Genomic DNA, 125,467 nt, shown 5'->3' on the forward strand with positions numbered 1-125,467 from the left:
GGTTAAAGTTTCAGAAAAACGGGGGAGCAGCCAAGGGCCATGTGGCTCCGGGCCCTGCTGTGCCAGCAGCAGCAGCATGTCCTGGGGGACGCTTTGAAGAGTGGGACAGCGACAGCTCGGGACCCCTCGCCGTGCCTCCAGCCATCCGCAGCCCGACCACGCTGCCACCCTCGACGGCTTGGTTTTGTATGTATTCCCTCCTTGAATTTGCTGTGTTAAAACATATGGCAGGAGAGGAGCTGTCTGCGGGCTGCCCCCCCCATACACACACCCCCCCCCTGCAGGCGTCGCACCGCACCGGGCGGCTCCCTTGGCTCGGTGCCGCCGTGGGTGCCGCCTGCCCGGTGCGCGGCGCTGGGCTTTCCGAGCCGCCCGCCCGCCGCGCCGCAGCCTCATGTCCGCTCTCCCCGCAGGCACCGACATCAAGAGGGCTTTGGAGAACAGCCCCGAGACCAACATCGAGGATGAGCTCCCCGACGGACCGCCGCAGCCGCGGCCCAAGAACTACCTGCTCCTCAGCATCCTCGCTTGTTTCTGCCCCGCCTATCCCGTCAACATCGTAGCCTTTGTTTTCGCCGTCATGGTAAGTTGTGGACCGGCCCGAGAACGCGATCCCCCCTCCCGGTTTGGGGTTCCGTGTATGTGACAGGCAACCCTCTGCTGTCTGCTCCTGCACGGAGCCGGTCTGGCTGGGGCTCTCCCTGTCGGGAGCTGCAGGAGCAGAGTGGGGCTGGAGGAACTATCTGGATAAAGAGCATCCAACTGCTTCTGTAAACACTTGTCCCCGGTGTGTGGACAAAGTTCGGTGAGGTAGAGAGCATGAGAAAGGGCTCCATCAGGGTTTCGTACAGCTATCCCAGCAGGTATCAGCTCAAAAATTTATCAGGCGTAAAACGCAGAGGGAAAGGCAGTTCAAATCAAGTTTTCAATGTCAGGCTATGTGAGGGAGGGAAGTTTATCCCAGTTAATGAGATTTGTTGCATCAACTAACTTGCACACTGAATTGGACGTACAAAGTATGTGGAAAAGCAGCTGGGGAGCAGAAATTAGATTTGCAAAGGAGTGGATGTGTTTTCTGGTTCAACTAACCAAATTTGATAGTGTGTTTATTATTTTTTCAGTAAATAAGCCCTTTGGCATGATGGTGATCTTATTTGCAAGAAAAGTAGACAAACCAATGATAATTTCAGTTTATTAGCAAAAACCCTTATAGAATAAGTACCAAGTATGCTGAGAGAACAGACTTATTCCTATGTAATTCATTCGCATAGTCCTGAATAATGCAGTAGTCCTGTTAAAGTTAAAAGGACTGTTAGAACAGAATCTTTTTCTTTCAGTTAAAAGTTGCACAGTCAGGTCCAGATTTCTCTAATAGAATATATGATCAGTGTAATCAGTAATACTGCAATGTATTTCTGTTGTTTAGGAGCTGAAAAGGGTTTAAAACATGTTGTGTATTTTCATCCTTTTCTCTGACAGACAGGCTGAAAAGGTAAGCAAAAATATAGCTTTTTTTTTTTTTTCCATTAGCTATTACAATAATTACCTATATCCAAAATATACACAAACATAATCTTTTAAAACTAGTAAAATTGATTAGTAATCACACCTTGATACTAGGATACATGCTTAAAAAAAATACTTACAGAAGCCATTCCCAAACCATCTTCACAACCATTTTTGTCATGAAAAGTATTATGTCATTTTATTTTTTTTCAATTTGTTTGTTTTCTCTGTTATTGATTATGCAATAAGTTCTTTTCCTTGATTTAGAAAGATCAAATCTACTGGTTTTGGTACCCAGCAACCTTTCTTTCAGTGGACACTTAGGGCGCTATATAAACTAATGAGCTGACAATCTGGGCCTGGGGGCATCTGTTCACTATGACAGTACTTTCACCAAAGCACTGGGGTTGCACAGAAGTTAACTGTCAAGGACAGAACCTGGCCTCTAAAGGTTTTTGCACCCCATATGGAGAAATGTCTACCCACGCCCTAGTTGAAGTTTGTGCGGGCTTCTGGAGTCAGGCTTAAGTAACTGTCTCCGTGAGATATATAGAAACCAGGGTGGGAAGAGCACTTCCTGAATGCTAAGCAGTCTGTGCAGGTCACAGCTGCCCATTCCCTTAAAGAGAGGAAACCAAAACTAAACCAATAACCACCACTGTGTGATTGTCTTCTGTTTCAACATTATTCATACCTAAAATCTCACGTTTTCCATGAAGATAACACATCCAAACTTATTTTCCACAGCCCTACTCCCCTGCCTTTTGGAGCTGCAAACTTGTAACTTGCTTGTAACTGCTCTATTCACCACTACTCCTGGTTCTCCATTTTAACTTGTGCTGGTTTCATCTCTCCTTTTGCTGGGACGTACATCCTCCCTCTCTCTCAGTGTATTTCCTAGAGCTGCTAAGAGTTAATGCTGGCATGGTTTTTTTTTCTTTTCTTGTAGAAGATACCTTTGTAGTCTGCACAGGTTGCCTGAGACCTTGTGTTAGAAGAGGTGTAGACCCATAAAAGCAGAATTCTCTATAACAATTTCCACTGTCTAGAATGAACCTGAAAGGAAAAGTCATGTTGGCCTCCAGAGGGGCATGGTTCAGCACCCTGTTTGTCTGTGTGTGTCATGTCCTCTTTAAGTGTTCTCAATTCAGACAATGAAAATAGCATTCACACTAAAAGTAGAGTCTGGGCTCTAACACACCCCCAAATTAAATGACAGACTTGTCTTCAGGCTCTTCAGTTGCCCTGCTTACAGCTCTGGCACTGGTTTCATCGCTCTGTTCTCACCTGTGAGAGCACAAATCTTACCATTCTAGATCTATCTCCTTGACTTTATTTTTGGAACCAACTTCTCCCAGGTCCTCCATATTGTGACAATAAACTTCTTGTTCCTTACCCACTTTGTGAAATCTATTTCTCATAACAGAAATAAGAGGATAGCCAATGAAATGAGCGGTAAACGGCCTCAGTGTGTTGATATTTTGGTATTTCAAGAGCTGCCCCCTCAAACTAGGTCCTGGCCTCTTGTAGATGTAAGGTGTACTTAGCAGCTTTCAGCAAATGGAGATCTGTTTTCCTCAGCAAGGAGAGCCCTTTCCAGAGCCCTTTGCCTAGGGCTCCTGGCTGTAGGATTGCTGTTCTCTTTGGTGCTCTTCTGCCTTTCCAACCAGATGCTGTTATTTCTCCTGCTTCCTGTTGCTTCCAACAGCTGTGTTGTATTGCTGTAATATCTGCAGGCTTACTCAACCCCAGAGGTGCCTAGCTCAGACTTTGCCTGTTCTTTCTCACATAGGTGAGACCACAGGCATCAAGACAGGAGGGTGAAGTGCAGATGCCAGGTCAGGAGGCTTGTGCGACAGAATAGACTTCTCTGGCGTGAGTCTGTGGCTAGGTAGGGTGCCACTGAGCTTTTTGATTTCTTATCTGCAGTGGTGTCTTTCCCCCTACCATGAACTCAAACAACGCTTAGTTGGCAGTGGATTGCCAGCTGTATCTGAGGATTGGTTCGGGTGAACTTCTGACAGATGGAATCAAAGCTAAGTGGTAGTTGTGGAACAGGATGAAAAAATGAATCGTGGATATTTCTGATACCACCAGGTCTCGTAGTTGAATGAACCTTGTTGGCCTTTCTCAGTACAGCACCTTCAGCTACCTTTATTTCAAAGATTTGTGTGGCAGACTGGTCATCTAACCCTGTGTGGCTTTTCTAAGCAGCTTGTAGGTATGTGGATGCGTAACACCATATGGAACATTTTGTACTTAATTCAGTAATATTAAACAAGACTTGACAGCTGTTCTTAAGCATGTTCACACAGACCTCATCTCTGCAAACTGGTTATGCCTTTCCTCTGCACGGATACTTTCAACCTGTCCCCAGAGTTGCAGAGGTACAACGTCTGCATGCAGCTATACAGCCTGCAAAACAAACTCTCCTTTCATTGTGTCCTGTTCATCACATGCCTGCTTCATTTGTCAAAAAGCAGAGATCAAGCCTGGCTCTGAGTTGTTCCCCAGGTCCCTCTTCTTGCTCCTTCCCCATTTGTTGTTCACAGTGAGGAGTCATATTGAGCCAGCACATCTCGTTCTTCCTTTGGTCTGAGTTAGAGAGAGTATCTCATTTCCAGGCACAGCCAAATAGGGTTTGTTGCAGCCTGGCTCATCCAAAGCATAGCAAATGTTGATCAGAGCACCTCAGTCTGTTCTGCCCAGATTTGTTAAAGACATGGAAGAAGTGGGGACTGTTAGCGTTAGGTCAGAGGTTGGACTCGATGATCTTGAGGTCTCTTCCAACCTAGAAAATTCTGTGATTCTGTGAAGATTTCTGTAGTAATTTAGTAGTCTTTCTGTTTTTGCTATAAATGGTCTTCTGGGGGTGTGGAACAGAAAATGCATGTTAAAAGGGATGAATAGTCTGTAGCTAATTCAACATATTTCTGTTCATATGAGGTTAAGTTGCTTCATTGTTGAACTGAGAATATCTTTTGTAAATAGATGTGTCTGAACCTGGTGAAGTCGTTAAGATTGCTTAAGTAAATAAGCAGCTGCAGAACTGTGGCTTTAATTTAGTTTTTGGCTTCACAGAGAATGAGGTAGCAGAAACTTGAGAAATCGTCTGGTATTAGGCTGAAAATGGCTGAAATTTGTTCTAGAAGTTAGACCAAATGTTGCATGCAGATACTGTGTTCTGCATATATTGCATAGCTACTGGAAATGTAGCATTTAAAGCTTTAACAGTTAATGTTGTCTACCATGTTGAAAACTGAAAGCTAGATCCATGGGTTCTTTGAGGTACATGGAAACAAGTCAATTTCAAAGAGCTTTACGTCAGACCCCAACCACTCCCCAAACCTCTTATTTTTTTCTTGAATGCTGTCTAAATTGCACCATTTCATTTAAGCCTCTTAATAAAACAGCTTTTGTCTCCTTCCTGTCTCACCCAAATCCTCTTCTTTATCATTAATGCTATTTTCCTCCTCTTCATTGTGGATTTGTATTAAAATGACAGTACTTATTAAAGTGCACAGGGTGAATTATTTATGTGGTACCTGCAGGAATTGCATGGACATTCTCCAGGCTTCCTCAATACATTAGCAAAATGCTCCAGAACTGCAAGTTTATTGCTATCACGTGTTGTTTACAACTCTGTTCCTGCTTTGAGACCTCATGGGGATCTGAGTTTAGATTGTTTGCAGGACCACTGTCTAGATGTCATGGAAAGCTTGTCCTTTGGTGGGCGAGGGAAGCAAAATCAGGGCTGGGGTGTCAGTGATGTTTTTGCAATATTCCTCCCTGTAGCCACAGTCACATTCATAGCTGCTATAGTTGCTGGCAGAGGCAGGAGGAGAAGTCAGCTTGCTCAAGACCAAGCCAGGCCATTTTCCTTTCATTGACCTTCCTGAAAGTTTTTTTTTTTTTTTTTTTCTGGAGGAAAAAAAAAAGAATAAACAAGAAAGGTCTTGTCCTGTAGACAGGCCTGTTGAGGACAGGGGTGTAACAGGTGAGAGGAACTGTGCCAGCCAGCTCTTGTAACAGGAGGCTGCACTGGTGGAGAATCAGGGGTGACTGTGCCTGAATGATGAGGTGTAGCTAGGCTAATACTCTAAGGAAACAAGGCTTGGGTGGTCATCCTATTTGTTTGTGTATGTCTCTCATCTCCATCTCTTCCCACTTTCCCCATTATATATCGTTTAAGTCCACTATCCAACCTCAACAAAATTTGACAGCAAAGCAGAGGTATTAGAGATATTCTTTAGGGAACTGTAACAGAGAAATATTTAGGCATGTGGGCTGCCAGGAAGAGATGTATCAGTGCTCTCTTTAAGGGCAAAAGCACATCAGCAGCTCAGACTCTCTTAGACACAAGAGAATATGTACCTGTACTTATCCTTGAGATGCAATTCTAGGAATACAGGCTTCAGTGCTCTGGGAGTGCCTTGGCACGAGAGATCTTACTGCAGTGCTAACACCAAGATGCATCTAGCCCATTAACTTCTGTGTACGCTAATTGACAGAACATACACAGATAATGTCCCTAATTATTTTTCTGCCTGGCAAAAAGGCTCTTCCTGGTATTCCATGAAGTCTAAGTATACTTTAGCAGCCAAAGTGCTTTTCTTTGAAAAGCAACAAAGCTATCTAGTGAGGTGTTTCGTTTTTTCAAGTTTACCATAGCCGTTCATGGTTATACATGTCTGGACACAGAATAGTATAGGAAATGGAATAGCATTAAAAGAAAATGAAATTCAGCATTAAGGCTAAACTGAATAGAAGCACAAATTTTTGAAAGCATGTAGCGTAGTGATCATGTAACTAAATGATGTTCCTTGTGTCATTTTGAGGAAAATCTCAGCAACTCTTGATACGTTACTGTGGTAGTGTTTATGACCTGAGTGAAAGCCCATGGAAGCTAATAAATCAACCAGCATTGGATAAGACTGTGGGATTTCCTGTTTGTACAGTGGTAACCCAAGTCTCCTTAGAGCTAACAACACCAGGGCTTCCTAAGTTTGAGATGGTTACATTTCCATGCAGTGGCAAAAGTATGCTAACTTGTTGTGCTTGATGTGGGAGAGGTGTATGACGCTGAAGCTGTCCTGTAGCCAGTGAATATCATTGGCAACATCACCTTTAATATCCCATGTACTTTGAAGAGACTAATTTTCACAAGAAGGAAATCACTGAGTGCCTTTGGTCCTTTGCCCTTGTTCTCATCAGACCTTTCAAATGAGCTTTACTCTGAAGGATCTCAGCCAAACTCTTACAGAAATAAATGATGGCAAAATATTAGAAGTAATTTCCTCTCTGCAGAGCAGCTCTTCTTTCTTTTGGTTTAGTGCAACTGCTGTAAAATTATTTGTCTGAATAATCTCAAACTAGGTTTTAAACCTCTCTAGCTATAAAGTGTGTGTGACAATAAAGGCACTTCTATTGCCATAGCAGGGGTAGAACTAGGCTTTTATTGGGGGGGGGGGGGGGGAAATGACCCATAGAGGGGGCATATTGCTGCTCTAACTCTGTGTCATTATCACCAGATCACCAGTGTTCATTCATTTCCAGCTCTCAAGTCTCAGATCTGGTGAATTAACTGTTGTCCTACCTTTGCTACAAAAAGTGATTTGTAACCAGAGCACTTTAATAACAGAAGCTGGCAGTACCTCGTGTGGTCATTTTCTAAAGACAACTTGTATTATTTAGTCCAAAGAACAGTTCATTTGATCAGGTCCTCATATCCCCCCACTTCCACCCTCCACCTTTTTGGGATACTTCCTATAATGAGATACTAAAGAATAGGTCATGACTAATCTGATTCCCTGAGGAAATATACTGAGATAGTGCAATGGTGTAATCTGATAAAGAAATCTGGACTCAGTGTCATGGCTTATGAATTCAAAGTCTCCTGATCTTTTAAAATAAATTCTTAGTAATAACACCCTTCTTAAAAACTCTTGGATAGCATCTTATTTTGGGGAAATAGTTGCTACAAACTCTCTTAGACTCATATACTGGAGTATTTCAGTGTCCACTGAATCTTCTATTTTAAAAATATTCCCTGTTTTTAAAAAAAAAAAAAAAAAAGTTCAAAAAACCATACAGTCTGTCTCACAGAAGACTAGAAAATCAAGAGTGTTCTTATCATACCTTGCAATCTTTACATGTGATGAATTGACAGCATCTGCCACATCATGGGTGGATAAAGATAAACGTAGGCTGTTGAGAAAATATCTGTATTTCTTATCCACACTTCTGAATTTACATGATAATAATTATCAGCACATTCTAAAAATGCAAAGGGAAAGAATTTCTAGCCTGTGAAGATGGCACTCATGTGTTGTTCAGATGATCTAGTTTTCTTCGTTTTGTTTTCTCCATCACCTGCAAACTGCCTACTGCTTTGAAATTAAAACATTGGTAAAACAGGAATTTAGTAAGCCTACTTGAACCAGTTTTACTGAGGCCTTCTGTAAAAACTGCAGCTTATTTATACTCATTTTCCTGCTTATGGCCCTGCAGAGGGTAAGAGTTTATTTCATTGCAGGTGAAGTGGCCAGCTTCTGTTCAGCTGTATACACTTAACAGTTCACATATCCTACAGAAATATTTTCAGAGATAAAAGCCACTGATTTATGCAAGTGGGTGGATTAGCGCTGATATGACAGCTCTTACGCTAGTGTGTGCAAGAGAACTAATCATATGAGTATAGCTTCACTACTGAAATAAAACACATCTAGGTACAATGAAAGGTACCGAAAATGAGTGGAACAGAAAGCTGGACTCCCTGTTTACCATGGACTGTTATCAGTGGAAATTTATTTTTAAAAAGTGAATAACCATTTTCAGAAGTTCTTTCTACAGCGTCAGTGTGCATAGAACTTATCATTAGTTCAAAGCAGCTACATTGGTTTGTGTACAGATTTCCATTTTGTTTTTGTTTTAAATCACGAACTCTCTGTTTCTCTTCTGCAGGCTTTAAACAGTTATAATCAAGGAGATATAGAAGGGTCAAAAAGACTGGGTCGCAATGCACTCTGGGTTGCTGTTGCATCAATTATCATTGGACTTGTCATCATTGGAATCTACTGTGTAGTTCATTTCACAACGGTAAGCAAAATACTATCGGTTCCAGTGCAAACAGTTCTTCTCTGTGCAAGGGCTTCAGAGTAAGAAACTAAAGACTGTCAGAGTCTGACTCTGTTAAGAACACGTACAGGGTTTCCAAAAGATCAATTTTTGCTCTTTCTCATTTTGAAATTTAGAAAATGCTATTTTCTGTGGAGAAGTGCAAAAGATTGTGCTAGCAGCAGTGGATTTTCTGGAAACTCTTGCAGCTCCCATAGATTTTTTTTTAATTTATGCCAGTTTAATTTAGTCAGTTTCTCCATCTGCAAGACCAAGTGCATAGAGACCCCTAGATTCCAAGCAGTGGAGCCCATAGGTGCTAATTTTCAGTCTCATAATCTGTCCAACATTTCTTTTTTTAACTTTGTAAGCAGAAAACAGTCAATTACTATTTCACCATTTGATATTAAGGTGGTCGTCATAACTATATCAAAAGTGACCACAAATGTAATTTCGACTTGGCTTGCTGTGGGTGAAAGTTGTTCACTCTCGATGCATTGTAAGTAACCTTCATTCAGATATCTGGAGTGGTAGTGAAGAGACTCAGCAAATGAGTCTCAGCGGTTATGCAGATGGATTGCAAGCAGAACAGGACAAAAGTAATAGGGCATCAATATCCTTTCTTAAGGTTGTGCAACATACATTGCACATATTCTTTGCAACAATGTCTTCTTAGTAATGTGCACTCTCCGATAAAATAGCCAATTGAAATCAATTTATTGGTGGCTGTTTAGGTTGGCGAACCTTTTTTCCCTAACACTTCCAATGCACATGTTCAAACTTACGTATAAACTATAAATAGAGATCGCCTCAGTCACCACCGAAATGCAAACGTATCTGGGGAGTGGAATGAAGTAGCTGGTTAAACATGTGCAACGTTTTCAGGCACAAACTTAAAAGTATGAGCTGTAGGGAAGTTAGTGGTACTAGGGTCCATTTCTGTAGGATATTAGTGGGTGGTGCCACAAAGTCAAAAGCTTACTGTATCATTCAGTAGTTTCCCTTGCATCTTGCAAGCAGGAATCTCTTTTCAGTACAGCTTGTGTTCGGTTTGTTCAGCCCTCACAAATTTAAAACCAAGTCACTTCAGGCTGGGAGTGCCAAGTTTTGTAACTGACAGCAGCAGTAAATTCCTCTGTTCACTTCTACTACCTTACTCATCATTTCTCAGACAAGGATAGCAGCCCAGGCTTTTTTTTTTTTAAAGTAGGAGGAGCGAAAGGCAGTATGAGGAGTGGTAGAAAACACTGCCTTGAAGCATTCACATTAACTAGGGCACAAATGCCTATATTTAATTGCTGTCAATATTTCACTTCCCCTACAGTGAGACCCTGTGTGCTGAATGTGAATGCTTCTTTGTGCCTGCTGCCAGATATTAGGAGTAGTTAGCACTTTACGCCTAGGTACTATTTGTAAGTACTTCTAGCCTACCCTCAAGGAAATAAGCAGCAGTAAATCAGTATAATACGTCTTCATTGCTTTTCTTCTTCAGTTTTGTCTTTTCAAAATATCTGCATTAGATAAAAGCATTGTCAGAAACCTGGGAACCCTCAGCATACTACTGGGGTATTACTTATTATTACTAATTATTATACTTCCTGTAAGACAGCAAGATTAGATGTGCATGTTGCTGCAGTTCACTTGGACTATTCTAGCCAAATCTGTTGCTTCTGAACTGTGAAATGAATAGGAAGGAACAAGATACAGTTAAGTTGTGGTGCCCATAACTCATCACTGCAGTAGCTCGTCATCTGAGTGACACTCAGATCGCATGCGAAGGAGAGTGAGCCTGACCTCAAAGCTCTGTCTGGGATCTGGTGGATGAGATCATGGACCTGTGTCTGTTAATTCACAGACTACAGGAACACCCAAAAGGCTGTTTTGCATCTGACTGAAATAAGATTGGAAGGGACTGGTGGACTCAGGAGGAAGATGATCCTTTCACTTTTCAGAAAGTTCCTACCTTGTGAGCCCTGAGCGTCCTTGCATGCCTTGCTTGGTTTACTGACTTGCACAGTAATGGTGACACAGGAAGAACAGCAGGAGACACCTACGTCTGCATGGAAGAAACAGCACTGGCTTTTCATTTTGAAGATCTTATCAGTGCTAAGCCATTTCTGGGCTCGTGCTGCTGCCTTGGAGAGCCTCATTTGTCTTTAATACTAGCATGTTACCTTTAGCAAACTTACATTAAGGTATATGTTTACACATAGGCCTATAGCCTGGAATAGGGCCCATCCAACACTTGGAAATCACCTACTTTCTGCAGTCTTAACCCTGAAAGTAGACAAGGGGAAGCCTTGCATCACTGCAGTCAAGCACCCAGTGATGAAACTCATCTCTTTTGATCAATGTAAACTGGTGTGTTGCTTGCTACATGGAGGAATCACAAAGTGTTAAGCTGCAGCCTGGCTGTCACCCATTCCGCACTAGGCCCAATTTCTTATTACTCCATTCTTTAACCTCCTATCCACTTCTCCTGCACACTTGCCTTGCTGGTCCATTGCACTGAATTACACTTTCACTGATTGCTCAGATGAACTTAAAACAGTATTTGTGTCATCACTAGGTCTAGCCATGAATAGGTGCTCGTAGGCATGTTGTCTGTCAAGAACTGCAGTAAGAGAGGAGCCGTATTTATCTTCCATGAGGAGACATCTCTGTGAACTGAAACAGTGCAGAGAGCTGCATGCCACAGCCTGTGTGTGACCTTAGTCTGCTGTGATATGCCTGGTTTGAAAGTAAATGGCAAGATACCTAATGGCAGGTGACACTGAGCTGCGTACCACATTCTGAATTCTGCCTCTAGTTCTGATATTCTTGACTCAAAAAAAGATGTGGTAGACAAAAAATAATGATGGAGAATGGCTGAAAGGTATGAAAAAAAACCTCTGTTGTGGAAAGATAAAATAGACACAATCTCTTTGGCTTGGGAGATCTGGTAGTTGAAGACAGGTAGTTAAAGACAGTGAAAGGAGGTAAACAAAGAGTGGTTATTTGATGTCTCTTCTGAACGAGGTCAAGAGATATCAGAGGAAAGCAGCCTCAAATGAGATGGAGGTACTTTTCCACAATGCAGCTGTGGAACTTATTTCTGCCCTTTGCAATGGACACCAACAATACAAATCATTTGAAAGAGTAACCAGAGAAGTTACAAAAGAAAGCTTAAATGCAAAGATGCAGATATTATGTCAGGCTCAGAGAGTTTCTAAGCTGCAGATTGCCAGAGTAGGAAGATAATAAAGAGAGAAATGTCACCCTGGATTTAGTCTTCTCATACACACTCCCTGTAGGCATCTGCAACATGTCACTGTCAGAGACAGGATGCTGCAGAGGTGGCTGTTTGCTCCAACCCAGTACCATCAGTTTTATATTCTTTCATGAAGCCTGTTAGCAGCCTTTCCACTGACTTGAACGGATTTGGAGTAAGCCTTCCTGTTTCTTGCAAAGTATTTTGATCAGTGAAGGTTGATAATTTCATCAGTGAAGTGTTCTCCAGTAATTGAAGATCTGGGTTTTCAGATCAGTCTCCAGATTTTTGGACCAGTCTCCAAATTATGTTTTGTTTTACTTTTTGATAACACAAGACGCTTGGTGTCTTTGGATTTTATTTGAGTCTCCCTAGCAGAATACAGGAAAACATAATCCTGGGCTAGGACCTCCTTAGTTAAGGAAGCCTCAGGTATCCCAAGCCCTGATTGTAGCTGGATTGCAACATGATATTATACTTCCTGCTTGTATTCTTGTATTTTTACTCCATTACCAGTCTTGCTGCTTAATAGTCTGAAACAATACACAGCTTCTAATAGCACATGCTTTTAGGCTTTCTAGTGTCTGAGTGATGCTTGAGATCAGGGCAAAACTAGAGGTTGCATGAGTTTTACTTCCCAGATGAGCAACGAAGCGTGTATCGTCGGAAGCACATGCCTCTTGTGCTGCTCTCCAGTGATTCTCTGCAGTCTAGGCAAGTGGGAGTGAGTCAGTTGAAAATGTGGAGATCTAGTAAGAGGTTTTGGAGTGTAGTAAATATACAAGCTTCTCTGCATAGCTCTGTATGAGATAAGGGACTGTTTTGGTATGAGGAAAGGTATCTGAAGCACTGAAGGAAAGAAATGAGAGAAACTCCTGGCAATGGACCAGAGTCCAAGGCTTTTTCATTCGTATCAGGAGCCCTTTGTCTTTACCTTGAACCCCAGGGATACGTTCAGGGTGAAGTTACCTTCTGGTAAGAGCCTGGGTGAGAAGGGTAGTCATGTTCAGTGACTTCAGAATTTCATGCAAACCATTATGATATTTTAATGTTTGTGTAGGGGAGTGTGAACTTCTGACCCCTTCTGTAATCTCACTTGAGCTAGAACTTCACCCCAAGGAAGGCACAGAAATACCACCTGTCAGCATAGCTTTGAAGAACACAGAGGCTGTTCACACAGTCAAGCTGTTCAGAAAACACTAACTCATAATGCTTCATGATCAGAAGGGCCTTAAATCAAGCACATTTGTGTATGTAGCATTGGTAATTAATGGTAGAGAGAAAAGAAGTAAGCATTTATACTTTGCACCAGGGACAGATGTATACTTATATTCTTTTTACTAACTTTTAAATAGTTCTTAAAGAGAAAAAAAAAAAAACATGCAAAATTATTTTAAACATCTCTGCTTTCCCCTTTCTGAGGCTCTCAAACACCTTGCTACCATTTCACTGAGTGACTCTCTTTCACAGATAGAATAAATGGAGTGCCAGCAAGATCACAGGAATTATGCAGCCAGCTTGCAAATCTTTACATTGCCCATTCTGCTTTCTGTACCTTTTCATAGCAAAGATTCAAGGAAGTCTACCTGTCTTTGGCTGCAAGGATTGACCTGCCAGTAACTGAGTACAAGACCTGAGGTCAGGGCATTCCTGTTGTCTTTTATCCACATTAATTTTTGGCATCCACCTAACTAGTGAGCTCACACTGCTGCTTCTTCTATATGTAAAGGCACTAACCAATTCTTTCCTTCATCACCTGCCTCTTTACTGGATTTGTAAAAATGTAAGAGCTTAAAGTCGACTGACTACTACTGAAGTCTGACACTATATCAAGCATGTTCAGTGAGCTCAACAGCTGGGTAGTGGGCAGACACACATGTAGAGGTACAGAGGCAATATGATTGCTTTAGCCTCATTCCTTTAGCAATCCACATATAAAAATCTGGTCAAGTTTTTTTTTTTTTTTTTTTTTATCTGTGTATGGAGAGAACGTTCCCACAATAGATTCAGCCCATTGGAGCCCTCAGTAGTGTCCAAGACAAAATCAGAAAATGAGTTAATGTTATCTGCCCCATATATTTAGTGTTGAGTGCCGAATGTATTGAGTCCTCTTTTAAGGAGCTGCTAAGAAGTAGCTGCTTGATGGAGAAGATATCTCAGGATTCCAGGAGAGAGCCCATAATCCAGAGACAAGTCAGTGAGATCAGTACAACCATGGGTAATGTCTGACAGCTACCCACAACAAAAGAATTTGAAGGAATTTCTCAGATCTTCCTCTCCTAACACAGATGCACAAGAGAAGAGGTATCCCAGTCTTTTTGAAAACTGTCATGTATAGCTGTTGTATTTACCAAGTTGTCTACTACTGAAAGTATTGTTCCTGCCTGACTGTTTTTATGTACCACTTTAAGGAAGCAGAGATGCTCTTGCCCTTACAAAACTATGGCAAATAAGAGACCATTTCCTGGCAATGAAAGATCCTAACTTGCATTGATTCAGGTAACCCAGTTTAAAAATTCAGTTCAGATTGACAGATGACTGGTGCCATTAGAAGCTTAGTGCTTTGATTCAAAACTGTATTGAACCACTAATCTAGAGGGCTGTTTGTTAAGGGAACAAGTGCCACTAAATAATGCATCCATTAGATCTGTAGAATTAATAATTTAAACTCACAGGGCAAACTCTGTCTCTTCCTTCTTTAAAAATACATATTTTTTGTGTCCTTGCAGCATGCTATCTGAAGACCAGGACTGCACTTGGAGTATATCACCATGTAAATCTCAGAAGGGGAAAAGTAAGAAGAAGAGAAGGAACCCCTTCTTTCCAGACTGTTAGATTTGACCCTACAAGTCTGCAGAGGCATGTTGCTGGTGGATGAAATGATAGCCCAGTTAGTTAATCAGCATGGCGTGACCAGGTTTTCAAAATTATTTATTTATAATGAATCTCAGTATAAAGCAGCATTTTCTCTTTTACCCTAATATATAATGTGATTTGCCCTAACTACTCCTTTTTTTTTTTTTTTTCATTTACATGGAGTAATGTATGCTGGGTCCATGATGTTCCCTGGCTGAGCCTACCCAAAGCCTAATTATCCAGACTGTTTGTAGTGTGCAATGTAAGATCTGATACACAGCCCACTGAAGCCAGTAGAAATCATGTCACCTCCAGTGGGTTTTGGATCAGGCCCTTAAGGATTTTTTATTCCTGTAAAATAGTCTCAATATAGCATAATCATAACAATGGGTTTGTGATTTTATCCTGATATGTGATTTTATAATGCTGTGGGTGTACTCTGACTCAGTGGCTGCTTTCTTCTGTCACCCTCAGCTTTTAGGTCTTTCCATTGGACTTTTCACCGTCTGGGACCGATGCCAATCACCTAATTGTTAGAAGACGCTTTTGTTCCATAGCATCTATATTTTTATTAATTATTTCTTCTTGTTTTGTTGTCTTTCATTGTTGAACTCCCTTGACTTAGCTCCAGTCCTGCATTAGAGTTGCATTGATCGTATTTTCCTCTTTAAACTTCATGCAAGAAGTTTTTCTTTTTTTAATCTCACAAACAATCTTTTTAAATAGTTGTCCTTCTTCATCCCTTTGTTGTTGTTCCTCTAGCAAGTCACATACTTCCATTGTGTTCTGCTTTGTTCATGCCTTTTTTTGTTTAGTTCATCCTCTCGTCTTGCTATGAATAGTCTATATATCAATGCAGTTAGAGATGGACAGACTATTCTACACTTAATGACATTATGTAGACTCTTGCTGATCCTGAGTTATTTCTCAGTGAACAGCCTTAGATTACAGAATTGATGGTCTCTAAATTACAGCAGTTTCTTGACACTTTATGAAAACTTAGCATGGGACAACTGGTTTTTATTAGCTGAAAATTGTTTGAAAGAACATGTTTGTTGTATTGGTTAACACCAATATTCCATTTTCAAAGGAGTAAACTCTGTGAGCATTAACACAGATGACTACATCCTCAGTGGCGGTTGCTCCATTTGCTTTAATTGTTACTACATCTTCAAGCAAGCTATGCCAACTTACACTTACTCTCCTTGCACTAATGTAGATCTGGATCGACTGGATCTTTATCCAGAAATGCATGGGAGTTTCACAGGTGCATGTGAGCAATGCATCATGCCTGGCAGGAGTACACCTATTGACAAAAATAAATAAATAAAAAAAATCTCCCAGAAATCTGTACCTGTTAAAGCATATGCCTGGAAGTAGCATGTATTTTCTGTGCCTTGGTATTATACTTTTAATGTGCTTTTTCACTTTTCTTTCTGCCAGATTCTGTTTTTCATTGCAGTCAGTGATGCACAGCCTATCCTTAATTGCTCCAGTATAAAACCTCACTCACATCAGTGAAATCAGTTGATTTCTTCAGCATTTACACTGATCTAATTTGTCAATGTGAGAATCTTGCCACTGATTTTGAGGATCACAAGAATTGGCTGTCCTGTGAACTTCTCTGTTTTTTGAATACTATTTCAACAGTCTGATATGTCTTGTGGGACTTTTAGTAGCTTGCCTTATTATCAAATATGATAGAACTGTCATTGAGAAGTGGAATAAAATTACTTTTAATTCACGTCCATTCTGGTATGTGGGAAGTTCTTTCCTAACTTTTGTTGCCTCTCCTATTTTAAAGAGTAATTTCTCTGTCTCAAACCTACTGGACAATTTCAGAACGAAATCAGTGAAAACAAAAACAAGACTTCTGACCTACGTGATACTGTTCAACCAGTCTGTACTGCAGCTAATACATGCAGAAGTTGTTTGAGATGAAGTAGTGCTCAAAATATCAGCAGGGCAGGCTTTGTGCTTCATTTTCAAAATGCCATCCAAAGAAAGAGTCTTGAGGCGTTTTCAAAGTGGGCCTTCAGTGGTTTCTTTAGGGCTTTGGTCAAATGAGTTCACTAAAGGAGGTCACGCAACAGGTAACAGAGGTCAGAGGCCCACTACCTTGCGTTGCTGGCATCAAAGCAAACACCCCTACATCGCTGTAGTAAAACTTCTGTACATCAACGTACTAAAAATCAAAGCATGCATAAAAAGTTTCAGCATTCTGCAAAACATTAAATTCCTGCACTGTAAACTAAACCAACAATAGAGGGCTGATGGGGAGAAAGAATTTCAAAGATATTTAAGCATTAGAGGGTAGGGATATGTGACTTGAAGTATTTTTTCAAAGTTCCTAACAAGCATTTAAATCAATAGGAGTTAGACAGCTGCCTTGTTCAGATGCTTTTGAAAACCATGCTGGAAATCTAACTTGCATCTTGGTGTTTGTAAATATCTTTGAAGTCTCACTCTTAATATAAGTGAGAATTGAGCCATTGTATCTTCAGTACTTCTGAAGGGAAATGTTGCTACCTTACAGTGCTATTGATTGGTATAAAAATAAAAGCATTATATTAAACCACTTAAAGTGACAGATAGGGAAAAATGTAGCAATTCCTCTAATGTCCTTTAGTGCTTCTATGTCATAGGTAATCTTATTTTTGCTTTACTAATATATTGGTATCAGTTCTCTTCATTTATTTATGCTTCTATACATTTTCAAGCATGTTTGAGAAATGCAGTTGAACTCAGGTCCTTCTCCAGCTTCACCTCACTTGTGCTGGAAACAAAAGTGGTGCTTGTATGACCAAATCATTCTGTGATAGACCCAAAGTGAGGTATCCAATGTTTTGGTAAAGAAAAAAGATGAACAAATGCCCAAATCAGCAAGACCCCTGGGTGATAGCATTAGTTATGGAAGGCAAAATGCAGTTGTCCAGCTGAGGAATTAGTACCTGCTTTATATTTTGAGGGCCATACAAAAAATTTTCAGTATCTATGATAGGCACTGGAAATTACTTCTCCTTCATCATCATCCCTCTAGGTTTGGGTTTGACCCATTACCATTATACATTGCACCTGCCAAGGTTGATGAAGAAAAAAAAAAAAAAGCTCTCATGTATGCTCTGAATTATGCTAATTCATGAAATAGGGGGGAGAAAAAACAGTAAAATGTATTTCAACTCAATGTCTGTGCCCTGGGGAAAAGAATAGTGTCTTCCTTTCACAAATCTGCTCCAAGCTTCCATTTTTTTTCTGCAGTATTCCTGCATGCTGAAGGCACCGACTAATGTCTGAAGTCCAGCTCTCTTTTCTTTCCTGCATGTATTACAGGCAGAGACAGATGGAAACTTGAAATTGCTGGCCTCAGCTCCTGGATCAGATTAGCATCTTTCGCTTCTTACAGGGCAGCTGCATTCTGCAAAACAGCAGTGTGTATGTATCTTGATATGTAACCCTAGAACAGGGCTTCTAAATATAAGAGGAGTTTCTTTGCTGCTGTATGAAGGGGGCCAGCCAGACGTTTAAGCAGCATGTGGTGTATGTTTCATCAGATTGCACAGCAAAAAAAAAAAAAAAAATCACATCAAGAGGAGAATATGAAATTCTTAGGGTGCCTCCCTGCAAGCACACCCAAGAGTCCGTGTCTTGTGACTTCAAGATCAGCACTGGCTCCTCAATTTATGTGGTCGCAACTATAATTCATGAACAGTGTGCCTCAGGGGTCCAGAAGCTGTTGCCTCTATATCCATATCTATGGATATGTGCTCACAGTATGAGCTGTGTTCTGCCTCTCAGCCTGGAGACAGGTTGTATCTGACTGATACCACAGTGTCTGTCACTCTCAAAATCAGCCCAGATACCTCTGCTGGGACAGTGTGTGCACATCTCTGTAGGCTCATTTCCCTACCTGGATGCTGAGTTCCTCAGTTATTTAAGATGGATTTTATTCCTGATTTGCATCAGTAGGGAAGAGACTGTGTCATCTTCCAGGTTATTTTGTATTTCAGTGCACTGTGTATGCATATATAAACAAGAGGATACATTTGAAGTACTGGATTTCCCAAAGCGAGATTTAACTACAAAAAAAAAGTCGCTGGGCTGATTTGGGGTCAAGGTGGTGCCACATCCCGGTAACCTGACAGCTTTTCAGGGGCCTTTATAGAATGTGTTTCATGGGGGGAAAGGTCCATATAACCAAACCTTCACTCCCGCTGATGTAACTAAGAGGAAGCCAAAGAAATGTGGAGCCTGCACTGCCTTTGGAGAAGATACCTCCAGGCAAAGTCACATGGGGAAGGCCTGTGCAGGACAGTCTGTGTGGCTTCTGCCTAACCTACAGCTCTTCTGAGACTGAGCCCTCAGTCTTTCATAGGCAGTACCTTCAGGCTGAAACACTATTTAAAAGTTGGCTTTCTGTTACTATCCTCCCATCTCCTACCTCATTCTTAATTAGTAGGTCACTGAAGGTGTGCAGTGCTGTGTTGGAGTAGAGGAGTTGAGAAGGGATGCGGTGGGCTGTCTATGAGTGATTTTTTATGTGCACTCACTATTTTCCGTTTCCCAAGCACAACGGCATGTTCTGCACGCACAGCAACGGCATGCACTCCTGAAATGTGAGTGAGCCTTTAAGGAGGCCACCCGACTTCCTCTGCATCACTCCCTGGCAACCTGGCGAAATGGGCTAAATTCAGAAGTGACATAAATGGAGGAGCGCAGTAGGAGACGGATCTTTCAGCCACTATAAGGGTGTAAGAACAAACTTGGGAGCCCAGGGTAAGAAGGAAGATTATAGTAAGAATTTTAATGGGGAGGTTTCTGCAGTTTAATTTTTCCTGTCTTGAACTCCAGGATAAGTTCTGCTGCTGCTACCAACTAACTGACTTGTCTCTATGGCACAGAAGCTAAGAGAAGCACCTGCTCATATATCCTTTTTAATGCAGTCTGTGTCATGTCTGAATTTGATCTACCAGCTCATGACTGAGGATAGCTCTTCAGTTTTTGTCATATCAAGCTGCAGAGCTGAGTGAGCTTCCACTTAGCTTGCTGCTACGTCTCTTTGGCTAAGTAAGCTTGTGTCATGTCAAGGGAAAAGAACTTTGCCAGATACCAACAGATTCATCAGGACTTTAAACTGCACAGTTTAAACAGTTTTAACTGACTTGGCTATTACACTTTTTTCAACACATACTCTGGTGTAAGAGGAAGGGACACTCCACTGAAATTAAGGGATGCACAGCAGCTTGAGGGGTATTGGTCAGCTGTAGCAGCCTCATGCACTTACATCTCAACCAGTGTGTGATGTCAGCTTAATTGCCTTTTGATTTAACTAACTCCAGTAGATAACCCAACCCAAACAGGGAAACTGGGATTTTGACCTAGAGCACAGGCTGGTGAGTGCTATCCCTTCACAAGGGCTAGCACAGGAGTTCAGCTTTGACTTTTTGTGCCTACAAGGCTATTGTCTTCACCCCATTTAATCAAAGACACATGTACCCATAATACAGTTCTCTCCTGACATAATTTCCATTCTTTTTTGGCCCTTATTTTCTTTAAAAATTAGTTATCTGATGAAGACAGATGATAAGTTACAGCTTTAGAGGGTAGAGTGACTCAGTGGTAAAGGTGACACTTCACTTGACTCCTCAGCCTGTACTGCATGGAAAGTGCTCTGTCATGACTCTTAGATCTTAGGCAAAGTCTGCCAAGTCTCACAAGTTTATGAGCCAACAACCAAAATCCCTTAAAATTAATTTATGTCTATGTCTGTGTGAGTTTTAATAGGCCATGTCTAGTTCATATTTATTAAAGAAAGTAGATGTGAGTAAGGGAAGAAGGAGCTGACCATTCTGTGTGGCCAGTGATATGATAACACAAAGACCACCTAACTCCTAATATCCTGCAGGTGTTTTACAAGTATCTCCTGTTAGAATGTCACTGCCATATGCAGTGGTATAGCACAGTCATGACACCTGAGAAAGCATTCATTGTTTTATGGTTTTATGGAAAAACTGAAAGTGGACTGAGCTCTTTTTTTTTTCCAAGTGAATTTCTTCTTTAAAATTATTAAGTTACATTTTCCTCTGATTTTTTTTTATTACCTTGAAGCTGTCATTTGCAATTTAAACTCTCGTTGTGATTCACTGTGCAATTTCCATAATACCACTCTTTTCCTGAGCAGACAACCATAAATCTTAGGGTATTCAAATTGTCGTTGTGATCAATAATACCAAAGTAATTTTGTATTTGTTTTCTGTGATGTCTAAATTTAAAGTTTACTTAAGATGAGTACTCGTTTCCTGGAAATGTGGGTAGTTAACACAAGCTGGGTCCTGAATATGCCAGAACAAAATAATTTTCAGTTCTTTATTTGTATTTAACTAAAAGATATTGCAGTAGTCACTCTGCCTAGCGTCATCTCTATTTGGCTGATGGAAAGCTAATAGCTAAAGGCAAAAGTGATTAAGAGTCTTCTCAAAAGTTATGCTCACAGTTAGCGTTAGAAGCAAGAAAGTTTTTTTTTGTTTGTTTAATTCTTCTCAGTGAAAGTACTGTGTCTCGAAAATATGTCAGTTTAGAAAACCAAAGTTTGTTAGTTGTTAACAGTTGTAATAGTAAACGATTTCAGTAGCAAGTGACACCTCTGACTTTCTCACTAGGGAAGTTAACCAGAAACCTTGTTTGTGATGCAAGAAATAAAGAAGTTTTGATGGAAGAATGTGAACCCGTTCCCCATCTGACAGTAACAAAAGGAAGGTTAAGACAGGTATGTTAAGGGGCAGGAGTAGAAAAGGTGTTTTGTAGTCTTCGTTTGGGATGTGGAGACAGACATGTCCTGGGTGAAGTGGCAGAAGGGGAGTTTTTCTGACCTTCAGGTTACAGATCATGGAAGGAGGCAAAAAATCACAGATGCTATTACAGGGAGAAGCAAAACTCCTGTGTTCCAGAAAATCAGTGGGCAGATGATCTTTGCTGGGCCATCATGGCATGTCTTCAGCTAATCTCTTGCTTCCTACGTCTCCTTTATGAACAGCTGTAAGGGAATTGGGCTCCCACTTAAGCTGATAGGAGAAAACAATACTCAAGTGCTTGTGAGGACCATACATACAGACATGATGATTTACTGGGCAGCCACCCATGTAAGACTGATTGTTTATGGTATAAAGACAGCCAGCCCTCATAATTCGTGGGGACCGGGCACTTAACAAAAAGTTACAGGCTGGTTCCTCCAGGACTGTGCTGCTCCCACCTGTCCCAGCTGTGGCAGTGCAGGAAGACAATCAGTTGGAGAAAGCAGTCATGGGGATAAGGCAGGGAGAAGGCAGCAACATTGAAGCCCAGTTACCAAGAGGCTGAGAAGCCTGTGCCCATTGCCTCTGTCCTGTCCACAGTAACTCCCAAAGGTTTTGGCGTGTAGCACACCACGAGGTGGTTCCTCACTGTGTGGGGAGGAACCATGATATTTTAATACCAAGACTTTAAACTGAGTGATGCTTGGACCTACCATAAACCACTTAATGACAGCCTCATGAGCTATTAGCAGTCCCTATCCAGAGTTCATTACTGGTCTATGCTCATTACACATAACAGAAACCATTGCAGAGTAGAGAATGGGCCCTAACAGGAATGTACCTTTAGGTACAATGATTCTGTCTGGCTGTTGTGCGGGTCATTGCGATGGTCCCACTGGCAAGTGGTGTGCAGGACAAGGCAGCGTGTGGTGCATCTCCAGCCTGCGCCGCAGCCAGCTCTGCAGACACTACCAGCACAGGCAGAGGCATGGGTGTTAGTGCTGGCCAAAAAAGAACCGGGGAAACAAAACAATCAGGTTTGCAGACAAAGAATTTAAGAGTGCTAAGCTGTGTTAAATATCAAAATAACAACAGCTGCATTTTATAGCAGTGTGACTGTTCTGCAGGAGCTAGGCAAGAGCTGCCCACACACATTCCCCTCTCAGCCCCTCTGACAGGCTGTCCCGTGCCGAGGTATTCCACCCATGAATGACAAATTAGCAGCAGCTGTTCCTCAAAACATGCTGCAGGAGCCAGTCCTCAGGGCAGCACACGGTGAATCCGTGAATCCGTCTGTCCCGGCAGAATTCCTCCCACCACACCACAGCGTGCCACTAGGACATGCTCTGAGTTGGTACCAAACCTTCTGTCTGTTTGCAGGTTGCATCGACTGGGTAAGGAAAAACAAACCAAAAATCAAAAAACCAGAACAGCACCACCAACAAAAGCAATTCCCTTGTGACGAGAACTACCAACCCGGCAACTTACAGCCCTCGCAGCTTCGTGCCTGTCACAAAAGTAGAAAAAAGACAGCGGCAGCAGATGGAGAGCCCAGGGTAACAGGAGATAGTGCAGTTGGGAGTGCTTAGAGAAGCACATTAGAGAAACGCACACGTATAATTTAATTTGGGAAACATTTATCAGTTCGGGACTTTGCGGGACGCAGAGCCGGGTGCTGTTGCTTTATGCTCCTTGTCGCGTTCACACGGCCGGCTCTCGCTCCGGATTCACCCGGAGCAGCAGCAGCGCCTTTCCCCTAGCTCAGCGCCCCGGGGCTCGCTCCCCCCCCATCCCTAAAACCCCGTGGTGGAGACTGAGGGGGAAAAAAACAGCCCCAGGAGGCCGGCACAGAGCCGGGGGCAGGGGCCGGGGCCTGCAGGGCCCGGCAGCTCCGCGGGGCGGCAGCGGGGACGGGGCCGGGGACGCGGAAGCGGAAGCGAGGGCGGCGGGGCCGAGGCCGGGCCGGGAGGGCGGTGGGTGCCGGGGGCGCCTCTGGGTGCTGGGTGCGCTGGGGGGCTCCGGGGGGACCCTGCTGCTCGTCCCGGGGGCCGTGGGGGGGTCCCGGGTAGGGGCAGCCCCCTCCGGCGCCGTTGGCAGGAGCAGCGGCGTGCGCCCAGCGGTGGGCACGCTCCCCCGTGGTGGTGGTGGTGTTGTTTTTACAGCGCCAGGTGAATCCTTTGCTGCTTTGTTTGCTTCCCCAGGTCCCGCACGCCGAGACTGGTCTCAGAGTAGGACCGGGCTGAGATCTCTGCAGGTAAAAGTCAGGCACCGTCTGAAATAGGAGGCTACGGGGGCAGTGGCCTGTGTACGTACACGCATCCCGTGTGCTCTGCACAAGGCCCTGCTTGCATGGCTCCTCATGGCCCCCTGGGACATCTCCCAGTCACTGCCCTGCAGCCGAATGCATCCTCTCAGTAGGATGGGCCGTGTGAATGCAGGGGGCAGAGAGCACCCACTGTTACCCCTCTCCCTGCTGGGGGGCTGCACAGGCTCTGGAGCCGGAGGGTTTGGGCTCTGGAGCAGGAGGATTTGTCACACTGCCCGCACAGCAGGCCCTGGCTGTCCCAGAGAAGAGTGGAGACTGGAGGCAGCCTCATCAGTGGGGCCGTGCCAGCTGTGCTTCCTGACCCCAGTCAGCTGCTGTAATGATCCTTCAGCAGGTCACCACCAGAGCTAACTTTTTATTTTCTACTGAAGTCACATTTTTAACAGGCCGCTTTTGAAGCACTCTGACAGTTAAGTTCTGCTGATGTTTTGACTGATGTAGTAGAACATTGTATGTATGGGTGTTTCAAAAGACAGAACAAGTACTCAGCTTGTGAAGGCAGAATACGAGTGCTGCAGTGACAGATACCTGCCTGCCGAGCTTTTAGAGTGGCTGAATCTTGCAGGGATATTAGGATATTGAATTGTAACACAATTCAAGGGTAGTTAAAAGTCATCATTTACTGTCAGTGTTCTGAGATGCAAGTACATTGGATTAATGGAGGTTCTTAGACTTTAACTCAGAACCCAGGACTACTGATGATCCTGCTTTCCTGCCTAATGGTGTTCTGGCTTCAAAAGTACATGTGTCAATCTGGCTTTTCTTGCTCTTTTAGATCCTTAAAAATGGGGAACACAAGCAGCGAGCGAGCTGGACTGGAGCGTCATGGGCATAAAGCATCCCGAGGTGATAACTCAGGAGGAGCCATCAGTACAAAAGAAGGTGATAGACCAAAAATCTTAATGGATAGTCCTGAAGACACAGACTTGTTCCATTCAGAGGAAATGAAGGTATGGCTGGTTCTTGCCTTCTGACATTACTTGCTTGGGCACCCTGTCCAGCTGTAATGCCACACAGCTGTTAGCAATCTACAGTTATTCTGTGACTGAATTTATACACAAAATGGACTGCTTCCCTCGCTTCCCACACTAAGGAAAAATATACCATTGATATTCAAACAGATAAAATGTGTAATGTCTTGTTTTTCAGCAAGAATTAATTGTAAAAAAAAAAAAAAAAAATTAAATGTCTCCGCTTTTGCCCAGCTAACTACAGTGACCCATATTCCTTCAAATCCTTAATGGTCTTGCAGCCACCCACAATGTTTAATCTATTATTTTCCTTATTAAAAGATCTGTTAACTGCCTTTTTGCTCATTATTAGGTGACTGGTAGAAACTTCTTGCTGTGCAACGTGTTTCATGAGAATATCTAACAATAAATTACACTGTTAGATTTTTACTGTTGTACAAAGCCGTGTCCTGTAAACAACTTGTAACCTTTCTGGATCCAACTACAAATGTTGTGCCTACCACGTTTGTGCAATCTAAATACTTCTTAAGTGTATTTCTTCTTAATTATATTTCTTTCATCTCTCTTTTTAACCTAAGTTAGGCTTCAGAGAGAAGGGCTATTTTGCCTTCCACTCTTTCAGTAAATTTGGAAAGCTTTAACAGCTTTGAAAAATCCTTGCAAATGAACAGTATCTAGAAATGCCCACTTTCTAATGTTCTTCTGATGAAAGCTACATTAAACTTACACCTTAGAGAATCATGCCTAAGTGCAAAAATATGTATAGTGAAATATCGGCTGTCGAAGGCTGCCAAGAAGGAATTCATATTGATTAAAATGTTGTGCTTGTAGGCTCCACTGGAGAAAGAGGAATTCCTAGCTTGGCAACAAGATCTGGAAGTGAGTGATAAAACCCCTACTCAAGCTCGACCAACAGTCTTTCGCTGGACTGGAGGAGGGAAAGAAGTTTATTTATCTGGGTCCTTCAATAACTGGAGTAAAATTCCTTTGACAAGGAGGTAATAAACTTCTTTTGCAGTATCAGTGATACTCCCTGAGGATGGGGAATGCTTACAGAAGTGAGAAAGATAGTCAGCTGATAGATTGGTATAGCGCTCGGATATGGATCAGCATAGTGCTTACCACTTTGCAGCTTCTCTCTTCAAGCTCTTGGTGAGAATCTGAGTTTCTCTTCATTTTTTGACTTTTGGATGGCTGGGAATGACAGTTGGGTTGTGTATCAATTTTAAGGAGAGGTCTGTTATCCATTTGCTATGTTTAAATGACCCAAAACAGTTCTTGCTGCACAGAGTCTGCTGTCTGGGACGGACTTGGGCTATATAAAATGAGGCTTCTTTTAAGCATAGTGTATCTCATGGCACATATACTTTCTTGTCGTATGATTGGTTTTTGTCCAGCTTTGTGACAGTTTGCTCTCCTGCCATTTTCTGAAGTTTCTCATCTCAGTGGGTGTCTGCTTGCACTGTAATTGTTGCAGAAGTGTCTTAATCTTAGGAAACTTGAGGGAGGAGCATGGTGGCCTGATGAAATAAATGGTATTGGATGGGGAAAAAAAGGGTACTGTAGCAGTATTACAGTCATTCTCTAAGTAGAAAGCCTAGGAGATGGGAAATAGTGAAATCAATCTGGAAGAAGGCCAAAAACAGATCTTTACAAAATCTGAAAAAAGCAGGTTCATCTCTTGTCAGGTTACATACTGTGGGGAAGGAGATACCTGAACCTCTTTAAAGGCTGAATAAAATATGTGTTACAGAATCAAATATGCTGAAGTAGAAGAGTTCATTGTGCTCCTTACTTGAACAGAAGTAAAGAGAAATACTGGCACTGCATGGCTTGTTTGAATTGCTCACATAACTTCAACTGCTTCTCAGCTTCTTTGAGATGCCTATAAAGAATCCTGAAGAATCAGGAAGTTCACAGCACAAGAGTATGAAAATTGCTACGCAGCAGCTATTCTAACCCCAAATACCTCAGAAGTACTGAGTTGCTGCTTTCATCTTCCAGTTGCTGTTCATTTCATTTCTGAAATGCAGTTTGTGATGACAAATACGGAAAGACAAGGCAATATAAGTAAGCTGATCTTGTTCCCTTAACAGGAGACTGGCAGATAAAATGAACAAGTAACACAAAGTAACAAGTAACAAAGGTGTGAGAATGACTTTAAAAAAGGCCAGTGCTAATAATTCCTGGATTTCAGGAATGTGGATGCTAATTTTGAATGTGTTGTCACAGAATAAATTATTATTATTAACATTAACTCTAGTTTGAGTATTTACCTTAGATTTTATCAGAGTCTCTTAAACGTGGTGTTGCCTTTTTAAGTTTTCACATATTAAGGAGATTTGTATTCTGTGTTACAATGTTTGTCATAGTTTATACATTGATGCAATATTCAGAGTATTTTAGGAGAGGCTGTTTGTTTTAAATTCCAGTCACAACAACTTTGTGGCAATCCTGGACCTGCCAGAGGGAGAGCACCAATACAAGTTCTTTGTGGATGGGCAGTGGACACACGATCCTTCAGAGGTAATGCTTTCTTCAATTTGCTATATTTAATCATTGGGGCATCTGAAGAGGAGAAACTGAGGGGTTTCTGCACCAGTAGCTGGTCTTTTCAGAGAGGAGGCATTTATTAACAGAAACGGATTGTTTAAGCTGCTGAGATAGCTCTGATCCCTGCTGGCCTAGATGGTGGTGTCAGACTGACAGCCTCAAAGGACAGGAGATTTTGTAACAAATGGGTGACAAGGTCTCTTGGGTCTTCATTTTTAAGAGATTGTGAGCTGATCTTGTCTGGTCCTAAATCATCCTTTAAAGCACTATAGCACTGCTGACAGCCCAAATCCCCATGCTACACTTGCTGTCTGTGCCAGAAAGTTGATCTTGCTGGTCTAGAATTTTCCATCGTCCAGTAATTGTGCCAGTTGTGCCAAAACTTACCAGGTCATTTCCTCCTCCTCTGCTATAAAACGAGTGTTAACCCTGTCCCACCCAGCAGTCCCTACCTGCCTCAGAACTAATGCACAGCTGGTTGCTGTCTTCTTGCTGCTTTGGCAAACCTTGCAGAATTTACCTTACAGTAAAATTAGTTCCTAGAACCCTCTGCGCTGGACTCTAGTCCTAGCTTTAGCAGTACACCTGCAATACCAACCATACCAGACACCAGCCTGGCTCTGAAAGGCCTGCAGAAACTAAAAGTAAAGCCTAGCTCCTTCTGTCCTCACTGTTAGCTTTAGCCCAAACCTAACCCTTGCCTTGTCTATAGCCAAAGAATTTCTCAATGTCACGTGGACCTAGCAAGTTCAACTGACATGAGTCCCTGTCTGGTTCTAAGTCCTGCACCTGGCCCTTAACCCAACACTGAGCACTAGTGAGCTCCTAATCTGGTACCAGCCTATTTTAAAAGCAAAATACTTCTTTCTTGTTAATGCTGATTGCATAGTTTTGAGAATTCTAATAGCCCTGCAAGCTTTTTTATTCTGACTTTTGTATCCTGTTTCTTCCCAGCCAGTAGTAACCAGCCAGCTAGGTACTGTCAACAACATCATCCAGGTGAAGAAAACTGACTTTGAAGTATTCGATGCTTTGATGGTGGACTCCCAGAAATGTTCAGACATGTCTGGTATGAGCAGTACAAAATAGTAATTTTATATCACACTTCTTAGAGCTGTTAAAACTTCTGTCTTCCTTTATGTCTGGAGTTAAAGCTCCAGTATAGATTAATCTCCCCTTTTGTCAGGCCCTTTGGACACAAAGAAAGAATGTGGAATGCACAAAAGGCGCCTCTGACAGAGCACTACAGCTCATAGTAGATGTGATTGAGGAGGAAATCATGTGTGCTTAATAGTTGTTTTCCTGTGAAATGTGAAATGACTGTTTTTAGCATGCTCGGTACTGCATCAGTCTGTACATTACAACATCAAACTGATGTTGACAGCCTATATTGTTCCCAGTAACATCTTGTTCTGCTAAGGAGATGAGCTGAGGAGGTTACAAATTGTGTGTCAATAGGAAGAAATTCGGTACATCTTAGTAATGCTACTATGGGCTGAGGAATATCTCGTATCCTATCAGTTTAGTATAAGTGATCCATATCTTAGATCAGAACACTATGAAAAAGTTACTTTAGTCTGATGATTCAGGTTCTGGTATAACAGAAGAGAGGTAAGATTGAGCTTAATCATCTCTGAAATCAACCTTGCCAGCTATCCTTTGTAGGCCTTTGTAGGGATAGAGACTGTGACTATTCAGTGTTCAGATCTGTCCTTTGGGCCTGAGGCAGAAGATGCTTTTGGCTTGTTTTTGCTGTATACCACTTTGCCCTGGACAAAGCCTTTTTGGAGAAAGTGTAACTTGTGAGACTTGGGCAGTACAAGAATCCAGGAGATTCTAGAACTTGAAGCCCTATCATGCCCCTGCACCTCCCACACGTTGTACAAGCCTTTCATTATTTTGCTTTAAATTCTGAAAAGCGCTTTCCATTAAGCTGTCCCTGCACTGCAGTAACACTTACCTTTTACATGTGCGTTCCTTTGTGTTTGATACTTCCCTTGCAGGTAACGTTGTGGCTCAATGCTTAATATTAAGTGTTTGCTGCAGAAGTGACAGGCAGAGTTGACAGTGAAGGTCTGGAGTGCAGTAGGCACTTAGAACTCAGCCTCCCAAATCTGCACAGCTACTCTCAGACAGGCTTTGGTCATCTTGTTGGACAGCGACTGATCCTGTTTTATTGCATCAACTGCTGCAGCTCATGTATTTACATGCCATTGATTTATTTTGGTCACGTGTTCCTGGATGTGCAAATCCACTTCGTACCTGTAATGAGCAGATATTCTTACAGAGTATTTTAAGAGTAAATATTTAACATCTCTCTGGCAGAGTTGTCGAGTTCACCTCCAGGACCTTACCACCAGGAGCCCTATGTTTGTAAGGCAGAGGAGCGCTTTAAGTCTCCACCCATTCTTCCTCCACACCTACTGCAGGTCATCCTGAATAAGGACACAGGCATTTCTGTAAGTACATCAGTCTGTTTTTCTGAATAAGGGCTTTGAGGGTGTGAACACATGGGGAAAAATCTGGAAGACTGAAGGAAAAGCCTTACAGTGGTTGCCGTGTTTGTAAGTTTCATATTATATTAAAACCAGGTGGATCCATCTGAAGTAACTTATCTTTCTACTTGACTTAAGAGAACTGGATTGTTGTTTTATGCCATCAAACCCTAATCTTCCTACTGCAACACTACTTAAATGTCACGAGCACGTAAGAAGTAACTGAAATCTGTTTCATGATGGCAGTGAGGATGCAGAGGGTTTCACCCTGGAGGGATCTTGTATCGTTCTGAAACTTTGGTTTTTTTTGATGGACTGTGTGCAAGAAGCAGTATGATGCATTTGACCGTGTGGCTAGTTGCAGATGGTGTTTATCACCCATCAGCTCTGACAAGTAAGCTGTGAGTTCTGTTATTTTCACACTGTCTCACTTTCTCTTTTTTCCAGTGCGATCCTGCTTTACTCCCTGAACCCAACCATGTCATGCTGAACCACCTCTACGCACTTTCTATCAAGGTGAGAGGCCAGGACACATACTTCACACTAGCAGGTTTTAGATAATTATATAATATGCTCACTTGTTTTCAATCTCCTGTAGGATGGAGTGATGGTGCTTAGTGCTACGCATCGTTACAAGAAGAAATACGTGACTACTTTGCTGTACAAGCCAATATGAACATCGTAGTACTTTGTGACCAAGTAATCTGGGCCAGTGCAGTCTCAGAAAAAAAAAATGCTTCTCTTACCAAATGTATTCCTGCTCTGTGCTGTAGCAAATGAACTCTAATTTCATATTGTTTCTGAGACTTCCAGGTTCTCCTATATTTGCCTTATTTTCCCAGTCCCACCTTGGATGTTCTTGGAGACGGCAGCTCCATGGCAACGAGACTGATGGCAAAGGTGTCACTGCCCATTGTCAATTCAGTTGAAAAACACACTGATTCAATAAGGCTGAGAAATGTGAGGGCAGCAACAGATTAAGGACCTTCAGAGAGCCAGATTATAGGAAATAAACAAGCCAGCCCAAAGTCTAGAGAGTTCAGGATTCTTGTGGAATCTTATCTGAGCTCAACATCAGCAAAGGCAAGCCCATGACTGCTTTCATAACTTATGTGCATCAAAGCCACAATTATTACAGTAGCAAGTTTCACACTTGTATGGCTGAAATAAGGGTGAGGAGTGATGATTATTTTGTAGCGTCTTTTCTAGGGAAAATCATTGACACAATCACCTGCACGTTCCTTTTTATTTTACAGTAGATTGGGGTGCTCTCTTTCTACTGTGAATAGCTCTGTAGTTTTTCTCTTCGTGAGAACTGAAATATAACTTTTCCCCTGTGGAATTTCTGTAATTGAAACAATTTCAGTTGTTTTTACTGGCTGGGTTTTTGTGTAAATCATAAATGTGTCTTGCAGTAATCTACTTTTGTAACCACTTTCCCTTGCTGTCTGATAAATTCCTCAAGCTGGGCTAGGTAGACTGTAATGAAATCAGGAGATTCCATTTAAGGATTAGTACTTCAGTAACAGCCGCTGTCAGCTGACTCAGAGGTGACTGCAAGTTACCTGCATCCCAGCGGCCAACCTCCCGCTGTGAGTGGCTGTGATGTGCTGGATGCAGCAGCACTGCACCTCCCGTACCCAGGGCTGGAGCTGGGCCTCCTTGGCAGCAGCACGGACCACAGGTGTAAAACCCCTGGTGCTTCCAAAGCCAGGGCTGTGGTAAGTGCTGCAAAGTTTATTCTATTTTCTCAGTGATTATAGTAATGTAATGTCAGGTTGCCCGTATGCGGTATTCAGAGCCTGCTTAATCCCCAAAGAAATGCAACACTAATGCAAAACTTCCTGCTCGTGTGCCTCGGGCCTGCCTGGAGAACCCACCTCAGGAGCTGACCTGCTGGGTCTGCTCCTGATCAGGGCTGGTGCCTGTGCCAATGACAGGCAGCCCCAGTCCCAAGGGGGAAGAGCATGTGGAACAAAGCAGGAGGGACAGAAGCTGCAGCAGCCAGCATTCAGCAGAACCACAGGGGAGGGTGGTTTGGCATCCTCCTGTCTGTTCACCAGCCTTGTTGCAATACTCTGAGTCGCTCAGTAGATCTGGGTCTAGTGCAATGGTTTTCTTGGAAAACTTTCTTCATTCTGTGCTTTTTATGGAATTGCTTTTGTTTTCAGCCTCTTTAGAACCAAATAAAACATTTTCAAGAAAAGTGGATGATGCTGTTATTAGCCTTCCCATTTCTGGTGACCTTAGCTTCCTTGTGTTGTTACTTGTTACAAGTGGTGCTTGGCTGATTGGCATTTCTATGCCTTGGTAGACTGGGCAAGCTTTTTGTCCAGGGATGCAGCTTGGTCATTTGCAGTTACTGAGTTGCTGATGGATGTGTTAGTGTGTATTTGTGATGCAATGTTTACAGTTTGATGATTTGTTACAGGCTGCAGTGATCAGGTAAGAAAAAAAAAATAAATTGATCTTGGCCTTAAGCCTTGCTAGTTTTGTTAAAGTGACCCATGTTGTAAGCAAACTGCTGTTCTGAGCCTTTCTCCTGGGCAGCGAGTAATGCAGGGGGGCTGGGGCTTGTGGTGTCAGAGGCACACCAGGTACAGCATTGGAGTCAGCTGTGCAATGGAACAGCCTGCACCCTCTGTAAGTTTATTAACATCAGACAATACTAAGTCTGGGACGAGGCTGGGGGTTGCATGAGCAGAGCTGCTAGAAGTGTATGCTGTAGTCTGCCTGAGTGTAGAGGGGCTGTTGAGCTCAAGCTAGTTAGGTCAGTGCTTAAAAACAAACAAACAAAAAAACCAACATTGAAAGAACAGCAAAGGGCAATGGCAAGCAGGTCAGAAAATTCCAGTTAACTAATTTTAACAGGATCGCCTTTTGTTGAAATGTAAGCTCAGTCAAAACTGCCATTTTGCTATATGCATGACAGCAGTATTTCTGGCCATAGTTTCATTAGTTCTTGCTAACCTTTGTGGATTTTTTTTCCTAATTACATATCTGCATGACTCACTCCAGGCTTTTCATCAGTGCTGAGATGATGGAACGACAGGACAGAGCCAAACATTTTATAGAAAACTGCTTCATTTTTTAAATGTACAGCTTATAGCAAGCTCTCAGAAGGCAAAGGGTACTTATGACATGGGGTACACCTGGCAGTGTTTTATTGCCCCTCCCTTCACACTCTCCCTTCCCCCCCAAAAAAAAGTTTGCTTGTGCCCTTCAGAGCCCAAGGTGAAGGGCCCCATTTTTTTTTTTTGGCCAAGCAATCCAGCCCAGCCCACCAGGGGCTTGCAAGAGTGATAATTCTGTCAGCACATCCAGCTGTGCTTGTTCTGGGTGGGTGAGCACAGCTGCCCAAAGGCTGGGGGCCAATGGGGGGGAGGTCTCCCTCCCAACCCCAAGGAACAGGGTGGTGATGTGTTGTCCTCCAGCACCTGCAGCTTCACCAGACCTCTCCCAGGAGCCACAGCCTTCCTCCAGGTGAGCCCCTGACACACCTCAGCCCCCCAAAATCCCTTCTTCCTCAGCAGGAGGACTGAGGATTCAGTCCCAAGGTAAGCAGAGGTAAGTGGTGGTGGGGTGGTTTCTTTTTGAAGGTGGTGAGGGGCGAGTTGTCTGCCTGACAGGTGAATGAATTGGCTGATCACACATACAGTCCCTTATTATAACGGCATGAATCAAATCCCTCCAAAGGCAAAAGCTGGATGAAGAGTTGGATTTATTAGCTCGCTTACATTCCCCACCCACCTTTCACAGTCTGTGCTGTTATGTTTATTCTTGGCTGTTGCTAGGAGAGCACTTTTTTTTTTTTAAGGTAGATGCAGAGCCTTTTGTTACTCTCATTCTGGGACTCTGGAGTAAGCCATTACATTCTATAAATAACAGGAACTCCCTTCCCCCAGCCCCCCACCCCCCTAAATTTCAGCATGACATGGGGTGGTCGTGCTGAAGTGGATTTGTGCAGGGTTCTTGATAATCAAAAGGCTCAATAAGTAATTTTTTTTTTACTCCACCAGTTTCTGGATTATTTTAGTTTTGTTACAATTCTGATCATGCATCATAGGACTGCAACAATGAGCTTTAAATAAGTATTCTTTGTGCACAGTAAAATAGAAATAAAGGAACATTTAACAAGTTAGCATTTCATCATATACATCAGATAGTAGGCACAATAGATAAATCAAGCAGCTTGGTTTTTATGTAGAGCATTTTCATGAAGAATGTCATGTAGACCAAAATGTAATAGGAGCTATTAGTAACCCTCCCACACACCCTCCAACAAGCCCTTTATTGGGGGTAAGGGGGCGGCTATGTGCACAAAACCAAAAACACTGAACAGTAGGAGGACAAATTAAGTTACTGTAGGCAGCAGTGTGAATATTAAAAACCTCTTCCTGTGAAAGAATACTTCAGACCCTGTAAAAACTGGTTCAGTTAAAAATAGATGTATTTACATTTAAGTCTGATCTAGCAAGTTTTCCCAGCAGGTGTAAGTTAAGATGTACAGCAACTCTGCAGGTTGTACTCAATCTGAATTAGATTTGTGAATGTTTCTTTTTTTAAAAAGTTGCAGCTATTAGGCCTTAAAGCACCAGCATAATACAGCAGTGGGATGAGTAACTATCTGTCCCCTTTGCTACCAGTACTCTGCTGGGATAAATCCCAAAACCTGTCATTAGATCACACTATTGTTAATTAAGATGTTTTTTTTTTTCCAGCTCAAAATGCATGGGTCATTTAGCAGGGCCACATTCTTTTTCCATATACTCACACGTGTCTTACCTCTACCCACATCGCCAGTTAAGTACGTGAGGGCAGAATTTAGCTGTAGGTGTTCGCAGCTGACTGCTGCTAGAGTAAAAGAGTTGGAGAGATCCCTCTGGTTTAGTTCGTATGAACATGCTTTGCCTTTGTGAAGCCACTTATGCTACTAGTTCAGGGCATAACGACTATTAAAATGCTAAATAGTCACGGTTAGCTCTTTGGTAAGCTCTGATGCCTATAGATTACACAGCCTCGAATGCTGGGTGCAATATTGGGATGGCTACGGGTTTCTCTGTATAGAAGGAAGCGTTCATTTCACCATGCCAGTCAAGATAGTTATTTGTTTTATTTGGTTATTGTTCAACAACAAAGTTCAATACTTTCCAGATGGAGCTTTGAACTGTCCCTCTAGTTCCCTCCCTTATCAATAATAAAAAGGTAATGAAGAAAATTCCTGTACTTTTAGATACCTAAAACCTCATTTATGCTAACAAGCTTCAGTTGCAATTTAATGTTACAATATTTCTTCATGGGAGCTAGGAGGATTGAGCTGAGGCCCCTCCAGTGTCTGAAGATGGCTGTCCACAACCACCATTAAAACAAAAAAGCTAGTGTTGAAAAACACACAGTTTACAATAAAAAAGTAGAAACCAATTCAATTCCCTTTTGTTACGAATATAAAGTTTCTTGTAAATATGTACAGTCCTTTGAGCTATTTCTATAGCAGGAAGCATTTCACAAACAAGACACAAGATATACACTTTCAGGACTCAACAAGCCCGTTTCTGAGGTCTTGAAGATCTTCCATGAGATGCAAAGATTTAAAGACTGATCTCAGTGACCTTTCAAAATATTCAGACCAGAAGACAAAACTTTCAGCAAGTTTCCTGCCATATCATCTGACCTAAAACAACCCAACAGACAAGAGAACAGAATACAATATTCATGAAACCTGCCAAAGGACACTGACAAGGCATTTGACTTCTTAGGGATTTTTAGAACAGGTTAGCACGGGCTTGCAAGGGACTAGCAGAAGTTTAAGAGGGTGGCCAAGGGAAGATTGGATGCAGTTTTGCTCTTTCCAGTTGTAAAGAACATGGTTGTTCACTTCGAATGTTGCTATTGCAGACTGAATGGTCAAAAATCTGCTTTGAAAATCTTTTGCTCTCTGCTTCATGTTCACAGCAAAAGAGAATAGAAAGCAATAAATGGCTCGAGGTTAGATACGCAGAAGCGAAGGCGAAGGTGTGTTCAGTAACCGCTAAAGCTGTTCATTGTGAGTATCCTCTTGTGCCGTGACATTTGGTGCTTATTGTACGGCAAGTTACAGCTCACAGGGACGAGCCAGCTCTGGGCTGCTCCTCTCCCTGGGGAACGTGGGCTCCTCGTGGGCTTTGAGACGGGGCTGTGGTGTAATTTCTGAAAGGACCACGTTTAATGCTGAGAGGAGAACACAACTGTGACTGTAATTCTTGTCATAGAATAAGGCTTGTTAACTCTTCATTGCCAAATTTCCAGAGTAATTAACGATTATTTTGCAGCGTAATCTAGAGGTTTCAGTTAATTTACAAGTGAGGTACAATACACTACTCAGCAAAGCAACCTAAAAGGAGAGAGCAGCCAGTGATGGTGCAGCAGCATGCAGTGAACTGTCATGCAGAAGACCTGGATAAAGTCTTAACACCCCAGTAGCTTATAGATAATGCACTTTGTCTTGGGGTAGGGCACGTGGGATCACTTAAAGCGGGGTTCTTCCCTCCCCAGAGCTGCTCTAGAGCAAGTTTAGTGAGAACAAAATAACTCTCAGAAGTGGCAGGTGAACAGACTACAGAAGTAATTTTTTTGTGTTCTGTAAAGAATATCCAATCACACCTACTGAACGACCTTGGCCCTTCTGTTTCCAGGCCACCAGGAATTCCCAGCACATCTCAGAACTATGATCAATTATCTGGTAAGGGGTGCTAACCACATTGAAGATCTGGGGTGGGACTCTAGTCCCATTTAATTTCCTTGATGAAGCACTAGGGACTAAAGTGAATACAAAAAGTTCATGAACTGCTTGAAAGAGTAACAGTAGTACAAAGTGCAAAAACAGGAGTGCAGGAAGGTGCAGAGAAATTAACTGAGATGCGAACAATCTTCAGAAGCGTCACATCTCCTGATGCGGAGCTAGCTTTGGCCCAGAAATGCTGTTTGGTAACTGGGCAGCAGACATGGAGTGCATATACTCAGTATATTTCCTTTTTTCTTTTGTTTTTTTTTTTTCCTGCAGGTCAAGATGAATAACTTTGTCTAGCTGAGACTTACACTGAAGACTGGTCCCAGACCTGGCAGGGAAATAAAATGACAGTTAACGTTGCACATATTTTCCTCGTATACGCACAGGTGCCAGAAGCAGTACATCATCTAACTACTGCTCAGCAAGTGCTGCATGCCTACTTGCTTCTAGGTGGCATCATTCTTAAACCACTGACAACAGCAAGCAACAGCACCACCCTGATCACAGCAGGCTCCCACATTCATTTCTCCAGAAACAACCTCCCCCTCAAGTCCTCAGTAACTCAACTGATGTTAGTAAATGCACCTGCACTTTCACATCTGAAGGACTTCAGCCTGTCCCAGGGTCAAGCTGCTTTTGCAATTACAGAACTAGCACACAGGAGGGTGTTCACAGTGCCAGTGAGTTGCACAACTTGTGTGTATGTTTTGACAGAAATGAAGTGGGGTGAAATTTGATTTGCTCTTATGCTTTACAGTCACCAGCCCTTCTGAAGTCCATGTCTTTTCACAAGAACAGAAAAGTTTCCGAGCTCCTGACTTACCTTGTTGACTTGAGCAAGAGGAGTTCTGGCACCACTCACAGGCATTCGTCCTCGGCTGCTCTCGTCAAACAGTCTTCCAGGGGACCTTTCTCTGCGGGTGCTCAGAAGCCGGCCTGGAGATTTCTCCCTCTCCAGTGGTCGCCCAGGTGACTTGTCCCTCCGCAGCTCTGTCCTTCCCTCGCGGTACCGATGTGGTGTGCTTGGTTCTCGAGGGTGGCTTGGACCTTCCGGTGGTCCTGGGCTTGATGCAACCCGCTTGGTTATGTGCTCGTTGTATGTGGGCGGACCTCTCTTGTTAGGGCTACTGTCATTCAAAAATAATGGACGCGAACAGCTGAGCAACAAAAACCTCACGTTAAATTTTCTTTTAGCAAAAATAAAGCTTTATCCTAACAGCCAGCAGTGTTTATGTGAAAAATCATCAGACCTCCTTAGGCCAAGCTGAAAAGTGCAAAGAAGTTTTGATGGCTGAGCATTCCTTACATTAGCGACACTGGTAGGGTGCCTTAATAAATTGCTACTGCCTTAATAAATTGCTAATTGCTAGACATCCATGCTCTTTTAAGAGGAATGGGTCTTGATTTAGAGATTCTTAAAGTCAATTTTTAGTGTCACATCAGTATCATCTAAGGTCACCAAGTTTTGAAGTCACAGTGGACCAACATTAACAGCTGAAGATCGCAAAACATCTTTTACTTGGGTTTGTAGAAGAGATTACCCACATGCTCCTACAGAGTTAATGTTTCTTAGTGCTCTGGATTCTAAAAGACGAGTGACTCCAGACCTTGTTCCATTCCAGAATTACAATAACTCCAAGAATGGAAGGAGGCCAAACATTTGGGGGTAAAAGCTCTCTGGAGTGAGTTTGCTTACACAAGGACCATAACACATTGACTTTTTCATACCTGCGTGTAGCAGAAGATCCTCTGTGATGCTCATTGTTGGTCTCCTTCACCAGATTGCCCTTACAGCAAATCACTCTTAATTTGTCTTGGTAGGAGGAGGCCAAGTAGATAGCTCCAGATGAAATTGCAGGCCCTAGGTACCGTGGATTTGGTATCTCCAAGTGGGCTCGTGCAGGAGTTCTGTGTAAAATTGCAGAGAAAAAGTCTTTACAATGACAATTGCCTGCACATTTTCCTGGGCAGTACAAATACATGTATTCTTCAGCACATACTGTTCAAAATAATTAAAAAAAACTACTTACCCTAGAGACGCTCGTGCCTGAATCTCTATCACTTCAAGGGAATTGAAGTGGGTCACAAAGAGATAGGGCTCCCTGTAGGCTGAAAGAACATCATAGAAACGAGTAAAACACAATGTAAAATTCTCTATTAAAAACTTCTAAAAAGCATCAGTGAACAAAACAGAGCCCTGCAGCCCATTGGAGAAAAAACAGGAAAACTAGGTTTCCTGTAATAAGACAGACAATATTACTAAACAGAGAGAGAGAAGCTTAGAGAATTGCTCTGAAACTACCTGCATCCCAATTTTACTAACTGAAGTATTATGAATTAGGCATTAAATTGTGCTATTAACTGCACAAAATCCATTACATAGAACGAAAGGCCTGAAGGATCTGCACTGGAATGATATATTCTTGACTATTTCAGAAACTTTCAAGCATCATTAAAAAATCCACTAGCCAGTTTAGTCACTGTCAGACTAGGAACATTAAGGAAATACATCATTTAGGTTTATTTTTCCCTAATTGTTTACACCTCAAGTGGTCTGCCATTAGGATTTATTCTAATCTTAAATCATGTGAAAATTTCCATAGCTTCTGGGAGCACTGGGAGAGGGAGGAAGAAAACTGCTTAGAGTGTAGAATGCCTTTCCCATGGGAGTGTTTTCTTCTTTCAGTAATGTCTGTAATCCAAGTGAATGTCCCTCTGCACCTACCAAAAGCTAAAGGTAAGCGATTCCATTTCAGGTCATCCGTCCTACTGCGTCTTCCATAGGAATCCACAAAGACCCCGAACTCTGCCAAGAAAAGTCGTGTTATGTCATAAGCAAGTGCCTGGATATTGACTCACAGTGAGGTGCTCGCTGTCTTGCATGTCCTACAGTGCCTTGACATTGCATTGTCTAGATTTAGAAGAACTTGCAGTACCATAAGGTACTTAACTTTTAGGTCTCTTTATACCAATTAAGGTAAGGTCATTATTTCATCTGTTTTTACAGCTGGGAACACTATGAGATTCCTACTGTAACTTGCTCAGAATTGCTGCTACTGGGCTTTTGAAGATTTTCTGTGCATTTCCAGGACACTATGCTAGAGAGCCAATAAAAGCAGCTATATGAAAAAACAACACACCCTCTTTTTATCAGCACAAGAAAATTAAAAGGTCTCTATATATATGGAAATCAGACAAGAATTCCAAAGCTTGAAAACCCCCTAGTGTTTTATCAGGCTGATCAAACACCTGTCTGCACTGAACACTGACTACAATCCCTTCTTTTCTGGGCACAGAAGACTATTTGTGGTAACTGATCCACGGGCACAGAGAACTTTTAAGTCAGAATCAAGCTGATCAAAAGTGCTTCAGCAGACTGGATCAGGAACGGTTATTGTAGCATCAACATCCTGTGCATCTTACTGTTTAAATCATGGGAAGTAAACTGTTCAGCTTTCTATTCCAACAGTACCTTCTGACAGTTCACAAACCAAGAGCAGGTGTAGTACAATCATACAACACACTTACCATGGAAACACAGCAGATATTCCTCCCTCTGCCCCGTTGGGTTCACCTGGATGATACTGACTGGGAAACTGTTGGTGGATGCAGCAAACACAGCAGAGGCCAAAGTATGATCATTTTTATCCAGAAACTCTGCAAAGAGAATGGGAAAACCAGCTTGATCAGCACATTTTTCTCCCCCCCAAAGCAGTACTTCCATCTCCACCAAAAGAATCTGTGGAGCCATTTGGTACATTCCTTAGGAAATGCCTCCTACCCTCCAGCGTATACTGTTTCATCTCAATTTCATAGAACTTGTTGGTTCCAATGATGATGCTGTAAGTGGTCAAATGTATGCAGCTGCAAGGCTCTGAGGTTTCAATCTCCTGGAGAAGAGGAAAGTATAGACCAATATTAGTTCCCTGTAATTCTTTACAGCTATTAATTATTCTGGAAGATTATACATTGCCACAATTACAAAACAGAGAGTCAGCAACCCCAAAGTCATTAACCATCTCTCAAAAACATGGAAAAGTAATCGTTAGAAGGACATGTTTTTATTTTGTTGCAAGTGACATTTGCTTGAATATAGAATTGTAGGTCAGCTCAACTCTGGGTGCTAACCTTACTGAGAAACTCTTCCTTTTTTTAAAGATACACCATCCTGGAAGACATTCTGCTGTGTAGCTCAGTTTTCTGTAGCAGCAGGGAGTGGCTTGCTGCTTATTTATAGTAGACCACAGCCACACCAACAACTGCACATCTGAACAGTGTGTCTGGAGATGACATATGAGCAGGACTGAGCAGTTAAGAGTTGAATCAGAGAGACATCACTGTGAAGTATATCAGCTAAATTTGCCCCAGCTCCTCAATAGCTGTGCTAAAACAATCACTTCCTAGCCTGGAAGTCACTAGCATTCAGAGCAGCTGCTAGAAAGGCAGACAGAAGATCCTAAAACAACTGCAGTAGGATTGACCCAATCAAGTCCCAGACTCTTAAAAGGAACAAAACTTTTGTCAGTAGTCATGCCCACCACTGTGATTTGCCCAACAGAAAGAATCAACTCAGTAATGCATCTCTGCTGTGAACATGGATAAGAAATTAGCTCAATGGCTCATTAACAACGATGACAAACATACACAGCCTTCCTTCCTTGTACAAAGTAACACAGTACATTGTCCACCAAGATTTGTATTATGACTGAATACCTAGGAAAGCTCTGCAGACTAGACTGACAACACAGACTAAGATCTTCTGAGGATAAGGCTCCTTGCATAACCCACATTTGCTCCCCAAGCTGCTTCAATTAATCCATAACAGTCCCTGATGGAAAGGTCTCAGAAAACAGAATCCCTTCATGAAAGTTGCTGTTCTCCATTCTACAGTAACGTGTGGCTACTGCCACATTCATTGGGATTTCATTGGATCACAGAATTGGTATGTTTATGAATTAGGATGTTCTAACATCTGTACGTTCCAGCCCAGCATTTTATCCAGAAACCTTATAGCAATCATTTTGATTTGCCTCCATCCTAAGCTGTAAAGATCACTTCAAATACTTCTCTCCAGAGTCATGCATTTGATCTAGAGTTCTTTAATCTCTACTGTCTATTGTTTACCCTAGTTTATCTAGAAATTTAGTTGGCAGAACAGAAGAGTATATTCTGGGCTTTCTGCCATCTTGTTAGGATCTAAATTAAGTTGTCTGGATCAGTGAAGATAAGGAAAACCTGCCTTCTAAAGCACGCCTTTGCACATTCTTCCTGTAAGCCCTTGTCAAGGCACTCCGCACCATGGAGAAGCTGAATGGCAGCACCAGCAGAGTGGTGGCTGTGCATCTTCAGAGTTTCCTGTCAGCTTGTACTCCATTGTAAGCAGGACTCAATATCTGCTACAAAGCTTGTACATGTTCCAAGTTTGCTGGTATCCTCATTGTCTGTGCCAAGATTTTCTCCAGCAAATGTATATTAACTTCCCAGGAGGCCAGCACGAAGAATGCGTGCCTGCAACTGGTAGTCTGAAGGAGTTGCAGTGGATCTGCTTTTCATATCCACAGTTGGCAGAATGAAGCAATACAGGTGCCAGTACCACGCAGTACCAGTGGTGCAGGCAGACATGGTTCCACACACAGGAGGTGTGCACACAGGTATATAAGGTCTGGATCTTACTGCCTTGTTGGCTGGCCAGGAGAAAGGACACGTATATCAGGGCAAGTATAGCAAACAGCTGCCTGTCCTGTGATGGGATAATACCAAATGCACTTTGATTTCCCTCGGAACAGTAAACAAATTCAGATACCCATCACTTCTTTAATTGCAAAGAAGAGAGGTCATTTGTTGAGGATTTCTCCAAAGGCAATAAAGGTGAAAAAACACTGCTGGATAACTAAGAAGAAAGCCTTTCTTGGGTAAACAGGGGTACAATTACAGCTGTATCCAGTATCTCAAAAAATCCCAATTCCCTGTTCTGCATCTCTCCAAATATGCCAACCCTTGGTGTAGGAACTTGCTGCCTGCTTTCTTTGTAGCCTGTACACATTGCAGTTTGCTATCATTTTAGCTGGAAAGCAAATGTCCTTATGGATGCACAAAAAGTTTAAGGTTTCACTCCAGAGCAAAGCAAAGTCTTAGTGCAGGGTGTCAATTGCCTTAGCTACTGAAGAGCATTACTAAGCTTACCTTTCTGATGCAGAACTTGTTCAAGCTCTCGTTATATCGCAGAACAACCACTTTATTGGGCATGGCTGCACAGATACAAAGACCATTCTCCACCTGTAGGGAAGTTTACAGGCAAGGTTTAGGGTGGTAATGGAGTAAATTCTAATGCTGAGTGTATGGAACAGATCCAAATCTCTCTCAACACAAAAAGAAGTTTGCAGAGTAGTAAGGTAGTTATTGCTAAGTGGTGAAATACTGAAAAGCCTCTTCAAACTCAAAAGAGAATGTGAATTTGAACTGCTTCTATCATTTCTTTTATACTTGAAACAAGTTAATAAAAATCAGAAGCTTTTCCACAGAAAAATGTTTCATTAAAAGGAATAAAAACTGACACAGGTTAGGTTTAATTTTACCCCCTCAAGCTGTTATCTTAAACATCTCTTTGAACTGAATGATGTTTAGTTTGTTATCAAAGTAGTCTGCAGAATTAATTGTTAATGAGATTTTTTTTTTTTAATACTGTGGCTAGATGTTCCATAATGAAACTGGGAATTAGCAGAAATATCAAACGTTGTCAACTGACACAAGCACATAAATAAATTTGCTAACCTGGAAACTGTTACATGACATTCAAGAACAAATAGCAGATGAATTTCTCTAAGTATAAATCTTAAAATTGAAGTCAACTGTGAGGAGGCATGCTGTGCTTTGCTGGATTTATTATTATGTAGAAGTTTAGGATATACCATCATGCCATCCTGACTGAATTTATTTGTATTTGTAGTAGATCCTCCAAACTGGCTCCAGCTCAGTCTCTTTTCCACCTGTATTTGTTTTATTTCAAGGAAAATATTTTAAAACAGGAATACAGACCCTGGATTTGTTGCCAGTGAAATAAAGATGCTGATTTGATTAATATTAAGCTCGGTACAGACTAAAGGGTGGTCTGGGAACAGGAGAGAACTCTATCCTACCTTGCCAGCAGCAAAAAGGTGACATCCTTTGACAGCCTCAAAGACATTTGGTGAGATATCAGGCTGGGCTGGGAGGTGAGACTGGGCTAGCGATTGCTTCACTTTTTTTACATCCACCAAACACAGAGCCCTTTCTTCTCCTGCAGACAAAAGCAGTTACATTTTGTCAAGGGAAAGCTCCCTGTTCTCTACAGGTCTGTTCTGTTACCTAAGCAGCAGCTTATCATTACGGGCTGTTACCACAGTAACAGCCACAATGTACCATGTACAATTCATTTAATATAATTCTTATTAAAAGTGAAACAGAAAACTTAACAAAAAAAACAAACCACCACACAACCAGCAGTAAATCCACAGGGATAACAACCATAGATTATTAATGTTGCTAAGGTCTGGTAGAACATCATTAATAATGACCTCATTAGGACGCTATCCAAAATTAGCCAGGAAGTTTTCTTTTATTCTTTAGAACTTCTTAAAGCGAAAGGTTCGTTAACCTTTCTGTGCCAACATAAGTTGCAATGTGTTTCCAAGTGCTCCAACAAACTGCATTACAGACCAAGCCTGATTTCTCACAAGCAGCCTAGGGACTCAGGAACACAGCCTTCTCCTAAAAGAGAGAATGCTAGTGTTCCTTTCATAAGGCAATCTTAAACAAGCACAAGTCCCCATTTTGTTACATGTACTAGCATTTAGAGCAAGAAAGGTTGAAAGTTGTTGTCAGCCTTAGGCCACAGAGATCATATGATGGTCCTCAGTTTGTTAACTGTGTTAAAACAATGGTAGGCACAGATTAGGAAGGAGTGTGCTCAGTAGCCAGATTGACACTTTTTAAGCATGCATTGCACTGTTTGCTCTAAGACGGAGTCAGAGACCCTTCTCCAGCCTCCATCACTTTCTGTGGAGCCCCAGTGAGGAGACGAACACTCCAGGCAGGTTCTGATCCTCCTTTACTGCAGCTGCTCTGCAGTGTCTCCTCCTGCTGTATAGCAGGGGAAGAAGGAACAGGCTGATTTTCTTTCTGGACTGCAAAGGGCTCAGAATGGCTACCCAGTTCCATCTGATTTCAGCCTAGCTGAATTACCTAGCTGCTCCACCCACATGCCTATGAAAGTCATATAAAAGGAGAAAATGTAACAAAACAGGTAACTGCAGCTCAAATCCACGGACACCATGAGTGCTAAGATAACAAAGAAAACAGGGACACTTTTTGGAACTAAAACCAATGAAGACTGACCTCTTTACAAACCAAAGCTGGAAACATTTTGTCTCTGTTCCTCACTCCCTCAGCTTTGGAAATCGAGAAATCACTTTCTGTCACTTGAAGGGTTAACTAAGCCTTCAATCAGATATTCATTTACATCAGACAATGCTGCATTAAGCACAGTAATTGATTCCTGATGATATGCTGATTTAAATAAATACATAGATAAAAAATCTGTAATTAATCTAAAGGAAGGGCAGTGAGTTTCCTCCTACCAATACACAGTTACCACAAAGTTACTGCAGGCATATATGGCAGCAGATAGCCCCCTACCTGCTATCATGAGTAGCTTCTCCAGATCCTTGATGAGGTGAATTTGGAAGACAGCACCCACTCCTGGGATGTGCGTTAAGGAATTCTTTAATACATTCAGGGCATAGAGACCTTCCTCTGCACCCACAAGTACTACCTGCAGTGACAACAAGAAAAAGAGAAAAATAGCACATGTGGTAAACAAGGAATGCTCCAAGAGCAAGCTTGAATAATTTCATTTACCAGTGAAGAGGAAAAAAACAAACCAATAACAAAGTATACAATTGCACACACAGATGTTAAGTTACAATTTTCATGAAAGAACAATAAAATATTCAGTAAGGTTCAACTGACCATTGTCATTACCTGGTCACTAAATGGCATTGTGCAATTTATATCCAAACGGTCTTCACCTTCTAGCTTTAGCAGGGAGTTTCCAAGCAATTTCTGCAAATGACAGAAAGAATTTTTTTTTGTTGAGTTCATCTTGATCTCTTTCTCTACAAGTATTTGAACAACGTAAAATCGTTATTTCAGATGGGAGAAAAGTTTAGCTTTCTCAGAAAAGGAAATCTGTACTAAAAGTTGCAGGGTTTCCTCCTACAAAAGAATTAGTATACTTTCATCTAGAGGAAATACAATTAGAATTAACCTGAACTCAGACAGAACCCATTGTTGTCCCTATCCTTTCCATTTCCCTCCACCTCCTGTAATGGAGCAGTGACATTTTTTGAGAAGGATTAAAAAAAAAGCCCAAATGTCAGTGGGAGCTTATATATTTTCTCAGAGATGGAAGAAATGTTAGCATGAGAGATGATTTCCCCCTCATCAGATGTTCACTACTTCCAGAGCTATCATTTTAACATATAATGCCATAGAATCAATTCTCCCTTTATCAGAAAATAAGGAGTTATCAGTACAACAATGTTAAAAAAGGCTATCCAGATACAAAACAACTCAATTTAACCTCTTATTCTAATCAGAAATAAAACTAAAAGTAAAAAACAAACACACAGTTCCCCCCTCAAGAAACAAAAGGAAAACCCATCTCCCTAAGAATGGAAGAAGGAGCTTTTTGGTTTTTATTTTTTTCTTTCAAGGTTTGCTCATTCCATGTGGTACATTAGATTTAAACCACATCCTAATTGTTGTTTCTTCCTTCTGTTTGCTGGAATTAGAGATCGTTTTGGGGTCCTCTTATTATATGCCCCAAGTCTAATGAAAGCTATTGTAATATAAAACTTCAGTCTCACAAGGAACTAGTTCCTGTTACTCATACCGTCCATCTCAAGGCAGAAATAACTTACCTTCAGTTAAACCTCAGTGTGTCAAATACCAAAAAAAAAAAGTAATTTTCAAACACTCTGCTCCCTCCCAGAATATTTTATTATTAAAAGAAACTTTTATACTCACAGCATCAGCCTCAGCTTTTTCTCTGGAAACTCTCCCACCTGCCACTATTGATTCCAGTGCTGTGACCCAGCGCTGTTTGTCAGGGAAGCTGGGTGCTAACAGGTAGAGTGTTCTACCAGGCCAGCAAGTGGTGTGTGGATGAGACTCCAATTTTAGGATATATGGCACATCTGAGATGTTGTATAGATAGAATAAGACTTAGATTAGTTTTCAGAATATTGTCAGTGGACTTATATCAACACCTTTCAGCGTCATTGGAAAGAAGTTGTATTTAGCAGGATGTGTTACCATGGCAATTTATACATAGGTTTCTCCTTTACAGGTCCTGCATAGGCTAGCCACTTAAAGCTAAGTATTAGACAGAGGTATGCAAACCATACGTACAAGGCTGTCTCTAATAAATAAGAATCATTTCTTGTCTTTTATTCAGAAAAGAAACTTAATGGGAAAGAAGTACAAAACCAGGCACTCAACTAAAGTTTTCCCTGTACTGTTCAAGAAAAATCTGTAAAAATTGCTTGTGGAAACCTTTGTTTTTAACAGTCTGTATCCTTTAATGTTGAAGTCAAGACATACATAATCTTTTCATCAGTTCTATTGAATACATACAAATCAAAACATTAACATTTTTTAATAATGAGATTGTATATACACCCCACAGTGTTTCTAAGTTAATAACTTTTTGGTTAGAGTACAATGGTGGCATGAATTACAAAATTTCACAGTTTATAGCGAGCACTGAGCAAAGAAATTTGAAATAAATCAAGTATGCCTTTAAGTATGTTACAAAATACTAATATTTACTTCCATTTGGCTTGATGGTTATCTTATTCACAGCTCAAGTACCATGACAGAAGCAACCGCCTGTGTATCTAGATGACTGACCTATTCACCTAATTCAGAGAGAGGTAACCTCATAATTGCACAGTTACAAAATGAAAGTTAAAGAGAGAAAAATCTGTTCAGCCAAACAGAATGCCAACTGATGTCAAGCCAGATGAAATCCATTTGACCTCACGTACATAGATTCTCACCTGTCTTTGCTGTATTGGTAAGTTCAGTAGCTCCTACAGCTCCATGAACAGTTACATCACCATCAGGAAGGCAGAGCTCAAATTCTTCCAGAGGCCTCTGTCCAGCTGCAGAGAGAATGGGGAGACGGACTAAGAAGAGCAAATCAGTGAGAAACTACCTGTGATAGCAAAATGAAGCGCATACACCCTGGATATTTCCCAGCTGGATTGTAGTGACATACCAGCCAATAAAACCATTACGGATCTAAAAAAAAAAATCAACTATGTTGCTTTATTACAAAGGATTAACTTAATTAGGAATAGCCACAGCAAACAATCTTTAGGCCTCTCCAAACAATATATGAATATTGCAAGAAAAATTGTTCTTCCTAGAAATGCTGTTACCTTCTCTTGCTTCTGCATCATAAATGAGCACTTTTGTTCCTTCCAGGACAATATACTTCCTGTCCCAGCCCTGCTGCCCACGTTTATTATTCCTGAAGAAAATAAGCACAAAACCACATTGGATTTTCTATCTGGATTATGAACAAAACAAACATGCAAATTGTAGGAAGAGATTTCAGTAACAGTAAGAAACTGTAATGGGCATGTACCAATTATCACCTCACAAGAGCCAGGATAATATATAAAGCTTTTCCAAATGTTTCAGCACCTGATATGGCACCAAGATTCATGTTTATACCTTGGCACTTTCATCCACCCTTCAAGACGTAGACTGCTGCTTGGCTCCTTCAGCTGCAGACCGGGAGAATTCATTTTATCCCGGCAGAATGCTTCAGAAAAGTGTGTGGCATATTCTGCTGGCAGTCCACAAGTAGCTGGCAAGCAAGTTGAGCATTTTGGGTGACACATCACCTGGCATTCTGACAGAAGGACGGAGAAAAACTTATGTAAAATGACAAAAAAAAGCACGGCACAGTTGCTTCAACTTCTAATGCACAACCCCCAGCTTTTATAAGAATTTCCTTCTACTCTAAACCATCTGATGTTTTCTAATGTAGAATGTTTGCACCAAGAAGTTTCAAAATTTTCATGCTTGGTCATTTATTCAACTTTCACTGAAATTCTATTCTAGACAGCTTATCCTTTTTCATTCTACTGCCATGTTACACTCTGCACACACGCTCTGCTCTTACCAAGACATTTAGATGCTTGCCGTCCAAAGTGCACAGTATCCAGACATACTGCACATTTCGTTGCTCTCATATTTAGCCCCACATTAAAACGATGTGGGATATTGTGATGCATTCGCTCTTTCAGGCGCCGACTGTACTCTAAAAGGGACAAAATCTATGATCAGGATGCAAACTGTAACAAGCATGAAAATTATAGTAAGTTTGGGCATTTTAAAGTCAAAGGAATTAAAAAGTGATTGAATATCCCTATCAAAGCCCCAATTAAAATAGACCCTGTCTATTTTTCTTTGCAATCTGCAAATCTTAAACTACATCTCCACCTCAGTAACTACCTTATACAGGTGCACAGAATGTGCCACTTGAGAGCAGACTATAGAGCTGAAACTGCTACTGTTTGGTGTAGCAAGATTATGCCAATCAATCCAGCTGAATTTCAAGTCTGCACTTAACTGCAATTCTTACAATGTGCTAGACTAATCATAGTTTTGCTTATAGCTAACAAACCCTTCAGCACCTATACTTTTGTAGTCAATATACAGCAGGCCTTTTCCATACAGCCTTCATACAAACCATCGGTGCCAGCATATCTAAAAGCATACCTAAAATCCCTGTTAGTGGATCTATTCTGTATTTTTGATCGTTAAGGAACAAAGTTAATCCTTCAAGGCATGCTCTTTTACTGAATAACATGATTCTATTTCCTGACCATGATCTGCCACGGAAGACATCTTCCTATGCTGATGCTATCCATCCTTACAGCACCCTGTGCCTCCCCAGTATCTGTGATGGTGGGACCTACTTGTGCTTTTGGCTTTTCCATTTTCTTCTAAAGACTGGAGGTTGTAGCTCAGAGTCTCTAGGTTTGACACTCATTCCTGAATACCAGTTAAGAATAAAAGAGCAGAGCCCTTAATCCCTTTACTTTTTCTGATGACCCTCTCCCCTCCATCCTTAGTAATATGGAAGGGTATCCCCTTCTTCTAGCTAATAGGGTGTCAATATCTTTGACCTGGTAACTTCCATTTATGCCTAACCCAAGTCTTCTCCTATTACCAAAAATCTTGATTGAATCTTTCTGCTCAGCAGAACAAATCTGTATGCAGCTTAGATAAGTAAAAACCTTAATTGCTAAGGAAACAGCCATAAATCCTTTTGATCAATGCACAGAATAGTACAGAAAACATACTCGTTTGAAAACCAGAAGTTCACCAAGGACCTACCTTCTGGTGTGGAAGATTCCTTCCTGCGACTGGAGGGTGGAGCTAGCAGACTGATTGGAGTAGGCTGATGCTCTGGTGAGCGGACTATGGCAGACATGATGATCTGCTGCCTGGCTGTGGCTGGAGTGGATGGATGAGGGTGGTCTGATATTTTCCGATGAGCAGCTACAGATGAGATAAATATCACTGATCAACATAACCAATATGAAGCACTAGTTCACAGCAGTGGTTCTGTGCAACCATTCAATGGTTACAACCAGCAGAAAACCGTGTAGCCTTACTGCATCTTCACAGCAGTAGGTAAGACTTAAACAACACATTACTGCTCTAGCGGCATACAATTAAAGGCATGTTTTCAGACCAAAAATGTGCGTCTCCTCCAGATTCACCTTTTCTGCTAACTCCTACCTTCTTCACGAGCAGATCTGAGCTCAATGCGTGTTTTCTGTAGAGCCTCCTCCAGCTCAGCAGAACGAGCTTTCTCCTTCTCCAGTGCCACTTTCAGCTCATTGTATTGCAGGGGAACCTGTGTGGGTAAAGAAGGGTCCTCTTTCCGCCGACTAAACAGGCCCTAGCAACAGAAACACACAGACAACTCCTAACTCCTAGTAAGAGATGGCTTAAACTAGGCAAAGTGAAACTAGCTAGTGGCAGTCCGGCCAGAGGGCCTAATGGTAATTCTGATATAAGTACGGATGAATTTTTATCTCATACTGGCACTGGAGAAAAAGTGTTGCGATATGGATTAATTTAAAGAGGGACAAACATTACCTGTTAGTACTCACACCTTGAGTTTCCGAAAGCATCTAGACAGAGGATCTCAAAATATGTGGTTAAAATTAATTTAAATTCAAAATGACAGAACTGCTTATGACACAGATGTGACAAGCCATGTCACCTAACTAATCAATCCTATGCTACAAGACAACCACTCTAGATACAAAATATGTTCATACACACGTACATACTGTTATAAAAAAGAAAAAAGCATGATAAAATTAAATTAAAACTCTGTATTCTACAGCCTCATTGATGTGTAGCTACTGGATTGTAACCTAAGTATTGTGGGAATAACAAAATACCAGAAAGGCCATGTGAAAGACATTCTGCCTTGTAAAGCTTGTGCTCAGTGACTCGAATACTTAGATGAGGACACATTTGTGTTGCACAAAGAAAGATAAAACAGAATATTTTGAATACACAGCACATAACTAATCACAAAGCCATCATTTAACTCCATGCCTCAAACCTTTTTCACCCACCTTTTTCTTTTTTGCCGGTTGGTCCATCTTTGCCTGCAGGAAATCAATGAGTTTGGTTTGCTGAGAAATAGTGCCCTCCATTTTCACTTTTTCATGGGAATAGAGAACCTGTGAAATAAACAAATACGTAAGCAATTTCATCCTAACAGTAGAAACAAATAGACAACTCAATAGAATGAAGTTAAAAATAGTGTATTAGGAAGTGTCACACAGAAACAGTAAGCCACATGCCCAAAGTCCACATTAAATAGGAAGCACAGAGTCCTGCCCACTGTTTCCTCACCCTCACCTGAATGTTTTCCAGCTGATATTCCAGATCACTTCTTTCAGTCTTCAGAAGATCTGCTCGATCTAGAGCCTCCTGTAGTCCTTGAGTTAGGCGGAAGATGTGATTCTTTTGCAGATCCATTTGCTGCTGCAGCTTTGCCTGCTGTTAGTAGGAAAACAAAGGCCAGTGTTTGTTTGTTTTTTTAAAAAAAGTTATTGCATATTAACATTCCTAGTAAATTAAGCATATTGTACAACTTGAAACCAAACCGACACTTTTTTTTTTTAAAAAAGCTAAAAAGCTACAATATTCCAATTTTCCTTCCCTTCAAAGTGCAATATGACTATTTCCATGTAGTGTATTGACATTAATTCATAGCAACAGAATTTCTTTCAACTATGTGTTCAAGCTAATTGCTTTTTAAGCACTTTAAAATTTTGTAATTATTAATTGTACTGCACACACATGAAGTAATTTGCATGCCGTTTCTCAAGTCCTTTATGCAATCACCAAAAGCCATCTCAGCTGTTCCTAGTAAAAACGATCTTTCCTATAAACCAGGATAAACTCCTGCCTCTATTCGCATGAGATGAGGAAATTTAAGTCCAAAAGTTTACATCTTTGTCTCCAAACAACAACAGAAAAGAGCACATGATACAACTACTCCTAAGTAGTTTTCTTGATGAGAAAATCTCATCCCAGGTATGAAAACCATCAATGCTGAGATATTATTAAGAGCCAGAAATTTTTCACTGCAATTCATAACAGAATTATCAACTCTATGGTAACTTGTCTGTGCCCCAGGTACATCAACGGGCTCTAACTGCCCTGTGTAGCCTGCAACCACCTTTCCTCCAAAATCTTCCTCTACAAACTCTTCCCCCACTACCTAGGTTTTGGCCTGCATTCAACATCTCTCTGATACGGTGCAGGTGTGTAACCTTGGATCAGACCTCTGTGAACCCAGCTGAATTATGAAAAAAAGAGCCATGAAAAGCCTCACCTGTGGCCTCCACCCCCATGCACCCTCAGCACATTGGCTCCAGAGCTCGTTTTGAGCTATGGTCTTTGCCCTTGCTGCATCAGAACTATGGTGTATGAATGCTGTGCCTGGGCATGGACACTGCCTTGCAGAGGTGACCTAGGATGTACCTTGTCACTACAGGCTTCTCTGATGACCATCAGGGAACCAGCTTAACCCAGTTACTGTCACCAGACCTGATCTGGTCTTCTTGTGCAGGTACTGTGGGACTGTGCCTACGGGCTGCAAAGTCCCTGTCCCTGCCCACCTTGCTGGCAGCTCTTGGCTCCCAGCTCACCTTTCCTTGTGCAGCAGTTCACCTTTACCGCTCCCTGCTGCAGCCATCCATTTTGCAAAGTCTTAAGTAAAAACAAAGCCCCTATCTTCATTAATTCTCCACAGTCGTATATGAGAAGAACAGATATGTAATAACTGCTATCCACACAACTTTCTCCCTTCTTCCCCACACTATGGAGCCTTCTTTAGTTATAACTTGAATTTACAAGGTTACCTCTTCCAGAAGCCTCTGCTTGAGCTCCCTTTCTGTCTCAAGCTTCTGTTGTAAACTGCGTGCATTCATCTCCAACATAGCATGCTTCTTCTCCAGGTCATTGAGCTAGGCAGGTGGGATAGATGATCAGGACAAGGCTAATAAACAATGCTTCACAATCTTAAAATCCAACTTCACAAAACATACACAAAAGAGAAATGGTACAACTACCGTTTACTTACTATAATGGGCTGTGGGGGGACAACAATTTGGTATGTTACTGCTCAAATTAAAAATGTGGACATCAAGTTATTGACAGAATGCATTGTACGCTCCTGGCACAGGTTGTTTTTACCTTCAATTTTTCTCAAAATGGGCACAAGTACAGACTGGGAGATGAGTGGCTGGAGAGCAGCGCTGCAGAAAGAGATCTGGGGTGGGGGCTGGTTGCAGGAGGCTCAGTGTGAGAGGACAAACTGTATTTTGGGGTGCATCACACACAGCACAGCCAGCCAGGCAAAAGAGATGATTATCCCACTATACTTAGCATTGGTGCGGCCTCACCTGGAGGTACTGTGTGAAGTTTTGGGCTCCACAATAAAAGTGTGTGTGTGTGTATGTATATATATATGATTATTTTTAATTTATAAATATAAATAATAATATATATACACATGTATATATAAATATAAAAAAAATACTTGACTGCATCCAGAGGAGGGCAACAAAGTTAGTAAAAGGGCTGGAAGGCATATCCTATGAGGAGAGCCTGAGGACACTTGGTTTGTCTAGAATGAAGAAAAGTAGGCCAAGAAGCGACCTCATTGCTGTCTGCAACTTCCTGTGCAAAGGAAGAAGAGAGGGAGGTGCTCTTCTCCCTGCAAACCGACGACAGGATGTGCAGGAGTGGCACAAAGCTGTACGAGGGGAGGTTCAGACTGCATGTTAGAAAAAAATTCGTTACCATGTGGGTCATCGTGCACTGGAACAGGCTTCCGAGCAAGGTGGTTGATGTCCCATGCCTGCCAGTGGGCAAGAGGCATTTGGATAATGCCCTCAGTGATATGCTTTAACTTTAGGTTAGCCCTGAAGTGGTCAGGCAGTCAGATTGAATGATCTTTGTAGGTCCTTTCCAACTGAATTAATCTATTGTAAAATGAAATCCCAAGTCTTTGGCTTGAAGACAGAATTCTATCCTATTGACCTCCTATCTTTAATCTGCCCCAGCATCTTGAAAAAGCTGCTCAAGACCACATTTCTAGAAGTAACATCTCAATAAAAGACAAATATCTCAGCTAATAATAAAAGTCTCAGGCTGGAAGTTACTTACCTTATCAGAAAGGCTCTCAGCTTTGAGTTTTTGTTCCTTTAGTGCTTGCTGGAGGGCTAGAATCTCTGCCTTGTGTTCTTTGACAGCTAGTTCTACCACCTGGCGAGATTCAGTAATACGCTGATCTGCTCGCACTCTGCATTAAAATGGAAAACACTGTTACCTAACTCCTTTCTGGGTTTGACCTCTTCCTAGCATGCAGTGGCATCAATAACTTTCAGGGATTTGCCTCAAATTCAAGATGTTGCTTTATAAAGCCTGTTTGTTGCGACACTTATATAACCCTGTTCCTGCCCCTGCTAGAAAAGCAGCCTGAAGACCCCACAGTAACAGTTTGGAGCAAGGATTAATTTTCCATATAACAAAGTAGAAGTAAAAGAAAAGCAAGACTTTTATAAATTGCAATGATAAATACCATTCCCCTTGAATTGCTCACTTGTAAAGAAACAAAAGGAATAATATTACTGGTGAATGACTATTAACTAGTATACCATTTTTAGAACTACCTCACAAGAATTTATATTTAGTTCCAACTCCCATATCCTATTCTAAAAATGCTTTGTAGAAGCTCATACAAGTTAATAAAAACGTGCAATAGAGAGAGAAAAGACCTGCTCTGTTTCTCAGTATCCAGCATCCTCTGCAACTCTCTGACACGACATTCAAACTGAGACTTCTCATCCCCTAGAACGTTTCTCCATGCTTCCCACTGACGCTCTTTCTCCAAGAGTTCATCATTCAGGGCCTCCAAGTCCATTACTTGCTCTTCCAGCATTGTACATGTTGTCTTCAAGGCCTCCATAGTCTAAAAATAAATCCTCCTATCAATTCTCACATCCCACATCAAGCATGCACTTTAAGCTTCAGCCTTACCATTTAACTTACAGTACATGCAAATTGGCAGCAAACATTAGCTGGTAAATCACAACCCATTTATTTCAAGGCTTCCATACATTTACTTGTGATTGCCTTTAATGTCATTTCTATCACATTATGAAGATTTTGGAATTGCCAGGGTCACAAACTTAAAACAAATAATTCTAAGTTACAATAACCTCACAGTGCTAAGCATCTAAATAAAATTGCATAAAAAAAACAAAGGGAAATAACAAAAAATTTCAATTCATTCAAGTACATGGGGAAGGAAGGCTTAAACAATAATCGGTCCAATCGCCCCTAGAGGCATATTCATTCCCTGCAGGCTTTCAGATTTAAAAGAATTTTTAGCATTTCAGATAATCATCTAGCTCGACTGTGATTCCAGATTTATATTGCTTACTTGTTTCTGACTGGTAAGCTGCATCTCTCTCTCCGTGATCTCTCGACGGAGATGGTCAACTTCACTTCGCAACTGGACAACCTCATCATTGGCCCCTGAGGCCTCATCAAGTTGTTTGGACAAGAAGAAATTCTGATTGTTCAGTTCTGCATTGTCTTCACTGAGCTGGTTCAGCTGCTCTTCCAAATCTGTTATCACCTAGAAATAAAAATAAATTGGATTATATGTCAGTGAGTACAGCTTTATAGAAAAAGTGTTCTCCTCTTGCAGAACCATTTATTGCTCAGCAAGCAGACAATACAAGATGCTTTCTTTTGCAGATTTACACGCAGGCTATATTATAATGGCAGATTTTATGCATGGGAGTGTACTTAGATTAGGAATAGCTTTGTTTCTTACGCAAAATGCTGTGAATTATTTTTGATTGGGTTTACAGTATAAATATGCTCCAATGCAATTTAAACGTGACAGTTCTCTCTCAAATAATAAAGTATTGTGTTGGGAGTCAGGAGTTCTGGTTGTATTCTCAGATCTCCTGCTGACTCAGTGTGCCTCTGCCAAAGCAACTCATCTTTTTTGCCTCAATTTCCCCTTAAGTGAAATGAGGCTAACGTTTCTCATAGAGACTTTTGAAGCATGATATTTAAGAAAACTGAGTAAGAGGTGCAATAAAGGCAGTATAATCTGATGAATCTTCCTAGAAATGTTGTTTAGATTACTATAAGTAGCACTATATATAGCCAGAAAAAGTGGAAAAATGCAAGAAATATTTTATCCAAGCGACATCAGCATAGGATATATGAAGAAAGAAAAAAACATGGCAGCACAACAGACTAATAGAAAATCAGTGAAAAGCAAAACCTCAACAAGCACAATAGCCTTGCCTTTAATGAAGTGCAACCATCCATTTGTTAAATCAGAATAGCATTAAACTATGATGCTTTAAACCACATTCCCCTTCATTTTAAAGACAAATACAAACAACAGCGGGCCCTTTTTACAATCCCTTTTCATTTTTATGAATGAAAGGCCATAAACACTGGATGGATGAATACCTGTACCTCTGCCTAACTGAAAAGCAATGTCATCACAACAGAAGGGAAAGGATCCTCAGAATAATCTTGAAAACAGCTTAATAAATAGAATTTCAGAAACAATTAACATTCAACTAAATCTGTTCAAGAGGCATTTTTGCCTAGATGTCAAAGAAAAGTGAATAATATACTTCATTAAATGGGACAAACTAAAATCCCAGAACACAGTTGGCCACACATTCAAATTTAAATGTTCCAATTTCCTACACAAGCCAAGCACTTAAATATATAAAGCAGTAGAGCATAGCACATACGTCTCTTCTCAGCTATCTGGAAAGATGACAACCACTTCGTTTTGAAGAATCTGTAACACATATATTGGCTGCCTTTTACCATGCCTCTCCTAGATCTAAATTAACGCCATTTGATTTTTAAACTGTTGGCAGAAAAAGTCCAACTGCCATTACTCCCCGCTGGGTGAAGGGGAGATTCCCATGTGTTGGGTCAAATCAAAGTGATTCATAATCTAAAATACAACATTGCTGATGAAAATCTGATCATGTGGTTGTTCCTTGAGCAGTCTTACTGTTCAAAATATGCATTTTATTCTGTATCATGCATCAAGTTTTTGAAGAACCCAGACTGTATCATAAGGATGTTTTAGTGTCGTATTGCTGTAGGGATAAAAGCTTGCAAATATACTTAAACAAAATGCTTGCTTTTCCAGTGTTTTACCTACCATTTTTACAAATGACATTGTAATTTCTACTAGCTGCCAGATCAGATAATCTGTTTCTTTTTCTTCTATTTTATGTTTAATTACACCACGTATCTTGGGAATTTTACCGAACCTGTTATACAGCTAAGGTTTCTTCCACTTTCATTGCATAAACTAATGCAAGTACTTTCTATAAAGCATATTAAGCTATTTTTGAAATAGAAGAAAGTAGAGATGGGATGGAAACAAAATGAATAAGGTGGCATGCAGATCTAATACTTCAAACTACTTGACTCATATTTAAAATTAGCTGTATTTCAAGTCAGTTTTATCCCTTTAGGACTGGAAGCTAAGCTCCCATTGACCTTTATTCTAGGTTCTAAGATTCTGACTTCTTTCTCTAGACATAACTGAAATTAAACCACCCGGTATTTCACTGTTACATTTAATCTAGTAGGATATTTCTGGAAAATTTCAGACAAAGAACTAAGCAATTAAGAAGGAAGGGTTCCAGAAGTAGTAATGTGATCATCTCTCTTGAAGATTTTCCTAACTGTTTATTTATCAAAAATTCCTAAATGGCTTGTCTTAAATTCCAAATATATTATAACCTATGTAACGTAATCTAGATAGATAAACTGTATTTATTTATTTTAAAGAGAGATAATTGGTTCTTCTCAGTATAATATCCATTTTTTTCATGTAGAAAGGGAAAATTTATTGACTAAATTTAAAAAACCTATCTATTGATATATATAACCCGATAAGGTTACAGAATTTATAAATACTGTAAAGCCTAAATGGTGACAGGTAATAGTGTCACAGGAAAATGGGGCAAGGTGTGATGTAAATGACTGTCCTATGAACCAAGAAGGAAGAAAACAGATCAGGAAAACACATGTGATAGTAGATATCATCTTAGGCATACATACACACAAACTATACCAGAATCCTGTAACCGAAGAGAGTCAATAGTTTTAGGTATTTTTCTTTTTAGTTAAGGAAATCCCCAGGCAAAACAAACAAACAAACAAAAACCTGAGCTATGCTGGATTTAAATTTGTAAGTATATTAAAGGAAAGCCTACAAGGAAACACTATTATATCCACTGTTATAACCTTCTGAAATTACAAAAGTCTTCAAATTTAAAACAACTAAATACTTGAAAACTTCGAAAAGCACTTCCAGGCAGTACAGGCAGCCTTATCTGTGGCACTGTATCACCTCTCACAAAGCCACTGAAATTTTCTCCTCAATCTATGAACATCTTCATCACAGCAAATACAGAAGATTGTGATTATAATCTAACTGGACCACGCTAATCTTGACAGACTGTTCAATACATGCTACATCTAAGCACACAATTTATCTTTTCTAAGCACACAATTTATCTTTATATTGGTATAGAAGATGGTATCTCATTCTTAAATATTATGGAGCATCCCAAGCATAACAACTCTTCAGCAAAGTGATTATATTCAGCACAATTCCCTCCCCACTGCATGGTATCAGAGAGGCAGTGTTTTCTATATTGTGAGATTACACAGAGGTATTATATCTGGCCCAAAAAACTTCTCCAGCCAGAGATCACAAATTAAATTGTATAGCAGTCAGCAGTTCAGGACTGTGAAGATTACGTTTGTATATCAGACACAATGTACAAAATTTAATCCACACGCTCCATGTGTCAAAACCACAGGCAAAATAATGAGGGAAAGAAAGAAAGGAAGCAGTTCTAGAATACTCCCAACTACAGTTCGCAACCTTCTCCAAAACCTTATTCAGATCCTTCAGGAAGATGTCTCAGTTCTCAGATGCTACTGACAAATGTGCAGGAAAACGTTAGGACACACCAAGGTTAACTGCTTCAGAATGCCATCAGCAGTACGTTCTCTGGGGTTTAATTCAATCTTTAGTACAATCTTAATTCAGAACTTCTAAACTAATGCATAGTTTTACCCTACCCATTTCCACTCCCCCCACCATCACTGAGCTTTACCAGAAAGTTAGCTGTCAGAAGGAAGAAAAAAGAAAAAGCCATCTCTCACCCCTAAATTATCATGAGGAGAATGTGGAGCAGGCACCAGCTTCACTTCGTCTTAACCTATTTGCATTTGGACCTGAGATACCAAGCTGTTCTAGCTGAAAATTACCGAGCCTCTTCATGACCACAGCCACAGATGCAGACTTGTATGCAGACAAGCTTGTGTGTCTTCCTGTATGATGGATATTTAATAATCAACTCCTTGCTTTTGTCCTCTTCCCATAATCAGAGAACTTCTGCGACTTGAAACATACCTTACACTGTGAGAGATCTCAGTCTCCAAAAATACAACACAGCTTAGCTTGGGGGACATCGCTCATTAGGAGCTGCAAAGCAGGAGGACACTGCATGGTCTGGGTTCCCTTCCTTCCCACAACAATTCAGTCTTAAAACATACACTCCTGTACTCCTCAATCCTAGTCCTCAGAAGATTAGCTGCCTCTTCTAACCATGAACCTGTCCTCAAAGCATGATGATGTTGTCCATAAAGAAGGCCCCATTAACACCACAGCAACACCCTAAAAGTCTCAGACTTTTTGTTAGATACAAAAACTACAACGCTCCATTTTTGCCTATAAGAAGCAGCTGTCATAACATTTTCTGTGAAATTAAAATCAGGAACAACCCCTCCCAACCAACAGCTAATAACGTAAATATACATACGTGAGTGCATGTATGTATGTGTGTGGATATTCTTGTTTGTTTGTTTGTTTTTCAAATTTAACTAAGCCATATAAAACTTTTTGCCTGGGTATTAGCCTTGTTACAGTGGGCAAGATCTCTTCACTCCAAGAGATAATTTAGCAAAGTATCTAACATGCCTGAATATAATTTTGGAAGTTCTCAAGAATATGTAAAGATTTTTTCCTGTATGCCAGCTAATTGAGCCAATGTGGGTCAGGATCTCATACTCAAGTCAGAAGGACTTCGTGCATGACTAAAGTGGTATGTGTGCCTAAGGCTTGTTGTAGTTTTAATGCCCCACTATCCCATCTCATAGACAAGTGCAGAATCAAGCATCTCAATGCTTATGATAGCAACACAAGACAATCACAAAGGAACCTCAGGGAGGGGAGATAAACCTTACTTTAATGGTGAAATCTTGAATAAATGGAAGTGCACTATCCAATTAGTACTAAAAATGGCATTCTCCTTTCTAGAGTAAAAGCAATAGCCTATACCTGAAAAAAAATAAAGATTCAGGCAGTGGATTCCTGGAACAGCAATAGTATTTTATACTAAGCTGATTGTAAATACTTTATGAGATAAATTTTCTTCTATTTTTTTATAGACATTGCCACTTCCTTACTGAATGTTTTCTTTTTGAAAGAATTCTATGATTACTTAGATAACTTAGTATCATTTTTAACATCAAATGTGCTGATGATCCAACAACAAGCCATAATTAAAATCCAGATGGAAACAACTGACAGAAATGTAAATCTTCCTATTTAAGAAAATGTATTTTATTTCAAGTGTTCTTGCTGATTGCCAGGGAAATAACTTGAATTTTAAAACTCAAATAGATCATATGGTTAATATTTTTGATAGAACAATTCTTTAAAGGTAGGGAACTAGTCCTTCACCCCCTCAACAGATTTGCTGGATAAACTATAATTGTGAGAAGATCATGATAAAATATCACTCTTCATGTGTAGCCATGTGCATCTGTATGTGTGTAGAGCAGGTGCTACAATTTGCAATCTTTATTGTAATTATGTATCTTATTATTTTTTGCACAACTGAGGTCTTTGTACAAGAAAGCAAAAGCTTTTTTTTTTGACCTCAACAGTAAAAAAAATAATAAAAAAAAAAAAAAAGATATGTTACAAGATAAAACAATGCAAAGCTTCAAAGCAATTAAATATGAACTCAGAAAGACGTAAGAAATTAAGACCAACAATATAGAAATGGTCTTTATGTACACACCACAAAAGACAGCAAATTTAAAAATAGGAGAACCTAAAAGAGTATTGACTTGGGTCAGAGGCCTCAGCAAAAGAAAGGACAGAAGTGCAATTGGAGTACAAGGAAAGCAGATGCACATTTGAGGTGTGAGCCTCCTCTATAACTGGAAGCTGTGACCTTTGTAAAGCTAGAGTACAGAAGTAGAGTATTTTTATTTATCTTTCGAACACTAAGAAAAATATCAAAGTACTGCAGTCATTCAATGATGTACTTTTTTCCCTCTCTAATCTTATTTTCATTTTTTCTTATGCTGTCCTGGGTTACTTAATAAGATTAACTAAAAATTTATTCCATACCAGAATTCCATACCAAAAATTAATTCCATACCATACTAAGTTTGCCAGAATAGCTCAAGGAGTTTGTTTCACCTCAAAATGGATGTATTTTAAAAACTTGCTAAAAGAATAAACCTACTCATTGCTATGCTGCATAAGTAGCATCATATTACAATTATTCTTTTGAAGTGCTATTTTAAAATGAGTATATATTCTAACCACCTTCCATTAGAATCAAATGGTCACCACGAAGAGAAACCTGCATCATATCGGTCACTATTCAATTAAAATAAGGTTGAAATATCTGGTGAAGACACCATAATAAACGTTACCTGATCCCTCACTGTCAACAGAAGGCTGTCCTATCATTTATCTCAATGGCCCACTGTAAAGAGGATGGACAGCTAGAACTACAACAGAGAAAGTTTCTATCCATGGTCAATTAAATTATACATACATTCTCCCAGGCTGGAAAGAGAATGTATGATGAGCATGTATTATTCATGTAGGAACTGTTTCATTAATTTCTTATTGATGAAGATGTTTTCTGATGCCTGATCCCACTTATCCCACTAAAGGGCATACAATGCACAACATTTAAAATCTTTTCATGCAGAACATTCAAAGCTCTTGACATTCTTGTAATCCTATGGGTCACTCCTCTCTGCTGGAGATTGCTCGCCACACTTATGGAGCCAAAATCCTACAACAGTGAGATAATGAGTTACAACCTCTGAAAGGCAGCCTACCACGCAGCGAAAAGAAGGTACAGATTTTCCACGCAACTGATTTTTGCCTGCATGCAGATCACATAAGTATTTTCATAGAAAGCTGTCATTCTTTACAAAGGCCAAGACAGAACAAAAGAACAGAAAAAATAGCTATGGATGTAGGATACACGACAACACATATGGAACCAAAATATCAACTTGAGCAAGTGAAGAGGACTACAAAAAGCAAAGTTTCTTTTGCAGACTTTCTTTTAGATGGAGGTTAATACATTTTGGTGAGCTCTACTTCCTCATTCCTTCAACAGAATATAGTGATATTCTATTAACAGAAGAGAAGTTAAGCACTGCTTAGTGCTGAAGAGTAACTGAGGGGAACAGAATAACTCTTAAAAGATATTTTTGAAAGATGAAAACTTAACCGTTAGATACTTATTTAATCCTTTATTTAGTCCTACAGCATAAAAAAAATAATAGTTTTGAGGAAATTACTGGAAGTGGGGAAACAATCGAGATAAAAAAACAGCAGTTAAGCCTTGCTTACAGGGTGGTGTAAGGAGAAAAAGCCTAAGGAGATCAGCAACCAATGCTGATCCAGAAGACTCAACACTTCTGCAGTTCATGTCATTGGAAGTCAGATGTTCTCATCAAGCATCATAAGCAAGTTTGATGATAGTGGTAATCTGCAGGAATACCTACTAATACACAAAGCCTAGGACATCTCTCCTGGACTGATGAAATGAATACAAAAACACATCAAAAGATCTCAAGCAATATAAGGTGCAAATTAAGATCCTAGAGTCCTTTCTGCTCTTTGAGCAGATGACCACATGTCATTGCATCATCTGGAACCATAAATTTTCTTGTCTCTTCAAACAGGCTTGAAATCCTCCTTAAAACCCAGAGTAGCATAAATGCTCTCCCATTCACTCTGGCCTAGATCTACAATGCAGCTCAGGATTTGGACAGGTAGATCTTTCCTTCTCCTTGAGAGTAGAAAAAATCTTTACCTACAATCGCTTTTGCAGCTGCTACACCATTCTTATTAGCTGCACTGCAATGAGATATTTTAATTTTCTTTCTTCTCCAAAAAGAAGAATAGTATTAATTTCATAATCCAAATAAAACCTCACAAGTGAGGTTTACCTAAAGCCTAAAAGGAATCAAATCCAATCACTATCTCCTACTAACACCTTGAAGACAGGAGTCCACATTAGTAACTAATGTCATCAAGGAGTAAATCAGTAAATTGTTTAGTTCCTTATCCTTAATTTCAAAATAATTCAATGATCTGTATTTAATACTCACTGTGCAGCTATTACGAAGGGCTTCAAATTTACGCTGGATTTCATCTCTATGTGCCTAAAGGAGGTAAGAAGTTAATCATCAATTTTTCATACATTAGAATTAGAATCCAACAGCTGTTGCTAAACAAACTGCAGAACAATCTACCAGCAAGCAAAGTTTGGAAGGCAGATGCTGCACACTATGAAAGCACTCTGTAGTGGCAAAGAACTGATTAGCAAAAGTCACATCCTACTAAATCAAATGCTCCTAATTCTGAACTGCTTTAGGAAAATGTACAAACTCAGGAGCTGAATTATATAAAAAGTTCCATCATAAATGGTCACCTGATGATATATAGATTCCATGTTAAGTTTGTACATTCATGAGTTGCTTTTACTTCCATACCCAGATCATTGTTTTGTATAAAATAAATACCGCATACAATTTAATGCTTGCAAAGAAAAACTACAATGAAGCATTATGCAAGCTATCCCAAACAGCTCTGCCAATCTACCTGAATCCTACCATGAAGTACCATTTAATCCTAAACCTCTCTAAACAGCAGTGGTGAAACACAATAATCAATTCTTTGGAACACAGCATCCAAAGCACTGAAAAGGGCAAATGCTTATTTTAAAGAAAGCAGTATTGCATGCACCATTTTACCTCCTCATTTACAAGCAAAGCATGACAAAGCAAAAGTTCTTGTTTCAGCCTCATGGCCCCTCTCAAAATTAATTTAGACTAACAAAGTGATTTAACAAGTGTAAAATATCATATGCTATCTGAAACCTTAACAAATGAAAGGTCAGTGCACTAGCACTAGTGCACCAGCTACCTTTCTTTATTCAGAACATTTTTGTTAGAGCCAAGAGACTAAACAGGACAAACTCTTTAGCAGAAATCAAATATGAGAGCTAAAAAATTACCTTACCACAATGTGAAAAATAAAAAAGTATATACAAAAATTCCATATAAGAAATTCTCCAAGCCCACTGAACTCGACTATCTTACAACAGCTGGTCCAAAAGCACTACTATTTTGCCTAATTAGCAGAAGCAGTAACTGCGTGAACACAGGTCATATACATTCATCTGTTTCACTGGTAGCATAGGGTAAAGACATCAAGCACATCATTATCCTGTTAGCAGTGATATTAGCAGTTATGCAAAGCTTTCAGCTGGGAGGAAGATGACCTCAATTTTGAGCAGGAAGAAACCGATGCCAGCCATGTTCTGTTCAGTTTCTCTTACGGCCTGGTATTGCTGCCGTGCTTTCCCAGCACATACCTGCTTAAGAACAGCTCTGCATAATACCCCCATTCACCCACTGAAAGCATCAATCTAATAGAAGCACTATCTCAGCAAAGCCTACTATCCCTTCTAAAAAACAGCAATGGCAGAAATATCCAGAATAATAGTTCTTTTATCAAATATCACTGCAGCAAGAGAATGCACATTTTCAACACTTCAAAATAACTGGATTCAGAGGTCATTGAAGGCTGCTTCTTCAATGAGGGTTAGCTGTCAGTCGAAGTAGCAGGTCATACACTTCTCTCCTCTCTCTCCCCCCACTGCCCTGAGAATCCTTTCTGAAGAAAATATTTCTTAGAATCAAGCACTGTGAAAGCATCTTTTTGTATTCAAGAGACAGCAACCAGCAGCATATAATTTAGAATTTTGTTTCCTGGGAGGGAAAGAGGGGGAAGGAAGGAATTTCTTTTATCCTTTATAGCATTCACACACCCCACCAGAGACTGTAGGATACAGGTGACAATTTTTAATGAAATAAAATTAGTGTGGAATAAAATTAGGGTGTTGTTACCATTATTTTCATAGGATTTATTTTTTTTTTCCAAAGCAAGTATAAAGCAGGTTAACTCGTAGAAAGAAATCATCAAATCATTTATGATCATCAAGTACCTTCAAACTTGTGATAAATTATTTAAATAAGTAAATAAAAGAGCAGAACTCTGTCAATAACAACTTCATATGCAACTTTTACCTCATCACAAATCAGTAACGCACTTGCAAAGAGTCAAGCAGTTTTGGCACCAATCAACCACTAATAGGAAGCACACATGGTTAACGATAATAAGAGAAAGTTTGACATTTTAGCCATTCCTGCCTCTATTAACACAAGGCATAATTCATGTCTTCTTCTGAAAATTAAAAAAATTATATAGTAAAAATTGATATTTAACTTCATTATGAAATGTGCACCTAAATAATTCTAATCGAGTGCCAATTTCAGGGCTCACCGTGAGAGCTTGAATCTCTTCCTCTGCCTCAGCTGTAGTCTCTTCTAGTTCAGTTTTGGCTTCACGGAGCTGATTCTCCAGGGCTGTCCGTGCAGCCTGCAGCCCAGTAATTTGAGATTCCCGCTCCTGGAGCGTCAGCTGCAATTCTGTCAACTGCCTTTTGAGTTCCAGCTTTTGTTCTTCATGCTCTAGACCAACCTGAAGAATGCAAAAGCAGCATCCAGATATAAGTTACTAACAAAGAAAATACAAGCAATGTAATCTCATTTCAAACCTCACTTTAGGATGACATTGCCATTTCTATCCCAAAATCACATCTTCACAGATTGCTTAAGTGACTGAGAAGTCAAGGATGCAGCATTGCCTACTGCCTAATAAAAATAACTTGTTTGCTTTGGAAAAGATCAAAAACAATATGGCATTTTTAAATGAAAATATGGGCACAAGAACAGTTCCAGCTGTGACTCAAATATCACATATTATATGTTGATATAAAAAGCAGAAAAGCTGAAGTGGTTTGTGATGACCTTTCTTCACTGAAGTTATTTTATTTAAGAATCTTTAGGCATAAACATCAATAGTAATCTTTATGTGCATGTAGACATTTAGATTCTTTTTGAAGAAACCAACCAAATCCCCTTGCTCTGGGTTTTCTTGAGGCATCCTCAGTGATAAACATGTCATTTCCAGAAATGGATAAGAAATGAAAAAGCAGCAGAACAGATCTCAGTGCTCAAAATCAATTCCAAACCTTAATACCTTCTTCAGGCTGTTTGCTATCCCTTGTGAATCTGTCTGTTGTGCTGCAGATGCAAGACAAGACCAACAGAAATCTTACAGTGGTCCCAACCAAATTTCCAGCCAAACAAGGACACATGTTAGTCATCCAACCCTCTTAGCTAAAGGCAAAATTTCAGTCTTAGCTGAAAATTAGTGAAGTGAGACTGGAGAAGGTAAAAAGAAGACCTGAAGTGGATCCAAACTAGTTGATACAAAACTAAAAACCTAAAAATAAAGCAAAGCTCACAATTTATTTAAAAATAAATAAACTTTTTCATATTACTGTTATTTTTCTCAAAAACTTTTGCAAAATGTGCATGAAGTAATACAACTCCTGTGTTCTTATAGCACTTCTGTAGTGCCGTTTGATTTCTATTCTGTAGATTCTTTAAGTAAAGCTGGCCACTGCACATAGCTAAGCTTTATTTCTCTACCCCATTACCACTCTAGCTAGAAAACATTATAAGGACATTATACAAAAAAATTATACTCTGAGATAGCAAGATGATCTAAAAGCTTAATACTTATTCTAATGAGCAATCTTTTTTATTTTGTTATTATTTTTTTATTGAAAATTGTAATGAAAATTAAAAAAATAATAACCTCTGGGGGGAACATACTGCTAGACTATAATAAATAATTACATCTTAAAACAGCATTTTTAAGATACATAGAACTACGACAGCTTATTTCTACCTGTTACTATAATAGTCCAAATGGGTTACATTAAAGCAAATGGGATACATTGGGAAGGATTAAACCCAAGCCTTCACCTCTCGTAGCCTAGTCTCTAACTCCAGCAGGCGGTTCTTGTCAGTGTGATCTTGGTGACTCATCTTCTCCAATTGTTCCTCTAACTTTCGATTCTGGGCCTCTAACTTTCCAGCTTGTGTTTCCAAGTAGAACTTCTGTTGCCTGAGCTCTGAAATCATCTCCTCCTGGGCTTTCCTGACAGGAGAAAAACACAAGTGACAAACATGAAATGTCCTTAAAATATGTCCTTTCACTGGAGTGAAGTCGGGAAGAACACACCACAAGCTCCCTATTAAGTAGAACAGTTAGTTAATAGTCTAAATTCTACACCCTTGTACTCTATTACCATCTAACTCTATTACCATCTGCAAAACATCTACATACTAGTGGATTCATTGACATATGCCCAGAGCACAAATATTTCATATTTGCAAGTCGCACAGAAAAATAAGTTCTACATGTGGTTGTCTACAACAGTATTTAAGCTGTACTTAATTGCTTTCATTTCACCAATTTCTTGTTATGTATTTTCCTACGCAGGAAAAATAAATGCTAAGAATAGTTGTTTTCACATTATATATTTCCATGAGATAAGGAAATCCTATGGTTCACTTTTTTTTTTTTTTGGAGGGGTGTTTAGTTTGTTTGTTCTTTAAAGCTGTAATGGACCCAGAACAAGTTCTAAACTTGACCTATATTGAAGCAAAGCTTTGTTGTCTCTGATCAAAGTCTCCATCTATAAAGTGAATGAAAATAATTACTTGTGTGCATAAGAATTTTGAGAGCTGGCAATATCTGCTAAAAGCAGCAATTAGAATTTGAAATGCATATCCTCATGCATAACAAACAAACAAAAAACACCCCTACGTTATTTACAACTCCTGGAAACATTTTATCATGCATTGGAAAATTCTGCCTCAGGGTGCTTTCTATTTAGAAATCTCACAAAGCTTTACATATATTAATGAATTAATATTTTAAGAAGTTCACTGTGAGATAAACTGTTATTAATCCAATTCCAGAGAAATTATGTGGGTTGCCCAAGATCAAATAGGAAGACTTAACAAAAGTAAAAATGGAACTTGTCTTCTGACTCACATTTTTGTGCTTTGCACACAAAATCCTAGTCACTTTTTTTTTCTCCCCGTTTTCTCTTTTTTCTTTTTATTTATCTCTACAGACTATTGGCAGCAAGAGCTGTCAATCACAGTTATTTTGCTTTCTACTGGTTCCTGGGCTGCCTGCTCAGGTACTCAGATACTGGAAGAACAAAAGCTAACCAAGTTCCACAAGCCTTTGAAAGGTTTAATCACTAGTTCATCTCTTCAAACATGCTCAGATTAGTTGTAGCTTTTGTAGATTCAAAATGAAGTCCAACAGATTTATACATATTCACCACCACAATTCATAAAATAAGAAGAAACTCACTAGCTATCTGCATATATAAACATGGGCATAATAAAGCATTTTTTTCTTAAAATGACGTTGATTCTGTAATATTACCTACCAATCCTGCAAAATTAAGTTATTTGACAATATTTCTTACCATAAACTATTCAGCCTTTTTTTAAAGCATTATTATATTTTTTTCTTGTTATCTATTCATCTCAAGGAAAGTGTCCTGCTATCAGAGGACGCATCTATCTCAGCTGAGTTCTTACACTCATTTCAGCAGCGATGACTACTCTGCATATGCTTCCCAGGTACATGTTGAGATACTGCTTGTGTTTTATTTCAGGCTGAAGGTGAGTTATGGCTTTTGCCACCTCAACAGATTTCCTGGGTGATTAACTAGAAGTCATCTGGAGCATAAAGCAACTCAGTTAATTTTTTCAGTTACTTCTGTGGATATTTTTGGCTGTTCAAGCCAGAATAACTTGCCAGATATTTGAAATATAACAAAAATTGGAGCCACTACAAATCTGGAGGCATAATCAGCCCTGAAAAGATCAAAAACAAAACAATTCTGCGCCAAAATTCAATCTTGCTTGATTCTATTCAATATTATAAGTGAATCTGTCCAAGAGCTGCCCACAGAGATACTGCCTAACATTGCATCCAGCAGTTGATGGACACTGAAAACATTTATGCAGACAGCCAAACGTGATGAATCTTTTAACTCAGTAAGAGCATATACTACTTTAGCCCTATCTTGCAAGGCATATCGAACAATCTGTGCTTCTTCCTGTACTTCAAGTAGAATGTCTATATCATTTAGGAAGGAAAAGCATTTTAAAGACAATAAAGAAACTGAACTAAAATGAACAGCAAAATGAAGTTCAAATAGACAGGAAGACACAAAAGAGAAAAGGTCCAAGACTTCCTCTGTGTTAATAAACAAGAAAAATTCACCACAAGAATAATTGCTGATGACACAGCAACACAAGATGACATTAGAGTTTGTCCAGTAGTATCCCCTAAAATACTGAACTATTACACTGGTCATTGATGAGGAGAACTAAAGAGAGGCTCAAGTTGAGAGAACAACAAATATACTCGAGTACTAGCTGAGTTATGTAGAAAAAATGAATTGAAACATCATTCTGAAGTTGAAGCTGAGATATCTCCTGTTCCACATTATTTCTGCCCATTGCAGTAAAAAAGATCTCACTCTTTCAAACAGCAATTCAAAAACATACAGGAAAACTCTTGGCTTAAAATCCAGTTTTCATTTTGTTTTCTCAGCCATTGGGTGGGACAGAATGTTTACAATGAAAGGTATGTAATGTTTTCAATTTCAACACTGAGTAACTTCCACAAGAACCGAGGAAAATATAAATATATTAACAATATGCATGTTAAATAAGAATATATGCTTCTATAGAGGTTAGATATTTAATGTATTGGTATTCATTTAATGTTTGGTAAACCTGCATAAAGCACCAACCTCAAGAAAGGCTCCAAAGTAGACACTGTAATACAAATCAGTTTTGCTTGTCACATTTCGGAAAACACAAAATAAGCAGAGAACCAAAGCTATTTGGAGAACAAGCACATTTTCTGCATTACAGGAAAACAAGCAAGGAAGTGCAACAAGCCTGTAACAAAGAATAACTTTAACATTTTGAGAACAGATCTCACTGAGAAATGTTCAGTAGTGACCAATATGATAGCGGTTGCTGTACTTACATGTTCCTCTGGGTAAAAAGGCTGCTATTTGCTGCCAGTTTATTGGCCTCAGACAATTCCACTATTCTTTGCTCCAGTGACCTAATCTTTGAATCCATTGCATTGATCATCTGAAACAGAGCAACATGCCTTTGAGACTGCACAACGGAAGTGATTTTAAAAGCAATGTTTAAAAACAAAGAAGTCTCAGAATTTCCAGAAACAAAAATAAAAGAATATTGATCAAATGACCAAGAAAAATAGTATCACATATACAATTACTGGAGCTGTTTGGTGCTGCTTTCCACTGCTTAAATATTAGGGAAAAACAATCATTAGGTCAGTGCACAAAATGAGTGGTATACAGCAACTTATGCAGCCATTTTCAGAAAGTATTCTTGAAGATTCCTTGTAATAAAATCAACATCTTTAAAATAGCTTTTAATCAGTACATTTCCTTCAAGACAGGAATAATGAGAAACCTCTAACAAGATTATCTTGCTTAGAAATCACAGCCTCAAAAAGCTACTCTTCAAACACTTTGATTTCCAATTCAACTACACATACCGCCTTCTGTTCAGCCAGGACTTTACATTTCTCACGTGCTTCTTCTTCATGTCTTCTGAGCATATTCTCAAGTGCTTCCTTATCAGCAAGATCTTTCTTCATCTGATTTTCCAAAACCTAAATGAAGATACTTATTTTATCTAAATTATATCCATTTCACTGGGCAGAGGGCAAGCAGAGAGAAAATCATCAAGAAAGACAGAATTTTTAAGGAATTCATCACATCTCAAGCAACATTAGACCCAGGAAGTGATGGCATGAAACCCTGGAACAGCAAATTCCAAAAAAGAATGCTCCCTCAGTTACCTCTGATGACTGAATTTAATGATGGTGTTTTTTGAAGACATGAGACAATAAATAATAACAACAACAACAATAATAATAATAATGTATAATCTATGCTCAAGAAATATTCCAGAGTACTGCAACAGAAAACAAATAAAAAAACCCGTATCCCAGTGTATAAGGCAGAGGAGGTAAAGAATTGTGCATCCTTTGGTTGCCCTAACAACATGGCTCAAAAGTGATTTTTAAGTTCTGTAAATATGCATGAGAACGTAACTGAGACCCCACGAATTCTTCAGGTCAGAGACACCAAAGAGGTAAGATTTCTTTTTGTGACACAAACATCTGTCATTAGGAACAGGACTAAAGTAAATTAACTGTCTTCTTATCTTCCTTTTTTTTTTTTTTTTTTTTTTTTTTAAGGTATGTGTGTTCTGTACACAAGTCCAGAATTTTAAATTGGTTGTTAAACTGAATGTCATTTCCTTCAAGGACAGTTTTCAAAGGCACAAAGAACTATTATGGACATGGCTCTTATTAGAGCTTGCTTCATCAGTATCTCTCAGGATACTCTTTAATGTCCCAGTCATAAACATTCAATGTCTTGAAATTCTTTCGTCTAGCTTCCTGATCTACTAAACCCTATATCGTATGATTCCATAAATCACCATCTCTCTGTCTCTTTTTCTTTTAACTTTTTTCCCAAGCCCTATCTTGTTCTCCAGTTTTTATGTCAGCACTTCTCCTTTACCCAAGATCTACTTCTGCTTCCTCCTGCTTTCTGTCAGCCTCCTCTCATTACTGAACAGACATGCTCTGATCTGCCAGGAAATCTTTCTTTTTTTTTGTTTTCCCATCATGTTTCTCCCACAGGAATTCCTTCTTTCCTCTTAAATACTACATCCTCACATATTTAAGCTAAAATGTAAAAGTAAAGTCCTAGGTAAAGGTAATAGAGAAAAATTGCTGAAAATAGATTATGTTTAGTAGAAACAAAGATCCTTACAAAATGCATTTACTGGCTGACGCACTGTAGATTCTATAGAAAAATCCTTAACTACAGCACATACTCCCATTTCCCAATTTGTTTTTCCTAGTTTTAGATCGTGTCTATAATTCTATTTCTAACTGTATGTTAAAGTCTTATGCTACCCTGGAAAAGACAAAAACAAAGTGGGTGGTTTCGCTCGCTTCTTGGCAGATGTTACAGCTCCATGAAGATGGAAATTCAGAAACGCTCTATTATTTACTGAATTTAAAACTTGCAGGTAGGCTGTATGAATACTCTTAAATAAATCAGAAAATCATCAGTAGGAACTGAAATCTTTTTCAGGATGATAGATCCAACACCATTAAGAAAGAATTATTTAGTCAGCAATGAACAAGTTACAATCAGCAACTGGTCTCTGTAATTCTGATTTCAAATGTCACCTGTTTTAATACAATGTTAAAAACAGATGAGGTATAATAACGTGGACTAGAAGAAAAACTCACTCATTTTTCACTATTCTCTCTGAAGATTTCAGCAGCAGTAAGCAAGAAGGCAACTCATAAGACAAAGAAAAGCCTAAAGGCAACAGTTTTTCCCTGAACCCATTCTAACCACAAAAGCTTGTAGGAAGATAAGATATTTTACTTTGAGTTTTTCTTCATAGAATTGCTCCTTTTGTTTCAGCTGCAACTCCAGATGTTGTGCTGCAATCTGAGCCTCGCGATGCTTTTCTTCCAGCTCCTAAAAGTAGCAGAGATTCATATTCAGACAAAGAAATAGGTGTTGTGAGTATGGGTTGCACAGGTAGTGCATATTTGTTGTCATTTTTAAGACTCCCCACTATGAAAATCTCTGGACCATGGCTGTCAGTGAAATGACGTAAGAGCAGTATGTGATCAGTTTTAAGCCTTGCATTATTGCTGCTGACCCATCCACTGCAGAGCCAACACACTGCTGAAGACAATGTTTTCTACTTCCATAATAAGAATTTGTTTCCCAGTAGCTTATTCCCAAAGACAGGCCAAGCATGTTTAATGAAAACAAGTGGTTATAAACACTTTATAGCCGCAGTGGCATCACAGGAAGTTCAGACCTATTTTTATCAAGGTCTCTCACTTGTTTTCTCACAGAAGGACTCAATAACGGGGTATTGCTGTCTCTGCTTTTCATTCTATATTCATAGAGTGGGAATAGTATTTACTTTGCCACATTTCTCAGATGAGTGTTGTCAGAATAACTGTTTATAAATTACTTGGAAAATGAGAAGTACAGGATGCAATATACATAGTAGATGGTACCAGAGTATTTTTAACCTCTTTACCTCATAGCTGATAGTTTTAGCTGTGCACAGTAAGGACTTCGATAATTCTGCATCTCCAAAATTAGCTGTTTTAGTACGAGGAACATTCTGCTGTCTGCATATATTATTGGGGATTTATCTATAAACACCTTTCAACATGACACCTCACAAAAGCTGAGCTTAGAGCTTTATGCTCCTTCATTTTCATATTTGCCATCCTAACAATTTCTTCAGTACAACATGCAGATCCAGGTCTGTCATTCACGACCACTGGGCTGACTGTTGCACAGACAAGTTCAGTTTTTGGGATGCATCCAGGTCTCCTGCCTACCCCCACTACTGCACAGCACAGGAAAATTTCCTGATATTTCTACTTGAGCATTTTCCATATTTTCTCTCTTCCCTCTCTCATCTTGAAAACATACTAAGACTTCCTCGCTCCAGTATTTGCAGTAGACCTCTTTTTCCAGAAGTGAAAATCAAAAAGGAAGTTCACCAAAAGTAGGTCATCTACAGTGCCTGGTACCCGACACTTCTGCAAGGAATGGAGATTGCTGCTTTTTGCAATTGAAATATGTCTCCCAGCAACAAGAAGGACAATTCACCTCCTCCAGAAGCCCACACGTTTCAGGTCCTGGCATAGAATCAGACAACCAGATCAGCAGCAGCTTCAAAGCTACCAGCATCAGACTGCTCATATTGTAGAAGATTCACCAGCTTCTGAAGTGGCACTTAACAGCCAGTGTGGGCTTAAAAGGTAATCTCTAACCGTTCCAGTTCTCACTGTTCTCTATGTAACTGTAACTTTCAATTGTTATTAGCATCATAGCCATGATCTACTCTTTCAAGTAGTATCTTCCCTAACTTATTTCTTACTTCTTATTTAATTCTCTACAGACAAATCAGCAAGTCTTCTAAAATACCACTAAAGGAGTAGTACACAAAACCAATCCAACTTATTCAACAATTTCTACCCTATTCTATACAATTCTATTTAATTGTATTCTGTATTGCCAGCTCCTTTGCTATCTTTCTGTCCTTTCTATACCAAGAAATGTCAAAAGTGTTTGAGGAGATCAACTTGAGGGAATGAAGAGGGCAGAAGCGGAGAAAAGAAAGGTATTACCCATGGCTCCCAAATCCGAGATGCAAGGGACTAGGAAAGACTATCCAACATTCTGTCAGAAGTCCATTGAAACTGTCTATGAGAACTGCTAAACATATCCCATGGAGTAAAACAATTAGTTAGGTATTTCTGCATTTCCTTCTGGATTTCCCTCCACAGAAAACATAATTGAAACCAAGGAACAATCCCCATATATACAAAAGAGGCTTATGAAACTATTTGAAGTTTTTCACTATTTCTAAACGTAAAGTTGTCTCTGTGCCCATAGTCTCCTACTTAGCATGCACTGATGTTATCAAAACAGTTGGAAAGAAACTCCCCCACCAAAGATCTGATTCTACGTTTTCTTGAGACCCTTCAGATATTCTGATGCTAAAGTTTGCCTGTGCAGCTATTACTCAGAACATGCATGGGTCATGCTTGTCCAAACATGGTTCTTTTTTATATTTCCATTTGGCCTTCCTCAGGTCTGTCTATGCTCAGAATTACTACCAAGAAAAAGTAATACCTTTTTGTCCTTATCATATTAGCAACACAGAAAGAAATGGAAATCAATGTAATTGCTCCAAGATTATGCTTCCTCTCCCAGGGAAGCAAAAGTATTAGAGACACCATCCGTTTGGTTCACTGTAGACTCAGGTACCAACTGACTATAAAGTCTTAATAGGTTTAACAAGGAGAGAAACAAGAAATTGCCAACAAAGCTGTGGAAACGGATTCCTGACAAATATTATCTTTGGAGAAGAACAGTTTAGATGACTTATTTCTTTCCGCTACAAGCTATAAGCACTTCAGGTAGACTTGACCACTAAAATCCTTTTGCAATTTAGTTTAAAATCTAGATATCAGTGCTTTTATTATTCCAGTGTCCTGTACAGTATCCTGTTCTGAAACAAAACATTAGGTAATTAATTAAAATACTGATAAGTTGACTTTTAAGTGCTTCTACTTAGACAATTAGAATTTCATAGTCTTAAGATTACAGGTACAGGAGTTAGATTGTAACTAAAGGCGCAAACAGAATTTGCAAACTTAAGGTTTAACAGTATTATTGTATACAAAAGCAATCCCTTTACCCTTTATTCAACAATTTCCACTTTATTCAATGTGATTCTATGTCTTCTCTTCCATTTTTACTTTTTTTTTTTTTTTTTTTTTACCAGCTTTTAACCTTCATCTTTCATTTTCACCTCTGCTCACCAGAATTTTTTCTGCCATCTGTTGAATCTGTTGAGATTTAGTCTGAATATCTTCCTTTAGACGGTTTTCTCTTCGTTCCACAGTCTCTAATCTCTTCACTTGATTCTCCAGAGAATGGCGCCGCTCCTGCAGAGCAATTATTAACTGTTATTTAGGCTAACCAACTTTGCATTACCACAGAGCAATGAGCGGTCTTTTATATTTGAAAACCTCATCATGGCTCAAATCCCTCATCCTAACCACAAGTCCTTATTGGCTCCTCACTGAAAATGAAATCAACCTCAGTAAGTTTTCCTCAAATTAAATAATTAAAACTTTAATTAATTAAAAATGGATTAATGTCTAACGTCTCTTTCTTGTTAAGAGTTACAGGAATACAAGTTGTTTACAGTCATCCAGATGAGGGTTCCCAGACACATCCCAGGAACTAATTTATACTAGCTAGATATTCTCCATTCACCTCTGCTTCAAGCAATTTCTTCTTCATGCTTTCATTAGAATCCTCCCGATTTTGCAGTTTCTCTAACTCCTTCTCAGCTCTCTCCTTTGCTTGACGGATATTCTGGAGAAGTTCTGTTGCCTCTGAGCTAGCCTTCACAGCCTAGGTCCAATTTAAAGAAAAAAAAATTTAAGAAACACACACATACAAAAATTTGTAACCTCAAGATGGTCAATGTACTGTCCAAAATTGCTACGGAACTTTGACCTAGCAGTCTAAAATTAAGACAGCCTACAAACGTTCAGGAACCCAAATTCTAATTTCTGTTAGCTAATTCTTTTCTGTTTCATAAAAAACAGAAAATCCAGATCTACACATTTGTCTTGCTGTACTGCAATTTCTAGTTTTCACTGTGTATTATGAAGTGTGCCCCTAAATTCAGCTCAAGTTTTTGCAAAGGGCTCACAAAATATTCCTGCTAAAACATTAGGAAAATAACCTTTTGGCCTCCTGATAATTGATAATAGAATTAATTAAAAGAGAAAAAGAGGATAAAACAAGTCCACGTTGAAATATTAAAAATAAAATTTCTAAATAGTTTTGACTGTCTGTTCATATCTCAGACCTTTGGAAATGGTCCACTAACCCTTGGAAATGCCCTTTCTGAGCAGCTGTCAAGGTGAGGATAAAGCTCTCTCGGTGGATTGTTATGACAACCTTTTTCTTTTCTGATAAAAGATCCCCCAAAAAAGCATAAGATCTAGAACAAACAGGTTCTCACATTGTTCTCAGTGACTGACTGACCACAATTGCAAACATTATATTTAATGTACTTCCTTCAGCTTGTATCATTGATGTATTTTAATTCTGTTGTGAAGCCTTATAATTCAACCATTTTACCATAAATAACTTAACTGGAAAATGATTTTGCAATTAAAAGAGACTTTGCTGGGACACTAAATCAAATCCAACTTTTTTTTTTTTTTTACACTAGTGAGATAAAAAGATTTGTCTTCAGAAGCATGGGGCCAGTGCATTGCATACAACACACCCAAACTGGCCTTTCTAATTAGAATTTCTCTACACTACTCCAGTTCTGACTCAGCTTCATTTGTAAAAATAAACACTGTTGACATGTCTCAAGAACCAAAAGCATATCGAGAACACCAATGATTTCAGATACCAGCTCCCACCCCCTTTTCCTTATCATCCCCCATGCTATGACTAATTCTATTTTTGAGGATAAAACAAAGTGCATCCCTCCTCTGCATTAAGGTTTCACTGGAAAATCTCGTGGAAAATTCACTGTCACCACCCAGACATTACCTTTGTCAGCTTTTCCTGCAGCTCCTGGATTTTGGCCTGCTGCTCTGTGTTGATCTACAGTTAAATAGAAAGAAGTGGGGTGAGGGGGAGGGAACGAGGACGGGAAAGGCAAGTGGTAAAACCAAACAGAGAAAATTCTCTCGACTTATGATACCTTATTTATTTTAGTTCACTTTTTAAAAATCTTTGTTTCTCCCTATAAATTCCAATGCCCAAAACATCCCTTCGCAAATCCGCTCCCATTTTATTAACCTCTAGTTGTTTTCATATTTTTGTCACCAACTAGATTGTTCAATGTGACAGGCTATACTCAGCGTTATTTTTATTTTTGATTTTCTATTTTTTTTTTTTTCTATTTCTATTTATTTTCTATTCATGAACAAAACTCTTATGTATCACAACGACAAATTCAGATTAAACATAATGGCCTGTCTTTGCCTTACTTGAGAGCACAACCCATCAAGCACAGGACACCAGAAAGGAGCTTTATATCAAATCAGTAATAATAATGAGCCACACCAAGAACAAAAACTCCAGAAAAAAAGGGGCTGTGGGTGTGTGTGCAGGGATAGCGGGGGGAGGATGTGAGGCTGTGAATGCCACTGGCTAATCAAAGACATTCTTCGTTTCTGTGCATAGTACAAAAGACCCAGGAAGCAAACTCCAGGACATTAAAGTAGCATACCTTCTCTAATTTGCAATACAACTCTCCTGCTTCATTTTTTCCTTGATCTTTAACCTGTAACTTAAATATAAAATATATAAAAGTCTCAGGAAAAGTTTTAGTGCACTGGTTTTCTATCCAGGCATCACCTCATGCAAATTAAACACAAGCAGTTACACAAAGCATTAATTATGCTGTTTCAAGAGTAGAACCGAAAGACTTTCTGTATTAGTTGTGCAATGCCACACTAATCTTTAGAGAACTCGCATACAACTTGTGTGTGTAAAATAACACTAGAAAAGCAAGCAAGCATCAACCCCCCTCTCCCATGAAGCCTTAAACTACCTTTTGCAATTTGTTGTGACATTCAGTAGCTTTACGTTTAAATTCTTCAGCTGCCATTCGGGACTCTCTTAACTCCGACTCATAAAGATCACTACGCCTGCGAGCTGAAATCAGATCCTCTTCTAATTGATTCATCATCAGCCTCATTTCTTCTACTTGAGCTTGATATTCCTGTGGTTGTGGCAGAAGGGTAGGAAAAGGCATTGCATTTTATAGGCAACAGAAAATATATGGAACTGCACATCACAGAATGTACTATTTGCCTGATTGCAAACAAGAAGTCCATATAAAAACATGTAGAAGAAAAAGAAAAGTGTTAAATAAAACAATGAGAGCTAAATAAAAATAGTCATCGTGTTCTGGTTTGAGTCTTTCCATTTTCAAGCTAATACATCATAGAAGTTAAAAACACTGCCTTTTTGTGAGTGGCTTCACTATAGAAACACATACATATATCTTCATAAAAGTGATTAAAATTATTTATATTTCTGATCTGTGAAACAGAAACGTGCCCTTGAGTTGATGTCTCTACTAAAGGCACAGATACTCCCTCAAGATATATTTTCCTCAGGCTAATAACATGATAATTACCACAGATCTGCAGTGTTCGGATAAAAGAAAACAGGAGAAGCAGAGGAGTAGCAAGTATACTGTAGCTCCTAGCCATAAGTTATTTTCTCTTGACAGAGTTAAAGAGGAATGCATTGTTCTGTATGGGAAACAACCTAACTCAAATACTAAGAATTGTCTAAAAGATAATAAGTAAATAAATAAACACACATTTCCCATAGAAGGCATTTGTCTATATAGACAAAAATAATGATTTGCCATGCAGCACACTGCAAGAAAGGGCATTTGGATGGGGAAGGTGTGAGAAGAACGTTTGAACTGATCATCTCAGTTGCGACTGGGTACTCAAACTGACATGAGCTCATAAGATTTCTTCTTATGTCTTCATTGGAAACACAAGTCCAGTAAGTATACATTTTTATAAAACGACTGTATGCAAAAAGTATTTTTACAAAGCTAAGAACAAGTAGAAAATAAGCATATCAGGAGTTGGGGAAAAAAAAAAGATTTTGAAGAACTGACAGTGGGGGAGTCCATCTTTCTTTCTATTTTAATATCTTACAATATTCCTGACTACCCCCATATTCAAAAGACTAATTGTCTCGTGACAAACTCAAGTTTGTCATCACTCCTTCCAGACAGCCAGCTGCCTTCAGATAGACGACTGATTGCTTGAACACTGACCCTAATGTCAGCCTGTGATTCTCTAGCAACACAAGGACCTTACACTGCTGTTTAAAGAAGTTAGGCCTTTAACAGACAGCTTTACTGACCATTAAAGGGAGCGTGGCAGAAGGGAGTCTTAGGGTTCTAATCCCCAAACTGGCTCTGATTCACAAGGCAAACAGGAATTCTCTCTTTCCAGGCAGTCTCCCTATGGATGATCTTATTTTCTTGCTGGAAGCAATTAGAGCCTTTTTATATTAAATGAGCTCAAATACATTAGCTCAAAATTTGCTTCACACAATTACATTTGTGAATGAAAGAAGCAGAATAGCTTGAAGGAATACATGGTCTGCTCAGAAATCATTATTTGTGAAGACTCTTCCTAAAATACTCAACTTTTATATCATCAAACACTTGACCAAAGAATTACAAGTATGACTACAGTTGCCAATGTGAAAATTAGTGTTTGGGAAGTCAGGAAAACGGAAAGAGGAAAGCAGAGATAGTAAGTAATATTTCAGTTTTTCTTGCTTCTTGATGTTTTCAAGACCATCTGTGAATAAATCTCATGGCCAGCTCAGAAAAACAGGCTACTTCACTCATTGAAGACAAAACGATACCTCTTGAATATGCATTTGTCTCAGTTTTAAAACCACAATAATGTATTTAAGCACTTACTAATGGACAGGCAAGGCTTAGGGCAACTACCTGAACCAAAACGAGTCACAGTAGCTACATATGAATGAGCAGACCATATGAATAGACCTTTCTAAAACTATAAAGGTTCTGACACGTTGTAAGTCGATCCATTTGTTCAGGTCTTCACCATGTAATGACCAGTTAACGCTGAGTTAAAAATAAATAAATAAATAAATAGCCACAACACTCTTCAAGTATTCCAGTGAAGTTGAACCTACTGTCCTGCCCTGAAAATACCAAATGCTTAATTACTGCTTTTGAAGGTTCTGATATGCTCTGAGTTTTACTGGTTCTCAAGAGCTTGGGGTTTTCAACAGCAAAACTCTAAGGGACTCATCTATTTCACCTCCTATTTCCCCCAACATAAAAATAACGATCCATGTCTTTACTGGCCAAGATCCACCTCCCGTTATGAGTCAGCAAAAACATTTCTGCATATCTTGTTGTGGTGTTATTGCACACAGGTTTCAGATAGCTCACAAGATCCCCCAGATATGAAAGTCTACAACATATTACAGATCCATTTGTTGACCTAAGCAGCATTTTTATGTCATTATGAATCTTCACGAGATAAGTTAAAAGATTCTGGGACAAAATATTTGATTAAAAAGTACTTGCATTAGACTCATTTAACAAAGAAAAAAATATACTGCTCAACAAGCTATTGATATTTATGATTACCAAAAACCTTCAACATTTCAACATTTAAAGCAATTTTGCTAATGAAGCACCAGAACACAGAGTGATGAATTTAGATCCCTTGTATTACATAAAACAACCATCCAGAAGAATGCTGTAGAAGTCTTTGGAGGCCTGCTCCATCCAGCGGGTTGTTTTTGCATTTCATTACTTTTTACATAAGTGTTGCTCCTATCTGGAGAATTATTACCAAGGTTTCTGGGCTTCCTTGTCTCAAACCCTATGAAATTATTCTGTTAACATTTGTAAAGCGCTTTGAAGATGAAACCCAGCAGATAATTGCAAGAATTGTTTGAACTCCATAGCAAATTTCAATTTCGTTTTCTTAATATAATGTGTTAATTCACAAAACTGAATGGGTTCTGTCTTGTAGATTATTTTTAATCCTAAAAGTGTCCACGTCTGTCACCATATTTTCATTTAATTTTGACATTTTCTTCTTTATGAACAACACTACGGATTAATGAATTTTCACCCTTCTTCTGGTGGGATAAAATTATGAACACCTTTGCAAATGAATAGAGTTATGAAAGGCACAGTTAGACACCACAGATGCTATTTTGAAAGACTACTAATTAAGCATTTTAAATGGCCGGATAAGGAAAAAAATTCAAAGCTAGTTCAGTGCTTTCCAAGGTTACGATTTATGAAATCTATTGTTTTGAAATCTATACAGCTTGACCATTTAAAGCTGACAGTTCATTTCTAATGCAGCATACTAGTAAAGCATTTCAGCTTTCTCCTGAACTGCCTTTACAAAGTACCTTCAGGTTCAGGAAGAGAAAAACTGGAGGTTTAGAGTTTGTGCTTTCTTAAGTAGCTTCCCATTTTGTTTAAAACACATAGACTGGGAATCATTACAGTCCACCAACATTCAATGCAATCCTGACAACAGAGCTAGAATGTGCCAAGAGTGCATATTTGTAGATAGCCACTCTGCTCCCCAAAGAAGCAGGTATACCTGTTCTTTGATCTCTTGCAGTTTTCGGCTCTGCTCTCTGATATCATGAAGTAGCTGTAGTGCCTTATCATCTTCCTGAGACACCTCCATCCGTGCCTGTTCCAGGCTTCGCTTTAAGCTCTGCAGAAAGTGAAATGTTCAAAATACAGTATTTTTTTTCAGATGGCTGTATAATAAAGACTTTTAACTATGAAAATTCCTCTTTGACCATAGAGAAGCGTTAAAAAAAGGCAGCAATGATGGAACCATAAAAAAATCGTGGCCAGCGTGTCTTTTATCTGGATAGAAGCAGCCCGTTTTATAAACAGCGTTTACTACACTGAAATCTTAGTTCAAATCTCTACTTCCTCACATCAGTTTAGAGACAGAAACCAAACAGAGATCATAAAAGGCATCTATTATTGACAGCATTTATCCATCTTTTATCCAGAACTATTAATTCACAACCTAGATACAATTCATCTTCATGTTACTAACAACCTTGTCCATTTTTCTTGTTACTGTTAAGTGAGTTAAATCCTTTAAATCATCGTTAAACTTTCACAAAGGACAGAATTGCTTCAATATCTCACCACATACTTTACCTGCAAATTTCAACAGACCAGTAGTCCTCCTAACAACTGTGGATTAATCTTCACCAGAAAGACATAAACTTAGTTTTATTTATTTACTTATTTGGCATAGGAAAGTCACTCAACCCAGTTTTAAGACATGCTTCCCAACAAACAAGCCCATCAGAAATGCTTCTCAATTCTCTGAAACAGTGCATTATCTGGATTTTTGTTCTTGCTAGGATTGAGGAAACAGACTAATAAATCCAACTTAAAATACAAAGACTATTAAATGGAATGAAAATACCCTCCCTGGAATCATGCCAGGACAACTGGGCAGACATTCCCACTCCTATGAAAAGTGCCAAATGATATTTGAAGACATGGTTTTAAAGCCTCATTTTTATATTGTATCTGAAAAATAGCAGCTGTCCTAGCATCATCCCTGACGTTATGCTGAGGAACTCGATCTGTCTGTACTCAGAATACCACGGCTTGAGGCAACACCTTCATTTCCTAATCATCTTATTTGCCCTTGAAGACGTCTGTCTAGGTAGTGATTAGGCCCCATCCTCTTCTGGCTAAGAAACCTGTAAGAAGCCAAACCCAAGTATGCTCTAGCACAGCTAGACAAAAAAAAAACACAGATATTTTCAGCAAGACCAGAACATTAGTTATTCCTGTACATTTTAAGCAAATAAGCATGAAACAGTTTGAATAAAATTATCAAACAAGCCTCTGCAAACAATTTAGCGCTCCATTTTCAACAGAGAGCCTCTTGCTTATCTTCTCTCCATCATGCACCCTGCTGAAACCATGATGGAAGAGAAAGACAAAGACCACCAGATTTCAGGCCTTCAGAGGGGAAAGGACTGATATAAGGGCTCACACTGCATTCTGTGATATATGTGGCCAGGTCCTGCTCCAGGAGGGATCGCTGGGTCTCAGAGGCTTTCAGTTCCACCTCCTTTTGGCTAAGTACAGCCTCCACCTCTGACACTCTCCGGTGCAACCGCGTCATTTCCTGCTCCATCTGCAATAAATATCAAGAGGTTATAAAGGGGTCTCCAAAAGCTTTGTTAACTGCTACTTTCAGGGCTCTGTTTGTCAGGAATTTGTCTCCAAGAGACCTCTAAGCTATATTTCTCCAAAAGCTGTTTAAATTCCAATACCATTGTCTCTGCTCCAGGAATGCACAGTTCTTCTTAAGGACAAGTAGTAAGTCTAAGTCACCCCATTCATTCAAGCTGCTTGTTCATATTCAGTCATTCTTCGAACCCCAGTTAGCAAAGAAGCCACAATCATTTTTCACCTGACTTGCAGAGATGGGTCACTTTAACCTTATCCCAAATCCATGCTGGACCAGGAGATGGTTTCCCCCCATCTCCTTGTCAGGAGCAAACGGTCAAATCCAGAACAGAGCAAGGAGAAAAGTAATTGAACTCTCATAAAAGTCTCAAACAAGCAGTGAGTTTCAAAAGACTCCACCAGGTTCCCTTTATTGGAGCACAGCAACTGTTACAAGATGTTCACCGTAACCAGTGACGTGACAGCAGTTATATAAGCAGAAGCTGATGAGTTAGGAAGAGAGAACCTCAGAACAGTGCTGCTGTAATTGTGCATATGATGAAGAGGAGGCACGGCCTGCAGGAAGCAGCAGTCGTCTGTGTCACGCTGAGAAATGGACTGTTTAAAATCCAGAGCCTCTTCTTGTTAAGATAAAAGGATCTAGAGCAACAGCATGGCCTAAATTCATCTCCCTTCGTATTGGACAGGAAGCCACCTCACTGAAGGAAAAGCACTTTGCCCACCACGAATCTGGATGATCAGCAGCATCTGACAGATCCCTGGACATACAGTGGTTGCAGATTCCTTGAGCAATGGAGACGGTCAACTGCATAAATAAATACCTTGTGACACTTGTCCTGTGCGTCTTGGAGTTCTTTGCTCTTGAGAAGAAGTTTCTTTTCCATGGAGCTGACCTTGACTGGAGAGTCCACACTTGAAAAAACAGATCTAAAAGAGCAAAGCCAAACAGCATGTGAATATAGGCAAAAGGTGAAGAAATCTGCATCTATGCAGCCTTGGTAAAGTCATCGGACACTTACACAACAGTTAGAAGAATGGTGCAGCAACCACATGCTAACAGCTGTCATTTCAGATCAAATATACCATAAAACCTGATGATACTATATCATTATTAAATAATCCATGCATACTTTAGTTAAATATTAATATTTTCCATCAGTGACTTATGTTAGAGCACTAAACAATAAATCAGAGCCACATTTTTGCATAACTCTTGTACAGATTCGTAAGTGTAACAGAAAAAGCTTTATGGTCAATTTAACCATTTTGGAAGGATAACGTTTTCAGAGTAGTGCTAATTTTTTGTACATCATTGTTAAACAGAATTTTAAAACTATAATTAAAATATGAGAGCCCTAGAAATTTTGTGTCACAATCTGCACCATAAGGAGAATTTCATATCCTTAATTACCTTCCACAACTCAAAATAGAAGTAAAACTTTCCCAACCTAATTCATATTATCCCTATGAACTCAGTCAATATCAATGATTAGTCACACTGCAGAACTTCAGAGTTCCACGTAAGTCTTGTTTGTTTGTTTGTTTGTTTTTTCTTTTTTCCCATGAGACACAACTTGCTCAAAACAAGTTGACTCCAGAAAACAGGGAAAAATATTTACACTTTCTTAAGCTTCCTATCTACATTTAGGAAGATGACCCTTTCTGTTAGTCTAAATTCATTCTAGAAAAGGAAAGGAAGCCCCTCAATGTTGTGGAACATATTTAATGATTTGCAGTCTTAAATATGTACATTTTAGCAAAAAAAAAAAAGAAAAAGAAAGTACACACATCAAAACATAACTTCAAAAATCATATTTTGCCTCGCATAAAGTGATTCAAACTAGATACTGAAGCAGTTAATGATGGAACCAGCGTTAACTAATGTGTAAAAACACAGAAGTACAATGAAGGTGCTAATAAAAGATCATACAGTCTGCCCACACATTGCTTTCTGCTTCTCCTGGCCATAGTTTGGTATGCAGCCAGTTATCCCCACGGAGAAAAATGAGCTTTGAGCAGCTCTCTGCATATAGCCACACACCCACACACAGCAGCAGTCTCTTCTTAACACCAAGGAAAGTTTGATTCCATCACCACCATTTTCTGAGAAAAAATCCGTTCCTAAATCCAAATATATATGCAGCATAGTCACAAAAAAATTGATTTTTATGAAAATGGCAAACCAACATGTATGTATCAAAAATAGATCTTCACTACCACCATCTTAAGTTGTCAATAGGAAACACAGCTTTGATATTAGCAAACAAATACATCAAAATGCACCAACGGTGCCTTGAAAGTTCTAATCTTAATCATTTCTTCAGAAACCTAGTGTGGAAAAACTTAAAAGAAAAAGTCCTGCATGTCAGGACTGATACGGTCAGGACTTAGTAAAAAACAAAAGTTAGAAGTGAAAGCTTTAGTAAAGCATTCCTTTAGACCTGGTGCAATCAGTCCGATCTGTCAGATTATCATATTTAAAAATCAATTTATAAAGCGTGTCTATACTCCTACAGAGAAAAGGCAACCATCTGAGAAAGTTGCATATTAAATCCCTTAACAGCTGGGTGTACAAACAAGGCTAAAAATGAATAGTTGATAAAAGCAGTCTAAAAATACAAATTAAAGCTCACATTAACTAAAAAAGACACTAAGGAATCTGCTTTAAAATGTAAATCAAATATATGTAAATAGCTGCAAATGTATATTGAGACAAGTCTGGAAATCTTTTGATAACTAAAAGTTAGCTTTACAGGCCTGAACTGTACTGGCTAAAGCAAACTTTGTTTTCAAAGAATCATAGTTTCAACACCAGGCACCACCTTTTTATTTTTTTTCAAATCTGAGAGATTACCTAAGAAAACTCTAGTCAGTATTCACAAAACTGATTTTATTTGTTGTTTCTATTTTACCTTCCCAAAGGGGCCCATTTTATTTGTTATTTTCCCTTATTTATTTTATTTGTTATTAAAGCAATCAAAACATAATAGTGCAGGCACCATTTTGCATTTCAAAAATATCTCCTAACCAGCCAGCATAAAGCCCCAATGTGCACTGCAGCCCAGGAAGTACCGGGACAGATTCAGACAAGAAGACCCAGAGCTCGCTCAGCAAAGACACGATGCTCAGTCGCAAGGGATGGCTTTGGGACAGGATGGCACGCAGCAGAATCGCGCTGACCGAAGTTTGAATTTCATGAGGTGACTCTAGAGGGAGCTGCTCCTCAGGGCTGGTGTCAGGAAGGAAGGAGAAGGATACAGACTAGGACTACAGTCTTTCCTTGTCACTCCTGTCTAAAGAGGGGAAGAAATTCCCTTAAAAATACACATCCTAGTAACACAACCGTTTTCCTGCCATGGAAACTAGTATATCTTACCCCCAAGAGCAGCTGATTTCAGTTAGCATTGGACACGCTGCTTTTCAGAGATAGCCTTCCCCAGTAATACTTTTCTTTGTACAAATTACATTGGAACGACTTCATGAACATCCACATAATCTTCAAAGTATCAGAAAGGGGACAGAGAGAGGAAATCAAGAGAAATGGAAGAGTGATTAAATTAATAAGCCTTGTCATGGTGATATAAGCTCTCAACACAGCATGACAAGGTGGAAAATGCCCACCTTGCTGGGGCACTTACGTTCTTCCTCAGTCAGCAGCAACTTCAAAATTAAACGCAAAGTCCAACATCAAAAGCCATGTTGGAAAGCTATCATCTAGGTTGGTACCGTCTCAGAGTATTTCATTTAATTAACTGCTACATCTGGATCAATTATTTTAGCACAACAGAGCAGTTTCTGCTGTTTCCTCCGAAGTGTGAAAAATAGATTAACAAAAGGTAACCAGCATACATCAACAAGAACATTGCAATAGAAGATGGAAGAAAAAAAAAAAAGTCTATAGTACCAAGTGCTGATAGCACTGGCTGTGCCAATTTACTTTCAAAGGAAGCACTGCCCACACGTCTAAAAAAACAAGTTAACTTACAGCTGATTATCTAGCGATTTCACAGCTAGATCAGCAACAGCCTCAACCATCAGAGCTATCAGAAATGGTGCTAGTTGTGTAAAAGCGCCTCCAGTCTTAACATGGCTGAGGAGAAAAACATCGGTATGGGAAAAGCTATAGGATGATTCTGGGGCATGGAACTCTCTTGAGCCTCTCCTGTACATCTTACCTCTTACCTTCCTTTGTTCTTTTATGCCCCTCTCAAGCAACCAGCTCACCTGTGCTTCTTCCTGCTCACAATGATTGACACCATCTGTCCTAATCCTGGCCCCCACACAGCATGCCTATAATCTCATCCCCCATCCCTCATGCTCTATTCTTTTTAGCATTATACTCATCTGTACCTTCCGCCCCCTCGTAAATGCTTGCTCAGGCCTAAAAAAAACAACCAAAACCAAACAGTGATACCATCAATCTGTGAATAGAGCAAGCTGAAGCAAAGCATATTTTCGGTTTGCTCGTCCTCTGTTTCCTCTCTAATCTATCTTTGGTGAAAGAGTTTACCAGAACCTACAAACTGTTGGATGAAATCAGTGATCTTTCCTTTTGGAGAAATGGCCTCATTTTAACTCTCAGTATCTGGTAACGATGATCATGAATCCACTTCAAATCTTAAATAATTTTTAAAATCTTGAAAAATGCCACTTCTTATGATTCTACAGAAAAGATCTGGGCCATCTACCGTAGCCTTACAGACCACTTACAAGAAATATTAAGATTATATTTATTCTGTGCTGAAAGATAATTTTGAAAAGTAAAAACCCTTATCAGCAACTGAGCTGGGGTACTAGTCCCACTTCTGGCTGTGCCTATTAATATCTCTGAGTTCTGGTATTAACCTAATTTTTGTATCATAAGTAGTCAGGGCCCTTCAGTTCTTTACTCCACATAAGAGACAAGAGAGAAAGGCAAAATTTTACATCATAAACTACTTTTTGTTAGAGTTTTATTATTGTATATTTGGTTAGTCCTATTTTTTATATGCCTTAGGGCTTCTGCTAGTCACCTGCAGGGGACAAGAATAATTTTCTTTCACCACCTGATGCATAACTCTAGCATCTAATGGTTTTTCTCACTTGTTCTAAGCGCTGGAGATCAGCTACAGTTAAGGACAGGAAATGAGGTGGGGCCAGCTTTTAATGGAATTAAACTCTCAGTTGCCTGTTATCTTGTCACAGTCACATGCTTGCAGCCAAACCAGCAGCCAGACAAGTATTTCTCTCCCAGATCAAGAATTCTGAGGCCATGATGGGAGGAGTTAGTTGGATAGATCCCCTGCAGACTGATCCCACTTAGAATCATACTGGAGATTTATTTAACCAACGCTCCACTAGAACAGGAACTTATGGCATAAGCTATGCCCTTGTTTTCATAGAATGGTTTGGGTTAGAAGGGACCTTGAAGATCATGTTACTCCAACCCCGGCCATGGGCAGGGACACCTCCCACCACACCAGGTTGCCCAAAGCCCCATCCAAGGGAGCTTTGGGCACCTCCAGGGATGGGGCATCCACAGCTTCTCTGGGCAGCCTGTGCCAGTGCCTCAGTTTAAAGCCATTCCCCCTTGTCCAATCACTGCACTCCCTGACAAAGAGCCCCTCCCCAGCTTTCCTGTAGCCCCCTTTAGGAACTACAAAGTTTCTGTAAGGTGTTGGAAAATCATGATTTCCCTTGATTGCTTCCTATGACCCATTATTGTTGTGCCTTTTGTTCTTCTGTTTGCTCTCACATTTGTCATAGGGCCACAAATTCTTCCTAGAACTCTTGGTATGGGACAACACACCAAATATTATCATTCGGTAGACCCTTCTAAACTACACGGTGACTATGTCATTTCTGTCAATAGGTCTAAGTGACTTAAGGTGAACCCTTCTAACACTAAGTGGTTAGGAGAAAGAAGATTATAGGAAATGAGAACGTTTTATGCTTCTGTCCAGTTTTTTGAACTGTCCTTTCCCAAAAGGAATTGAAATTCCTACCTCTACTGCAGCTTCTTACTATCCAATGAACAGGGTTTAACCCAAAACTTGGCTTGACAGGTTTTAAATTATGAGCAAGGAAAGTTTCAAGGACCTTGTTAACGACACCCTGCAGTTGCCTGGCCTAACTGTGAGCAGCACTAGAGGCATTAGTTGTCATGCTGCAGACACAGGAAAACAGATCTGCATCACTTAGCAACCATAAGGGATAGACTTTTCAAGGAAAGGTTTTAAAAAGAAAAGATGTGCACAGATAAACTTGATGACTTAGGACTTTGCAGAGAAAGCATCCCAGGATTCACAACAGATAAGCCTGACCTCCATTTACTGCTTTGTTCCCCATCAAGAATGTGATTTTCATGATAGTGTGGACAGAAACAATACTGTAATTTCCTCAGTAAAACACATACCCAAACAATATCTTCTAAGTATGAAGTTATCTTTACCTCCCAGGGTTGCAGCGATACTGAGAATAAACTAGTCACTGCATTATTTAAATACAGACATATGCAAGTCTATGTATATTCTTTGCCACACTTAAATCGCGTTCTTAGAACATCGAAGTATTTACACCTTTTGACATAAAAACAAATTTATCAAGATTGTATTTAAAAAAAAAAAGAAAAAGAAACCACTAAGATCTACTCCTATCAAAGTCATTTTGGAGGAAATTAAGTACATTAATTTTAGCTCAGGAAAGACCAGGCCACACGAAGAAGAAATTTGACTTCAGTCATAATTTCGCCAGAACACATTAATCTCAATATTCTTTTGCTGTAGCCCTTCTATCTATTGCCAAAATCCAAATATAACTCCAATATGCATCTTCGGTACTAGGTCCCCTAAGAAAACGTATCAGTCAATTTGCTACTCCTCTTTTAGTTTTCAGCCTTCAACCTCCAGCACAGTTACACCACTGTTCATGAGACTTTACCTCGGGCTCCTCTCCAGTTGCAGTCCTGGACCCCGTTACATACACGTTTTTACCATACATGTGTGTTCATTGAGCCTCTTCTGACTGATACATGAATGGTCTAGCCTTGATAGATGGATTGCAGAACCCCAGGCAGAAAAGATAACACCATAAGTTATTTCACTCGTAAATCACCGTAGATTTTAACCCTAGGTATCACAGATACAACATTCAATTTTCCTAATTCTGCTGACAATATTAGATCATTTCACCAAAACAATACTTTTTTGGTTGCTACATCCTCTCCCTTCCTTCCTCATTTATCGTAAAAGCAACTCTACTGAAGAGGGACAGCCAAAGACTCCCATTTTATTACTGGCATAACCATCATATAACCTTGATTCACGGTGTGGGCAAGATCAAAGATGTCAACAGTGTCACCAGATTTGGTTGCACACTTCCCCTAGAAGCAACTAGCACAACCAATACGATAGGAAAATGAAAACTCAGTTAAGACAGATCAACAACAAAGTCCCTTATGGGAACTAACTAGCAGCAACGAACGATGGTTAACACGAAAACACAGCACAGCGCCTTAGTGCATCGAGTCACTAACCCAGCTAAAGACATCGCATCCCTGAGAGGCCTCTCGGTACTGAGGGAAGGACTTCTCAACTTAACATACTGCACTAATACTTTTTCAATAGCTCTATCATCAGGAACTAACCACCCGCCACACCAAATGGTTAATACCACACTATTTATATTCTTCTTTTTCCTGACTCTATTCTCTATGAAATCACATTTTCTTTTGATTGAAAACCTTTTCTTCTGCATCTTTACCCCTCTCCACAAATATAAACCCTGCATGCTTCACCCGAATCTACAGTCTCTTAACACACAGTGCAGCTCTATCCAATCTTCATATTTAACTCAACACAGTCAGCTGCTGTGGAGCTCTTGTTCCCTGACCCACCACCGCACATTCCCAGATCAGGGGAGCTCCATTTCTGTGTATCACTGATTCAGCCTTACATATCCCCAGCACTGAGGTGCCCACTTTCTGACCCAATAAAATGCCCTCCCCGCTTTTCCATCTTCGAACTCTTTAGGTATTTTCCTTCTTTCAGAGATCTGCAATACCAGTAATGCAATCACCTACTGCTCCCTGGTTAATAGCAGCAACTAATTCAAAGTATTTGAAAAACAATTTTAACAATAACTGTTCTAGAATCAATCCTTCAATTCCTTTCCCTTTCCCTCACCCCAGAAATAATCACAGAACGGAACGACATGCACAACACACAGCAGCAACAGATAAAGCCAGAATCTGGCACCTTCCCTAAAGCACAGCGCAGGCCAGTTAAAACAGCTTTTTTCCCCCCACACACAACATCCTCACTGTAACAAGCCTTCGTATTTTTCCAGTGGTCATATGCACCTAAGCAATAATTTCCTACTTACTCTGATCTGAGGGCTCCCAATGCCTTGATGAATGAAAACCCCACAAATGGCAAATCTTCACCCGAGAAACCTGCCGGGTTCAACTGGCGCGCAGAGGATAAAACCCGCGAATTCTTCTCTGGTTCATCAAAATTTGAGGTGTCATCATCAGACTTGAGAGTAGGAACGAAGGGGGGAGGAGCTGGTGAAAAAAGCAAGGAGAAAAGACAAAATTCAGCTACAGTTCACTCTGCAACAGTCCCACTCATTCAGTGCTCGCAATGGCACTGCAGCTCCTGCTTTTAATCTTGCTAACACAAGCAGACTGAGCTGCTGCTCTCAAATCGTATTACAGCAACAAGAGATTAACCCTTCCACTACCAACATGGCTTCCACTCTGCAGGCAGAGTATCTTCTACACTGATTAAGCTGGGTTTTAGGTTTGGGACTTCAGGTTGGTATTTTCTTGTGGATTTTTTTTTCATTTTGTTTTCCCAAACATACACTGAATCAAATCAAAACACCAGGCTAATGAAATCATTACTGCAATATAGCTAGAAGTCATTCAATTCCGATTCATCTAGAAAATGTCTCCAGCCTATCCATTTAATGAAGACTCTATATGAGAACGTAGCCTGAGCTTTTGCTAGTTAGATAAGGGATAATATCTACCCTTTAATATGCCAAGAATCTCCCCAGCATGGGCTTCTAAGCAGCAGTAAACTAGTCTTTCTCCTGGAAGCTTTTAATAAATTACAGCTACTGAAATCTGATTAGTCTTTAAGAAGAGAAGAAATATCAGCAAGATTTTATTTATCCAGAAGAGCTTGCTAAAGATCTGGAACTCTTGTTGGGACACCACTGCAGTCTGGCTCTGATACAATCAGCTCAGAAGAGAGGTATATATAGCTGGAATTACAATGTATTTTCTACTACAGTTTCTAAATTGGTACAATTTAACTTGCTAAGCAGCTGCTGGATTTCAGCTGATTTTCTAACATTTACCTCAGTTTAATTAACCAAGGGAACAAAAGGACAAGTAATTCTCATTGATGTGCAGCACCCCAGCTACCTGCTGGCTTGGCTACGTGTGTGAAAGGAATGAATGCAAAAGCCTGCTGTGCAATTCCTACCTCACTAAATCACATTTTCTTTTTTTTTTTTTTTTCCTTTTTATTTCATCACTCAGGTCCTCACTCACTGCAAATCCACTAATCTCTTTTTTTGCTCTATGAAGGAGACAGCTCTTCAGTCCGTAACTAGAACACAGCCCATTGTCACAAGCTGATGGAAGTGTAGTGTGCTAAAACCGTTACCATGGATCCAGTATAGATCTCCTGTAGCTGAAGGGCTGATGAGAATTGAAGAACCGGGAACAAACATTACAACCCCTGCAGTGCAGGCTCCCTGCTCCTCACTCTCTGCATGCTCTGAGTTTAACCCTACCTGCCTGCATTCGTGACAGATGCTGATGCTTATCTGACTGACACAGGCAGAATGAGTCACGGCTGGAGCTTGCTAGCTCCCTCTAGGTTGCCAAAGCCTTTCACAGCCTGCTTTTTAACTCTTAATTCTCTAGACAAACCTATGCTTAAACTACCCACCAGACCAGTATTAATAGCCAAAAAAATCCGTCTCTGTAAACTGCCAAATCACAACTGCACACGCATGCTTCGTTAGCAGCTCCCCGAGGAGCCATTCTGACGCTGCCGCCGAGCAGGGACGAGAGAAGGAATTCCATGAAGCCGATAGGATGCTGCTCACGTACAGTAGTTCCAAGCACATCAGAATGAGATAAATGGGGGAAAATATACAAATTTAAAAGGTTCAGCAGTAAGCACTTTTACTTACTGGCCCCAGAACATTTAGATTTTCTGTCAATATCATGCATTTATTAAGTTCTGCTATTTTATTGGTTACAATGTGTATTTAGATCCAGTATAATACTAACATCTATGTATTGTAAACATATTTTTGGAACATAGATTGTTTACTAGGATCTTTTTTTTAAATTCACTTAATGTCAGGACAACATCAAGCTACTCTTTCATATGCTCTTTATTAAAAAGATGGAAGCAACATAACACAATTCATAAGTATATCATCTTTAATGCAGATATAAGCCCAAAGTTACAGTTAATTCATAGCAGAGGAGGATAATTACAGGAATTAATATTTTTTAGTTTAGCACCTCTGTTTAAAGAACTTTGCACATCCTCTCAGAGGAAGGGGTTGCCATGAGGTTTTTAGTGTTGTCTTTGAAGACAGATTGAGTTGATGAAGCAACGTAATTGAGAAAACAGCAAACTATTCCCTTCATTTGGGGAAATCTAGAATCTTTCTTAAAGAGGTAGCAAAAACCAATATAGCCATGTTTTTATAATGGTATAACATCCCTGTTATATACTCCTCAGATTCTGACAGTTAACTTCAACTTATAAAGAGAGATCTAGTGTCTTCCTTCTCACCAGAAGGTAGCTAAGGAGCACTAAAGAGTCATCTTCAAGCCATTACAATTAAAAAGAAAGTCTTTCTTCTTACCAAGAATAAGAATACCTAGCCAAATTACATGCATAAAAATATACAATTTAAATATGCCTATGATCAGCACGCAGATAAAAAGATAAAATAGATTCAATAGGGGAACAATGGATGCAAAAATGAAAAACTGAATGTGAGGCAGACTAAACCCTTGGGGCTGGTGGGTATCTCATTTAAAGAGCACAGAATTTTACACTACGGTTTCTTGTAATGTTTAATAGATGGGCACAAATAAGAGGAATTTTGAACACTATTTTGAAAAATATTGAAAATGCATTTGCTCTCTATTTTACATTCACTGAAATTCTATGACTGACAGTCCATAAACTGCAACTTTGCAGTATAACCTTGTTACAATACTTTTATCAAGAAACAGTAGTGACTAACGAAAAAAAAAATAGAACAGTCATTAAAAAAAGGGGAGAAGCAAAAAAAAAAAAAACACCTCAAGATGTTAAGTCATTCTGAACCGTCAACAGTGATTGAAATCAAGATTCAGAGCTTCTTCCGAAGTTTCAGGACACTGGAGAAAACCCACTTAGGAATCAGAGGGAATATGTTTATGGGAAAAAATGCTAGGTCCATTCTGTCTGATTACTTGGTAGCTTCTTCTTAGTCCGTTATTCCTAAGACTAAGAAGTCCTCCACCTGATGTCCAAAATGCCTACAGAATAAACAGAGGAGTCTTGTAAAAGCAAGCTAATATGGATATCAATTTGGTTCTCAATGAGGGTCACATGGTGACACAATCTCTAGCCAATCTCTAATAATCCATTATTATTTCTTGCTTAGAATCACAGGACTCACACAGTTATTGTATTTTTGGAACAAGAATGAATGCAAATGGATAGATGTGCTTATCAGTTCCTTCTTTAAAAGGAAGAATCCTTCAGCAGAGGTCAAGATAAGCCTAAAAGAACTAAATGCTAAAACCACACCATCACATCTGACAAGGTGAAAAATTTGCCTTTCTTTCAGGCTTACCCAAAAGGAAGGCAAAACTATTAGTCAAAAAAGACAGTAGACCTGATGCTTCTACTGTTACAAACTGTATAAAGACCTCTTTCTTCCTTTGATTTGTTTCAAATGAACGTATATGTTCTGTTTACCATTTAAAGTATCTTGGAAGGAACTGCATGCTTTAAAAAAAGCCAGTTGCTTGCCTAGATACCTCCCTACTTGTGGAAGGATGTAACCCTCTTCCATCTGTTCCAAAGAATGACTTTCAGAGGAAAAGGGGGTGTTGTAGGTTGCTAAGTTAAACCAAAACCACAATGCAGTACTTTAACCAGTTTATCGTCAAGATTGGATAAAATGTCTCTTCTGGAAAAAAAGGGGGATTCGTTTGGTTAGGTTTTGGTGGGGAAGGGGAGGCCTGGTTTGTTTGTTTTCCCTGCACTAGTGGGTATTTCTGAGTAGTTCAAGGAATATTGCCTTAATTAGGTCCTTCCCTCCTTTCAAAATATTTTCGTGTGAATTCAGAGAAGAGAGCACATTTCCCCTGGGACAGTGAGAGACTTAAATGAAATAGGAAATTTACAGGAAATACAAAACACTTCTAAAGAATAAAAGTGTGTCTTCTCTTGATCTACGAGGTGATCTATATATACTTGCTGGGGAGAAGCATCTGCACAGCCTTTTTAAGTAGGTTAGACATTACTCTCTCGTGTTTTAAGAGGCCTATTTCAGTACAGTGTTATGGAAGAAAAAGAGAAAATAGCAGGTCTAACGGACATAATTTAAGGATGTTTTGTCTAAGGCCACTTGAACAAAGACTTTATATTAGTTCTAAGCCATCTATGTAACAGTATCTTAACATCTTCTCTGTTCTCTCAAGGCACATACAGTTCTGTTAATAAAAGTCATCTTCAAGCTGACATGAAAGTGATCTCCACTTAGAGAGACAAGTCAACACATTTTTTCTGAAGGCAAACAGATAAAGGAAACATCAGAACGTTTAACTGTTAGCAGACTCAACGACAATTTGGGGTTTAGGATGAATTGCAGAATTATTACAGGAGATTTAGGTTACTGCCTGTTTGATTTTAGGCTGTCTTCTGCTATTAATCTTCAACACTTTCTGAAGTCCTCATTTGTACAAGACCTTCATTCCTTTTTTCTCATATATTTAGCTTCCCAATGCAAGACCAAATACACCATTCCAATTTCAAGACTTCTTGGAATACAGTTACAAAACAGTTCTTAAAATGAATGACTCTTATATATAAAAATATATAAATATATATGTATATATATATCAGATTGCAACAGAATCTTCTGACAATCTCTCAGATAACCTCTATTAGACAAATTTTTCATTTCAGATTAAACAGCTGATACGATTTCTGGTTTTCAGACAACAAGAGGTGGTTAGCAATATTATTATTAATATTGACAGATTATACAGATTGTATAAAAATTCAAAATATTTTTTTATTTTGTATAAAATCCAAAATATTTTTGGAAAGTTCTGTCAAATTAAACAGTCTTCTGAATTATTAAAAAGAAAAAAAAAAAGAAAAAAAAACTTTTGAAGTCATTAAATAGGAAAAGTTGGTGAGTACAGACAGCAAAATCTGCAAACATGTTTCAATAAAACATTTCTAAGGAAGGATAAAATTACCAGTTGACAGATTTGGTTGAAGTTCACCTTTGGTTAATGACTGGATTCTCCTTCTGTAACTTAAGAGCTGCTTCTGTGGACATGTTAACCGAACCCAAGAAAGATGGGAGCTTTTTGGAAGGTAACTATCTTTTGGAAAGGAGTTTACTTAAAAGTCAAATGTTTCATAGGTTACCATAACAACAAAATATAACACAGAAAACCCCCTGAATTGCACATTCTTAACCAAAAGTGGTGCATTAAGAATGGTTATCCTGGAGCACCCAGCATGATAATTTAAATACTTGCAAGGCATGGGTACCAATTTTTTCCCTACCTTTCTCAGTCTGAAATGGAAATAAAATCATTGCTTTTATAGAGTAGAGGGAAGTCTGAGTGTGTTGACACAGAATTGATTTAACAATGACCTGTTAGAGATAAATTCATATTCTATACCCCCAAAATCTTACCATATTAACTTGAGGAAGTGAGATTCCTTAGTTTAACTATAAATTCTGTGACCCCTTCCAGCACTCACTGGCTTCCTAATTTTCTCAGGCTGCCATTGCTCCAGTTAAACCACACTATCATAGGAGGTCAAGATAAGAAAGAAACCTCTTAGATAGCCTAGGCTGAACCCATCGAGGCTTTTGAATAGAACTACGGTGACACTGCCCTGAATAGGCCAGCAAATGGAGAACCACTGCAGAGAGCAAAGCAATAGGTGACACATTGAATCTGCTACTAAAATCAAGAGGACTGCTGGGATTTGTGCTAGTTACAATGAGGTTTTTAAGATGTATGAGACATAACAACCAAGTCAGGGGTCAAAACTGCATGAATCTTCACCATAGGTGGATCTGGATATTACAGGGAATGATGCAATCCACTGGACAGCTGCAGGCGAAAACAGGATTTAAAAAAAAATCCAAATGACTATTTTAACCTTTATAATGACATCAGGGCTTGCCCATCAAAATTACTGTTATTACATGAAATGGCAAAAAGACTCTCAATTAACCTGTGCAGTTGTGTAAATGCTGGACAGGCAATTGCCAGGGAAACACAACAGCATATGCTCAAATACCATTTTTTTTCCAGATATAAGATAATATGATAAAAATGCAATACAAAAATTTCAGAAATGGAAACTGGTTGCTTAGACAGGATTCTGGGTAAAGAAGGCAGAGCTAGCTGAAGCCTGGGAAACATACGTTGAAACGATGAGAAAGATTTCTCACTCAGGGCTCAATGGCTCTCAACGGGCAGAAACAATGGCATTTACCAGAATGGCAGCTCCGCAAGTTCAGAATTAATGAATCAACAGAAAAGTGAGTAAACACATTCTGTGGAGCTGACAGCTGAAGTGCTGAGATAGTCATCAAAAGCAGAAGCATTGGTTTAGCAATTTATGGCAATTAGAGCACAATCATTGCTCTTACTACAGGGCAGCATATTTTATAAGGAATATACATATGGAAGACATGTTCTTTGCGCCGATAATTTTACAGTCCAAATAACTTAAAGGATATCCAACATAAGTTGGGCAGATACCGCTGATGACCTTGGAAATACTTGTTTTTGCCACAATGCTGACGCCTCAATACTTCCAAATACTAAATTCTGTTATTTCGTTTGTATTATAAACTACTTTCTGCATAGAAAGTTATCTGCTTCACTGATTTTATTCCATTCCTAAAGGAACAGATTTTTTTACCATAAAAATTAGTCATTTATTAGTCACATTAACTTTGAGAAAAAACACCAATGCCCCCTACAACCTCTGACATTTTATCACCTACAGAAGATTAAAAAAAAAATATATATGTATCTAGAAATTGGATCACAAGCAATGAGAGAAAGATAAAGATACAATTAAAAAAAAAAAAAAGACAAAATTAATCAAACCGAAATGCAAAAGGCCTGAAAGAACACACCGATGCATTTTAATCTGATAAAAGACATGTAAAGGCCACTGATTTTCTAGTCTACTGCCTACAGTAATATGGCAATTGCATCAGAAATTCATGTAGAAACATATTAAACTTCATCTTACCTTACAATTTTCATCTAAGAGATGTTAACACATCCTATCCAAAAACCGGAACAAATTGTTTTGTTAAAAACACATACTCCAGAACACAGTCTTGTTTCAATATTAATGGCTCATATCAAACACACTTAAATACTCACATTGCACACAATTTCATGTCATCCAAGAAATCAGGAATTGTTTATGAATGCAGTGTTATTCTACTTACAGTTACGGATATTATTCCAGTCAATTTTAGCAAAGAATGGATGGCAGCAGAGTCCCTCATAACCCAGCCTTTCCTTCTGCCCACAAAGCAAGCTCTGGATCAGATCGAGAAATTCACCACTGACTTTCACGTCCTCTGGGAACTTCAGAAACCTCTGGGATAGAAAGAAAATAATTTTGTTCAGTAGCAAAACAGTCTCAGAACAGTAAGACTCTTAAACTTCAATAATCAGAGATACATCAGGCAAAAGGGATGAATATTAGATAAATATTACATCAGACAAATAGTAGACCCAGTTCACCATCTTATGCTGAGCAATGGTCAATGGCATACAAAAATAGAAGAGTACAAGACACTTCCCCAGAGAATCCTCCCAAGCTTTCAAGAATTTGTGGCTTAGGATTTTGTGAACCAAGGACAATCTCTTTGTATTTGCCAGATCTCAATGCATTCTTCTTTAAAAATTCTTCTGGATTTGTTTAGTTACTTCTTGAAACCATATAAATGTTCAGTAACTGCAAACTTATGCTGGGGAGATCTTTGTCATAATGTGCTGTGTGAAGTATCCTTCTGGGTTTGCTCTGTAGTCACTGCTGGCTACTTTCATTTGATGCCCCTAATTCTCATACTAGAGGATATAATAGCCAATCATTCTTCTTTCACTTTTTTCCCAGATTTTTTTTCCTATTAACTCCTACCATTCGATGTACTATTTTTGTTCTGTTACTAAGAACTAAATGAGCATTTTTCTAGATCATAATTTCAAAATATTTTTCTTGAGCCCACCACTAGGTAAAATTGGGATACTTTTCATTTCACATGCACTAGTTTGAATTTATTTACACTAAATTTCACATGACATTTCAATCCTGCAGACACTCAATATCCTCAAGTCTTTTTGCAGCTCTTCATAGCTAGCCCTTACTTTACTATCCAGAAATACTTAAGTATCATTTGAAAACTTTATCAATTCATAATTCATCCTTCCCATTTTTCTCCTAGATTATTTTGGAGATGCTACAGTTATAGGTCCCTAAAATGGACAGCTATATCTTTTTTAATTCCTGTATTGCAGATGGCTATTTTTGGACGGCTGTTATAAAAAATAACTTTATATCTGCAATACAGAGGTACGTATAAATAAAATACTAAAATCTTTATAAAGCATATATATATATATATATATACACACACATATACACACACACACACTAAATATTTTATGAACATGTAAAAGTAAGAAACATCCATAAGCTCCTTTTCCCAACTGTAAAAAAAAAAAAAAAATATAGTCTTTAGTGACAACCTTTTTACCCAGGAACATGGAAGGAATTCTTTCTACCTGGAAATTCATGATGTTATTGAAAGTTTTTGCTGATGTTCCCTCAGTGAATGGAGATCTTCCATAAATCATTTCATATGCAATGACTCCTAAGGACCACCAGTCACATTCTGGGCCATAAGAAGCTTTGCCATCCCCATTCAGTCCTGTCAGCATTTCTGGTGCCATGTAGTCAGGTGTACCAACAGGCAGCTTGGCATTTACCTAGAAGCAGTAGAAGTAAAGATATTCCAAGTGAAGTTACAGAAAGAGAGCTATTTGATATAAAAAAGGAGTCAAATTATTAGAGCTGTCACTGCAAACTATATGCAGCTGAAGTAAAATAGCAGCATTATAAAAAGCACAGCATTACCGAACACTGATGTTTTGAGCAGTATGCATACTCTAGCATTACCTACTGCTTCAACTGCTATTAATGGGAACAACAGAGCTCAATTTTCAAAAAAGAGTCAAATTTAGACATAAATATTCCCTGCTTTCATTCCATTATGTGTCATCTGTACCTTTTTGCCCTGTGTTCAGGATCAGCTAGTATTCAAATTTCACGAGTGCTTAGGAAAGGTAATTCAGAAACCAAAACTGAAATCATATTTACACTGTCATAAAAAAGTGAAACAAACAAGCAGGGAAACTAACACAGAAACCTGAAGAAGACTGAAAAAACAGATAACGTGAAGAAAAAAAAACTTACAAGAAAAATGCAATGCAGAGAAACACTGAAAAGGGAAGAACGAAGAAAAATTAAAAAATGATGTAAATGTGATTTGTTCTGTGATTGTAAATCATAGAACAAATGAGTAATCTGTTCTATAACTTCATATTCTCACTTAGGTCTATTTCAAAATATTGTTTGAAATTGTATGCAGTTCACTAATTTTAGAATCAACTTATTAAAAAGTTCAACTTATTCACAGCATTGAATACAGTGCCTTTTGGTGGGTAAAGCTGAATCCCTGAACATCGGAATGTGACTCAGTTTAATTAAGAGCTCCCTGTCCTCAAAACTATGCCAGCTTAGTTACAGCAAACATAACTTTCAATCCAATTGCAAACAATTGTAGATCCATAACCTTCTTTAAACACAGCATTCAACAGTTGTGAAAATCTCTAAAAATATGATTTTGTATTGCAATTCAGCACCATCAGAAAGACTTGCCTTTACCCTACTTACATATTAAAATCTGAATACACAAATATGTATTTATCGAGAGCTGCAAAAGATAGCCAAGCTCATGTTTGAAAAGACATTCATGAATGGAAAAAAATCATTGTGAATAGACTCCACATTGGACAAGAAAGGCAGAAGAACAAGGTGTAATCAATGAACACGTATAACATCAGGTCTCTTTTTGACTGGAATATCCAAACAAGCCATAGACAAATCTTAAATCCACATTGTTACCGTTTTGTTTATTGTCATTTTGGCAGCTGACCCAAAGTCCACCAGTTTAATGTGTCCTATTCGGTCAATAAGAACATTCTCTGGCTTGATATCTCTGTAAGTAAAGAATAAAGCAATCAGTACCTTTTTATTCTGTTCCCCACTGACACATCTGAACATCAGTACCTCCCTTTTCAGCTGCACTAAACCATATGCTCAGCTGCATAAAACTTTAACAATGGATTAGGATTTGAGTCTTACTTCCAGTCGTTATTCTGCTTCCAAGTTAATATGAAATTAGTGAAGTTCCCCGTATTTCATGGAAATTTAACAGTCGTTGACAAAAGATGGAAAGAAAAGATGGTTTTGCACTAACCTATTGTGATACTTTGACTATGTTATAACTGAGTTACAGCAAAGTATTACGTAGCTTTCATCCTAAATTTCCTCCAAACTTATTCCGTGCATCTTTCAAATCCAGGCAGCCACCTTGCATTAGAAAGCCACAGCCTGTATGCTCTAAGTGTAACCACTACCGCTGCTTGGAACGTAAAATGCAACATAACATTTTCAAAGTCTCAGAATTGAATATATTTATGGAATAAGTCTTTCTTAAAAAGGGACACCTACAAAAAACGAAGTGTTCAGTTACACCCATCAATAAATGGGATAAATCAACAATGCGATTTTAAAAATGAATGCAGTTTTAGTCTCCATGCCTTGATATGATCTTTAGAAAACTCAGTGATGTTTAACTATTCCAACATACTATACTGCCCTGTTCACCAGTCAGGGTACAACAAGCTTTACCAATTATACTACTTTCCTGTAATGTTTGGTTCTAATAACAACAAGCCTTCAGTTCTGGAAAAGATTTTTCTTCCATAGTGCAACATGAAGGCTTCTTTTTACTAAGCCTCCAGAAAATGTATGTAACAATTCCCTTCTAATTTCAGTTTGAACTTTATATCAAAGTTAATGCTTTTAGCTGCAATTACAGTTGGAGTATGATTAACTTTCTAATTTTCTCTCCTGATACAGCACGTGAAATACTGTCCTTGAAGAGGACAGAATATAAAAAACAAGAATGCATCATTCCAGAACACTATCTGGAACAATACTGATTAAATACTATGTGCAATGCAAAGCAATCTTTACCTACCGGTGTACATAACCCATCTGATGGACACTGTGAATAGCCAGAACCAGCTCTGCAAGATAAAACTGCACCATAGCCTCATCCAGGTGGTCCTCATATCGGTTTACGAGTGACAGTAAGTCCCCTCCAGGCTGATATTCCATAACCTACATAAAAATTTAGAGGAAGAGATACAGTTTATATGTATCAAAGACACTCAGTTCAACTCTCCCATATTATACTGGACACCTATCAAAGAGCAGAATGGAATGCAGGAAAATTTACAGAAGGTAAGTACATTTCAGCCATCACATTCTTCTTAAGTATAACAATGGTAACAGTGTTCTATAGAGAAGAAACAAAGTATTCTTTACCAAGTAGAGATTTTTCTTGTCTTGAAACGCATACTGTAGCTGTGGAATCCATGGACTGGTACTCTGAGATAATATACTGCGTTCTTCTTCAAAAAATGACACCTATAAAAAAGAAAACATTCAGTTACATCCTGATCAAAATGGGTTAGAATGTATCAGAATTCCCTAGCTTTAGAAAGATGAAAGTTTGTGCCAAAGACACATATCACACAACCACCAAAAAATACTTAGAAACCATTAAATGCCATTTCCTTGTGATATGCACCTCTAAAAGTAATTTTACACCTTCGGCTTTCAGTTCCCCTCACACCTTTTGTTTAGTTCCTTTGCAACTGAATAGTCCCTGCAGCAAAACTCAGCTCTCCTGTCAAACTGGAGAAGCATCTACCAGTTAGGAGTGCCATCCTGACCTAATCTGGATTGGCCCTAATAAAATAAAAGTAATCTCAAAAAGCAAAAAGATGCTGGGACAATTACAGGGTAGCATCTCACAGTTAATTCTGTAACAAATTCATGTAAGATATTGTAAGACAAGTTTATCTTGAAATCCTACTTTAGCAACTATTCCATTATTCATACACGCAGCCAGACAACAATGAATTAGTTTTATTACAGAAATACTGCTAGTTCATTGAGATCAGTGGTCCCTACTTTCACTGACTACGTGTCATATTGAGGGTAACATCGTAGTTTGCTTTTCTTGCCAACCTGTGCCACAGCAAGAGCAATTTCAATTTACTTTCATTTTTGACAGCCACAGACAACGCTAGAGAAACTCAGGAGCAGTGTAACTGTAGCCATATATTGGGAACAACTAATTTAGATATCGCTGTACAAGTTCATGAGGCCTTTCACAGAATCTGTCCTCCATGCCATCTCTCATCGGTGAAAGATTAACTTCTACTTCTCATCAACCCCTGGTAACAACCTCCATTAACTTTTTTTTTTTTTTTTATTTAAGTTTTCAAGTAGCACATCTCTCAAGTTAACGAGAGGCTCTCCATAAAAATTCAGTCACCAGTTTGCTTTCACACCCACTCTTGACATTCTACATTGCTCTTTAAAATTAAAAAAAAGAATAGATTGCCTGAAAATTCAAGACATCAAGTTGTTCAACGAGCTGATCAATACAAATTTAATATTTTCTTCATCTATTGTTTCTTGTTTAATAATTACATAAGCTCTTTGAGACAAGGATTTTTTTTGTTTTGAGTGGCACCTCACCTAGTAGATTCATGGTCTAGGACAATGACATTTAGCCACAGCAAAACTACAAACAAATGTGATACTTTACATAGAATGATTCTTCCCATTCCATTTTATATTAAATAAAAATTTGTAAATTTATAAAAATTAAATTAAGTACAATTGTAGTGACAAAAAGGAAATGCTTCACAACTTGCAGTTTATTGTACTACCATCATAACAACAAAATATACATACGTGCTCCTGCGCCAACAAAGACTCCTTGCTCATCACCTTCATAGCATACACATCACCTGTAGCTTTCTCTCTTACTACTTTTACATCTGCAAAGTGACCACAGCCAACCACACTCTTTACTTCAAAATCCTTTGCACTTGGTTGCAGTTCCCTTAATTCAGCTATAGTCTCTGCATCTATAAAAATAAAACACTTATTTTTACATTAAACATAAACACAACATCCGCAACAGGGAATAAAAAATAAAGCAGTCTTCTCATTCCAGTCTCTATAGAAATGTTAAATCATTCCAGAATATGCTTCTTTAAAAAAAGTGTATACAAGTACTAGAAAAAGACAGTATTAATGCATAGTTAAGACTGAAATATGGTGCATACAAAAGAATCAGGAAATGCTAAGACAGTTCCCATAGCAACCATAATTCTGTCCCATTCATAACATCAGAGGCTGATAGCCTCTTTTGTTTCTAATTTCTTTCCAACCATCCTTTGCCAACACAAAATATATTCGTTAAATCTGAGGGCTTTACCCAGTGAGTTCCACAAGTCAAGTGACAGGGTTCAGCCCTTTGCCTGTGGGAGGCACTAGTCTATTGTCTAACAAATAACCGTTGGCACTTATTTCAGATGTTTGATTTAAGCTTCCCATTGACTAGTTTCCAACGGTATGCAATGTGATAAACAAGTGCTCTCTGCAGTGTTCTAAAAATTCTTCAGACTCCAGCAAAAAACTACTCTCAACCTAATTAATATCTAGAAAATGTTGGATGGAACTGTTGCAGAGTACATAAGTTACCCTTTAACTAAATTTTTAGTGTATCCTAATAGAAAAGTTGATTAAGCTTTTTGTTTTTTTTTTAAAAAAAAAAAAAAAAAAAAAGAATCTGAGCATGTTGTCAGTAAAATATTTCCTCCATCAGGAATTATTTCTGAAGTACAGGCTTACTACTTATAGGTCACACAGGCAAAATAGGCTAAGACATGGAATGTGAAATACTAATTCAAGCTGAAAGAGACATGTATTAGCACATTAATTTCTATACCTTTCCTCACCTTTAGTCACTGCCCTTCTTCAACTTCTGATATAATTCTGTTATATATACTCGGAACTTTATACTTTTATCGAAAGTGCCTCTTCAGCTATAAGTAAAGTACAAGCTACGAAGAGTGCGCTTTAGAGTCACAGCACTTCAAAAGCCAATGGGTTTTTGGACCTGACAAGGTTCCCCTTGTAACATCAAGTCTGTCCACAAGGTGCAAGTCCTACATTACAATCATTAACAAATAACTAGAGCATCATTTAAACACGTATATTTTCAAGCATTATCTTTTAAAATTACACTTGAAGATTAGTCTAAAAACCACTTACACTTCCTGACAAAGTTGCCCACAGGTTTAATTTTCATTAAAGAGGGATTTCTGCATTCTTCAAAAAGAACGAATAAAGAATCAAGGATGCCTTCCCGGGAGAGAGGAGACATCTGCTGTTGAGTCACAAAGAGTGGCTTCCCCTGGAATAAAAAAGAAGCAACAGCAGATGGAGTCTCAGACAACAATGAAAAGCCTCAAATCAATAACATATGTATAGAACAGATTATATATTATCTATTTAAAAATTACTACTTTAGAAATTAGACAAATAAGGCAAAAAGCATGAGGTAAATACATCAACTCACTACGTCTATCTGCAAGAGCTGTCACAGGTATTTGACTTTTAGACAAAGCTATCTTGTAAAGGTTGTTCAAGTTCAAATCACAGCTTTCCTGAAATCGCCTGCAATCTACTGCTGATTCTCATCTGACTGGCGTGTTCTTGACATTGTACCATATGTTTTTTTTTTTTCCATGGCACAAATAGTTTAAGCAATCGGCATCAATATTAGCTCTGGAAGCAAAAGCTGTTGAACATCAGCTGATCAAATAGCAGCTGTTTAGGTAAACCCACCTCATGACAAACCCCGGGTTACATCACCATGAAAAAAACCTGCGGACTGGAAGCCACAAAATGCAATATTACACCTTTATGTGGGAAAAGCCCCTCAGGATAAAACATTAAGAGGTGCAGGTGAAAAGACCAGCTACTATCCCATCAGCTTCGTGCAAACAAGGTGCATGCTTTAAACATGAAGGAAGTATTGTTTCCTTTTGCCCCTTCCTCCCCAACCCCCCCGGGCATGCTTTGGGTGCCCACCCCGATAAGAAAAGCTGCGTTTGGCACACGGTACGGCCAAACCGGAGCTCGCCAAACCCCGGGCCAGCCGCTCTTTACCTGGAAGAGCAAATTGAGCCGGGAGACGCGGCTGGCGATGGGCTCCATGGGGCCGGCCTCTGCCGGCTGCCGGGCACCGCACTTAAACTTCAGCATCCCGTCAGCGCGGCTGCACGAGCAGAGCGCCGCGGCCCCGCCGAGCCCCTTCCCTCAGCGCCGGCCCCGCGTGCCCGGCCCCTTCCCGCCCTGGCCGCGCGCCCCAGGCCCCGTTCCTGTTTTCCCGCCGCCCCGGTTTGAACGGCGCCCAAGGGCGGGGCCTCGCCGCCGCCGCTGACGCCAGTGGCGGGGCCGCGGCGTCCCGTGAGGCGCTGCGGGACCAGGCCTGAGGGGGTGGGGGTGCTCCTGGCAGGGCGTGCGCTTAGCACCTGTTTTAACGCTTTTTCTGTGTTTTTTGTGGTAAATCTGCAAAGGCAGATGGCTCCTTGTGAGCAGCTCGGGCTGGAGCTGGTGCAAGGACAGAGTGGACGGCACAGCTGGCAGCACCGACCTGTCCCACGGCAAATAAAAACGTTTTCAGCAGTTTTGCATGTTGTTAGAGTGCTTATTTCACCTTTATTCCTTTTTTTTTTTTTTTTCCTTTTTTTTTGATAACTGGCCCTTTTCTTCATGTATAGGGTCACCATGTTGCAAGTGAAGCCATGGTGGGAATGCTCCAGCTTGGCACCCCCTCCTGTGTGCCACCCATCCCAATGCCAAATGCCTGCAGCAAGACCTTGTTCAACGCCTCAGGCACAGGCATGGCAGTGCAGAACACTGCATGAAGCACTGATGCTGCCCGCAGTCACACAGAGTGCAGGACGCCCTCTCAAAGCCCTGATTCTTGTTACACAGCGTCTTGGCAGGGTTTGAGCTGGTAACAGAAATCTAGGTGATAGGGTTCCTTAAAAATAACTGTCATGCCGTGGAGTGACATAAAACGACGGTTCGCTATCCAGCAATCATCTTAATTGTGCTAATAGCGGCTTGGCAGCTAGCTGATAACGTAATGCACTGGTGGAGTGATTACATTATGGCTTTATACAAATCATTTTTACCAATTTGTGCTTCTTTCTACCTCTTCCAGTCCACCTCTGGAACACTGACATTTTTAGCATATTTCTTGTCTCAAAGTTTGGGTTCATTTCAAGTTATTAAACCTGAAAGAGCTTTTAAAATCTAATTTACTGTCCACCACCTGCACTGCCAATTTGTTTTTGGATTCCACTCAGGACACTGTCATTGTCTGTCTTACCACAGCTGCAAAGCACAGGAGTGATCAGCTCTTAAAAAGAAGCAATAAAGAGCTTCTTTTTCTTAAACCAGCCAATTTTAATGCTAGTTCATTTTAGTAAAATACCACCTTGATAATTGGAACCCCATCTTGCTTCTGCCCTAGATTTTGGGCAAGTCTCAGCTGTCTGCCATCCAACCAAAGAGAACTTTAGGCTCCTCTGACTTTCCCCTTCTCCAGCCTACCTTTTCCACAAATGCCATTAGCCCCAGCCCTCGTAACTGCCAAAATCACTGTTAAATATCCACACTATTTCTAATGCCACTTGGGAAATTATCATATCTGTACAATAGTTTAGATTTAGAAAATGGGGGAAGCAACAGAGCTGGGTTCTCTTTCTGACAGTTCATTCCCCTATTGAGTTCAAATAACAAGGTGTGTCTGAGTCTCTTTTCATCTCTGTGGGGTGGTGTAGAACAGCCAATCCACAAATTGGATGAGGATATGGGTCATTAAATGTTTCACTTCATCCACATTAGACTACCCTACTTCTACAAGAAGAACACGACCTCTGGGTGTCCCACACAATAACCTGAATTTGTTTAACCAGCCAGCTGAGCTGATTAACAAGTCTGCCTCAGTTTGATAACTGGCCTCTCAACTGCTCAAGCAGGTTCAACTGAAGTATGAAGTTGGTTGCTACAATTTTCATGTTAATAACTTATTTTTCCCTAATAAATTTCTCCTTGTTTGTGTTCTGTTGTGTGTTTGCAAGAAAGGCAGCTGGCTATTCAAAGCATTCTTTGGGACATATTCATTTTTCCTAATAATTCAGGTGAGGGCTCAAGTTAGAGTGGTTCCCTTCAAGAAGGCCCTTAAACAAATACATTTGCTAGAAGCAGCCACGATGACATAAGCAGCAGAACATCACACACAGTTCTTTTCTTCTTTGTTGCTGCATAAGAGACTCATATAAACAAGAATATCTACCTATGAAATGAAATAGCAGCAAAAAATACAACTGTACTAGAAGTGTTATCAAAACATTAAAAAAAAAAAAAAGCTGAAGATGGAATAAGTTGAGAAGCGAAGCTGTACAATTTCAGCAATAAAACCTTAGTAACCATTTCTGATGTCTCAAGTGAAAAGTACATACCCTTTCAGAGAAACATGTAATTATTTTTCCTCTAAGTTGGTGACTTGAAGTCTTCAGAGTGAAAGTGATGGTTCCTTTATATGTCTGATCTTTTTAATTGAGAGCAAACATAGTACACAATTTCTCTATCTTCAGAATGGCCAATGTATATATCACTTCTTGATCTTGGCAACTATTTCTGTGAATAACCTCACTTAACTTGAAGGATCATCAGCAGACCTGCAATTGTACAAAACAAGGGTTTACTTCCTGCTATTAAATTAATAGGTCATTCAAAAGCTTAACAGAATTTATAGTCCTATGATTTTCCCTAAACAGGTCCCAATACAGTGCTCAACATGTTTTGACATCTCACCATGCATTGATTTGGTTACCATCTGTCTGGCTTTTTTATTATTATTATTATTATGAAAGTAGGAGTTTGCCTTTATTTCCTTGAGCAAAATTCTCTGCCCTTATACAGTGCACCAAAGTGACTGTGTTCCAAAGATTTCTTGTCAGTGTTTGTAACATCCTTCAGGCTTGCTTGGGGTATAAGACACTAAATAGATATAAAAGCAAAAGATCAGGTATGCAAGTATGCTAACTTTTCACCAAGAACCTGACACTCATATTCTCACGCAAACTAACATAGCTTTATTCTAATGGGCAGCAAGATGCCAAATCCCACCCTCCCCCCCAACAACATCTAGCTGGGAACCTCTGGATTTACAGCAGCATCACTCTTAAATATCGTCTCCGGAGCAGCTCCTGAGATGTACGTAAGGTTAGAAGGTAATAAAAGGGTTGTTGTATCACAGTTCTAAGAGCTGAGCATTACCAAAAAAACTTGTATCTTTTGTCCTACCCTGGAAATACCTCTTCAGCTCTGTTGTTTCAAATCTACTCTGTCCATACAGATTGGTGGCTGTTTGCAATCTAGGCTTCCAGAGTAAGTGAACCCCAGAAATAAATCAGGTTCTTCAGTGATTTTGTTGTTGTTGAATGTTATGGCTGGCATTAATCATAGCTATTCTATATGGATATGATTTATTTCTTTTTAATACATATATTTATTTTCCCTTATTGGCTCTAGTCCTTTCTCTAACCCAACAGTACTTAAAAGATCCTGTAATAGACCAAGCTAACCTTGATCACAGCTGGGTGACCACTTTCTGCATCAAAGTAAAGCTTTAAATTTGTCTGACTTGTGTTCTGGCTTAAACCCTTGACAATAAGTAGCTCTCGCTTTTGATTATCAGGACTTAAATAAACCTTAGGTCTTAGGCACAGTTTTTCCACTTTGTTTCCCCAAATTATCACAAAATATCCAACTTAGCTGCAATAGTCATGCACACCTACAGGGAATATACATATTTGCAAAATATATATAATGAAAAATCATAGTTATGGAAGAAGTAAGTAACTTCCTTTTAAGATAAAGAGGAAAACAAAGAGAAATAATCACCAGGAAAACAATTACATTGTCTTTCCTCTGCAATATTTTTAAATTTCCTCTGCATAATTTTTGGAAAGAAAAAAAAAAACAAAAACAAAAAACACTGCAATCATTCTCCTAGTATAACCAGAAAGGAAATGAAACTTTAAGACACCTGAATGGTTGCTAGGTGTTTCTTCCCTAGACTTCCACTAGTGAGCTACATCTGATAATATTCAAGGTTATTTTGATTGAAATATTAAAGGTGGTTTTTGTTTGCATTAGCATTGTGCTTATGCATTACATAAGTGCTTATTTTCAGTGTTGTTTAATACAACGTTTCTATTTTCTTTACATTTGCATACCTAAAACCCATTCAAATAATGTTTAAAATAAATACTGTAGCTTTGCCATTAGTTACATGGCCATCATCTGTTTGTTTTTTTTTTTTAATTTTAAAAATGCAAACATTTACACATGATACTCTTCACACCTAATCCGAGCGCAGAGGATTCCTCATTCCAGCTAACACTGTTCAGTGATTGTCCACATTCCCAAACTATCCTAACATTTCAACCCTAGGCTGAATTTCTCTTGCTGGTTCTGGTGCAACCAAAATGAAACAGTAAGTGAATTGAGTCACTAACAATCCTTTTTATAGGCAAACCAAGCATTTATAGAAGAAGCTGCAGGCGAGTCCCAGAATAATAAGGAATACTTATGTCTTAGACTGGTGTGAATATCCTAAGTGATGCTGCCCAGCTGTTCTCTGCAGAACACAGCCCCTGCTCTGAAGTAATCAGGCTATAAGCAAACTGAATAATACATAGAGGTATAGAGGTATAGTTTCTAAGGAATAAGAACTAAAATTCACGAGGCATTTCTTTACAGAGTAAAGTCTCTGTAGGGCTCTAAAAAGCAGCTTTCACTGCTAATATCCACCAAGCACATGTCTGTGTCTCTTACTGATATCGCCATAACATTGGAGAGCCATACTAAATAATTAGAAGAGAAGAGCTGGTAGAAATTAAAGTTCTGATATCAATCACATAAATGATTTTTTTTTCTTTTTTTTTTTTTTTGATAAAGTTTGGGTTAAGGCAATTGAAAGAAGCTGAGCTGAGAAAATGAGGTTATCTTCCTTTCTGAATGCTGTCCTACAGGTTTGCCACCTCAAGCACTCAGAAGCAATTTATACTGGAAAAATGTTCAGAATTTTCTTCCTTCTTGTTCATGAGCCTCACTCTCCTGGCTATAAGCTTCACTTTGGTCCCCTCCTTCTTATGATACAACACCATCTCTCCTAACTTTGCAACTACATTAATCATTGTATTTCTATTTGGTTGTTTCACCACAACTTAAACTCAAAACTGTTGTTAGATTCTGGGGAGTCACATCTCAAGGCTAAAGTACCACCTGTCCCTGTCCTTGCCTCCTGACTGATTTGTAGTATTACTTTGATTAGTCCCGTGAGAATCTCCCCAAATTACACCAGTTGTTCAGCCTTAGAATGTGCTTTACTTTTAGTGTTATATAACATTCAATGAGAAAACTCTCATGCTGAGTCTGATGTTGTCAAATTCTTTTTTTCCTTGATAACGAGACTATTAGTTCCAGCAAAGCTCCATTAAAGTATTTTATACCACTGATGCCTTAAAACTATAAAACTTGTCTCAGATTCATAGAAAAAGGAACAGACTCTTGTACCCCATACCTATAGCTATAAGGTAGTATAGTTGGGTCCCAATAATGGAGATGGAAGATTTCCCCTGAGGTGGGCAAGAAAAAGAGTGTGAAATGAGTGCATCTGGGAACATCAGAGGTGAAGATGCCACTAACCACATGAAAATGAACCTTTTTTTTTCTCATAATTGTCTTCCACATCCACTTTTTTTTTTTTTTTTTTTAATATTTATCCTAAAGCAACTACATCATTAGTTACTGGAGAAATAATTTATTAATTTTTAGATACAGTGAAAAGCAAATGATTTTTTTTTTCAGACCTCAACCTCAGGCTTCCTTTGTGCTATTACAGGAACACCCCTGATTTCACAAAAAATTATTTTATAGAAAGCAATTTATTAAACCTCACGATCTGTCAAGACACATGAATATTGATGTGTTCACATTAACGTTCCCTGCAGCAGCTGAAAACTAAATTTGTCATGACACAGCGGGAATTACGTGTTGCAGAGCAACAAGTGACAGGGGCTTAATTAAAGCAAAACTGACAAAGTATCTGAGCAATTACAGTAAACATTTTTTTTGTTTGTTTTAAATGTAGCTAAAGAACTACTTGAATGTTTTTAGTGAAGTGGAAAGGAAGGCAATATTGAACTCTTTCAGAAGATAAAACCTAGAACAGTACAGGTGCAGTTTGTCATCTGGAAATTGCATATAACAAAATACTCCATTACTCTGGAATTTAGATACAGCAATGGCCATATCAAATTATATTTTACCTAGATTCCCAAAGAAGATGCAAACTAAGATATCTTTATAATTAAGATAAGAAATCCTGTGAGAGCACAATTAAAAGTGATTAATAGAATTTAATCTGCAATTGGTCCTAAGACAAGTGAATTCCAGTGGTTTAAAGGAGGATTTTTTCCTTGCCCTAAATCAACAAATCCACTGGATAGATACCCTTTAGTTCATCACAGCAATAATTTGCTTGTTTGTGAGATGGTCCTCTACGTTTCAGTGCCATTTGCTGTAATCCCATCTAGAAAGCTGGCATTCCCCACCTTCCTGTGGGCTGCAGAGCAGCATGTATCCTGAAAGAAATACTGACTCAATCCAATCCATGTGCTATATTTGGAAACTGGAAATCTGACCGTCATCAAGGGAAAGTGCCCCAAAAGATTAATTCCGTCTTAATATAAGTAGTAGGCTCTTCTTAGTTGATCTCCATCCCTGAGATCAGCCAGAAACAGAGATGTGCCAGACAGACATCTCCACATCCAATATTGATGAGTAGCAGAGCCATGCATACCCATAAATCTCTTTGGCTGACTTCCAGAAAGGTGGAAGAACGAATTAATTTAGGAGTTAGCTAGACAGTGTTGAAAGATACTCATATATCCCTATCCCATTGTGATTTTAGGGAGAAGAAGTCAAATTATTGTTTGGAGTTTTACGGAATAAAATAGGTTAGATTAATGTTGAACCTACACTACATAACAAAACGGCAGGCAGCCAGCTGGGGAGGGGAGTATCACTAAATCAATTTTCTACTGGAGTGGAAAACATCCCCCTTTTTGAAACAGGGACATTTGTTAGTTTGCTTGTTCAAGGTAGGTCAGCTCAGTACAAGTCAGACAGCACAGTTCATTCATTGTAAGTTCACTGTACCTATGCAGATGGGATCTGAAGACATGAAAGTAGAAAATCAGAGCATCACACATCAAAAGCTGGGAGGAGCCTGCTCACATTAAATCCACGCACTGGGACAATCATTCCAGTTGTCTCTGATGTAGAAGTCGTTGGGAAGCATAAGGTGCTTTTCTGCAGCCCAGCGTCAGCTGACAGATGTGGCTACAACATGCTTGATTAAGAGCCCCAAGATCCATTATCTATCCGTTATCTAAAAGCAAAATAGAATCATTCACTCATACCTTTAGTAAAACAAATTTGTTTAGTAAAACAAATCATGTCAGACTGAAACATTAAAATTCAGTATTGAAATAAACAAATTTATTAAAATTATGCAAGCTCTTTTAAAAATATATCTTTTTACTACCTGATGAATAAAGATTTAGAGGTAGACTTGACTTATTCATATAACTGAATGTAGAGAAATTATATTTTTTTGAATAAATCTTCAAAAGAAAAAAAAAGATCCAGTAAACAATCTGTGTACAATAGCCATACAGGCATGATGGCAGGCATGAATAAGGTAGAAAAGAACAATAGCAACAGTAGTTCAGTGTAAAAATAAAAGCATCAGATGGATTAAATGACAGCTTTAATGCAGAAGGACTTTTCCAGGTAAGACTAAAAGGAATTTAGATATGATTGCCTGTCTATTTTTTAATTTGGAATCACGATTTTGGTACTTTACAGATTTAAGATGTTCTTACTCTGAGTGGGTGTGTTCGTTCCTGTCTTGAAGAACTCAGCAATGGCAGCCTACATGTTACTTTATTTAATTCTTCTAGAATTACTTCTCTACTGTTTGCTTGGAGGCCAAGAAATATTTTACAGTGACTATTGTGGAATTGTGATTTTTAAACAGTTTTTCCATGATAAGACCTGTGATGAATAAGTGATTAAGAGAGAGCAGTGACAAAGAGCAAAGTAGCTTGATGTTCACATAAGGACTGAATGACAATTTCTGGCTGTTCTGCAGGTCAAGCTGCTGTTCACCAGACCTGATATGCTATTAGCCTGGCTCACACTTTTATTATACTTTAACGTTTCCTTTGCTACCTAGAAGAAAAAGGCTACAAAACCAGTACATTCTTCCACAAATGGGGAAAACAACAAAAACAAAAGATCATGGTGGGAGGTTGTAGCAATGACGCAATGTTCACGGTCTTCCAAGAAATTGCACTTAGCCCTTTTTTGCCAAAGAGTGGATGCTAAAATACTAGTTTTGAAAGAATGGAAACTCCACATAAAAGAGTTTTGGTGGAATAAATGTTACCTGCAATAGAAAAGGGTTAGGGGCTACTTTTTTTTTTATCCTGTGTTTGTAAAGGACTGCAGTTGGATTTCCTTCCTAACATTTTAAAAATCAATTTTTAATAAAAGCTGTTTTCATGCTTGTGTTTCAAATTCTTTTGTAATTGAATGAAACACATAAGTACAAAGGTAGAATATGTTCTACCTTCTGCTCTTCCCAGCACTCAGCTATCCAGATTTCCTCAGTGCAATGAAAGTCTTGGACATCGATTCTCTGAAGTTTCAAAATGGATCAGAAGCAGCATATATGAATTGTGCCAGTGGGTGAAAACAGCTAATAGCAATTACTTTCTTGGAAACAAAGGCAGAGGTGCAGGCTTGCTGAGCCATTGTAAATAATACACTTCTTAAACCTTTCAAACATGAAACAGAAATCAGTTAGCTTTTCATATCAAACAATTATCAGAAAAAGTCTAATGGACAACCTCAAAATGACAAATAGAAATGACAAAAAGGTCTACACTAAGTAATTGTTATTTGCTAACAAGTCTTCTAAATCAGACCACCAGTTCCCACTTAGAATCCTCTAGAAGCCAGCAGTAAAAGCAGTGGAGGAGGTTGGGTTCTGTGTCGACTCAGTCCACCATGAGAAGAGTAACAGGTATTTGGGGATAAAGATTTTACATTTTAGAGTACAAGATACTGGAATAAAAGAATGTTTGCATGCAGGCTGCATAGTTAATTTCTTCTCTGCCCTCTGTATTCTCCTGGGTTTCATTCTGACGCCTTTCAGTACCCCAACATCAGAAGATGATACATCACCTAGATCCTGTGAATAAGAACAGCTACTCCTCTGTTGAAAAGGGCTCTTAAATCCTATTGCTTCTCTTTTTCATCCAAGCTGTCTTCAGTGACAAACTGAGTCAGAGGCACAGCCAGGGCGACGCAGGCTGTGGTGTTCAACAGCTTTCTAGAGTCTGCTAAAGGATGGCTATTCCTGAGCCAGTCTTCCCACCTTCTAGGTAGCTTCTTGGGGCAAAAATACCATCTAGACATTCAAAAATACCCGACAAACAGGCTGACACAGGATATTTATAAATTGTAAAAATGCAGGAACGAGCCTGCCGCACCACCCTGTTGTCAACTGCCCAGCTGTGGTATGAGCAGGAGGACACACAACTCCCACAGCCTGAATCAGGAGTACTAAACACATCAGAAAATGGCAACTGCTAAATAGCATTTTTCTTTTCATCTCTAAAGTCTTGTAAGTAGCCATTTCTGCCCAAGCTGCATATTAATTGCACGTTGTTGTAGATTGATGCTGCTCTCTCGCATCATCTGCATGGTGCTTCACGCCAAAACCACGAGACTGCAGGACTTCAATCAAAAAGGAAAAAATAATCAATAAACCCAGGCAGCTTGTGACGCTTAGTGACAAATTTTCCCTGCCTGTATGGCTATATTTTAATTTAGACAAAAATAGCTAACACCACACTTGCATGCAAAAAGAAGTCATCTGCTACTTATCTAATGTGTAATTCAATAATTCCTATAATTGATCCTCATTGACAGTTTATGCAAGCTCACTCACCCACACTGCACATATTGTGCTTCCTGACATAATTCCCAACATAGACTATGATATTTCAACAGAAGAAACTTGTTAAATCAGGTCAAACAAAATAAAGAATCAGAATCTGCTGCAAGTCCTTACAGTTGTCTGTCTTTCCTGTCCCCTTTCCCCCCTACCCAAAAAAAATAATAAATAAATAAATAAAAGAAAACAACAGCTATTGGTAATTTTTTAACTGGTTAAAAATGCAAAACACAGTTTTGTTAAATGTTGATAGGCTTCAGAAGAAAACCACATCCTCATTTTTTCCCTAGACACCAGATTATTATTGTTTATCAGACATAACTGCCAGTCTTTATTGTTTCCACATGGTTTGATTATCCCTGGAAGTGCCATATATATTTTAACGATTTGCTGAATTAAAAGAATTCTCAATCAGTTTCCAGCTGATGCGATGCTATTTCTGAGATAGGCCAGTAACGGACCTTTTCTCTCATACAGATAAAGCAACACAAAATTGTGGCATTGATAATGGGTCTTCAGGTGTCTGAAAGAGCGATACCTAATTTCAGAGGAACACAAACAACAGAGCCATTTCCACTTACAATAATTGTAAATAAAGAGGAACACAATGTTTCTGTTTTATAAACACAATTACCTAGCCAGCATTGTCCAGCCATTTCAAATGACTGTTTCTCTCCAAAGGACCGAGATACAGAAAGAGTTTAACTGACTAACAACTGCTGCATACAGCTAACAGCAGCAGAAAGCCAGGGGAAGGTGATTAGCAGCATACCGATAAGCCAAACACAAACGGCTGGAAAACCATTTCCAGAGCATATGCTAGGACAGGGGAACCCCTGGTTTAATTTTCTGAAATAAAACTTCAGCTTTTTAAACAAAGAATTATTTGAAGCTCAGAGACGGACACTTTTCCAAAGATTCTGCTACTACATATTCTCTTGCCAAACTCAAGACCTAACTTTATAGCACCTGAGCAAACGATTCCCATAAATAACCTTTTTCACCCACAAGCCTTTCCCCCATCACTCAGGGGTAGCCTCTTAGGCTAATTTACCTACTGTGCCACTGAATGATTTTCCAATTTCTGATGGCTATAGCACTTCAGGTTGGTTATGTTACACCTTATTGAGCGGGTAAGTCATCAGGAGAAAAAGGAAAGCAACCAAGGGTGACGTGTGTGCAGAGGCAATAAAAACCACAGGAGCCTGCTTTTACCATCCATGCCCACAGCAAGTTTCGAGGGAGGTTTTTGCACAGGAGAGGGATGTTGGTATGCTCAAAAGAGTGATACAGTATTTCATGAGCTCTGCAGACTTCTAAGTTTATATGGAAATCTTCTTTTCCTCACAGAGTAACTTCTGAAACACCAAACTAACATACTTCAAGGATAAACCTACATGTACTTGTGTTATTTGTATATAGGTTACTCTTTTGAAATAAAAAATGGAGTAAAACTGACGCAACATGTATCTTACCTATTGCTGACACTGAGTAGCACAAAACTGACCCAAGGAATTAGCAAGGAGCCAGCAAGGGAAAGCTCTGGGCAGACTGTGTGGCACAGGCAAGTCATACAGCCTCTTAGGGTAGGATTGTTCAAAGAATGCTTTGGGAAGTAGTTGCTTCCCTCCCTTTTGGCCAAGGCTGAGATTTCTTCATTTAAATGTAAAATTTGGGAAATAATGTTTTATAATCTCTGCAATGTCCTTGAATCAAAGCAGTGAGGGAAAATATAAAAATGAATGAAATTCTTCATATAAGGCTACATCTGACACTTAAAAACATAAAAGAGGATGATTAATGTAGGCTAAATTTGCATTAAACTAAGATTTTCTTTTAATAGTAAAATGTTCCTGGAAGAAACCAGATACCCAAATATGTGAGAGAGAATGCAGACTAGCCCCCATCACTGAAATAATGCACGTAAAAAGACTTGTGAAGCCTCTTCTCCTCCTGCCCAACAAGGCTGATTTCATTTGGTTCAGAAGACCTTGTCAGGCAAAGGGCTGGAAGCTTTATAAAATGACCCGATCTCCACGGGAGAGGTGAACCACAGTCCAAAGCACCACAGGTACAAAAGCACAATCAGCTAAACTGGGCTCTGATGGAGAACCTGAACTGCTGTAGATTTTTATCATAGTCTTGGCATGTAAGTTGAAGGGCTGTTAAATAAGCAAAACATGCCCATGATCCTTTTACAACAGCACATCAAAGCGTTCATCAATCCCAATGAATAATACTTGGCTTCATGTTTGTCACATCCCTCATTTGCCATGTTGCAGGTCACGCTGCCATCATACATCCCATGGGAGAAGCGCGGGCTGTGAACTCAGACCGAGGATGCACTGCATGTTCATAAATGTCATTTGCACTAAGACTGAGCTCACCCAGCCTCTGCAGACAGGCAAAATTTAAAAATCAGAAACAAGAATGGAAGATACTCTATTAAGGTAACATTCGTATCTGAATTTCACCCCCATATAGCTCATGTGTGGGTGAATATTAGATTTAAGCAGTTAACTAAATGCTGAATATATTAGTGACAAATATGGTCTATGCACTTCCTAAAATGTCTAGGAGTATGCAAAGCAATAATATGGGAAAGGTAGGGCAGAAAGACAAAGGAAACTTTTAATCTTCAGGTTTATTTTTAGGTCATATATTGAATGAAGGTTTGCCTTTTCCACAGAACACCCACACCCATGCAACAGAGCAGAGATTCATCAGCCCAGAGTATCACAGCTTTCTTCATGGTGTTGCTTTTTTCACATAATGTAGTTAGTTAATTAGATCTCCTCTGATCAATCATTGAATTACTGCTTCAAAAGGCATTATGATATGATGAGAGTGCCTCGCAGCAGTTTAACACTTTGATTTTTCTGTCCTAACACATTTACAGCTAGTGTGAACTAGGTCTTCCCAGCAGGAATAAAGAAATACTCTTTTTTTAAAAATTACAAGCATGATTTATCTCACAACTTAAAAACTGACCAGTAAATTACTGTAATATGGTTTCATTCTCTCCTCTTCTCCTTCCTTGTATCTAAGTCTAATCCCTTTCATGTTTGCCACGTGTCTTATGTTTTGATCTCAAGCTCTGTGGAGCTGCAACCTTCTCTCTCACACTCATGTTCTATTCAGTTCTTTTAATACCACCACCATAACACATCTGTGACTTCAGCTGTGCTGTAGTATTTCCTTCCTTGGTCCTCAGGAGTCTGTCTCAAGAATCAAAGTACAGTCATCGCAGGAAGACACTATCAGGGTCCCTGTTGTTTTCCTCTTGTGATTTGACTCTTGAAGAGAAATCGTGATCTAAGGGTTAAGACTGTAAGTCACAACTTCAGCGTGAGAGTTGTGCATGACCTGGCATTTGGGACTGTGGGCTAGTGATTGCCTTCATCCCTCTGTGAAATGGAAACAGTAATTACAGCACAGTGTTTCCCCAAGCCTTGCTTCATTTTAGTTTCATTGAAGAGCTTTGGACTCCTTGGAAAGCAGGAGGTATGGGAAGAGACAGTATCTAGTTTTGGAAGTCTGGTTTTGCTCCCTCTGCAAGAGCAGATGATATCATGTGTAACATTCAGGGATATTCGCATGGTTTGTTTCAGTATTAACATTTCTATCCTATCTTTCTCATCAGTGACCTCCCCAAATGAACACCCCAAGCTAAGCACAGAGTTTACTCACCCACTCCTTGTGGTAGGATTTCAACAACTGCAGCAAGAAGCTGACATTATTTTCACTCTCACATGAACAACTTCTTGCAAGCCAAATTGTGCCAAGCTGTTAAAGCCGTGCCCGCACACAGTCAGCTGCAGACAGAAAGACCAGAGCGTGGACTTTTCACGAGGAAATGAGCCACCAGACCAGCTCTCAGGTTGTTTCGTATTCTCCACCTTTCTGCATACACACTCTTGCTCAGTCCCCCCATTTGAAAAGGAACTATGACAACCACATATGCAGGAGCTCCCCTCAATGTAAAAGATGACAGTCTTTAAATACTTTATTTCTCCTTTTTATACTTTAGCTTTTGCATTACAGTTAATTATTTGGATTACCCAGAAAATTAATTTTTTACTCCAGTTTGTACTTTGTTTTTCCCATCTGAACACGGGTGATCCCCTGAAGTGCCTGTCCTTAAGGCTACTGAGAGTGTTTCTTGCACCTGTGCTACCTAAAGTTCCTGATTAGCAGGTAGTGCTGTCAAAGGTCAGAATTTCTGATCAGTAATTCCTTTTAAGATTAACATGTAAAGATAAACTATAAATCTCTTTACCTGCAAACTTCATTAATCTGCTTTATGCAGGGTCATTTGCTTATCCAACGCATGGTGGTAGTATGACTGCCTGGCCTATACAGGCCAGGGTGACTTCAATCCTGCTGGCCCCAGGTGCTGAGTTCTGCTCCCCTGACTGCTAGAGCACAAAGAATTTTAGAGGAGCAGATTCTAAAACATTAAGAACATACCTATAAATTCACCTTTAATATTGCTATAAAGAAGTGTCTTTTGGCTTAACAGTGCTATACAGAGTTCTTACACTAGCAGTATAGCAGACAGTTAAAAAAGCTTTTAAAGTTATGCTCCTGTTAGTGATGGAAGTCCCCAAATGAGGAGAAAAGATGCATTATTTTTAAGCACTAGAAACGATGGAAAATAATTTACTTTTTAATCCCAAAGAATGACACTTGCCAGATGCAGGGGAGCTGAACAGTAATATAGGAGGTCCTGCAGTTGCCTTTCCAGAAGGATAGTGCAGTCTGCAAGTAATTAAACAACAGAAAGCAATACCCATAATTCAACAGTATGCCTTAGCTATTATTTGGCAATTCTTTTTCTCTTGAAATCTTTTATACATAAATATGAGCTTAAAATGGAAATTACTCCTACCAAGTTTTATTTCATTGTGAAATATTCTCATACAGCAATATGCAACCATATTTGTAAAAAAAAAAAAAAAAATCTCTCACTGCCAGCCAAAGCTGACCTGCACTCTTACAAAGCCTGCTATTTTGAATTTGAATGTGCTACCTGGTATGTGGGCAGCAGGCCCCAGGGAGATGATACACCAGTCTGGCAGCTCTCCATTCCATGAGGCAGAAGGGTGCTGACAAAGTGAAGGGGATTTAGAAACCAGCAGCTAGAATGTGAAAATACAGGATTTTTATTTTTTCTGGAGAGATTCAGAAATGAGTATTTTTATGACAAGACTGATGGCAACCCTCAAAGTAACCCCCACTGATCAGACAAGGAAACAAATTATCAGCTGGCTATCTGCTATTTCCAAGCACTTGCAGTGTTCCCCATGCCCAGGCTGGCAGAGGAAAGATGGATTTCCAGAGGTTCCTGCTCCAGACAGCCCCACAGAGCCACTTCTCCCAGGAAGGTTAACATCCCTGCGCAGCTCCTATCCTGTGCTAGTCAGACACTGCTTCACTTTCTGAAAACTATTTCAGGAGAAATGCGAGTTTTGAATAAAAGCCTCTTGGAATTCTCAAACATATACAATAAGAAGTTACTTCTAAAATTCCCTTTTTCTGTGTTTGTTTCTTCCTGAACACCCATTTCAATCCATAGCACTCTATTCTGGTGAATACTTAGCACATACTATCATGCGGTCTAGTAATAAGAAGCAATATGTGACTTTTCCAGCTTGGACTGATATGGACAAGATGAGAAACAAGAATGTTTCCAAGTACGATCCTATTACCGGAACACATACACAAATCTCACCCTCCCTAACCCCTGCCTGGTCTCTGTGTCCAGATGCCAAAAGATCAGGCATTTACCTTCAGGCTTAAGATGAACATGAACAAGGTAACAACACTCTTTTTAAAAACAGAACTGTCTAAAGAAAGAGAAGTAAAGCAACCAAGTTTGAAAACATGAAAAAGCAGAAAGATCCTGGGGAAAAGCACTGACTGACTCACACTAATGCAGGGTCCCTCAACCATGTAGAATGAGCTTCAGCTAACCAGGAGCCACTTAATTACTCCCGTTCAGTGGTTTTCCACCCACATGTTTATCATAGTTCATGCTGCTGAAAAGCACTGAAGAATCAGCTCAGAGATGAAAGGCTGCTCCTCTCATAGGTAATGGGTGCTACAAAAGCTCATTCTGAAAGCTTCTGCGCTGCCCATATCCAGATGCCTCCATCCAGGCAGGACTGCCTGCCTCCTCATGGTATGACAGTTCACGCCCCGAGAAGACCCATGCTTTGGATTAGTAAATAAGGAGATCCTTTAGCACCATCTGAAACAACAGGGTTTTTTTTAGTTAAAATACCCCAAACCAAAGTCCCTCAAGGCTGTCCATTCCTTTTTCCTAGGGTAAGAAACTAGCAGTAGCTGGAAGGAAATTTTGCAAACACAGCCTGTCTGAAAAGTTTGTGTGGTTGAACAGGAGGTTCGATCCTCTCAAGAACCTCCTGAGCAAGGTTATCAACCTCTTGCAGTCTGCAGGCTCCTAGCAGTCTCAATAGCAAAGGCAAAAGGACACATCACTCCCATCGCAGCCACTTGCAGCTTCAGCCACAGCACAGCCAGGGCAAGTTTTGAAGAGCTCAAGAGCCCTGCAGATGGCACACGGGAATGTTCTCCCCTTCTGGCACAGCAGCTTCCTAAACAGGCACAGGAACAAGCTCATCCGTACTGTGCACATCCACTGGTCTCACTTTCTCTAATGAGGGACAACAACAGGCCAGATCTTGCACAGACGCTAAGGTGCTCCCATTTACACCGAGTAGTTAATGGGCCCTAAAGATTAAAATAATTACACAAATCAATGTGTAACTAATTAAAAAAGAAAGAATCCTGTACTTTTTGCTTTCAAACTTCTTGTTCCCAAGAAGTGAATCAGGCCCCTCGTCAGATAATTTATAGAATACCAGTTTCCATAACAACATAATTGCTCAATGAAGCAAAAATACCTGGCAGAGTTGCCATTGTCATGAAATAATTGACCACAACAGTGAGTGAAGGAAGCTGCTTCACAACAAAGATTGCTTCATGTCAACATGGTCAATTCAAATCTAACGACGCTAGATCAAAGACCATTACTCCCTCATGAGTCACTACAAATCATAGCACATACAGAAGAGGCAGAGCAAGATGGTCCTGAACAAATATTTGTTCCCCACAGTCATATCTAATCATTTAATGGTTGCAGAACTGCATGGTGGCCAACAACACAGCAGGTAATTTTAGGACCTAATGGTTTCCTATAGAGAAATACAAGCAAGAACATCTCTCTCAGTTTGCGTCTCCATATGAGCAAAAGCACAGGATACTGTTTCTTTTTTAAAAGGAGTGTTTGTTCCAGAACGACTTGTCAAATATTGTCATGCTGCAAGATTCAAGAGGGGGTAACACTCACCCACTGAAAAAAAAAAAAAAAAACTGCTTCATTGAAAAAAGCCACTCTACCTGTTGAGCACTTATTTGCTCCCATGAACCGCAGAAGCAGCAAGCCCAGGGCCAGGTCTGTGTGTACATGCTCTGGCCTAATGCCTCTGAAGCAGGCCTGTGGAGCCCAACCTGCTTGGCCCCATCCCAGGTCTGCTCTGGATCTTATGCCCACTGCATTCCCAGGATAGTTTTTGTTTCT

General features: G+C 39.4%; 3 protein-coding genes across 5 annotated transcripts; 2 read left to right on the forward strand and 1 right to left on the reverse strand.

Moving 5' to 3' along the window:
- Positions 1-370: 370 nt before the first annotated feature.
- TMEM233 (transmembrane protein 233) lies at positions 371-16,472 on the forward strand. Of its 3 annotated transcripts, none has more exons than XR_014318661.1 (4): positions 371-583; positions 8,470-8,604; positions 14,602-14,789; positions 15,203-16,472. XR_014318661.1 is itself a non-coding variant. In XM_082773902.1 (3 exons), exons 1-3 carry the CDS (start codon positions 395-397, stop codon positions 14,611-14,613), a joined length of 336 nt encoding a protein of 111 aa, XP_082630028.1. In that variant the 5' UTR covers positions 371-394; the 3' UTR covers positions 14,614-16,472. The 3 variants fall into 3 exon arrangements, 1 of the variants encoding a protein (XP_082630028.1); XR_014318662.1 differs by having other exon boundaries at positions 14,602-14,731; XM_082773902.1 differs by having other exon boundaries at positions 14,602-16,472.
- Positions 16,473-23,457: 6,985 nt separating this feature from the next.
- On the forward strand, positions 23,458-32,070 carry PRKAB1 (protein kinase AMP-activated non-catalytic subunit beta 1). The gene is made up of 9 exons (XM_082774391.1): positions 23,458-23,489; positions 23,718-23,770; positions 24,618-24,792; positions 25,645-25,811; positions 27,246-27,339; positions 28,321-28,435; positions 29,692-29,825; positions 30,309-30,377; positions 30,460-32,070. Exons 3-9 carry the CDS (start codon positions 24,628-24,630, stop codon positions 30,535-30,537), a joined length of 822 nt encoding a protein of 273 aa, XP_082630517.1. The 5' UTR covers positions 23,458-23,489; positions 23,718-23,770; positions 24,618-24,627; the 3' UTR covers positions 30,538-32,070.
- Positions 32,071-34,946: 2,876 nt separating this feature from the next.
- Positions 34,947-107,977, reverse strand: CIT (citron rho-interacting serine/threonine kinase). Its single transcript, XM_082773720.1, has 47 exons — positions 107,856-107,977; positions 106,956-107,097; positions 105,588-105,763; positions 104,145-104,246; positions 103,795-103,937; positions 102,654-102,747; positions 101,252-101,455; positions 99,910-100,063; positions 92,527-92,707; positions 84,987-85,092; positions 83,966-84,109; positions 82,526-82,645; positions 78,931-79,101; positions 78,607-78,660; positions 77,922-77,975; positions 76,617-76,757; positions 76,157-76,282; positions 73,176-73,271; positions 71,255-71,371; positions 70,709-70,818; positions 67,600-67,774; positions 66,047-66,244; positions 63,808-63,861; positions 55,733-55,930; positions 55,065-55,258; positions 54,454-54,589; positions 53,145-53,249; positions 51,634-51,774; positions 51,345-51,452; positions 50,491-50,653; positions 50,083-50,247; positions 48,863-49,000; positions 48,409-48,589; positions 48,111-48,202; positions 47,727-47,831; positions 46,693-46,862; positions 45,646-45,726; positions 45,301-45,436; positions 43,764-43,903; positions 42,811-42,903; positions 40,409-40,517; positions 40,156-40,284; positions 39,353-39,433; positions 38,658-38,736; positions 38,356-38,535; positions 37,451-37,754; positions 34,947-36,955 (listed from the first exon to the last, which is right to left on the reverse strand). The coding sequence occupies exons 1-47, from the start codon at positions 107,949-107,951 to the stop codon at positions 36,932-36,934; spliced, it is 6,210 nt and encodes a 2,069-aa protein (XP_082629846.1). The 5' UTR covers positions 107,952-107,977; the 3' UTR covers positions 34,947-36,931.
- Between the last annotated feature and the right edge of the window lie 17,490 nt (positions 107,978-125,467).

Source organism: Aythya marila (assembly GCF_965140915.1).
Source record: "Aythya marila genome assembly, chromosome: 17".
Taxonomy (NCBI): Eukaryota; Metazoa; Chordata; class Aves; order Anseriformes; family Anatidae; genus Aythya; species Aythya marila.

Excerpts from the sequence above, each read along its gene's own strand:
- TMEM233 (XM_082773902.1), top strand. The coding sequence starts at position 395 with ATGTCCGCTCTCCCCGCAGGCACCGACATCAAGAGGGCTTTGGAGAAC. Across the intron at positions 584-8,469 it reads CCTTTGTTTTCGCCGTCATG|GCTTTAAACAGTTATAATCA; the intron begins GTAAGTTGTGGA and ends TCTCTTCTGCAG.
- PRKAB1 (XM_082774391.1), top strand. The coding sequence starts at position 24,628 with ATGGGGAACACAAGCAGCGAGCGAGCTGGACTGGAGCGTCATGGGCAT. Across the intron at positions 24,793-25,644 it reads TCCATTCAGAGGAAATGAAG|GCTCCACTGGAGAAAGAGGA; the intron begins GTATGGCTGGTT and ends TTGTGCTTGTAG. Across the intron at positions 29,826-30,308 it reads ATAAGGACACAGGCATTTCT|TGCGATCCTGCTTTACTCCC; the intron begins GTAAGTACATCA and ends TCTTTTTTCCAG.
- CIT (XM_082773720.1), bottom strand. The coding sequence starts at position 107,951 with ATGCTGAAGTTTAAGTGCGGTGCCCGGCAGCCGGCAGAGGCCGGCCCC. Across the intron at positions 76,758-77,921 it reads TGCAGGAAAAGCTGACAAAG|GCTGTGAAGGCTAGCTCAGA; the intron begins GTAATGTCTGGG and ends AATTGGACCTAG. Across the intron at positions 45,437-45,645 it reads CAATGCCATTTAGTGACCAG|GTAGTACTTGTGGGTGCAGA; the intron begins GTAATGACAATG and ends TTGTCACTGCAG.